The 144,179-nt window shown below is 39.5% G+C and overlaps 1 protein-coding gene across 1 annotated transcript; it reads right to left on the reverse strand.

The window, feature by feature from the left end:
* Window positions 1–33,619: 33,619 nt before the first annotated feature.
* On the reverse strand, window positions 33,620–105,691 carry LOC149286481 (LHFPL tetraspan subfamily member 6 protein-like). The gene is made up of 3 exons (XM_089494022.1): window positions 105,310–105,691; window positions 40,786–40,884; window positions 33,620–33,738 (listed from the first exon to the last, which is right to left on the reverse strand). The coding sequence occupies exons 1-3, from the start codon at window positions 105,689–105,691 to the stop codon at window positions 33,620–33,622; spliced, it is 600 nt and encodes a 199-aa protein (XP_089350148.1).
* Window positions 105,692–144,179: the final 38,488 nt, after the last annotated feature.

The raw sequence follows: 144,179 nt of genomic DNA on the forward strand, positions 1-144,179 counted from the left end.
GCGACACGTTAGTATCAAAATCCCGGTCCTGAAGGGGTTAAGGAAACCACAATTATGCTTTTAAGTGGATATCCTGAAGTTTACAGTGGATGTGGGTTTTATTTTGTTTGCACTTGGTCTTATTATAGATCTTGTGATTAAGTGGTGTGGATCCTATAAATACCTTGTACTTGCCTTTGTGGCAGCTTATTTAGCAGAATCTTTGTAATATCAAATGGTAAAGCATGCTACTCAGCACAACACACATCTTGGGCTCCTTGGGTTAGGGTTGCATGTTCTTAGTATAATGCATTTTTTATCATCATCTGAATTTCATTTACAAGAAAGATTTGATTTTTTTTTTGGATGATTTGTACTTTTAATGTTCATTTAACCCCTTAAGGACAATGGGCAGTCCCTGAACCCATTGAAAACAATGCATTTTGTCATTAAGGGGTTAACATAGGGCATAAAGGATGAAAAGAGACACTATGTTTGAACTCACAGTTTACAGGGCAGAAGGCATATTGCATCCCCATTTCAACTTTTAAGACTATTTACCTAGCAGCCACCAACCTTTTTAAAAGCTCAAGGTTAATGTTACTTATTGATAATGAAAAGTATCTCCCCTTCTTTTGTCTTGGTTGAGTGGCACTGTTTGAGTTAGGACTCCGTACTGTACTAAAGCCTCATGTTTATTGAAAGTGTGTATTTGTAGATTTGGATTTGTGAAAAGGGAAATATGACATTCATAAAAATACTACTTTATTCATGAATAAATTCATTTTTTGACAATCTTAGTACCAAACGTTAAACAGTAGGTGGCATCTCGTGACACCTTCTAATGTGCCGAAGACATTTTTTTTTAAATGTCAGATCATGTCTTCTCGGTTTATTTTAACTCACCGGTTTGATGTTCATAAATGTATTCTCAAAGTGGACACTAACTGGAAGAAAAATAATTCTATTTAGATCCTTATCTGTGCTAAAACCCATGGTGCTATATTATATTATATTATACATATACGTATGTGTGTGTGTGTATGTGTTTGTGTTTTTCCAAATGTGATTTTTACACCAAAATATTAGCAAAATGATCTTAAGCATGTATTTTGGATGCATGTTTAAAACATGTGCATTTTGTACATTATCAATCCCATTACAGCTGCAACTGAATTTATAAATCCTACCTGAGCAGTTAGAAATTATTGTCACGGAAAATTACTAGATTTATTTAGCAAACGCTTTTGCCATGTAAAAGTAAGTCCTTAATTATAGCTGTGACAACCATATCATGCTTTGAATTGGAATATTTTACTGCCATCTTAACTTGTACCTTTTGAAATTTAAGAGTTCAAAAAAGTTGGTGTTTCTTGTGTTCATTGGGGGGGAAAGGGGAAGGATAGGATAGGTACATGGTATTTAAAATCTATTTTGTAATTGACCAGACATTTGGAAAAAGGGAGGCATAATGCAAATACATTTTTTTATATTTTATTAGTTAATTTTCACATTGTAAGTGTAAGAGGAATATTTAATATTGTACATTTCACAAAGTTGTTGAAACAGAAAGTACACAGCAAGTTTTTTTTAATGGTGTTAGCTATTTTACTTCCTTTGTAACCTGATTTGCTGTATCCATGACCGCAAAGAGTACGCTGAGGCTAGTACACCATAGCCAGGGTCTCCTGTAATTTGTTTGCAGACTGTATGGTGCTGCTTGTACTGGCAGCAGAAAAAGTGGATAAAAAAATATAACCAATACATGGCTGCACGCTAGTACAGTAACTGTTTGTCCCATTTTGCCCAGGACAGTTCCTAAATCAAAGGAGGTGTCCAGCATGTCAGATTCCACAGCTGTAAATGATATGTCAGACTAGATGGGTGCTGTTTTGGAATCCTGCAGTGGGTTGGTTGACTCTTGCACCTCTAATTACAGATGACTGTTTGCTGCAGCTTTAGCCTTCTGATTGGGAGCCATCTGCCTACAAGGTTTGAACGGTGGCTGACAAAGGCTAGGTCTACAGACCTCTGGACAAGAGTTACTAGTCTAACTCTGAAATAAAAAGCGTTTGTCTATGGAATGAACAGATGGATGTTTGTAGCAGAATTTGACAGGCCATAAACTGGCAAAAGGTGCAGATTGTGGCTGGAATATGACATAGACAGAAATTTTGCTGAAGACTAGTATTGGGCAGCAGGAGCGCACATCACACTGTTGCCTATGGCAGGTACTTGCAGACAGGAGCAAATAAACCAGGGTAACAGGTACAGGTATAATCAATGTTAGGCTGGTCAAGGTCATACACAGAAGAACACAGTTCAGAAGGGCAAGACAAATTGGTAGTCGAAGTCATATTCCAAGCTTGGTCAATGGCTTACCTGTCATGGAAACGGTACCAAATGGATAAGGGAGAATATAAACACCAAAGTTGAAAGCCAAGAGTCTGGAACTAGACAGTAGTCACGAGGCACATAGGAATTTGTCAGGCCAAGGATCAGCACTCCAGCAAGGAAAGCTGGGAGCAACCACTGTATATAAAGGTCACTGATTACTATATTGGCAGCAAGTGTTTCAGGAACTATGCAAGTATGACAGGTCCAGGTGGAGGCAAATATTCCCCTGACCACAGAGCTTCCTGGTAGTGATATGGGCAAGTGAAGAAACCTTCCATGCTCGGTGTGTGACATGGGGGCTTAATGAATATACTTAGTGCTTCTTAGTAAAGTGCAAAAAAATCTGTGAAAGTGCTCTATTTTTTTAAAGTTAGAAAAATGTATAGGGTTAGCTATCAGTCACGTTTCTGTAAGAATTATATCAGTTTCAGGAACACCAGATATGACTCTCTAATGAAAAGTTCTATGGCATCTATCAAGTATTTTTTTTTCTTTCTAGTGGTTATTCTGCTGGTACATTAGATTGCAATTTTCTTGCAGAATCACTGGGAGGTTGAATCTTGTATTGCCACCAGTGGCGTCGCTACAGGGGGGCAAGGGGGGGCAATTGCCCCCCCTAGGTTATTCCTTGCCCCCCCTGTTGCCCCCCCGCCGAATTTGAAACCACCCAGGACAGTCCTTGACTGCTAACGACGGCATGGTGCCGTCGCGAGCAGTCCCAGTCAGGTGCTAACAACGGCACCATGCCGTCACTAGCACTATCTTACCTTGATGGAGGTCTGTGGACCTCCATCACCACCTACCCCAGCGATCTGCCCCTCACACTGAAGGGCATCACCGGGGACACCCGATCTGCCCGGTGACGTCTCGCGCAATTACGCGATGACGTCACCGCGCAACTTTATTAACAACTGACAATTGTCAGTTAAAGAGGTATGGGGGCATGCTGCTTAGATGCCTGTTCCTCAGGCATCTAAGCAGTTACATACCCCCAACCAATATACCATTGGAAAGGTAATCGCCTCACCTTTCCAATGGTATATAGATTGTAAAAAAAGAATAAAAAATATTAAGTTAAAAAAAATAAAAATGTAAAAAAAATTAAATTATTTAAACATAAAGTAGTTTAACTTTAAAAAAAAAAAGTTTAAGTATTCTAGCTAAATGATCACTGTGGTAGCCAATGTTACCACAGCGATCATATAGCTATAAAAAGTCACATTCCCTTTTTAAAAATGGCCAATACTAATTTTTAATCCTATGATCCCTTTGATCATGGGGTTAAATTTAGCCAACGGTAGAGGGAGGCAATTTTTTAAATCCTGATGAACTGTAAATATTATTAAAATCAGCCATTTAGCCTGTGTGGTACGTGAGTAACCATCTCATCGCTGGAGCGTCTTGCATTTTTACGGCAAAACTTATTTTTGCTGTAAAAGTGATTTATTTTTTTTCTCCCTTTACCATCATTTCTTTGGGATTGTAAGGGGAAAGAATGGTGTGTGCTACTGTGAGTAAATGTATGGAAAGAATGGCGTGTGCTTCTGTGAGTGAATGGAGATATGAAAGGCGTGTGAATGATCAGTAATTAGGGTTGAAGCCTTGACGTGGCATTACTGCTCACGTAGGAAGTTAAATTATGGCACAAAAAGTACACATTTGCAAAAACAACATCCCTTGGCGCATCAAATGAGGGGCTGCATGTGTTTCTAGTACAAACCTGGAGTGCGCAAGACATGAACATGTTGTTATGGTTAGAAAAAACATATTTTCAAGCCAAAGCGACATATTCCATCATTATTTGTGCACTCAACTTTTGTCCTAGAAATACATGTAGCCCCTTATTTGAAGCTCCAAGGGGTGTAGTTTCTTAAAATGGATGAATTGCCTGAATGAGGGAGAGCATAAGTTAATATGTGGATGATTTGTCTGAATGAGGGAGAGCATGAGTTAATATGTGGATGATTTGTCTGAATGAGGGAGAGCATGAGTTAATATGTGGATGATTTGTCTGAATGAGGGAGAGCATGAGTTAATGTGTTTGTGTGTATCATAGATGTATAATTGTGGAAGGGCAAAGATGGCACTAGCAGGATGTTTGAGCCTTGGGGAACAGGATAGCACAGGCAGGGTGTATATGGGAAAAATATGGCAAATCTTATGTGTGTTATGTGGGTGCTGGCCAGGTTCTATGTGGGCAGCATGGTTGGGGTGTGCAACCTGTGATCTATCCCTGTAATTTAGGGGTTTAAAATATACCTTTAATGCCGTGTTTTTATGTGAATTCCAATTGATCTGTACCTGCAAAGCTTGGTTTGTGTGTTCTTCTGTAGATCCATATCTGCTATGCTATGTTTCCATACATTATTTATGTATACCTGCAAATACAGGGTTTGTATGTCTTGTTCAGTTGATTAATACCTGCAATGCTGTTTCCATGTATTGATTTGATCTATACCTGCAATGCTACATTTCATATATTATTATTGTATACCTGCAAATACAGGGTTTCTATGTCTTGTTCAGTTGATTAATACCTGCAATGCTGTTTCCATGTATTTATTTGATCTGTACCTGCGATGCTACGTTTCATATATTATTATTGTATACCTGCAAATACAGGATTTGTATGTCTGATTCTGTTTATTTGATATATACCTTCAGTGCTGAGATCACAAGTGAATTTCAATTGCAAAGATGGGTTTGTGTGTTAATGTGTTGATCTATGCCTGCTATCGGCAGCAGGGGCTAATATATATATATATATATATATATATATCGGCAGCAGGGACTAATATTAGGCCCTGAAATCATTTAGTGGAAAAGTTAAGGTATTGTGTTGTTTAAAGGATTTCAAGGATTAGTCGTACTAAATTGTGGCTTCAGGCTTCCCATGTTGAATGATCAAGTATTGTATTGTCCAATAACAAAAGTATTATTCTATAGCACATTACTTTTGGCAATATATATATATGTGTGTGTGTGTTTTTTCAGTGGTATGATTTAATGGTGGAAATTATTAATGCCCCCCCAGTTTGACTGTGGTATCTTGTGTGCCCCCCCTATATATTGTTTTTAGAGTCGCCACTGATTGCCACACACACATATTCTTTTAGGGTCAGGAACTTGGAGCTTATTAGCTGCACTTTTCCTTCTCTCTGAAAAGTATCCAAGAATCTGTCTTGATCTCCAGCCAGCAATTCTAAAATACAACAAAAGACTCATAAAGTTATCAGAGACAGACATTATTAAAAAAGATGATCTTTGTGAAGGCAAGTTCATTTCAATGACTTGCTGTCTGAGTTCTTTCCAGTAAAACTGTACCTTTTTGGCCAAGGTCAGCAGAAACAGAAAGGTCTAGGAAGTCAATTGCTAAGGGAACAAAAATAGAAAATGTATCTAAATGTTGTAATGACATCGGCTACACAAAAAATACATGATGAAAATGAGCTGCTTGTGATGGTAATTACAGAACTGTCATTGATTAGACTTTACTCTCCCTCATAGACAAATCATTTAGATGGTGTCAATGTGCTATCAGGTTCAAGTAAGTAATTGCCCAGCAATACAGTGTTCACAATCTGATTTGCAGGTTAATGTTTTTTCAACATCAATGTTTCACGTCCATGAGATATAATCTAAACTGAAATGGAATCAGAAAATATAAAATGTTTGTGCGTAGGGACAAGTAAGCATGTGTCTGTGAGGGTAAGTGTATGCAAGGATGTTTGTGTGTCAGGGTAAGCATGTATAAGGGCAACTGTATTTGTTTGTATCATGACTGTCTATCCATTACTATTTCTGTATCCGAGCACATTCTTACCTGGGGGGCTATTAGTATTATTTTAAATGTCCTTAACTGGGTCTAGTAATGTCTTCAATAAACCCGTCGGTGCCTGTCCTTGATGTTTAAATTTGTACCACCAAAATGAAATTTATGATGGTCTGCTAGCAATGTTCCATCTAATTTTTCTTAGTTGGCGTGCGCAGAAAATTTCTCTTGTGCAAAAATTTTCACAGAGCAAATTTTTGGACATGAGCGCTCTCTTAAAATGCTATGTGCGCTCTCTTAAAATGCTATGTGCCCTCTCTTAAAAAGCTATGTGCGCGCGCACAAGCGCACAGCTTAGAGGGAACACTGTCTGCTAGTAGTTTTGGGATCATTTAGCAGTTCCCTAGATCAGAATTATTGTACAATCTCTTTAATGCTCAAAAGACATTTAACAGAGTAAAAAACAATAGCTTAAACTACACAGGCATAAGATAAATAGTAAATAATGTAATATTTATTATTTTAGGGTACAACATATTTTAACAAAATGATGTCAACATGGATGTTCTCCTGCCAAATTTGTGCAGAACATTGATCCTTTACAGTAATGCATCAATTTATTGGACTCCAGGGAAATATCAGTATGCATAATGGATGATAAAGCAATCTCTACAATGCTAGTATTGTCTTTGGTTATGTTCTAAGGCCAGAATAATGTTCTTGACAAAGATATTTTATATTCAGTTGCTTTCACAGTTTAATGAGAATAATGATTAGTCTTAAATAATTTGACATATTGCACATTCTTCAGACTTTGGATCATATTGGAAAATGTACATTTTCATTAATCTGTGTTTCTGAACTTTATTAACTATGTGGATGCATTAGACAGCTCTCGAGAATTATCACAACACATGGCCTTAGTTTGGATAAAAGGTGTCATGGGTGGAGTAACACTCCAGGAGCTCTTAGCCACACATGCACACTACAAGTGAGTCCATCAGAGCCTAAACAAAAGCTTTTCTATAACAGATGTGCAAGGGAGAGGCAGGATATGGTTAAATGCCTAGATTAGGGTCAAAAGTAAAGCCTGCCAAACAGATGCAGAAAAAAAGTGTGCCACCCTAAATAAATGTAATGGTATGTGGAGGGATACACTGAATTGGGGTCACCTGCACACAGGGCCGGACTGGGACTGGAAAGCAGCCCTGGAAACATTTGGAGACCAGCCCCATAACGTTTATCTTGCGGTCGAGCTCTCATACCCACACGCACCCCTTATACATACCCGAGTCACACTATTAGCCATACAAATAGCTTTAAAACATTATTTTTATCACATTATTTCTATTAAAATGCCAGAAAGCAAAAGTGTTAAAAGGCCCTAATAAATTAAATACATTAGACATAATGGAATCAAAACATTTGCTACTGATGAAAAAGTTCAATTTTATTCAGTGAAACAAAACACGATATTTGTTTTGTTCCACTGAATAATATATTTTCATGATATTCTTGTAAGAAACTTTTGGCTATTAATACCACCACAACTGTTCTAGCACTGCATCATCCAATGAATACCTCATCCCATTCATTTTTCATTCATTTTTTTTTTTTTAAATGCACACAGTTCATGGTGCAAAGTGGTCTGATAGTATATTTAAGTAAAAGGTCCTCTCTTAAGAGGGAAGGACTGTGAAACCAAAGGGAATAACAAACTAAATTGGGTTTCACTCTGAAGATCCTTTGTGATAAACTATGCAGATTAAAATAAGAGTAAATAACACAATGCCTTTACTTTTCCTCTCACTGATTTCTGGGCCTAGAAAGTTTTGTCCTCTGAAGTCACTACAAACTCAGGAGTGCGTTTTATCTCTGGATAAGTAAACATTAAATAAATCAATTTATTAGTACAGTAAGTACAGTGGAAACCGACACTCAGACACACACCAGGACAGCCTCTGCCATATTGAAGCATAAAACACTATGTTCTACACTGCTTTGTCATTAACTCCCCCTGTCATTAATCCCCTTGTGTATTGATGCCCCAGCCAGGTCCCCCTTTAGTATTGATTACTGTCTTCCCCTAAAAACACAACCTTGGGTATTGCCCCCTTTGTGCATTTATTCTCCCACACCCTTGGGTATTGCCCCCCAGCATTGATTTATGTGATACCCCAGCTAACCCACTCCCTTGATGCCCCTAACACTTTTGTGAAGAACAGTTGTCTATTATTGATGCCCCCCCACTGCCATGTGTATTACCCCCAGCCACCCCCTCCTTTTGTATTATTTAATTTAAAAATTTAATGAAGGCAAACCCCTCTCCCTTGAATATGGGTCTGCTTTCCCCTTTAACCCCATTACTATATTTTGGTAATACAAATACCAGTACTTACATTTTTGTGTTTTTGTTTTTTTTGTCCTGTTCTCCTCGACGACGTGACAATCCTTTCCCTGTCACAAGGAACACTTCTGTGAGGCTGAGCCCGCCTCCTTGAGGGTCACCGCGCCGCCCAATGGCCGTGCCGCAGCTCTTCGTTCCACCCCACAACATGTTCCACACAGCCGCCGTGTGGCTGCAGCGTAAGACAGCCACTGAGCGGCTGCGAGCAAAATTCAAAGCGGCCACTGCGCGGCCGTCACGCAATGCGCCGCCCAATGGCCTTCGTCCCAACCCATTTTGTGGGGGTGGGATGAAGAGCAGTGGCAAGGCCATTGGGCGTCGCGTTGTGTGCACACCAGCCGCTTTAATTTCATTAGTGGCCGGTGGAGGCACACTGCCGGCCGCCCAATGGCCGCTTTGAACTTTCCTCGAAGCCGCATAGCGGCTGTGTTGAATGTGTTGCGAGGTGGGACGAAGAGCTGCTGCACCATCAGCCCGCCTCCACCGGCCACTGATGAAATTAAAGCGGTTGCTGTGCACGCAACGCACCGCCCAATGGCCTTCGTCCCACCCCTTTTGTGGCCGCTTTGAAGCTTGCTCGCAGCCGCTCAGCGGCTGTCTTACGTTGCAGCCGCATGTGTTGTGTATTTACAACACTTACGGCCGCTTTGAATGTTGGCCGACCGGGTGGAGCGGCCCACGGGAAATTTCCCGGTATCCCGGTGGGCCAGTCCGGCCCTGCCTGCACAAACTGAGTTTTAGGTCTTGACACAATCTCTTCATTTTTATCATTGATAGTTGCGATTGTAGATATATCAATTAAAAAAGGTGAATTAATTATAAATGTATAAAATTACAATCTGATAATCCAATATATAAAAATGTAAATTCTGATAAACCAATTAATCTGATAAATCAATTAGTAAGACATTCATTTGATGTTAATTTGATTTTAATTAACTGTTGATTTTTCTGAAATATTTTTTTCCTAAAAAATGGCACACAGTACAGATTACAGTAAATTGTATAAATAGATGCTGACACAAAGTATTTCTAGTATTGCTTTTAAATCTTCTCAAAAACCTTTTTCTTCTCTGCCACGTTCATTCTTTAATTCAGGAGAACACAAAGTAACCACAGCAAGCATCAAGCTTGAAATAAATGCTTTGTGTCATAGAGAATTATACAGATAATTATCACAAAGTATAGTCAAACTACCAATAAACAGATGCTTATTAGCAAAAGGCAGCTGTATGCAACCAAACCCAACTTCTCGAGGAGCTAGATATATATATAGTATTAAAAAAAATCCCAGATGTGTTACATTATGTCAGTAAGATTTTATTAAGAGCTTAGTTTAAAACTAAATGGAAGAAAAAAGATATTGTTATCGTTTCAGTAAAGCTCTCCCTTGCTAGATGGATTTTATAGAACACTAATTTCCTTCCAGGCAAACATTATGAATAAGTACGCTTAAAAAACACAAGAAATCTTATACCTTTTGCTAATATCGAAACAAATTAAGATCTTGTATGTCATTTCCAAAGAGTAATGTTGACAATGATTTATAATTACTTGGGTAAAACGAATCCATCAGTGTTATCCCACGAGAAACCCAGTTCATTGTCCATAGAAATAGCTGTTTCCTTAATAACTAAATCTGAGCTCCACAACACGCAAGAAGGCGATGCATCGGTATTGTCCCATAGAGAAGACTCAAACGTACCCGCTTTGTGGCATGTTTGCCCGGAATATATACAATTTACAATATATAATATCGTTGGATGCACTTATTGACTTTAGCTTCTATGTTTTTGTTTTTCAACCAGTGAAATTAGTTTAAATGTTTAACCTATTCATGGACAAGGGCATTGGACCTCTAAACACCAGACCATTTTTGCCATGTTTGTTTAACCATAATTTCCCTTTTCTGTGGTTAATGCACCTACACAAAGTACATATTGTTTTTATGGTTAAGTAGGGATTTTCTTTCAAATCATATTTATACTCATAACACTATTTTTTATTTATTTTTTTGCTTAGGATTTGTGCCACTGCTTCAAACTGTTGAATTTGCAGACAGATAGCAAAACTGTACTATTCGGTCACTGTCCTAAAGTTGTGAAGGTGTGTGTGTGTGTGTGTGTGTATAACTATTTTTTCCTGTTGCCATAGTCTTTTGAAGTTTTTGCTTACTTATACCTACTAGCTATCCAGCGTATTCATAGAACAAATGTACAGTTTTCAAAGACCTCAGAAATCCATTCTTCTGTTGTAATGGTATGGATTATAATGTAATTACCACTAAATATCAATTGTTTCCTTTGTTGATTCACCCACCCATGGATGCAGGGGTGTCACTATTGGGGTGCCAGGCCCAGGTCTACTTGACTTTTGCGGGTCCCCCATTGGCAGTATCAGGTAACAGCAGTTTTTTTTCTACAGTTCCTATTCCTTTATGTAATAGTACGTAGTATTGATAAATATGGTATTATTTCACCCTATAAACCTTTACTCTTCTTGCGGCTTCCCTCCTTGTATGAAAGTGTTGTATTATGGGCAGCCAGCAGGAGTACCCAGGTGTTCGTGTGTCTACATTGTAGTGGGAAACTGGAGGGGGGGTGCAGACAAAACACCCACACTCTCTCCCGCAAGCAAAATAACTTCGGACAAACTTTTATTTTCGTTGTTGCCGTTCGTTTTGGACGAAATTCAATGGTCTTTTTTTTTTTTTTCTTTTCGGAAAAAGGGAGGTCCCTGACACCTTCTGGACTCACCTTTCAGTATAGAAATAAAAAAAAAAGGTTACCCCAGAGGTAGGATGGTCAAAGAGCTGCATTAGTAGTAGTAGTAGAGCACTGGACTTGGGCAGGAAGACACTGGTACGTCATGGGCAGAACTGGATTTCCGCCATATTATAATTTTTTTTTTTAAAAAGGTTCCCCCAGAGTAAGGACGGTCAAAGAAGTGCAACAGCAGCAGCAACAGTCGTAGTAGGGCATTGGGCCTGGGCAGGCAGACGCTGGCAGGTGATGGGAACTACAGTAGGCACTACAGATTCTCCAATCCACCCCACAACACGTGTGTTATGTTGCCACACTGGGCACCCTGGTTACTGAGTAGCATCGGAGCAAGACTGGTGGGAGTTTAATTTTTCTCTATAGACATGATGGTACTGTGTGCAGTATTATGGTCCATTAACAGTAGAATAGGTTACAAGTGAAAAGTTGTTGATGTGCAAAGTGGGAAATGTTGGGCAATTTTTACACTCGCTATACATTACCCCATACTTGTCAAATATCGAAATATAGCAACATTCTGCCAATAATTATTAAACTGCTTGAACGAGTGATTGTTCATTATCTGACTTGGCACTATGCTGCATTTTGTCTGACACAGAAAAGACTGCCAAATAAATCTTCCCAGTATTGCAGTAAATCATGATAATTAACACACCCGCATTACAAATCACACTAGTTTTTCTTTGAGTGAGTCAGCCGTAAGCATGACAAGATGTATCAAATATATGTGCTTGGTTGTCATTTCTAAATAATACTTTGCTAAATCTATACTAATTAAAAGTTGCAAACAAATAAATATTATTTCAAAAATATTCTTCCAATGAAATAGCCTTTAGGATTTAAGATTGGAAAAAAAGCAGGCTCTTCATGAGAAAATATGGTTCTTTCTCTTGGACCGCTGATGACTTTTGGCTCAGTTGTAAGTCACCTGAATCGTATCTGTACTTGAACAATTGTCAGGCATAGGATGTTGAAGTTGATACCTTTGTTGGGCCAACGCGGAAATATAAGCTTTGGAGACCTCGGATAGATATACATCTAAAAAAAAAAGAGGTCTCAAATGTTTATTTAACTTTCCATCTTTTTCTGTATTGGCCCAATAAAAATAAGTAGCTTCAACTAAAGACACTTTCACTACCCCTTGATAGACGCTCCTTATAGTGGAAATGCTTTCTAAAGAGTTGACTTAATTTCATTAGATTGTTAGCTGCATGTGGAGTTACAAATAAAAGATTTGTCTCTCAGTGGCCCAAGCTAAAGACACATTCCATTGACAGTTCTCCATTCACTGCTATGATCCTCAGGTAAACTGACCATGGAATAGAAAAAAGGAATGGTTGATTATTATGAAATTAAACATCCATACCTGGAAAAATTATTATGGGCAATATCTATATTTTTATTCTATTTTTAGATCTTATTTCTAACAAACCTTTTTAACCTGGACATTTTCACAAATGAAATTAATTATTATCAAGAAATCTGATACATCACCTGTCTTAAATGTGTGCAGTTCCCAGTACATTCTTTTACTCCTGCTTCATAGAAATAGAATTTGATAGCAGATATGAGCCATTTGGCCCAACTTCCCTTTTTTCCCTGCTGTATCTCTTACATTCAGGATAGCTTTATGCCTATAGTATGCAGGTTTAAATTCTAGCTGTTTTAATCTCAACCACTTCTTCTAGGAAGGTGTTCCCCTTATCTACCACTCTCTAAGTAAAGTAAAACGTCCTTACATTATACCTAAGCCTGTCGCCTTCTAGTTTTACATTATAATGTTTGGTTCTAACATTTCTCCAGCTTTGAAACAAACTTCTTTCTTGTACTTCGTTAAATCCGTTTATGTATTTAAATGTTTATATCACATTCATGCTCTCTCTTCTCTCCTACAACATGTTTTAAATTATTGTAAATTAACAGATTAAAAAGCCATTTTATAATAGACATTTTTTAATGCAGATCTTTAAATGTAATTAGTGTTCAAATGTTGTAGACAAGTTAACTTTTGTTTAAATTGGTTACTGATACATCACTTGGGACGTACAAGTAATGGTGTTGAGAATCCTGGTATGTTTTGTTTTTAGTATTTTGACTGATTTCCTGTGTGATGTAATGGAAACTTCTGGAGCAGAGAACATCTGGAATAGATTGAATTTCGGCGTTAGTCAAGAACTGGGATATTTGTTTTTGTTTCTAAAAATTCTGTTAAGTCTCTCTGTGTGTACTTCTCAGCACTTCTATGTGTTCCATTACGCAACTCCTTATCTGTCTCTCTATTAGTTCTTAAAATACTACATGCTATGCATTTATTCATAATCAATCTTATACAGTTTTTATTTGTTTTTCTGAACTATTCTATACATATGCTCCTTCAATCACTCTGTCTACCACAATATTCTCTTCTTGGTCATCATCTTAGTAAGCTAAAGAAAGCCTTTAAGATTTTTCCAAGGTAACGTCTCATAATGATATTTATCGATTCTCTCAGTTACTACCAACCATATGTTTACACATTAAAATGTCAGTTTATTAAAGTTCTAGTTAAGGCTAACCAAGCGCAGATCTTAAGCAATAATACATCTCACCTGGAAATTCTGTATCTCTACCCACGACGATGGTAAACTTCTTTGTCACAATTAAAGGTACTTATTTCTTATTATAGATTATAGAGATTGGGTATTAAATCTATTCTGGTGCCACAAATGATGTAGTCTGCAGGGACATACTATTGGTTGCTATGTAAATTGCACTACTTTGACCACTTTGCACTAAAAATGCTGTTTATACTGGTGTATACTGGATTTGTTCTGCATATCAGATTTGCATCTTAGATGTCACTAGGCAAAGAAGTGTTTTGTGCTCAAAATCAATGTAATTTTAGTGCACCACTAACATAAACTCTTTTACTTACTGTAGTTAAATGTTTATCTACTTAACGATAGTCTTAAATGCATCTTACAAAGTAGCCCTCTGGTGTTAAATGCAAGTTGCCCCCTATTCTGAGATCCTTAAATACAAATAGATCTGGCCACAAACAGTTAATACTTGGAATGTTAACGATATACTGTATAACAATACATTTTGTAGTCTTAAAAGACTGACTTTTTATAGCTATTTTTAGATTAATAAAAAATTTCAACTGTCCCATGTCAGATACACCCAGTGTTTCTCTATTGTCATCCTTGATGTTGTCCATGTTGAGAAATCCCCAGATACACATTGGTCACTTTGTTCTCTGCTTTTGTATTGCTGGCTCTCTGAAGATAACTGATGCACTGTGAAGGAAATCCGGCACCCAGTGATGTTACAGAGCTTTGGGCTTAGCTCTGATTTCTAAGTTAAGATCAAATGAGAAGAAAAATACTTCTGACTCTTTCATTAAAATCAGACAGCATGAAGATGAAGAAGAGACCTTGCTCATCTTGTAATCCAAAGGCTTCTTACAAAAAGCTGCTTCAAACTTAAAACAAGAGGATATGGCAACTGCAATTTCTTCTTCATGCAACCTTCTGTTTAATTGCTTTAGTGAAAGGGATATCCCAAAAATATAAATTAATAACAAACCATTATATTAGAAGTTGCAAAACTTACAAGTATTATTTTTTAAACTGACAGATTTGCAGTATTCCTTGATTACTAACTAAATCATAAATGCTATTTTTTATTTTTTTTTAGACATTTTACATATACAATGCAGGTATATTATTTACTTGTTTGACATAACTTCATGACTCAGGATTACTAGATGAAAAACTGACCTGTAAGTATTGGGGAGGTTTGCCTTTTTAGCTAATTTTCTTATTTGTACAAAAAACACTTCACTGAGATCTCAAGTTGAATTTTATGTATTACACTTTTTATCATTAATGTTAAGCACAACAATAAACATTTACACAAACAATTAAGAGTGTGATAAAGAGATTGGTAGAACAATGGTCTGCATCAGTAGCTACTATGATCTGAAAGCCCTGTTCATCCACACATTAACCAGGGAGTTTTTCTTTATTATTTTGCCAGTGGCATATAATAGACAGGTTGCAGTGTTTCTGCAGCATATATAAAAAAAAAGACATAACAATAAAAGCTGTGTGCCATCACTGTGCCTTATGTATTAACTTGCTGATGGGCTCATCATTAAAATGATGAAAGGTAATTAACATTTCTGGAGGCCTGGTCTGTATGGAGCATGTGGACTGCGCAGGCGGTGTGGGTGCCTGGAGTGACATAACCGAGGCAGCACACAATGAGATTGAGGTCTGTAATCAATCGCTGCACCGACCACCCCTCTTTATCTGTGAGGCTGTGATGTCAGCATTCTAGACGCAAAGCAGCTATATGACTTTTGGATGGATGGATGGATAGCTAGCTCGATAGAGTTTGTCTAATTTCTAGTCATTCCTGTCCGTGCATATGGGTTAAAATGACAACATTATCCTTTCTGTCTTGGGGCAGCCAGTGCCCTATATGGATGTCCATAACACAACAAAGATAAATAAAAAAGAAAACCATTGAGACAACTAAACAACCAGTACCGAACTAAATTGTTTAGTTCAGTGAGTTTTTAGAGATATATATGGTTATATGGTATTGGTCACCTTATCAGAGCTTTATACTGGTCGTAGAAATAAACACCCTCTGGGCTGGCCAAATTGCCAAAAACTGAACATATTTAGTTTTATGGTTAGCTTCTGCTCTTCTACATTTCAAAAGAAACTTCCATAAGTCTGTAGACCTAACAGGACATTGGAAGTCAAAGAATGGAATAATTGATTTTGTATGATTAATATCTGGGCAGGTGTGGAGAAAATTCTTGACCCAGAATAGTCTGACTCACAGCAATTACAGTTTCCCAAAAGGGCTTTACTAAAGGGTAGTACCAAACTATATGCATGAAAGTCCTGCTTGAGTCTCATGCGTTGACAGCAGCTATTGGGAATGGCTGAATAAACACGGTGTGAATCAAACAGGGCCTGTGTGATACAAACCTGAATGGTGTTTTATACAACTGTGCTTTGAAAACAGGGATGTTAAGGTTCCTCTTCCAATATTTAGTGGAGGATGTAGAGGAGTTAAAATATTAATCTAAAAATAACTATAAAAAGTCAGTCTTTTAAGAACAAAATGTTATCTAGAGTTGATATTAAGTGAATATGCCTATTCTCTCCCACCAAATTGCTGTCCAGGTCTGTGGAGGTCCCTGAGAAAGACACTTACATTTTAAGAATTCCGGCTTTCTTGCCCTGCAAAACTCAAGAATTAGAAAAAAAAACGTCCTCAAACATATGCAGTAGTTTAAGTGGTCCTTGTTGAAACAGTTTGACTGTTTTGAATGTACCCATAGGGCTGGCCATAATTGGACTGAGACAAGCCCATTTAAACCAAAGTAGGTGATATAGTTTAGATGTTTGTGGGTCCATTTGATCCATTTCCTGCAAGAATCCAAATCATGGATGACAGGGAAAATTTGGACAAACAATTGTTAAGTCCTTATTTGGTTAGGGAAAAATGAACCTTATTCTTTAATTCAAGATACCATAATATGCCTGATATTATTTTTACAGATTTTGGAAACCTACACCCCCTTTCACACTGGGTAGGTAGGAATCTGCTAACTTCATCTAGGTATACTAGATATTTCCCCAAATGCATTTACTAAAAACATGGTTGTAACTTTATAAAGAGCCAGGTTTATTTTGTATCTCTAGAATGTCGAATGTTTTTTTTAAACAAATCAGGCTCAATCTACGTGTTAACTAACATGAATATCAATTGTTACAACTGACTGGAATGTTTGCTAAATGTGCCAATTGATCTAACACTTGCTTCTAGGCACTGATCAGAATCAGCTCTTCTCCTGTACTCTTCTCCCCTGAGATTCATTCAAAGTGAGTGAACTTTTGCAAAATCTGTTTTTCTCCTTTGATGTTTGGCGAATTGCTGGAATTATTCTTTACAAACTGGTTGAGATCTAAAACCGTTGTATGACACAAGCCATATGGTTGCATATGTTTAGCCACAGGCTGAGCATATTTAAAGAGTTTATTTGCATCTAAATGAAATAAACATTTTAACAAGGACAGAAATGAAGATACAATTTTAAAGATGTCTTTATCTATATTGTTAGTTTGTTTACAAGATGCTTAACTATCTTTCAAGTATTTCAATGTCTTACAACAAAAATACAGTTTTGTATTATTCAATTCAATAGTGGAATTAATTTTGGTTCCAAATAAATTTTTTTTCATAATTTTTAAAAAGGAATAAGTAACCCTTTTAAGAAAAGATCAGGCTTTACACATAAAGGAGCATCATTGATTAACTCTCCAATAAAAACAATTGGAAATAATATTAGTAAAATTATTTGGTATTCTAATTTTTTTTACAAGCTCCATTAACTTCAATGTTAAGCCAGTAGAGTATTAAAGTGTTTCCAATCCACTTACAGTTAATGTTTTGTTTTCTCAGTAGTAGACAGATTTGGAAAAAGTAGATTACGGACCATTAGTAGCTACTGCAGATTTTAAAGTTCCATAATTGAAAATATTTAGACAGATGATTCCCTAACAATGACAATTGAATTAATTATAGACAAACCAAGGAAATAATACATAAAGTGACTTAATGTATTTTATTTTTTAAACACATTATATAGTTTTCACTTCTGAAATTCCTCCCTTACATCCCCAGATCTGGACTCCTAATCTCAGATATGGATCATACCAGTATATGTTTTTGTTTTGTGTAAAATAGGAGAGTCAAAAATCCTAAATTTTACAGTTTCATAGACTACAAAAACCCGTGTAACTTTGCTCACAGATAAAACTAAGCAATATATATGTAATAAGCCCTTTGTGTATCCCATGGGTACAGCTATCTCAGATGTCTTTTATCATAATTATCCCCCATGTCCACAAAGACAGAACCTTGGCTGCTCAGCTCTATATACATCCACCTAGGCTACCTGCATTTGGGTCCTTTCCCCTTAGACCCCTACTTACTTTAATAAAATCTTTGGCCGTAAACTCATATTTCATTTTTTTATTTTTTTTTTTAGAGGGTCAATGGCAGTAGAATTGGTTTTCCTTATAAAATGGATGTAGGTCAGGTAGCGTTCATCTATGAGGCATTCATATTATCATAATATAATGGCACATGGAGAACATGTCTTATTTCTGATATATGTAATCAATCACGGTCAGTGTAGGTCTTAAATAATAAACCCTTTTTTCCCATACCCTTGATTGCTTGTACACGTCTACACATCCAAGTAAAATGATTAACAATTGAGCAGATGTCTTGAAAAGCAAATAACAAATGTGTATTTTAAGTTCTAAAATATTTATTAAAAGAGCTATATTTTGCATTAAAGTGCCATGCTAAGTATGGCGGTAGACATTAAAGTGGCACAAGCTGTGCAGAGATATGTTGTTTCAGGTGCTTAGGAAAGGACTAGCACTCTACAAAGCACCGTGTGAAACAAACATATTTTAGGGTCACTGTCAAGGTTATTGAAACAGTGTTCTTGGGCTACAAGTTAAAAAGATCTGGTAAAAACAAGCAACAATATGGAAAGTTATTTCTTCTTCATCAGTGTGAAAAGGAAAATTGACATCCAAAATTTGGTTTTCATTAGAAGAGAATTATTTTATATTAATGAACTGACTCAGATAAAGTAGATCCCAATAGTAAAAGGTTGGAACGACCAGAGAAACTGGGGCCAGAAGGTCACACTTATTAATGTGCAAAAATATATTTCTGTGGTGATTGCTCCAAATTATGACTATTGCTCCCTATTTGCCTTGTTAAATATGTACATGAAATAATACTACGGCACAAATCAGCATGAAAGTTTAATGAAATAGCATGTGGACTATATGGTAAAAGCATTATGTGAAAAAAGAATAAAAGGGTACATGAAAGGGCAGATGTCCAAATTTACTTATTTTTTTTTTTTTTTAGGTTGCTACCATTCTAACTTCATGTATCCATTAATTTGCTGGACGCAAGCGGCCTTTCCATCTTGTAGATTGTAAGATCTTTGAGTAGGGTCTTTTCTTCCGGTTTGTTTCTGTAAATCCAATTTGTTAGGTGATGCAGCACTTGCTATGCTGCCGTGTTTCAATTAGCAATACATTGAAGCCTAAGTTCCTAATGTTGTTGGAATCAAAATCCACTGCAACTACAAGGTTTGTTAGTTTTAAGATTCCTTCTAAGTTCATCTGCTGTCATAAGTGACCTTTCATGAACAATGGGTGGCTTCATTTAGCACATCTTGAGGTATCTCCAGGCAGTACATTTACACTTGAGTTTTCCAAGTTCAGCTACCCAGAACTTTAGCAACTTAAGTGACTTGTTCAGAGTTTGGGTTTAGAGCTTGAAAAGTCAATGTTTCAGGTATCTGTAGCCAACTGACTACTTTATTGAGCCAAAAATTGTGTCTTGTTCCACTTAGCCAGGCACTGTGACCTCATCAGTCGTTCTTGCTTGTCTTGGAATTCTAAAATAGTCCATGATATGTTTCTAGGATAATTATCATGTTGATAAACTTGAACATAATTATGTTTATACTGTTATGCCTTTTAATCGTGTGGATTAAAAGCAGAAAATATAATTATTGGAAGTAACCATTTAAGAAGACAACACACAAAGTGAGTACTGTTATAATTATAAGCCAGACACAATAAAGTCACCTTTCTTATGACCACAATAATTGTAATAAAATACAAGCAACATTAATGACATGAATTTATTAAAAAGAAATCTCAGGATTGTGACTATATGTTTGAAAAGAATTTTGGCAGGAAATATGGCCATTATTAAAACGGGCATAGATGATTTAATATAGCAGTGCATTGTGCCTTTATGAATACAAAAAAAAAACTAGTGAAAAAAACTATGCAATGTCTGCTTTAAGAAGAAGAGAAATTCATCAAAAGTGATGAATAGACCTAAGACGACATTAGTCTGGTAAAAGACCTGGGAATATATGACTAGAGAAAGCCATGTACTCATAAAAGAATGCATCATAAGCAATGATGTGCACTCAATCAACCTTCAATAATCTATCTTCTTATTCAAGGATATGTCTATATGCAAAAAAAAGCTGTGAAAACAAACTCTAATAGGCACATATGTAGGTATATGTAAATTGTTCTTGTTTATCAATTGCTAAGCCAGTGCAATCAGAGAACAAAAAATATTAAAAAGAGCTAAAAACAGGACTAGGGTAAAAATATAGATGAGCGGATCATACATAGCCCGAGCAGTGTTTTTCAACTCCCTGAATGTTTTAATGCTTTTCTCTACCATTTAATTTGAAAACATTATATATGTATATATTTACACACACACAATCATGTACATATTATTAAAATGAAATGTCCAATTAAACCTGAGACTGTTGTCTCAGCTGTGGAAGTGCCTCCTCTCAAAGCACATCAGTAGCAGTGACTGGAGACCCAGTGGGGCCAATAAGACCCAGTAGATCATTAAATGACATGATTCATGTGACATTTCTTATCATAGTATCTGTAAAGCCATTGCTGCTTTAGATATGTGTCAGATCTTTCAAAAGCAAATGTGATGTTATTTGCTAATTGTTAGAATAATGTAGTATGTAGAATAATACTAGCTCACTTTATGTTGCACTTTGTAAATGAGATGTTTGGTATCCTGTCTCTGGGCATCTTGTACCTTCCCTTGAAGGCATTTATTTCCAGGATACAATTAGACAATTAGTATTAATGATTAATGTAACTGGTAGCTCATTACCATTTTTCTAATGCAGCACATCGTTCCTTGGGACCCAGCCAGAGACATAAAGGTTTGTTCATGAATTTGTTTCAACATGCATGATCTGCCTTCTCTACTGGAGCTATTAGGCAGTAATCATAAAAATTATGACATAGTGGGTATAACAGAGACATGGTTGGATGATAGCTATGACTGGGCGGTTAACATACAGGGTTATAGTCTATTCAGGAAGGATCGGAAAAAACGAAAAGGGGGAGGAGTTTGCCTTTATGTAAAGTCCAGCCTAAAGGCCACACTGCGGGAGAATATATGTGAGGGAAATGATAATGTGGAGTCATTATGGGTAGAAATATATGGAAAGAAAAATAATAAAATACTGATCGGGGTTTGCTATAAGCCACCAAATATAATGGAAGCAGCAGAAGATCAATTATTAAAGCAAATAAACAAGGCAGCAAATCACAATGAGGTGGTTATTATGGGGGACTTTAACTATCCCGACATAAACTGGGAAACCGAGACCTGTGAATCTCATAAAGGAAATCGGTTTCTGACTATAAGTAAGGATAATTATCTGTCCCAAATGGTACAGGACCCGACCAGAGGGGGCGCCCTACTGGACTTAATATTAACCAACAGACCTGACAGAGTAACTAATGTGCAGGTCAGGGGGCATCTAGGAAATAGTGATCACAATATGATGCATTATAACTTGTCCTTCAATAAGGGAACTCTTAGAGGAGCCACAAGAACTATGCACTTAAGGAGGGCAAAGTTTGATCAACTAAGAGAAGCCCTTAACACTGTAAATTGGGAAAATGTCCTCAAAAACAAGAGTACAGACGCTCAATGGGAGATTTTTAAGAATATCTTAAATTCTCACTGTGAAAGGTACATACCGTATGGGAATAAAAGAGTCAGGAACAAGAGAAAACCAATGTGGATAAATAAAAATGTAAAGGGGGCAATAAATGGCAAAAAAAAGGCATTTAAGCTACTAAAACAGGAAGGCAGTGAGGAAGCACTAAAAAGCTATCGGGAAAAAAATAAAATATGTAAAAATCAGATAAAAGCAGCAAAATTGGAGACAGAAAGACTCATTGCCAAAGAGAGTAAAACAAACCCCAAAATGTTCTTTAACTATATAAATAGTAAAAAGGTTAACAATGAAAGCGTTGGCCCCTTAAAAAGTAATGAGGGAGAAGTTATAGACGGGGATCAGGAAAAAGCTAATCTATTAAATATATTCTTCTCTGCTGTATTCACAGAGGAAAATGAAATGCCAGGTAATATACAGCAGGATGAGATAACTGCCCCAGTACATGTCGCCTGTCTAACGCAGGAAGAAGTGCAGTGCCGCCTAAAAAAAATCAAAATAGACAAATCACCAGGTCCAGATGGCATTCACCCACGCGTTCTAAGGGAGTTAAGTAATGTAATAGACAGACCCCTATTTCTAATATTCAAGGACTCTATAGTGACAGGGTCTGTTCCCCAGGACTGGCGCATAGCAAATGTTGTGCCAATATTCAAAAAGGGGACAAAAAGTGACCCGGGGAATTATAGGCCTGTTAGTTTAACTTCTGTTGTGTGTAAACTGTTTGAGGGTTTCCTAAGAGATGCTATTTTGGAGTATCTCAATGAAAATAAGTGTATGACTCCATATCAGCATGGGTTTACAAGGGATCGGTCCTGTCAAACTAACCTGATCAGCTTTTATGAGGAGGTGAGCTCAAGACTGGATCGGGGTGAATCGCTGGATGTCGTATATCTTGATTTTTCCAAAGCATCTGATACGGTGCCACATAAAAGGCTCGTACATAAAATGAGAATGCTTGGGCTGGGGGAGAATGTGTGTATGTGGGTAAGTAACTGGCTCAGTGATAGGAAACAGAGGGTGGTTATTAATGGTACATACTCTGAGTGGGTGACTGTTGCTAGTGGGGTACCACAGGGGTCAGTTTTGGGTCCTATTCTTTTTAATATATTTATTAATGACCTTGTAGAGGGATTGTATAGTAAAGTATCAATCTTTGCAGACGATACTAAGCTCTGTAACGTGGTTAACACAATAGAGGACAGCGCACGATTACAAATGGATCTGCATAGGTTGGAGGCTTGGGCTGGGATGTGGCAGATGAGGTTCAACACAGATAAATGTAAGGTTATGCACATGGGGAAGAAAAATCCAGGCTGGGAATATGTATTAAATGGGAAAACACTGGGGACGACTGACATGGAAAAGGACTTAGGAGTTTTAGTTAACAGTAAATTTACCTGTAGCGACCAGTGTCAGGCAGCTGCTGCTAAGGCAAATAAAATCATGGGGTGCATCAAAAGGGGCATAGATGCCCACGACAAGGAAATAATTCTACCCCTGTACAAGTCACTAGTCAGACCACACATGGAATACTGTGTACAGTACTGGGCACCAGTGTACAAGAAAGATATAGTGGAGCTGGAGAGGGTTCAAAGACGGGCAACCAGAGTAATAAGGGGAATGGGAGGACTACAGTACCCAGAAAGATTATCAGAATTGGGGTTATTTAGTTTGGAAAAAAGACGGCTTAGGGGGGACTTAATAACTATGTATAAATATATAAGGGGACAGTACAGAGATCACTCCCAGGACCTATTTATACCCAGGACTGTATCTATAACAAGGGGACATCCTCTACGGCTGGAGGAAAGAAGGTTTCTACATCAGCACAGACGGGGGTTCTTTACAGTAAGAGCGGTGAGATTATGGAACTCTCTGCCAGAGGAAGTGGTGATGGTAAACTCAATAAAAGAGTTCAAAAGGCGCCTGGACGTGTTTCTTGAAAGCAATAATATTACAAGTTATCGATATTAGACAGAATAGGGACAGAACGTTGATCCAGGGATTTATTCTGATTGCCATATTTGGAGTCGGGAAGGAATTTTCCCCCTGGTATGGGGCAATTGGCATCTGCTTCATAAGGGTTTTTTGCCTTCCTCTGGATCAACACAGTAGGGACACAATATGTATATAGGTTGAACTTGATGGACTTTGGTCTTTTTTCAACCTTATGAACTATGTTACTTTGGATGACTTGCAGCATGACAGTCTGAGTTTCCAGGTACACTTTTAAAGACATTGGTAAAAAAAAAAAAAGTCCTACTGCCTAAAAACAGGAAAGGTTTGGATGAGAGGATCAGCTGGCTGGGTGCACCAGGGAGACTGGCCTAGTCTAAAAGAGCCCGGTGTATGATTGAGTATAAGTGCATCCGGTGTCATTAAGGGCTGCACCGTTATGTTTTGTTTGATAGGTGGCAAAAATGCTATGCTATGGGCTCATACAATGGGGTGTCAACACGCAACATCTGATTCAGAATTTGGGAAAGTTTAATCATTCAAAAAGATCAATGAGAAATTCGGCAAATGAATGGATGTTGGGAAGATAGACAAAGATCTTAACCCCTTAATGACAAAGCCCGTACATGTACGGGCTCAAAATGCATTGTTTTCAATGGGTTAAGGGACCGCCCATTGTCCTTAAGGGGATAAATGACGTTCAATAACACACAGTGAGCCCTACAGATATATGGCATACGCAGGGTGTGTTCAATAACAAATGCCTAATAGTAAAACTAGAATCTTACAATCTTCAATCGATTTGTTTATATCCCTACCTCCTTTCCAGTTTTTGTATTTACTTATAAATTATTTGGTAAAACATGCACCTATAGGTTAGTACAAATTTTTAAGAAACGAGAAATAGAGACCATTTGGTGCTTGTGTCTATAATGGACCCTCTCCATAAATGTCCAAACGATGGCAAAAGATTCTATTATAAATATTTTTTTAAAATTGCTTCATATAGAATAGCATCTTGCTTATAAAAATCAGCAAGATGAAACATGTACTTTATCCGTTCTTAAAACCTATATGATGAAATGTGTATTGTAATAAGGTGCTTATAGCCACAGTAATTCAGTTTCTTTAACATTGTGTAAATTTGTAATGAGGAGAATTATTCAATAATTAAGCATGTGGAACATTTCATCTTGGCTTTGATAAACACACTGGGTAAAGACTTTACAGTTTATTTTCATAGACATTTACAGTCTGAGTTGTTTTGCGATTGTTCACTGACGCTACGCTACGCAGTTCACAGAACTCGCCTCTTAACTACCGAGTTGTGAAGCGATCTGGAAGCGATCAGGATCATTTTTCATCAGGCTAGCTCTATAACTGTGGAACTGGAAGAATAAGTTCGCCGCCAATTAAGCAACCGATAATCGTAATGGTCAGAAAACAATGTTAGAACTTCACATTTGAGAATATAACTTTTGGGGTATAAACTGTTTTACATGAGGGCACCAAGTAACCCTGAGCGAGAGTATGAAGAATATTCACAACATTATATATTATATAAACAACATTGTCGCCGGCCACAGGCATCATTTACATTATTTGCAACAATGCATGTTATGCATGGGTTTTTTTTGTTAGACTAACAGGCTAATCGTGGTATAACTCCAGTAAAATAGTTTCAAGCAATATGCCAGTAAAATCACCTCTAGGGTGCGACACTGGTTATCCGTCAACTATATTCAACTGTTTATTTTACTTTGAAGGTAAGTGGGCATTTTGCCTCTAATTTAGCTTTAAAAGCCATTAAAGACATTACTGAGCTCTTCCTTTTCAAAACAATACGATGACATACTGCTTTACTCACTGTTACCTAAGCCTGTATTATTATAGAGATTGCCAGTAAAATAAAATGGAATTCTAATAGTAATAAGATATGCAGAAAAAAAAGGGGCAGCTACCCTGGGACCAGGCTAACCTTCTTGGGCCCATGGCAGACGACTCTTAGGCCGCTTCCACTGCCAACCCACTGGCACTCTTATAACATTTCCTTCCTTTGAGTATTTTGCACCATCTGCTGTTGGAGAGCACCAGGGTCTCATATATAGGTGGCCATCGGCAAGCAGCATGCGGACTACGGAGGAAGGATTAGGGGAGAGGTCCGAACCAGTAGCTGCACACACCTCCATCTCCACTCAGGTACAATTAAGCTGGGGACCCACAGGGAGGGAGGTCTTGCCCTAAGCCCATTTATATCAAAAGACGGCCCTGGAGACATGCATATAAGGACACAAGGGTTGATTCCTTACCCATGGTAACATTTACATATGCCAGCTGTTTTAGACACAGCTTTAGAGCATAGCAAAGAACTTGAAATACATGGGTCCGAACAGTCTACTAACATACAGCTGTTTGTATCATTTAACATCTCGTCAGGTTATTATATTTGAATTATTATTGTTATTATTGTTGTTTTGATAATATAAATTGTGTATATATATATATATAAGGATAGATTTTTTAACGATCATTGGAGAGGTTTCACTTAAAAAGCACAAAGAAAAACTCCTATGTGAAAACTGAGGTTCAGTAGAAGTAGACATGTAAATTGCGGTCAAGGGGAATTTTTATGGTTAGAATACCTGCTCTGAAGCTGAGATAATTAAGATACAGGACATGGCATACTGACTTGTAATGAGCTTAATAAATACTTGAGACTGATGCTGCCAGAATACTTATGATAAAGGGAAACAATCAGAAATGATTCACACTTCATTCAGTACAAAGACTTAAGCTGCAGATTGAAACATTAGATATGGTTGGTAAGCAGATGATTAATGGTTGTGTTTTTACCTAACAGCTTGCTAGGTGGCATCTTGCACTACTAGAGCTTCTCTCCCCAGCTGCTAATATAGATGTTGGCTGCTGGATCACAAGGCACTGTCATGCTTGAAGAGTCTATTTTCAACTTTTCATAGCCTACAGGTCTTCTAACATGCAGCATTATGGAATTCTGACATTTCACAAACCATCTCTAGAATATGCCTCTGGGTGGGTGAATTAATCACTGCCCCTCTCTGTGTGTCTCTGTTGCCCCCTTATATATCACCCGTCTACCTAATACTTAACCATAAATTGCAGAGCTGGCATTGGCTCAAGTGCAACTCATGCCTCAGCCTGGCTGTTTAGGAGGATTTCCTTGTGAGCCAAACCTAATTTAACTAATTAGTTAAAATGCCTCTATAACTGTTCCTTATTTGGGTCCTCCTACATGCTTTTGGACACATGGAAGACCTTACAATATCTAGTTTGCAAATTCAGCTTGGCTTATGCTCCACCACTAGCTCTCCATCCTCCGGTGAATTATGGAAAACCAAGCCTGTCAGATAGATGTGATTGCTCGATTCTGGTCTAGCAGTTGTGCAAACTTCTCGTTATGAACAGCTTGTGCACGCTCTTGCTGTAACAACTGCAGAAAATCCTCCATATTATTATTTTTTTAAATGTGGCCCTCTGCAATGCCACTGCTAACACCATTTGGAATGGACATCTCAGCAGAGTAATAGACTGGAAGCCAGGTTGATAAACAAAAAAAGATATAGGCTTTTATTTAGCCAAAAACAAATACAGCTATTTCAGCAAATTTAAATGTCAATATCCTTGCCCAGTCCAAACAACTTAAGGTAGAACAGGGCACACATCCTAATCCTTACCCAGCCATGAGCTCCCAAGTCTCCTACCATTTATAGCTGGTTAATGAGCTGCAGCATTTTTACACCCAAGTTTTAACACTGTAACAACTAGTAACCTTGTTACAGTGATCCAGATGGCTTTGCTTATGGTCGCCGAAGCATTTCAAGCCCACAAAAGGAAACTATAACTGATCTGTTATATATATATATATATATATATATATATATATATATATATAAATCAGCAACATGGGGGATTTCTATGGAAATGAGGATTTTTTTTACTTTTATGGCATACATCAATTATTACAATTAAAACAGATTATATGCAATTTTATTCACTGGAAGTTTGTTTAATTATTATTTTAATCACGCAGGAGTAAGTGCACTATTAGTTTCTATAATAGATATAATGATATCCTGCAGATTGTTCAAATTAATTCCATCAAACATCTGCAGCAAAGCATTTCCAATCTTAATATTACATTCATTTTCTTAAAAAATGGGCTTTGTGTAGGAATAAAATGTGACATTAATTTTTTACACATATATTGCTGTTTGTGTTATTTAGAAGGAAATATTTGTGGTGAACACCTACACGTTATGAAATACACTAGAAAATACTTAAACTCTAATTCAGTTATATTAAAATGTTAAGCAGCTTTTTTTCTTTTCATTAAAAATGTTTACTGCAATGTAAGATTTACTGTCGCTTTAAGGTTATACCCAATTCTTTGCCTGGTTTGAAGCTTCTTCCATGATAGGAGGCATCACAGAAGCTATTAAGAGTCTGTGTAACATAGATAGTAGGGTGAATAAAGTATAATGATTGACCAAACTATGAACAAACCAAATTATATTTATCAAGGTTTCTTACATTTTAATGTCTACTAAATAATTAAATAATGTGCCCCTTTCCCCTAATTATGTGACAGTTTACAGTTCATCTTCCCAAGAAAAATAATTAAAAAATAATCTTTGGATTACCAAAATTTGGAAGTACATATATTAAGATACTTTCATATCTGCTGTTGTCACATGAACTGTCATCAGAGACCATAAATAAGGTGTTTTTAGACTTATCATTGTCTGAAATATAATTTGAACATAACAGATGACATGTCCCAGGACAGGTAATTAGAGAGAAATCAACGAACAAAGAAAATAGCTGTTTTGTTTCCATCAATATTTCCCTTTTGAGATTAAAACTTCAGATAAAGACAATACATTGCAGTTGTAATTTAAAAGCCTACATCTTTTCAGACATGGTTTTTATATATTAAGACTCTACACTCTCAACTTCTTCATAGTTATGAACCCATTCCACAAATAGGGGGCACAGAGGTGAGGCTTACCACTCATCCAGTTTTTGATTTATTTTAGTTTTCAATATTGTTAATCTTTTTTTTATTTTCTTTAAGATACTTTTATACTCAGGTAACCATGGTTTGTCCACAAAACATTTAGGCCGCAAGTTTATTCAATGAGCACGGAAACCATTTTTAGATATTTATCCATCGCATTTGGTTCATCAGCCAGAAAACCATATTTGTTGAGTTGCTTAGAATAACAATAAATACTTGATTTGCCTAATACAGAAAGGGTTGGTTTTCACTGAATAACAGGTATTTCAAACATTTTCTTTTTTGTTTTGAATACCTGGCCTGTCAAAAAAATAAAAAGAATTATACTATAAAATATGGATTTGACTTTTTTTTGCCAACAGCCCCCTCCTCCCCCAAGCACACCTGGAAGTGGGCAGGAATTAAATCACTTTTTAGTTCATTAAGGTGCAGCTATCAGCATAGGTGGTCACATTTCAATAAAGGAAACATTTTTACTGAAAATATTCTCTTCTTTGTACTCACCTTGCTGATTTTCCATGAATTTTTCATCTTGCATCCCTGTGGTCTGGGGAAACCTGCCATATTGCTAAGGATGTCACAGATGCAGGGGCGTACCTAGAGTATTTGGCACCTGGGGCGGATCCTGTATGTGGCCCCCCCCACATACACTTTAAAACTGCATAGCTTCTACTGTTTTATACCGGCGCAGACTCTGAAGGTGGTACAGCATTACTGTTATCATTATATACTGAGGCAGACATTGACGGTGGTACAGCATAACACCTATCACTATATACTGAGGCAGACATTGACGGTGGTACAGCATAACACCTATCACTATATACTGAGGCACACATTGACGGTGGTACAGCGTAATCCCTATCACTATACATTGAGCCAGACATTGACAATAGTGCAGCATAACTCCTATCACTATATACTAAGCCAAACATTGATGTGGTGTAGGCCTGCCACTTCATTAGTAGTAGGGATGCACCGAAACGAATTCTGGACTGAAACCGAAAATGCAGCACTTACCTGGCCGAAACCGAATATAACCCCCCCACACCATAAAAAAAATATTTTATTTAAAGTTAGTAACACACCAAAATAGGACAAAACTATTAAATAACAATATTAACATATATATATATATATATGTATATATATATGATTGTTAACAGCAATCACATTCCTATCATGCCCAGGCATACCCAGATTCCAAGATATACTCGCAGACTTGGCATGATAGGAGTATGATTGCCCTATCTACCCCTTCTCACTCCCTTCTGTCCTATCTACCCCTTCTCACTCCCTTCTCCCTATCTACCCCCTATCCCCCGTCTCACCCCCTTCTCCCTATCTACCCCGTCCTAACTATCTACCCTCTCCCTCTTTGAAGTTCCCTTACCTTTCAGGAGTCCTGCTGTGGGGGTGCAAGGCCTCTGTCTCCCAGCTCTGCCACTGTATGGAACAGTATAGAGTGATGGGAGTTATGATGTACTTTAGAGCATAATTATAAAATGAAAAATTCATTGGAAATGGTACAGCATAACACCCATCACTCTCACACACTTACCAATCCACACATACACTAATCCACACATACACTAATCCACACACACACACCAATCCACACATATACTAATCCACACATATATACCAATCCACACATATATACCAATCCACACATACACCAATCCACTCTCACTCTATGATTTCCTACCTTTCCTCTTTTCTCCTTACAGCTCCTTTTCCTCCTCTTCTTCAGTTCTTCTGTCTTCTTCCGGTTCAGAGCGCACGGACAGCAGTGGGCGCGGCTTCAGTGTTGTGCGCCGGGATCTTGCGAGCCTGCTCCTCCAGCGGCGGACATTACTGTCAGTCTCTGGAGGGTTGCCGGGTGTCGGCAAATTGGCACCCCCCTGATGAGCGGCACCCGGTGCGGACCGCCCCCCCCCGCCCCCCACTAGGTACGCTACTGCACAGATGGTTTGGACCCCATGCTTGATCTTTTCCAGAATACATACAGTTAGGACCAGAAATATTTTATTTTTGTTATTTCGGCTGTTTATGAAAATAAATTCAAGTTACAGTTAAATAATGGGTTTAAAGTAAAGTCTCTCAGCTTTAATTTGAGGGTATTTATGTACAAATTGAGGGGAGAATTGGATTTTTCAAGGCACCAAAAGTAATTGGACAATTGACTCAAAAAGCAGTTTTATGGACAAGTGTGGGCTATTCCTTTGTTATTTCTTCATCAATCAGGCAGGTAAAAGGTCTGGAGTTGATTCGAGGTATGGGATTCACATTTGGAAACTGTTGCTGTGAACCTACAACATGTGGTCAAAGGAGCTCTCAATGCAAGTTAAACAGGTCATCCTTAGGCTGCAAAAAATCCATCACAGAGATAGCATGAACATTGAGAATTGCCAAATCAACAGTTTGGCACATTCTGAGGGAAAAAAACATCCATGGAAGACAAAAATGATGGATGATCGTAGGAGCCTTTCCATGGTAAAGAAAAACCCCTTCATAACATCCAACCAAGTGAATAACACTCTCCAGGAGATAGACAATCCACTGATCTTAACCCAATGGAGTATGCATTTTATTTGATGAAGAGAAAAGACCCTAAAAAAACCAGCAACTGAAGACAGGTGCAAGAAAGGCCCGGCAAAGCATCACAAAGTACAAAACCCAGTGTTTGGTGATGTCTATGCGTTCCAGACTTCATGAAGTCGTTGCACTCTAATTTCATCTTGGTTGTTTCATTTCAAATCCATTGTGGTGGCGTACAGAGCCAAAATTATTACCCATCCACCATTTTTTATTAAATATATCACAGTCAAGTCACAGACAGGACAGGACATAAAAATTCCTTTGCCTCCCCCAAAACCATTTATCATCCTCCACTAAGTCTGTTCCCCTACACCACTGTCTCTATTGATGTTGTGTGTATTTAATACTATCCTATACTTATTCTGCCATTCCATCTGAAGAAGAGACCCTGAAGGTCCCAAAAGCTTATGCAACTTATCTTCTTCGTCTATGTTGGCCTAACACAAATTGTCAGCTTCCACTAAAAACTCCATGTACGGTGCTGCGGAATATGATGGGGCTATATAAACCAACAATAATAATAATGTTCTCTCAAGCTAATACAAATATTACCATATTTCTTCCAGTTTGCTCCAGTCAACTAAAGCTTAGCCTTGTCTACAGGTGAGAAGGGCTGCAGAGCACCCAACATGCTGAGTATTCCACAAAACTGAACATATTCATTGGGTGCTTGTCACAAAATTATAGACAAGTAGTGACTATATATACCAGGGCAAACTGTCATACTAGTAGCTGAGGCTCCCCGACTTGGCAGGAGTTGATCTTCATTCTTTTAAATTAGGCATAATGCCCAAGCCGGATTGTACAGTAATGCCACTAGCCATCGTACACGCAACAGTAGTTGCATCAGAGTCAATGTGCTGTATATCGAGTGGGTCTGTCATTTCAAACCCCCAGAGTAAGAAAGCCTCTAATGATATTCTAACAGAAGTAAGTGAATCTGCTGTTAGATTAGACAACATATTGCTTACTAATGGTGGATTTAGGAATAGTGGACAAAACTGACTGTTTTGTTTCATTATAGAGAAATGACTGTAAATATATATATATATATATATATATATATATATATACATACACACTTTTATATTTTCAGATAGAAATATGGTATATCTCCTTTGATCAAACGTCCCATACATTCTTTTCTGTGTATTTATCTTTTAGAAAAAAGGGTAGGATATCACATTTATTTACAAGTTTTATTTTTTAAATATAAAGGTAAAATAGTACATGTATCATTTTACAAAATGATAATGGTCACAGTATAGCATAAACATATGACAACTAAAGAACAAATTATGATTTTTTATGCCTCAATGGATTATATGCGTGTTTTATGAGAGTAACTGAATTCTTTATACTCAAATATTAAGGTTACACTGATGAGATTACAGGTTATTGCATTTTGTGAGCATATAAAACATTACCTATTTTACATATTGCATGATCTTATTTAAAGATAATCAAATATATATCTCTACGATTGCGTGTGGGTGTACACATAAAAATGGGGACGAGAATAAGTGGTGAATATTGGTCCAACTAAAGATTTACATGTTTCTATGAAACAGCTGGGAAAATAATACTGTCTGTTGTCCCCTGTGTTACTAAAAGGGTCAGTGCTGTAATAGCAAGTGGCTTTAAAAGGACTATACACAAATGCTGTACAAGGAACTTGCATTGGTGCTTCTTTGTGTGTGTGCTTTAACTGAACAGAATTTCAGGGTCAAGGACCCTTTTTTGACTGTTGGTGAACTACAACTTCCACCACCTTCCAGCGAGCAGCTGGCGGAAGGTGGTATGCGTTGCAGTATTGCAACAGCAAGAAGGCTTGGGAATAGTCCACATCCTGCATTAGTCCCTTCATTGATTATTTCTGGTTTCCCAAGAGCAAGTTAAACCTTCTGGAGAATCCACATTTTTGAGGACACGTGTTCCTTTACATAATATATTAAGTCCATCATCCTACATGGTGTCAACTGTCCATATCTGTACTCTTTCTCTGCAAACTGAGCTCATACGGCCTATGTAACTGTTAGTATGGGTATTGCTTTTGCTTCTTTCCGGAGAAACATGATAACCAGGTACAGATAAGCATTGCAGCTGCGGCTCCACCTCCGGTGCAGTAGTATGCCCATCCGATTCTGCACTGACCTGAAACAGACAGCAAGCGAACATTTATGTTAATGGAAACAATTTGTGGCTTCTTTCAAAAATCTTTTAAGTGCCAGAGATGTCATTTATTTTACTATTATAAAAAGTGCCAAGACCCTCAGTTCTATATTTTTGGAACCATAGAAGCAAAAGCCAGTCTACGGAAGACAGCTAATAAGCTCTAGCCTACTTGGTAAACCTCTTGACAAAAAGAGTAGATACATCTAGGACAGGTACTTAATTGATAGGCATGTTTTGCTACAGAAACTAGCATTCCCTTGAAAAGGTATGGTGAGAACCCAGTGCCCAGGGAAATATACCAGCTGCTATAGGGACTAGAGTGCAAATCCCCACAACACACACTTCCAAAATACAAAGATACAACTATCCACATGCACTTGATACAAAAAAGTATTCAGTCAATAATACATTTATAGTAACCTGATATCGGTTATTACAAAGTTATTATTGATTCAACACTATTTCTACACCAGATTTAAAAAAACATTCTGAGGCCCCCTAGTGTGGTCCTGTTATACATATCTGGCAGGTATGTGCCTGAAAGCTGGCCTGTCTGACTACACCCTGCCCTGCAATTTTGCACCTTGGTGACCTGATCTGTATACTGTACATGGGTATTCTGACTACCTGCTCCGTGTACTGATCTTGGCTTTGTTTGACTACCCCTTTAGTGTACTGAACTCATCATTGGCTGACTACCCATTCTGCACTTATGTCGCATGTCCAGTGGTTAACTGTTCTGGGCATTTACTTGTGACATACTTACCTATACAGTTATCAGAAAGTCCTTTACTATCAGTATCTATATATATATATATATAGACTGGTCTATACCTGAGCCTCCCCACTACTGGGATCATCAAAGTCCATGTTTGCTTATGTTGGGGCTTAAACCCTCGGTAGGTGCAGCTGGGTGAAGAACTTCTGAAGTGTGTGCTCCTGGGTTACGTATGGCAGTCGTGACAAGACGCTCACCAAGATACTTAAGGAAGCAGGGCCTTATCTAGAGACTCTGGGCCAAACACAGAGTTCCCATGCATGCTTGTTACCCAAGCTGTGTTAGTTGGCATACTGTAACTTTTTATGGAATGTCCTGCACATTACATCTACAAAACGTGCATCTGCAAAGTCACCAAGACTGCAATGTTTCAGCTTAATGCTTCTGGAGTGAATGGCTCTAAACAGCCCATCAATCTATATGTCTTAGTATTTGGCGAACAAACACTATGCACATTTTAAAGGACGCTCCAAAGACAAAAAGTTGGCATGGGGTTAGACAGACCATTCCTTTGCACTAGATTGCACTATACTTTGTGAAAGTCTAGAAATGTATACATTTTTTTTTTTAAATCACATCAGATGAACCAGATCCAAAATATTATATCCAACACCTATATTCTGATTTATTTAATACTGCATGTGTATTCACTGAAGCAGGGCTTGTCAGGCGAGTTTGGAGCGGTTGGGTAGGTGACACTTCTGATTTAACGATGGCTATTTAAGCTCTGTTTGCAGGAGAAGCTCACTGTGGTCAACTCTTTATTTAGAATAGTAAAGTTTGGGAGAAGAAACAGAAAACTATTGAAAACTCACCAGCCATCACCCACTGGTGAATAAACCCAATAAACTATGATCAAAAACCCCGCTGTGCTTTTTTCTTTCACAGTGAGTTATCAGCATAAAATCATCCAGGTTTCTCTAAAACTACCAGCAGATCAAAGAGGAAAGCTAGGTTTAGCAAGGTTTTAGAAGTAGCAAGTCTGTCATGTTTAACTTTATTAAAAGATGAAATTAAGAATCAACATATGTGAACAAACCTTAATAAACATATCTTTGCGTTAGTCATGACCAATAGGCCAAGCCAAAAGGGGTGGAATTAAGTCATATGGCAAGGAACTGAAAACCAAAAATGGTTCATTTGTTTAATAAAGCAATGCCAAAATGTAAACAGGTTTAAATTGGAGGACATTACACAGCGCAATGCCCCGGAGAATTACCTTTTCATATAAAAGGCTCAATTAGAATTATTTCATCTTGATCTGAATAGGCAGTTGAAAAGTAAATAATAGTCTTGTAGGGCAGTCGTTTGACAAATGTAAAGTAAACAGAGCCTATGTTTATACATGTGGTTATGGGAAAAGTGTAATGCAAATGGTATTGTCGTTACATTTGTGATTTGGCTCATTTATCTGACCACAATGAACTTGATGTATGTAAATAATAGGCTGGATTAGCTGTTCTTTATACAGCTTTATAGTGTGCTTCATGCTACAGTGGGTTTCTTTGCTCAGCAGGGTCACTATGTTCAATGATATTGAAGGTTCAATGAATGTATGCTTCTTAATCTCGTTTTTATAGCTATATCAAGGTGAGCAGAACATCTGAAGTGTTGGGGCTTTTCTTAAAGGTAATTTTTTATTGTTATATTAATCCAAGAACAAATACTGTATTTAGTGGTTCGTGAATTCTTTTTAGTTGACCAACCTATTCATTGAGCAGGAAGGGATCCAACCACTCGTGCTGTGCATACAGCGGATCATTATTAAAGGGGCAGTAATGGTGGTGTTCGGTTCAGGGATCAGTGACACAAATGTTGTTTCTCTTACTGCTTGTTCATTGCAAAGATTCTGCCTCCTGGTGGAAGGCAGTAAGTCCAGGTCTGAAGCACCTACTCAGACAATGCTACACAGGCATTTTAGGAGAGGCATGTTTTCATGCTCCTAATTCTTTCTCCCCCAGCAGTAGGGATCAGAACTAAGCCCAGCCAGCATTTGTCAGCACAAGAAACATTGCAAGGGTCACTAACAATTGTAGCGGGTGTTGCGGACAGATTCAACACTCCCTCCATGTTAATTAATAAATTAAAAAAGTCTAAGGTTTTGAGATGCTGGACTTCGAGTCACGTCCAGTGAATCTCTGCCAACTTCACCTCAGCCACTTTCCCAAGACAAATTTGATGGCAGATAACCATTCAGCCCATATAGTCTGCCCAAGAGGAGGCAATGACTGCAGGACTGCCAAAACCACTAGCCCTGACACAGGCAGCACTAGATTTGTGGGACTCAATAGTAGGAACTCAATGTCACAGAACAAGCAAAGGTTGACTGAATAAGTCAGCATTGTCCAAAAATAACAAAAGTCCGGACTTACGCCAAACAGTCAGGTGTGAGAAACAAGCTAGGTCACCGACAGGAAATTAACCCAATGTCAGGAGTGCGTTTGGAGCAGCAAGTGCAAAATCATACAAGAGTTAGTGGCCAAAATAAAGCTATATAAAGGGAACTAAACCCAAGACAAACCTATCCACATACCATTTGTGACCTATAGGAAGATAAATATGTGAAGCAGGATGCCAGTCGCATCTTCAATATATTAGCGTAAATAATGTGTGTTGCACGCATGTCCATCACAGAACAGCAGGGACTTCTTGCTAATCTAGCAAAACACCAATGCTCTTAAAGTGCTTGCTCAATAGTTACAGGAGAACCATTTTCTGAAAATACATTCTGGTGTCTCCTAGAGGCATGAAATCATCATCAACCCAGGAAAATGACATTGATGAAATACAAATATTGAGTAATGACACAAAAGGTACAATAAGATCTACCTCATTACAACATGATGGGATTGGCAACGAGTCTACAAAATGTGTTACTGACAGGTAATATTTTACTTCATGTTAAAAATTCTGTGAAGGTGAACCCCCCCCCTTCTATCCTTTATTTTGCATGTCTCCAACTCCTCTTATTACCATTAATACTAATTTAATATCTTTACACAATGGTCCTTATAGAACCTTTTAATTTTTTGTATGTGTAGAATTTGGGGAAATTAGCAATTTCACAGACTTGAGAGCACATGGTGATGCAAAATTACAATTTAACATTCACATAAATCATTTGGAAAGATTACCAACCAGTAAATTGGTTATGCTTTTGTTATAATAAAATGTCATGCATTGCAATAAATCCTTTGCTGAGATCTAGATAAAGGTCAGCCAAAGCAAGAAGACCCATATTCACGATCAGGGTGGTACAACTATTAGAACTGTAATGACAGAAGTAGAGACAAACTCTGGACCACTAATTAGAGGGGGCTGGAGGAGGAGCCCTCACTAGGATGGAGGAGGTCTTAGCCAATCAGAAGGGACCTGTCCACGCTTGAGTCCACATGGAACTCAATGTAAGCTGCAGCCAGCACCAGGTACGAAACCTGTGTGTGATATGTATGTGACTGTGATTAATGTCTGATAATAAAGGCAGTTACGTCTTGGTTAAATGTCTGATAATGGAGGGGGTTAATTGCCCAAAACTGCTCATGTCTGGTAATAGAGGGGTTAATAGCCTTGAGACTGCTGCACATATCTGGTAATAGAGGGGGTAAATTTCCTGAGACTGCTTATGTCTGATTATGGAGGGGTTTAATTGTCCGCCTATGCGTGTGTAATCTCATTCACTCCATACTATGTCCTTGAATGGCGGAAATACAATGTAGTCATCTTAGGCCTTTACATGTAGAGGAGTCACTAGTCTACCATGACGCGTCGATGATGTCTTTGTCCCCAAAAGGCTTGTCTAAACACACTTTGTGCCCAAACAGCTTATTAGTGCCCCCAAACGTCTTGTGTGCACCATCTTTGCACACAAACGGCTTGTCTGTGCCCCCAAACAGTTTGCCGGTGACATCAAACGCCTTGTCTGTCCCATCTTTGCCACTAAAAAAACTTGAGAATACTGGTGTTGTGGAGGCAGGGTCATCCGGGCAGGATTTGTTCTGTAAGGGAGCGCAAAACGTCAGATGGCGGCTCTAGATTGAGTAAATATATCCACCACTGAAAAGGACAGCCGAGAGTTGCTGCCATTGCGGCATTATTGACAGTGTTTCATTTTGAGAGTAGCTTTATTTAGAACTCAGATTATAACTACGTCTTCAAGTCAATTTCTTCTTTCTCTGGGCGGTTGAGCAGCATGCAGCCACATCCACTCCTGCCCATATTTTTTCCACTTTGCTCTGTTGCCTGCCGAGTTCCCTCCCACCAAATGTTCTCAGGTGGCCATTTACACTATACTTAAAGATTTTCTTAAAGATATTGTTCACCGGGATATGATGTCGTATCTTGTCTTTCGGTTTCTTAATTGTGCACATCGCCTATAATTGTTCTAAAGACAATAACTAGGAACTCTCTAGGTTTTTACCCAAGACTTTGGGTGAAACACTGCTTCTCCAGGTAACTAAGGGTCAACTCCGGGTCGTGACGCACTCCCGGTCCAATTAGCCATTAATAATTGCACATCCTACACGCAACCTGCAAAAGGGACTCCGGGTAGCCGGAGCCAAACATTTCCCAGGTATGACTGAAGAAGCCAACCAAGCAGGTGGAGGCGACTAGGGATGTCCTAGGTTGGGCCTAGGGTGACCCCAAAGGTAGATATACCACTGCCCCAATCCCAAATATTCCTTAATAATTCAATATACAGTACATATACTGTATAAATTAAAAAATCCAGAAATTATAATTCTATAGCTCTATTCCTGCAGGATCCTTCCTGGGACAAACTTTGGAGGAAAAACTCAGTAACACCACACTGAAGTTCAGTGCCTTAAAATTTTCTGTCAGCTAACATGAAAAATTAAGGCTCAGTTAGTTCATTCCAACTACAGGAGATTTTTTTTATTGGAAAACCTTGTCCATAGTGATGTTTCAGAAACAGCCTATAGACTCTTCAACATCAAAACTGCTTTTGTACTTGGTTTAAAGTCTAGTATACATTTTGCGTATGCGGCCTGCTGTGTGATGTAGGTATTTTTATTAACAACATATCTTTAAACAAAGAAACACACACAATAAAAATAGAAACAATTTAAAATAATATCAAGTGTCTGGGTCTACGATACTGTTTAAGAGGTGGTATGTCTGTTATATGTTGTTAAAAGATTAAATCGTCCCAGAGAAGGATAAAAATTAATTTATAAAATATTCAAATACAGGTAGCAAGTATTCAAATACATTTCTGAGGGGTTTTTTTTAGATGAATTCACTAATTTACATCTCAGGCTCCATGGAGTTAATTGAAATGTAACACAAAATCCAAGCAAAGTGATTAGCAAGTGTGAAGTTCAATTAAAATTAGTAGGTATACGAGATGGTGTGAGCAACACCCCAAGATTGCTATTATTTTTAAAAGTGTGAAAAATAGAGACTTTTTCTAATATAGAACTGGAGAAATAATGATTACACTCGTGATTAGGGATATACAGTATATGTCTCTAAAATCATACATGATGCCTTACTTTTAAGTGACCTTAAAAAAGCTGTGCAAAAACAAATGGCTGCAAACTTTAATGAACTGAAGCTACGTCGTAAAGAAGAAGAAGAGTGGGACAAAATCACTCCACAATGATGTGTGAGACTGATAGTCATACAGAAAACAATTACTTCAAGTTATTGCTGTTAAAGGGTGTTCTACAAGCTACCGAATCATAAGGCGTTCTTAGTTTTTTCACACATGATCTCTCCATTTTGTTGAATAAACCATGACACGGTGCAATATGTTTTGTGGTGTTGTTCACCTGAGATTGTATAAACCTAATTAGACCCTCTAAGGAACAGATGATTGTTATGTCCTGATATGTAAAACCATAGAATTTCTAAAGAACATTTTTCACACCACTGTACATATGGAAAGAACTCCAACATTGCTGTAGGCAACCCTGACAAATCTTCCAACTATCGGGACTGTAGAGAGTCTATGCTCTCTGCATGTGGGGTAAGGGAGGGATGTGAGGTTGTGTGGGCTCCTGACATTACAACTTTTGCCACATATGACACAAGGTAAATGCCCAGTAGCTGATGGCAAAGCTGTGCCTGACATCACATGTACTGGCATCTCCCAGTTTTACATTAAAATCAAACATATCTATCCCTAATGCACTGCCTACCTCTTGCAAGTTTTATTTTAAAACAAAAGTAATTTTGTACTTTTGAGTTTAAATTTACAACAGTACTGTGGAGTTTGTTGAACTTACCCAACTCAAATTGATCTGAGAGGTTTCCACACGCCTGTCGAATTTCTTCACTGCCCCAACCCAAAGGGTACAACGCACAGCCGGATCCAATCAGCAGCCCTGTAGAGAAAACACAGTGAAATCATGAGGTTCTGCCTCTTTGGGCTTGCTTGCATTTGTCTGCCAATACAGCCAGCAATATCAAAGTCTATATTTGACAAATAGAGGCAGTGACAATTAATGCCTATTAATGAAGAGGTCCTCAAAAGCTACCTTTAGTTATAAATTATTACAAAACTAAATAAAAACACGTATCAGCCATATGATCATTATATTGCATTATCAAGGAGATCGTGTGGTAAATTAGTGTATGGAATCTACATAACGCAAACTTCAGCTAATTCTTTTTGCTCTTACCAAGCAAGTTAAATAAACTTTTGACACTTGCAGGGTAGCTTTAAAAGTCGATGCCAGGATTTAATCAGGTGAAGCAAGTTGGTCTAATTAGAAATGACCAATCTGGTCCAATTTAGCCTCCCCCTTATTTCAGCCAAGAGAGGTGGGTGACTACAAAACTGATGGATTGTTTTGCTGTTGGGCTACAGCTTTTGTGTTAGTAACACCTCATCTCATCCTTAGAGTAAAGTGGAATTTTATTTAGTACCCAGAAGAGCAAGAATTTTGTTAGATTTTTGTTTATTTTTTGTGATTTGTCCTCGATTTTTTTTTAGAGGTGATACTCTTTCATTACACTGACGCTGAACACTCTCAGCCACACTGCTGCACACACACACTGACTGCACTCTGCTCCACCGGCACACACTCCCACTAACCGCTGTTTGCCTCACTAATGAAAACTATGATACATGGTGGAATCATCAGGTGAAGAAAGGAGAAAGGTCTAGGTACCAGCTCAAACAGAGCCAATCTAGTAGGGTTACACATTAGAGCACCCTATTCTTTCCCAGTAATTTTATGGGATGTGGCTGCAGTCAGCATACCAACACATGCGGTAACCTTTGCTTCCTTACTGCCCATTTGGCCAGAGATCCTAGACAACAACAGGTCAGTCCACCTATGAGAAAAGTCTAACATCCATAACAAACACTAAAAGATGCTGGACACATAGCCACATTAATAAAGTAAGGATAATGATCACACCAGGTACACTGGGGACATTTTAATGCAATTGTATAAATAAAAAACATAGTAGCCAACATTATGTTCTAGGCCTTTAGGGCAGAATGGGGATTTATGGTTGTGTTATATGGGCGCTCATTAATTAACCAAATTAGGACACATGCCCTACTGAGTTAAATATGTATTTTTTCTCACATTCCATATTATATGATTTAAAGGTGGTACAAAAATATTGTCTGAGAGTTTTTACAAATAATTTAACCCATTTCAGATACTTTTGTGGGATTTAAAGCCAAAAAAACAAATTATAGAGATAATTAAGAAGGTTTCATAGGATGCTTCTAGGGCCAAATAGTGAATTGGGGCCTCAGTCAGCTAAGTGTCTCCAGAGAATGTGGACACTTGGTGACCTTAAAGAATGAATAACTAAAATGCACTGTATTATTTTTGATAAGCTATGCAAAAAGTGTGAAAGGCAGTCACCTTCATTTAAATAATATCAGGCATGCATGTTTAAGACACCATAATTACCAGTACCATCTAAAGTAACACTGTATATGCAGACAGGTGATAATTAGGCTTTCATGAATAGTAAGTGAAGCCAGAAACAGAAGCCAAGCAGAAGAATGGATCAATCACTAATTTCACAGTTCTAAAGCAGAATACTTAAGATGCCCAAACCAGTGCTGAAAAATGTGGCACTCAAACAAAGCCATCTGTTGGATGTCAACACCACCACACAAGTGTCTGCTCTCACCTCCCAAGGAGAGCATACATAGTGATCATAAGATATCAAGAGAGAGGATTTACTGGCAGCGACATTACAAAGATATAACCAAATGGACTTCCCTCACTCCAAGGAACATGAAGATAATTGAAAATAATTATGTCAGTCACACAGGAAAGCTAGGTACACAGAGAGATACGGAAGTAATTAAAATCATGTCTTGGGTTTCTGTACGTAGAGGCTGTTATATAAAGGCTGTAAGTTACAATCGGCTTCAAAAATGCTTCACTTTTTTAAAGAAATAAAACTATTCTACATAGCGACAAAAGAGGGAAAGAAATGTACAAACATTTCGGGCAATGATGGCAGGTTTATATCAGACGCTTCACTTAAATAAGAGAGGAAGCTAGAAAGATACGTTTTTCTCGAATGCATATTACTATAGAAACATAGATAGAATGTTTCAGCAGATAAGAACCATTCGGCCCATCTAGTCTGCCCAAACGCTGAATACTTTCCGTAGTCCCTGGTTTTACCTTATGTTAAATGTTTCTATCATATCCTCCTGTCACGTCTTTCTTTCAGGCTATATTTGTTAAGATCCTTCAACCTTTCCAAGTAAGTTTTATCCTGTAATCCATAAACCATTTTAGTAGCCCTTCTCTGCACTTTCTCCAACGTATCTATATCCTTCTGGAGATCCGGTCTCCAGTACTGTACACAATACTCCAAGTGAGGTCTCACCAGTGATCTGTACAACAGCATGAGCTCTTCCCTCTTTTTTTACTGCTAATATCTCTCCATATACAACCAAGCATTCTGCTAGCATTACCTGCTGCTCTACTGCATTGTCTACTTACCTTTAAATCCTCTGAAATAATTTCCGTAAATCCCTTTCCTCACACATTGAGGTTAGGAGTATATCAGATATTCTTTGCCCTTGAGTCTTTATGCCCCACCTTCCACTTAACCACATTAAAGTCAAGTCGCCACAGCTCTGACCATTTGTATAGTTTACCTAAATCATTTGCCATTCGATTTGTCTGAGAGCTTGCAGGAGAACACTTTAGCTCCAGTATCCCTTTGAATTATAAAAGGTCAACACCTATGAGCCTTTTCTGCAAGAACATATGGGCTTGCCCTGCTTGCTGCAAAGTTAAATCCGTGAGGTTACTCTTTAATAACTTTCCTCAAACTAATTATGCAGCTCACAGGGTCAGTTCATCATGTGAAGCTCACTGGGGCTTGCCCTTTGTAATGCCTAAAGAGGTGAACTCTGCAAATTCCAAACTTACCAATGCACTCCTCAGCTCTGGAATTTCAAAGAATGCATTATGGCTGGAGACAGAAATTTCAACAGAGTTCTAGATCAGACTGCTGACCTTGAGAGAAGGGCACGAGCCAGGTCTTGGAGAGCATCATTTCCCCAGTGGAAGCACTATGTACAAACCGATTTCTCCTGACTTTTACAGACATTAGTGTCCCCAGTATATAATTGGTATGAGTGCACAGCACCCCACCACATAAATCTTCAGCCATGAATGATTACAGTAGCACGAACACAGAGCACTCAGATTTCGATACAATTTCTTCACATTACAAGGGGACTACGTGTAATAAGAAAAGGAAGTAGAAGCCATGACCTGTGGGATGGCCGGCTGACAGTAAGTGCAGATGATAGATCCATGTGATTAACTCCAAGCAAGGGCTTCAGGTGGCTAATAAAGGAAGGGCATTATAAAGGAGTTATGGTTACTGTGAATAGAAAACATCTGTTTTCTGCTGTCAGGTATAATGTTTCCCCACATTTGGCACTATACATTTCAGACACATTTCTACACCCCATATAAAAGCAATCAAGGATCGTTCAATATGACAAATATATATACAATGCTTGTGATAAATTAGACCAAAACTAGAAATCACACTTTTTTCCTGTTTGAGAAATTATTGCTTTGATTGCAGCAAGGTGACAAGATCTGTAAATCCTTAGATCTGTATAGATTATACAATAGAACTATATCCCATACTGCCTTTAACATAGGCACATTAAAGAAGCAGTTCTGCTTAGACAAAACATTGAGGCACATAGTTTATTAAGTAAATAGATCTTATTAGATCTGACATTGTATTTTTTCCTCTCAACATTTAATTGCATAAAAAGCCGGAGAGCTTCCAGATATGCCTATGAGTGCCTGCTTTTGTGGTACATGATCATAATTTTTCAGGGAAAGTTTAATAGATAAGACAAAAGTTTACATGGTTAAAGAATTATTTGCAAGAAGGGTTGGGGTATTCAACAATACCAGGAATGATGTTTAAAATGCCATCTTTAGCTAAAATTAATAAATGCTACATAATTCACAGAATTTCTAAATGCTGCTTCCCGTGTTTCTAAATCTCCAGTTTTACACTATAATATTGTTCAAAACAAGATAAAATAAATTTATTTATTTAAGTTCAGAAGAAAAAAATATTTGGATATTTTATGCTGGTATTTGTTGCTTTTCACATTTCATCTCCTACAGGCTAGGTTTCCACTTGGGTTTTTTTTGCAAAAACACCCATAAAAACGCCAATTCAGCCACACGGCGTTTTATTAGTGAAAAAACCGCTGCGGCCAGATATTAGCTGTTCTTCAATAGGAAATCGCACGATGCCATATCCACTTGGCGTTTTTCTGTCTGGCGTTTTTTCAGTCCTCTTTGGCGTTTTACTGCTTTTTTGGGCTCTGTGGCAGTTTTTCAAAATCGCAGCATGTTGACACTCTGGCGTTTTTTGCAAGGAAATCTTGGCGTTTTTCTCCAATAGAAGTCTATGGGAGAGAAAAAACGCCATGAAAAAGCCATGTGGGTTTTTTGCCTTGGTGTTTTTTATGGTGTTTTTTTCCACAGTTACAATGCAGAGGATGGACCCAGTATCTGTGTGTCCTACGAGAAATAGGCTGGAAACAAACTGTTTCATACAAAACAAAGTTCATATTGAATTTTACACCATTTGGAACAAACATGCCATTACAAACAAACATACGCGACGCATCAACTGGATCCTGCGTGCCAAAAGCAACAGCAAACAATTTGCACCATCATTTGGAGCCAATCTTCCTAGAGGAGCAGACATTCGGAATAAAGCATGCCTTACAAACCACAAAAAAGAGACAAAAGGGTCCGCCGGGGCGTTTAAGTAGAACTCTACCAAGGAAATGACATCAGGAGGGGGCAGATACTTGCCATTTATCCTAATCCCTTTTAGCTGGGTGAAAATTCTAATTTGTAAAGGCTGGAAAAACTGCCTAAGGTCAAAAAAGCAATTTCCACAGAAAGGCTAAAACTCCAGAAAAAATGCCAAAAAGCAGGAGAATGCAGTGGCAGTTTTCTTGGCGTTTTTCCTGACATTTTTCATCAAGAAAATAACGCAGGAAAAAAACCCAAGTAGAAACCTAGCCACAAGCAGACAATACCAATCTAGACAATCTAAGGTCTCAAAGGATTTTAATGAATGATCCACATTCTTTAGAGGCTTTTACAAAGTAACTGTAGATCTTGGTAACTCGCTCTAAGCTAGAGGCACTTTAACACCTATCTCGACACCAGTGTAAGCCTTTTTAGGCTATGAATTGGAAAGTGCACATTCAAATGACATCCAACATTAACCCTTCATAACATAGATACATAGTACTTACTCCATGATTTGTTTTCACAAGTTTTACCTAACTTGCAAAAACCAGCTAATGTTTTTATATTTTAAGAACTTTCACATGTGCGGTAAAATGATTATTTAACTTTTTCAGTGTAAGAGTATAGCATTACATCTCTGAGCTATATTACTTATATATTACATTATCTTTGTAATTTTTCCGCTAGTTTTCAGCACCACAATGCAGTCCTGCTATTAGTTCATGCTGTAACACACTTCTTTTTCTCTATTTAAATACCCCCAACATTACAAATGCCAAAGAGGGGCACTTTTGCTGTAGGGATGTGTGGCTAAAGGCATGCATAAGGGAGTTTTACCAAGTCTTTTTAAGCGATCTATTGATGTAAGTGGGTAAGGTATTTAACTATTTATTTGATTAATAATGCATTTTAGTTATACAATTTTATTTTGTAAAGATTAGTAGATTTTTCTACATTACTGGGGCATTTATGGGTGTAGAACACAGTGATACCACACATACCTAGCAATCAGCAGGAGCTCTTAGAAAAGGGTAAATCGCTGAGTGGGGGCAGAGAGCTTTTGGTTCCAAAGAGGGACTATCCCTCCTAAAATGGGACACATGGAAGGTGTTATCTTCATGGTATTATCCGACAACACTTGTACCTCTAGCAACTAGAAGCTGCTGACAACCATGCAATTTACATCACTATCTGAGTGTGGAGAATATCTGGAAGCTCTCACATTAACACAGTGGACACTTTGTGGTGGTTCAGAAAATGACTAAAAAACATGTAGTCAAAGAAATGAAATTCCTGAATCCATAAGCAAAGTTTTAAGAAGATTATCTCATTCATTCTTGACCTGTTTCGGACAGGCGTCACTCCTAGAGATATAGCAAACGGCTATTCTAAGATCTTCACCTGACGATTCCTCTATATTTCACACACTCTGCTACTTTTGTTACTGGACATGTGCTATCGTGTAATCTATCTGCTCTGATCACTAATGCTTGTGGTGATTGTGTATAAATAACCGTGAGATGTGCTAATAAATAGTTTTGTGAATTTTTCAGCCACAGGTCACCACTAGCCAAGACTCATGAGCCAAACTCATTCACATTCGGACCCCATAGGTGTGATTTGTGGCCCCAGATGGCACTCCGCCAAAGCTCAAGCTTATACTGGTTTGTCCAGCTTTACTGTTAATGTTTTAACGTTTTCATTTACCGACTATACTTTAAAATACACATTCAATCTAAAAAATTATTTAACCGAACTGGACGTACCCTTGACACCAGGTAGAGAGATTTAGTGTATTAATTTCTCCTATAAAATAAGCATTCATTTTCAGTCTCTTCCTTTGCATCATAAACTTTCCTAATATTTAAGTTGAGAAAAAATACAATGTAATACATATTTCTTACATCATTAAATGTAATTTACGTTAACGACATACATTTTCATAACAGCTTAAAAAATGAAATGTTTAATGGGAAAAAAAGAACAATGAGAGAACCATATAAAAGTTTAAAAAATTAAATGTTAAATTGTCTTCACAAAGAAATCAGCTTAATATAAATTAATGGTATGGGAGGAAACATTTATTTTATGAATCTAAATATACCATGCAAATCGATAACACTGTTCTAACACAATGTCGCACCAATTAGAACCAATGTTTTAATTTTCAGTTTGACTCCTTTACCTTCAACAGTAAAATGAATCATAGGCTTTTACATACACAATGTCCTGTTCAGGACAGAAACTGTATCCAATAAAAGAGAATTTATAAAGACAAAAATGTGGTAATTGCAAGTAAAAATCTTCACTTCAGGTGGCAAGCCCAGCTAGACAGTTCTGGCACATAAAGACCAAAAAGGCAACACACAAAGGATCTAAATTCCATTTTATTCTAGCTGCCTGATAGCTATATGCAAAATCACCATACCTGGGAGCTTCCCAGGGTAGACTACCTGGAGCTCTTCCTCTTCTGGGAGAGTAGCTTAATCAGGGGTGGGGCTAGCTGCATGTGGGGGCAGGGCTTGACTCAGAGAGCCAAGTGGGCTAGGAAGAAAGAGAGGAAGTGTGTGTGTGGGGGGGGGGTGTTACAGGGTCACCGTACCCAAGGCTGGGTACCCCTGTTTGAGGGCTGAGGAATCACCAGTCAGTCCCTCATACGGATCGCACTCAGCTATCCACGGATCATCCAGACCACCATTCGTAGTAAACCAAGAAGAACTCTCTTTATTACAAACACACAGAACTTATATACAATCTCAATGCAATGTGTACCGAACCCAACCCCCAATCCCATCAGCCACATCCCATCACAAATCCCATCAGTATACAGGGGATGTATCAGGTGAGGGGATTACAGAATACAATGGGTTCCCCCACCTGTGTTATCCCCCCTGTAGTGCGGGTGCCGTCTGGGCAGACAGGGCTGTGTTGGCTGATTAAGAGCCCCAGCCAGATTATAGGATTGTCTCTGAAGGCTGGGGCTGAATCCACATCAGTCTCTGGGCCGGTTACACAATAAACACAATATAATATATTACCGGGTCACAGTATACAGAACCGGACACAAAAGTGCTCCGTGACCCAGCTAAACTTCATATGACACATGAGCCAGCTAGCCTGGCCCTGTCACAGATCTCCCCCTTGACCAACGGTCCGGCAGACCAGGCAGATCCACACGGGTCTGCTGCAGGCTGTCCGAGTGGACAAAGTTCAAAGGTGCAGGCCTTAGTTCATGGCCCCCTTTGTCAGAATCATCCATTGAAGGTGGGCCAGGGCCCTGGTTGCCCAAAAGGATAGTCAGTAGTCCTCTGTGAATTGGAGGACGGTCCCAGCTCAGCCGGGGGCACATGGCTATCCCCCTCACCGGGGTAACAGGGGCACGTGGGGACTCTTGCTCCCTAGTCTTGGGAACTGAGTCTGGGGCAGCTGCCAGGCCAGGGTGGTTGCATGGAAGGAAAACCCTGCTGATCGGGCCGGGGGCACTCGGGGAACCAGGGAAACACGTAGAGGTAGTAAGCGAGGCCTCTACCGGGACACAGGAGTGACCTAGGGGACACTCTGGGACAGGAACAGGTGCCCTTACAGGGTTATTGGGCGAGCTAAGCAGCTCTGCGGGGTACTCAGGGGACCCAGGGGAATACTCCGGGGCAGGGACAGGTGCCAATACTGGACCACCGGGAGGGTTAAGCAGACCCTCGATCTTCCTCTCTGGGACAAGTGCCTCTGCCTGGGCACGGGGAGAGTCAGAGGAACACTCTGGGACAGTGACATGGGCTTCTAGGAGGACACTTCGGGAACCAGGGATCACTTCGGAGAACACAGGGATAGGAACCAGGGCCTGCGCCAGGCTACTGAGAGGACCCAGGGAACTCGGCAGCCCCTCTGGCGTCCTCGCTAGGTTAGGGAACGGTGCCTCTACCGGGTCACCGGGGACTTCAGTGGGAACCTCTGGGGCAGTGACCCGGACTTCTCCCAGGACACTCGGGAAATCAGGGGGACAATCTGGGGCCCTGGCTTCTACGAGCATAGATAAGGGTTTGGTGAGGGGGATTGTGCCACTTACTCGGGCGGTGGGGACAGTCATCTCTTCTGCCGGGGTAGAGCAGCCAGGGTTGTTGGTGGGGACATGGGTCGGAGCTTTTGGCTTCCTCCTCCGCTTCTTTTTGCTGGCGAGGACCTCGGTTCTTCTCACCAGGGCAGGGGCCGAGGAGTAGGTGAAGAGGACCTCGGTCCCACTCCCGCAAGTTGTAGTACCATGCTCCCAGTCTCCTTGTAACTCCTGGAGCTCCACTCTCCGCAGCAATTCTTTATAGTCCCTCTCGAGCTGCCATTCCTCTTGGACCAGGCAATCCATAACAGCCTCCAGCTCGGGGGGAATAGCATAAACCAGGACTTCTGCACGGTTGTCCCAGATTGTATCCCTGCGGTACTGGCAGGGGCTTCCGAAGGACGAGTCAAATTGGAAGGCATCATATATCAGTCCTGGGTCGATGGGGCTATACAGCATCAGAGGGTCGCTGTGGTCTTCACCTGCTAACTGCTGGGAGAATCCCTGGTAGCGGCTGTGGAGGTCGAGCTCTGCATATATGAGACCCCTCAATTCGTCTTCCCACTCCGGCAACGGGTTGTCCCCCAGGAGTGGAACTCGTATATCCCACATTGTCCAGTACTGTGCCCAGTACGTTTCAAAGTGGGGATGGGAGAAATCATCCCTCCAGTCTGCAGGCGCAGACTCTAACTGCCATTGCTGGTGTTCCAGCTCACACACCTCGGCTGTAACCCGGTCTGTCTCATCCTCTGGTTCTCGGAAGGGTTGGATATCCTGGTATGATATTGTGGGGGTCTGTTCCCCTAGTCTGGGAGATACAGACCCACTCTGGCTCAGTTCCCGGTGACACATTTCAATCACCGTCATCACTTGCTCCGATGTAGCCCCTCCTGGGTACAGGGATAAGTGCCATAGAATGTTCTTTTGTAGAGCACTCAGTCCGAGGCTCTCCTCTGGGGCATCCTGGTGCCGGTCCATCTCTCTGCAGTCCGCAATCAGAGTAGCCTTTCCTTTGCTACAAACCTCCAGGAGCTCTCTCGGTGTCTCTCGTCTGCAATCCCAGTTGGTGGTTTGGATTTCACCCAAGTCGTGGGATTCTTCCCACCGCTGCCACCAATGTTACAGGGTCACCGTACCCAAGGCTGGGTACCCCTGTTTGAGGGCTGAGGAATCACCAGTCAGTCCCTCATACGGATCGCACTCAGCTATCCACGGATCATCCAGACCACCATTCGTAGTAAACCAAGAAGAACTCTCTTTATTACAAACACACAGAACTTATATACAATCTCAATGCAATGTGTACCGAACCCAACCCCCAATCCCATCAGCCACATCCCATCACAAATCCCATCAGTATACAGGGGATGTATCAGGTGAGGGGATTACAGAATACAATGGGTTCCCCCACCTGTGTTATCCCCCCTGTAGTGCGGGTGCCGTCTGGGCAGACAGGGCTGTGTTGGCTGATTAAGAGCCCCAGCCAGATTATAGGATTGTCTCTGAAGGCTGGGGCTGAATCCACATCAGTCTCTGGGCCGGTTACACAATAAACACAATATAATATATTACCGGGTCACAGTATACAGAACCGGACACAAAAGTGCTCCGTGACCCAGCTAAACTTCATATGACACATGAGCCAGCTAGCCTGGCCCTGTCACAGGGGGGGAATGGCCAGAGGCCACTCTCCAGCTTGGAGAAAGAGGAAAGTGACCCAAAGACCCTGGAAAGCAGCGCTTCACCCAAAGAATGTGGGTAATTAAACTCAGAAGTTCAATACCTTAAAATAAGAGCGGCCCAGAGGACAAAATTCCCTAACTACACTTGCCAGCAACCCTGCATAATATTGGTGGACTTTTGCATGACATCCCTTCTCCTGGATTGTGTAGTTCGGCCAGGAGCAAAGAAATGAAGTACGACTTCAAATGTAAATTGGTCCTTAAAATACACTTAAGAAGCACTTAAATGTTTGCAAACCTTCAAAGAGATTTGATGAAGTTGATTCCTTTCATTCTAAATTAAAAAGTACCGTATATTCCTTTTTGCGAAAAGTCAAGTCATTTATATGAAAATGGGGACTTTTTGTAAGCCTGATGACATCTTAGTGAACTCAGAGCTAAAAAAGATAATAATGTCAAGATAAATGTATTGTTAATTAGTATGTTTTCTGAACTTACATATGAATCTTGCAAATAATAAACTTATTTTCAAATTTTATTTTAATCTGGAGAAAGGAAAGGAAATTAAAGCAATAAAAATTGTGAAAATACATGATATGTCTCCTAAATGTAGTTAGTTCCTTTCTTTAACTAGTTGATTCAATGCACAGTACATATACACAGTGAAAACCATAGAAAAAAGTAATTTAAAAATAAATAAATATTACTCACATGGACAAACGTTGATTAAAATAGGTCACATCAGCAGTATTTGTGCTTCTTTGTGTTTACTTTAGATCTGTGCAGCTTCAGTAATTTAATCCTTAAAGTTTGACTAATCCAACATAGAAGCAGATTTCCTATTGACATTGAATGTCTGCAACTAAGCACTCGCTATCTCTTAGGACAGGGTGGTCCCAACTCAAGGTTCTTTTCAAAGCACTGAGAAAGTCTGCCCAATTCAAACATGCCTCAAAGCGGCAGAGGATCTGGGCAAACATTTCACTTTAGAAGGGGGATTTGTAAAACCTAAAGAATATGAGATGAAAGAAGCACATTTTAGCCCGTTCACATCATCATGTCACTTGGCAAAATTCCATTCTCCAAATGCATAGCTATTAAAACGTTGTGACTGTGGAAACTCATTAATTCAATGAAAAGAACCGGGGAAAGCAGGGAAAATCTCATACAGATGAAATTCGAGTGTCATTGCCAAGATGGTGATTAATTGACTTGCTCTGGCAATCAAAGGGTAAATAAATGGAGTTAATTTTTTTTTTTCCAGGGTCGAACGAAGAATGGATTTCCCAGATGTTGTAATCAGCCTAATAGTTTGAGTGCCAAAGAGTCACGCAAAATATCGCGCTCCCACTGGCACACAGGCGTTGCCGAGAAAAGTATATTTTTTTAACTCCGGGGTTCTAACATGCAAAAAGTCAATTGTGACAAGAATCTTTGTTCATTTCTCAGAGAGACGGTATCAAGCTGCTGTCACGCGTGCCGCCGCGGCACGTACCTCGGGTGCTCGCGGTGGCTCACTCCTCCCTGCCACTGACGCTGTGCGGTCACGTCGGGGTCGCGGTTCCTCCACACCCTCGCTCGGGCTTGTGCCTGCACGCCGAGGACGTGCAGGCACATCACCTCCTCGGACCGCGGGTCGGATGTCTGCCGCGGCCGCGATGACGTCACGCGGCGCACGCCACGCACGCCGCGGCCTAACTGTGAGTACCTTCTCCTATTTAAGCGCCATTTGTTTTCCTTTTCTTTACCCGTTCAAAGTGTATTGCTATTTGGGTGTGCTGTTCCTTGATATATCTCTATTGCCTTGTGTACCAACCTTTGCCTGTTTTTTGACTACGACTCTGCGCTGCCTGCCTACGACCTCGGACCTGTTTATACCGTTTATGCTTCTGATCTGCCTGCCTCGACCTCGGATACGTTTTTGACCTCACTGTTTGCCGTTGCCCTTTGATCGGACTGTTTACTGGACTGCGCTACGTCCATATATCTGCATAGTCGGATCCTCCTTCGCTACCTGACCCCGTGACAGCTGCCTGCTTTTATCACTTAACATCCTTTCAAGATGCCACACAGGGAATTTGGCTCATAATGTACTGCCAGTCCTTTGCTTTCAGGCATGTTTGATTTGCTTTGATATGAGCAAAATTGCAGGAATGTCAGACCTAGAGAGGAGTGACGTCTCTGAAGTGACACCAATGAAATATTGATACAATTTGCCTCTTAAACAAAACCTGAATATGTATTCCTGGAAATATTTTCCATTCTACAAAATCCTATCTCACAGTTTTTTCTTAAGTGAGCTTTAGATTGCACTTAAAGGGGTAGTCTATCCTAATTTAAACAGAACTCAGAAATAAACTATGATTTTATTCGTATCATCCTCCTCCTTCAAATCCAGAATAAAAATCAAATATAAGGAAAAATGAATTAAGATGCCGAGTTCCAGCTATGTATTAACCAAAGTGCATGTGACCTGTATTTATTAATAGCGCCTTTCACCTTTGTCTTCACTGTTAAGTTCCATTATACTGGAGGTCCAGCCAATTTTTTTTATTACTAACATCAGAATAGAAATTCATTTTTATACTCTTTTCTTTTCTAGTTCTAGTTTCTGGTTCTAGTTTTTGCACGATATCATTTTTTCAGGCAGCTGCATATCATCCATTTATTTTGTTAAATCCTCTGACGTCCAACCATTTTTTATACTTTATGTGGTCTTATGTACTTTTAACACAATTATGTGTTTATACAAATTTATTTTTAAATCTATTTTGTTGTTTTCCTTGTTTCATCTAAAGATTACTGTAGGTTTTAGGGTTGAGGAACACTGTGGTACTCTCATATAAAATAGGGAGGTCTGCATGTCTGGGAACTTCACAGGTCAGTTAGCGGGAGCTCTCCTACTTCTAGGTGAGTAACTATGTGAGGACGGGGCTAGTCTCAGAGTGCCTTTGTTCGGATGAAATGTGGGCAGGGACCAGGCGGAATGTGGGCAGTGAGCAGGCATGGCCACACACCGTTCTCCTGTGCGGAAAACTGACCCGGAGACTAGTTCAAACCCAAAGAGTGATCAAGTATGTGTAAATAAAGACATATACATATATATATATATAATGTCCAAAATTAACAATTGCACACCAATCACCACCTTTTTAGCCCGGTGCCAAGTAGCTGCAACAGCAAATCATAAAATATCCAAAAATAGTTACCGGCACTCCAGGGACTTCTTTAAATAATCACTCCAGAAACTGCAGTTTTCCAATCAACGTTTCAGTCTATTTATTAGACTTTCATCAGGAATCCATATTAAGATAGCTGATTAAAAATATATGCTAATCTGGGCGCCTTCCAGGTTTAGTGAGATGTAACGTGGCCTCACTTTAATGCTCATTTGCTTATCAAAGAGACACTTAAGCATCATATGGACTTTAATGCACACCAAAGGTTACCTTTAAATTCATGTTCATGCAAATGCATGGAGAGGTTTATCAGAATCCCCTCTTTGCGTTTGCCCCTATCTTCTTGGCATGCTTACCCGTGTGTATGGGCGGTATACTCAATGCCAGCTAGTTCTAGCGGTGGCTCTAATAGGACCCCCTGTGAATATGGAGAAAAATCGCTCCCACTGATTTCAATGGGAACACTTTAATCTTAGTGACTGCAGTTGGTGGGGCTGTTTGAGACATTGTATACGCTACAAGATAAAATACATATGACTCCTTATTGGAGTTAAACTGTGAATTATGTATAATAATAAATACTATAGCGAATTCTCTTTTCAGGTTAACTGTTTTTTCATCTAACAAGTGAAGACATTCTCATTGAAGATATCCTGAACCAGGACATCATCCTATATAATATATTAATGTATTATAATAAAGTCTACATTTATTATTAAATAAGGTTTGTGTGTATTTTAACTATAATAAATGTAATTTCCTGTCCCTGGGATTAGTGATTTGCTGTTCTCCTGGATGTACAGTATATTCTACAGTATTTCCTTGGAGGGCAGAAAACAATATGAAAAATGAAAGGCTAAGTTAGCCTCATATTTTGTGGTAAAAAATAAGCATCTTTGTGTTTGCAGAAAAAATGTGTTTCTGAAGGACCTTTCACATTAATATGTAATGGATTCAGATTTGCGAAAAAGTAGCATATTTCTGAAAACACCCTAGTGTTATGTTTATTTCCCCAGAAAATCTGCACTACCATAAAATGTTGCTGGCCTAATCACAACATGGCAGAGCTAAGCTACACACAATACTTTCAAGCGCCAAAGTGTCATACGTCATCTAAACAGGAATTTGCTTTGGTTGATTAATTAATCTTCACAGGCTACAAACCATGCTTTTTAGTTTTCAATATATAAATAAAAGACAATAATAATGATTAATTGAAATATGGTTTAAAAGTGCATACTTGCTTGTTTTCTAAGGCTGATTGGTGTTTTCGGTAGACTTGGGCACCAGGGGGCTCTTCGTGTTCGTCTTCGTGGAAAAAAAAATCTTCGTATTCCGCGAATATTTGCCTGTTCCTGTCTTCTCTTCGGGCGAATATTCGTGGACATTTTTCTGTGATCGTTTTTTCTTCGTTTTTTTCCGGTTAAGGGGTTAATACGGGGTTAACGCGTTCCGCAGCAGCTCTGGTGCCAGGAGTTTAAATGTACGTATGAGCAACTCTATCGGTGATGGTTGATGGCAGACGAGCCCCCTGCTGGTGACCAATAGGGTCGCTCGTACAGACTGTTAAACTCCTGGTGCCGTAACTTGTCCGGCAGATACCATTGGTCTCCCTGTTCTATCATTTATTAACTGATAGAACAGGGAGACCAGTGGGATCTGCCGGACAGGTTGCTGCATTAGGGTTTTAAAAATCTGTACGAGCGACTCTGTTGGTCGGTCGTACAGACTTTTAGGCTCCTGGTGCCGTAACTTGTCCGGCAGATGCCATTGGTCTCCCTGTTCTATCAGTTAAATGTCCCTACGAACGATCAATAAAGTCGCTTGTACGGACATTTAACTGATAGAACAGGGAGACCAGTGGGAAAATTCGTGTTCGTTTTCATGTTCGCCCGAAGACGAATGCACAAGTCTAGTTTTCAGCAAGAATTCTGAACGCCTAAAACATTTTGGGGCATCTAACAGCACTAGGGCAAGGACAAGCAGGGTTAACTGTATCACGACAGCCTTCTAGTGCTTCAGGCCGTTACTATACCCAAGTTTGACTTGGTGGCAATTAACAGATAGTTGCTAAGTAAACAGGCGCATTGGGTATCATTCTAGTTTCATGGATTGTCTACTATGCCTCCACATAAATTCAACATGGCGGATGCCAACAGATATTTGTAATATATACAAAAATCCAAGTAATTCCAGAAGATTCACATACTTTTTCCTGCAACTGCGTACTCCTACACAATTTCTACGCAATGCCTAGTTTATTTGGCACTCTGGTGTCTTCTACTCACTATATTAGTATAATGATTACAGAACTGAAAGAGTTTTTACACCAACTCACTGGAAATATATGGCATTGATCCACTCATATGTAAGCATTAAGAGAACCTTAATTACCTCTAAAAATAGCTATTTTCCCTTGACAATTAGAGCATAATGATTGATTTCCCATGACAATCTGAACATACCATATCATTGTTAATGCAGCAGTGTTTACAAAAGAGTAATGGAAACATTAATGACACAGTAGGGAGCCCATTATAGAAGATCTTTGCAATAAGTCCCTAAACAATGGTTCTTTAATATGGTCAAGCCAAAGAAACGAATATCTTTAATGCATGTCTGTCTCTTTTCCCAAATTCTATATTTTACAGTTTAGTACACTACATAAGCTCATGTAAAAGTGTTCAAAGGGCTAGTCTAGTCCCCTAAACACATATTGGAATCAATTCTGAATGGATTTTATTGCATGCAAATATGTGTATACATTGCTATTGGAGTAAGAAAGACTTCCTGAAAAGCAGGAAGTGTTCTTAAGTACAGTTCCTGCTCACATTCCATAGGGTTCATATGGAAGTCAATGGGAAAGCCCACTGCTAATCACATATACACTACAGCTAATCACATATACATTACAGGTAATCACATATACGCTAGCAGAATCTGGACAATTGAGTGAGTGGGTTACAATCGGCAATCTGGGTAGATCTCCATTTTAACAAGTTTACACTATTGGAGCCTGAACTGCTGCCATTGCATCTCTTCCCTCACACTGTGAGTTTGAGATATGACATCATGTCCCTGTGCTCAGCATAGAGGAGGTGAGACACGATAAACAATCCAAGAGGCACTGACTTGTGCAACATAAATACACCACTGGGAATGACAAATACTGGATACACTATCCATTTGTTGCACTCAATAATTCATCAAGACAATCATATTTACGACATATCTTATTTAATAGCGCAACACAGTCAACTAAGTAATACAATTTTTCGACAGGAAGATATCAGACCACATGGCAACTAACGTTATACTAAGTGCAAGTGACAGAACCCACCAACTGGAAACCCTTGGAGCATTCTCCAAAACTTCAAAGCTTTTGAAAAACATGTACATTTTCCGCAAGAGATCAGGAAGCATAAAGCAGTAGAAATAATTCAATGTGACTAATTCTGTGAAAAGAAATACTTGCTAATTAGTATGTGATGATGGAAACGAAGTTCCACATACAAATGAAGATCAAAGACAAGATTCTACTAATATTATTTAATCATAATGTAATTTACTAGACATATTAAATCATTAAAAAGTGCAGCTGTCAGTTCAAAATATAACAGTAAGGAAAAAATGCAGTCTTGATGTCAATAAGCAAGACATAAAAAAAATCATATAAATCAGATCAGGGACATTTTTATTTCACCCTTTCTCTTCTAATTGCTATAACCTGTTAACCTGCACAGGGCCTATTCACTAACCCCGGGCTTAGATCATGGAGGCAACACTGGGGCTATGTGCATATCACTATTTATCAAGGTCTTGTGTAGTGGATACGATTGGATGGGTTTCAAATAGATAAATAATTACATTCTTAAACATAATGACCTCAGTGGCCAAGGATTATTCCTTACCCCCTCACTGATGAAACAGCATTTTACCCATAGACTCTGGATGAAACCTGGTAGCTTCTTATCTCTGGCTAGTGATGTATATAGTCTTATCAGCTTGCTGGACTGGTCATATGAAGAGTTATTGAAAATAAATATCTGTAATACAGGATACCATTCTGCATTTAGTTGTGAAAATGCCAAATATCAGTGACCTCATATAAAGGGATAACGTGCCGTTGACCAACCCTGTGTATTTTTGTAACAAGTTCTACTGGAAAAGGAAGAAACATTTAGAAAATGTTTTTCACGACATAAGGAAAACCACATCCACAACATTTTTGTGCACATAACAGTAAAAACTGCCCAAATACTGAACATATTTGAAGTAAAATAAGTGTCTTGGAAAGTTTGTGTTTTATGAAATTATTTATTTTTTAAAATTGTTCAGGCCAGGATAAAATGGTTGAACTGCTTAATTGTAATTGTTAATTGTGTAACAGGCCAACGAGAGTGGTTCCCATATACCTTTATAATCATGGTTTCCCTAGATCTACATTCTGGAAATTCACCATATTGTCTAAAGTCCCATCAATAATTACTGTAGTTTGTATCTTCTCCGTCTATAGCTGCTATATATAATGTCCCAATGGCACTGGGTCAAGCCAACTACACTTGTTTTATCCATACAGAGGTTATCCTAGAAAGACTCTGGAAACATCTATATATATATATATATAGGGGAACTATCACTACTACATTGTTTAGCATAACTACATTTGATAACACTACCTGCATCTTGTGATTTTTGTTTTTCCAATAGGTATAATTATTTTGCAGATATTACTTTGCAAATTTAGCTATCTAGAAGCTGAGATCAGTGTCTGAATGCGGTGGGATAATTAGCAGTACTAGATCAATACCTTACCTTGAATTTCTCTCTTTTCACCGTCCCCTCCCACCATTCACAGGCTGTCTGAGCCAATTAACAACAATCAGAAACTTAACAAGGGGGTGATAACTTAATGGAGATAATATTGATCCTGAGAATAGGGAATTACAATGTCTGCTTTCGATGCAGAACTGCTTTAAAGCTAAATCAATGGATATAAATATATACTCCCATTTATGAGAGAAGTACAGTGAATGGGTGAACATGTCCTGCCAACACATCCAATCATCGCAGAAATTCTTCTTCGAGGTCTAAGTGATTCGTAGTGTTCTGTTGGCACCACAACATGCAGAACACTTAATGGAAATGGTTTGTTATTTTTGGCAAGAATACAACTTCATACTAGTTATTCCACTATTCTCCATTCAGTTATAATCATTTGTTCTAACTATTAAATAAACCATGTCATGCAATGATAGTTTAAAGTTTCCCCAACATGGTTCTTTTTTTAAACATGTAGTTGTCTTTAGATCCAGAACTATTCTGTTTACAGAAACTAGGCCTGGAGTAAGAAGAAAGTTAGTCAGACGAAGCTTAAATACGACGGACCTACAACAGTTGGGGAAAAAAGTTGGGTTTTTGCTCGCCAACAACAAATTCTAGAATCGCAGTAGCAGTGATGATTTTCGTAACTTAAGGCTGACAATCCAGTTCCTTTCAGGGACAGCTTGGTAAGAGCTGTAATTAAAGGACATTAGTATCTTCCCTTGCCACCCAACTAGAGGTTTATGCTTCAGTCAGCATATACTAGACCTTAGCATGAATTAGACTTTTGGAAGTACATTTGGACATATGTAAAATCAAGGGGTGCTGAAGTGGCGTTGCCTTTACGATTGTCTTCCAGCTGCCAACATAACTACTCTAAGGTCAAATAAGGAGACACACAGAACATCGTCCAGACACACGTCATGGTTCCCTCGGTCGCAGGAGGCATGCTAGGCCTGCACGTCGCTCTCTTCATCTTCCTCGGATTTGTCTTGAAGAAGCTTCTGGCGAAGAGTGAGAAGGAGAAAGGCCCCAAGATTGAAGTTTAAATGGTGGCCTCGCTGTGATTGGCATAAATTCAATAAATTAATTCACTGTTTGAATGCAAATTAAAACAGACTCTTTTCTTTATTATTACTAATCCCTGGATACAGCAATCAAAACGGTGATGATAGGCGAGGATAATATATTGGGGAGGAATAATCAGATTCCGAGAACAGGAAGCAATGATGGCTGCTCCTATTGTCCAAAGAGGGGCAATGCTAGAAAAGCCAAAGTTATGGGATTCTATCAACAACAATGATAATATTACATTGATCATAACTAATACTACTAATAACTAATAATAATATTAAGAATAAATAATATACAATCTGAATTATCTTTCTAAAAAAGCTATTGCATTTCCACATAAGGCTGGTGGTTGCGGTAATTAACGTTTGCCCTTTTCAAAAAATGGCCGCAGAGGCTTCCTTACACTAGGCTAGCACAGTTGCTAACTACTGGGCTGATATTTGGGGCGCTATATCTTTAACTTTCCACAGTAAAATCTTGTCATATTGTAAAATATTATAAAGGGGGTATATGCGACGGTACCGTACCTTTAATATATCTGTCCAATTTGGGATTTTTGTAATATATGCGGAAATGTTAGAAAACGTCATTGCTGGCAAAGGTCTGATATTTACCTTTAATCTGTTTAATAAGATTATATAATTTTGTAGGGAGATATATATGTGCGTGAGAACTCTGCCTAATCCAGTCTTAATTTATAGTCTTTATTATCACATTTGCCATTCTTATACACCTAATGCTAATCTAAAACAAAACAAAAAGTGTCTGATAGCTTGACTTCATTACACAAATTAATAAATTGAAAAACAGAAAAAGACAGTTTCTGTTGTTTCTTTGCCTATTATGTTATACACTTTTAGGGCTGTAGAACACTGGGATACACTCCCACCCATCAAAGATTTTGAGATAATAGAAAGGAGAGAAATCAGAGGATGAAAGATGGATAGAGTGATTTGAGGCCAAAAGCGGGACTCTCCCTCTTACAGAGACACACTTGGAAAGTTCCCAAAAAGTTTATTTAAAAAATCTTCTCAATGAATGACAGAGAAAAATAGAAAAACATAAAATTTATGATTAAGAAATAGTTATTTGGATAAAAAAATCCACATGTCCAATCTGTTCTGTTTTAGAATATAAACTAGATGTGGAAAATTGTGCTAAATGACTTTATATTACAGACTGTAACTTGGGCAGATGACTCTTCTTTCCAGGGAACTGAACGGTATGTAACTAAAGAACAAAATGTTACGCTTTGTAACGAGCAGTTTCCTTAAGGGATACATTCCTTCTTCTTTAGAAGAAAAATAATTAAGAACAAACAGGAGTTTCAGTCTCTACCATCCACAAAGCATTTAGGACAATTTTAGCAAGCATTATACACAATTGAGATAGAAGATATTGCCGGGCAAGCCTCATAAAGCCTGTTGTCACAGGATAACAATCAAGCCACTTAAACATTTTGTCTTATTAAATGGGCATTGGTGTTCCACAGGAGAACCTTTTACTGTAATATTGGCCATTCTCCAAATGTCAGATTATAGACAGTGAACACATTTGCAAAGCTTGCAATCGATACATTTTCTGGATCCCTCTGGAGTTGCAGCATTGAGTTGGAACAGAAACTGTGACCAACATATTCTTCTTGAGTCTCAAATTGAAAAAGTCAGTGGGGTTTAGTCACTTGGAGTAAACTGTGGTGAGCCGAAAAAATCATCACGCTGCATTGACTATGCTTTATCCATAATGAATAGTTAATGCAGTGAGGGATTTTTTTTTTTCCATTGTATTGCAATTTATGCAAAACTCAATTCATCCTAATGTAAAAGTGGACCTAGTCCCCTACAACGTTAACCCTTTGTTCACCAGGGTGTGAAAAAACAGTGCATTTTTTGCCATTTTTACCATCAAGATTCCTTTGTCTAAATGTTTTTTCAAGGCATTCTCTTGATATCATTTTATACATACAGATTATATATAGATTATATATATATTATAAATAAGAAGGTCTTTCAGTCCCTGGTAAGTAATACAACTGAAGAGATTTAGCTAAACTTAAGCAATAATATTTAGTTTTATATTGGAGTAATTTGGCATTGCGGTGGGCTTAGCATAATATTGCTATATAATGACTAAATCTCCAATTGTGTTATCTTGGAAAGGTGTGTTTAGGTAGTCTTAATAAAAATTATACTTTTCAGTGTGTGCTAAGCTATTTGGACTGTAATATATATATATATTATATATATATTGTGACAGAAAGGCCGGTACAGTAGTGGATGGGCGGTATATACGCCCTACTTTGGCTAATTTTGTGTGTCCTTATATGTAAAATTAAAGCCCCAGGGAAAGAGAAGCACAATAAAAAAACACTACAATATAGGAAGTGACTTGTAAATTGTGTAATGGGTCCCTGGGGTGGAGTATCCAGAAGAACAGGGTGGGATGGTGCTCCAACAGCTTTTAAAATCCAGACCAGGATTTACAGGTGACCAAGTATAGCTCACCTGGTCTAATCAGGAGGGTTTAAAAAGCCCAGCTTGGTTCAATTCACTCTCTCTTCTTATTGCCAGCCAGGAGAGCTGCTGGATTTATTTTGTTTGTTTGGCGTGCTTTGATTTGAAGGAAAATAAATATTTAAATTCTATCTGGATCTGGAATTGGCTTTTTACCCTAGAAGACAAGTGATTCTGAAAGATCTCTGACTAACTCCTTGTGCTTCAAAGGACGTTCAGTTACAATATATATATATACACACACACACACACACACACACACTATATGGACAAAAAGATTGGGACACCTGACCATTACACCAACAGGGAACATTATTATATCACATTTTAAATACATAGACATTATTATGTAGTTGGTCCCCACTTTGCAGCTATAACAGCCTCCACTCTTCTGGGAAGGCTTTCCACAAGATTTTGGAGTGTTTCTGTGGGAATTCTGTGGGAATCAGGCACTGATGTCGGCTCGCAATCTCTGTTTCAATTCATCTTAAAGGTGTTTGGGCTGCACTGAGACCTGACCTCAATCCCATCAGTCAAGTTCTTCCACACCAAGCGTCATATGGCATGTATTATGTGACCCCGCTGGGTGCCTCACGGCACCTGCTCATTGGGTTCATGATGGCAGCCCTGCAAAACCTTGGGTGCCAGGCACCTGGCACCCGAGGTATGTTGAGACCTGCTTTACCTTTCTTTTATAAAAGGTAATTTTAAAATTTGAAAAAAGACTAATTTTTTTTTAACCACAAACCACCATGATAACAGAGCTAGAATAAATACAAATGGCTAATTTACAGCTGTGTACATGTACAAACTTAACAAAACAGCATAATATTTTTGAAAACTCATTTTTAATGTGATACTAGTAATAAAAATGGTGGGAGTCCTTCTTTAAGACCCACCGTATGTTTATAAGATGGGAGCAGCCATCTTAACTTCCTTTTAGTAGTCTCTATTATATCATATCTCCCCTGTTGTAAAAATATTGATTGCCTTTAAGACCTTCCCTAAAATAAAATAGACACTAAACATGTTTAAAACTATTACACTGTACATGTTATAGGTAGTTTTAATAAGCAATTTTGCTATGGTTAAAATTACCCTTTCAAATATAATTTCTGATATTCATTCATATCATTTATATAAATATCCACAAGAAACCAGCGCAATTATTTGTTGCTTCTCAATATAAATTCATAGTCATGCATAGTTACTCATTGGCTTCTAACAATATATTTTCAAAAACCTAAAAATACATATTTCTGAGTGTCCTGGCCGCACACATGCTCAGGCATAGAATTGGGCCGGGAAGATTGCCGTCTGGGAAGATCCTGTCGGGGCATATGTCGCCCCGGCTGCTCTTTCTTTTTACAATGTGTTTACCTTTGGCAGAAAAATAATTGATAGAAATATTTTCACCAGACCAGCTCCTTTCAATCCAGTAATATGCTCTCTTAAATGCAAACACATATCAATGTAATAATTTGCCCTAAGGTATTTCAACTTTTGAACTAAATTAGAATCCTGTTGAACAGGTATAAATAGCTGGGAAACCCATGCAAGATTTAACGGTAGTACTTAAACGGCCAAAATATAAACTGATTTTAAGTTTAACTCAGTGAATAGACTGCTTCAAGTGCCAAGGGCATATGTGATTTCATAGATTAGTGTAAATTAAACAAAGATAATTATGTAGCGGTTAACGCCTGAGAACATGAAAACTATTAAACCATGAGAAAATGCTTAATACAGAGAGAACATATTGTGTACAAAACAAAATTATAATATATATACATATACACACACACACATATTTAAAAGGTTTTTGGACTGTAGGGGTCCCAAAAGCTTATGGAAATTCACATCATTTACTGTGTTTTACTGTAAAAAGACCTATTTTCTCTTCTTTTATTTGACTATATCCATTAATCCCTGAAAACTGGGAAGAGATACATCATCCAATGTATTTGATACCTAATGTAGTGTGATACACACCAGTCTCATTTTAGTAGGTGCACTGAACACAGTGAAACAAAATCAGCAGTGTTACGAAGGGTTATTTTGAATGACATTCCGCAAAATCCTTAAAAGGCTTGTGGATGACAAAAGTCCTACATGTGAATTGTTTTTATTAGAATGAGGCTCATTAAAAAAAACATAAAATAAGAATAAAAGGGAGAGAAATGTGCCAAGGACAGTATGGCAGCTCATTTGAGACTCCCCTTTCATTGAAATTCATTTGAGTGTCACTTAATTACAGGTTGTTCTGACAGGTGCCAGTGTGTTATCTTCTCTCATCTCAGGTCTGTTGATATATTGATATAGCAACAGATCTAAGAAGAATTTTCAACAAGAAAACAACTTATTTTGAATCAGAATAATCTATATTATAGTATTAATGTCTAAAATGAAAAGGTGATATATTAAAAACTCATTTAACGGGAACAATGGCAGATGATGGAACAATATATAAGGACTACACTTAACAGTGGCATGTGCTCAATGTCCACAGGGAAGCACAAAAGCACCGAGGAAAAAAGACAGAGGTCGCTTCACTAAGACCAAGAGTTTAAATTCAATAATTGGCCAATTCCTCAGTAAACCCTTAGGGCTCTGCTCTTTACACACTTAACTGTATTGTTCCACAAAACTGCTGCCAATTCCAGACACTTTAAGAAACTGCATCACATGACACCTTGAAAGAACATTTTGGAAATAAACCCTCTAAGTCAATTTTAAAACCACACAAGACAATCCCTGGGGCAATGTCATTCTTAAAGAGTACTACTTTTCACATACTTTATTGTAATGTAATTAGTGAATACTAAATACTAAAAGAAAAAACTCTATGATAAAGAATTTTACAAAATAAGAAAATCATTACTAAAGAATAGATTCTACAACGAAGTACATGAGATTTTATAATGATCATTTGTTCCTCTCATTAACCTGTATATATTTTTTTAATTCAAAATCAACACTCTTGTATTCAAAGTCTGTGCTTTGTTTTGCATAGATCCAGGATTACATTGAAAGTATGCCAAACATTAGACAATCACGCTTTGTTTTTTGTTCATAATATTGTGTGATTTTGTTTCATCACATCTAAAATTGGACTTTATTGTTCTACAGATGCCAGGCAGAGCTATACATTCAACACACACAAGTACCTTGTGATACCTTGAAGTATACTTCATTGTTACCTGTTTGAACAAAATAAAATTGTATATTGTTTCTTTTTTGTTTTTTTACAAAAAAAAGAGCTGCTTGTGGCTTACTCATACTTACCAACTTTATTTAAGATTTATAGTTTCCAATTGGAGAAAGATACTATAAAGCATTCTTTTGTCAAGTAGATAAAATATATTAGAAATATTTGAACAGCATAAAACTCAGTAATACATTTAATAAGACTCTGAGCTAATGTTTAGAATATCTAAGGGATTTGCTTAACTTAAGTCAATTATTAACAGACTACTAAAATCTAATCTTTAGAGAAAACGGAAATATCATGTGCCATTCAATCTTTATCAGCATACAAAACAGTTTGCACAGCAAATTTTTCATTAAACCGAACAAAATAAATATTTTCCCCCTATTTCCTTTACTAAAGTAATAATTCCAGTTATTGGCCTTATTACACTTTCAAGAATAAAATCAAAGGCCTATCTACATGTAGTTACAAAGCAAATATTGAATGAGACAGATATTGTCGTTAATAAAATAGATAAAAGTGAAGGAAAAAAACCCCACAATTTTCCCAACTCTCTCTTTAATTAACACATCAAAGGAATGTGTGTTGGGACCATGTCTGATTGCAGATATTATCAATTATAAAGCAAACTAATTAAGGTCTAGGACCTTGAATTCCTTTAACTGGAAATATGAATGTTCAATGTTGCTTTACATTTCAAGGTAATAAAAAATACAACTGTATTTTAAGCATTGATTTCACCCCTCACGCTGCTCCCATCACTATGCGGCCATCAGATTGTTGGAAATCGAATCTAAACGGCCGCTGGGTGCTGATGCTGCCGGCCGGAGCTACTTTAATACTTTATTTATTTATTTTTAATATGGCAAGCCGATCCGGTATATTAAATAAATAAAAAAAAGGATTAAAGTAGCTCCGGCCGGTGGCATCAGCACCCAGCGGCCGTTTAGATAAGTTTTCCAGCAGTCTGATGGCCACATAGTGATGGGAGCAGCGTGAGGGGTGAAAGGTGAGTGTGAGGGGGCGGAGCCACTTCACTTCACTTGCCCCCCAGGCCTTAGGATGCCAGCCCTCCCCTGCACTTACCTTCTGTTTATGAACAGAACAGGAGATTTGTGCATTATTGATTCTTTTCTAGATGTAAAGGGACATGAGATGACTATTGTTTACTGCCACTTATGAAATCATGAATTCTTACGTACTGATCACCTTAATTATGACTCTCCCCTATCTTCTAATTCAGAAGTAAAATGTTTGTCCAAGACTAAGGAACCTATATTGAAAAGTATTTCCTCTTTGAGATAACAATAGAACCGCAAATGTACCGGAACTTAGAAATGGCCTAAGTGTGTTTAAATAGGAATGTTTATAGACTATGGACCATTGAGATTTCCTTGTGGAATGCACAGTAAATCACCGGAGTAGAACTGTAAGGAAATTAAGGTCACCTGCGTATAATATAAAGTGTTGATTAACATTAACCATCACAATACGTTATCCTAAACATTCAACATAATCCCAGTAGCGTACCTAGCAGGGGGGGGGGGGGGCGGTCCGCACCGGGTGCCGCTCATCAGGGGGGGTGCCAACTTGCCGCCACCCTTCACCCCTCCAGAGACGGACAGTAATGTCCGCCGCTGGAGGAGCAGGCTCGCAAGGGAGCGATATCGGAGGTCTTTAACACCCGTCTTAAAATCACTCAATGGAGCCGGAGGTCTGTTAAAGACCTCTGATACCGCTCCCTTGCGATCCGCGCAGCAACAGCTGCTGTGCTCCGGGGTTTGTTGTCAGATCCCGGCGCACAACACTGAAGCCGCGCCCACCGCCGTGCGTGCTCTCTGAACCGAAAGAAGACAGAAGAACTGAAGAAGAGGAGCGAAGAGGAGGAAAAGGAGCTGTAAGGAGAAAAGAGGAAAGGTAGGAAAGCATTCAGTGAGAGTGACAGTGACAGTGAGAGTGGATTGGTATGTGTGGATTAGTATATTTGTGGATTGGTATATGTGTGGATTAGTGTATGTGTGGATTGGTAAGTGTGTGAGAGTGATGGGTGTTATGCTGTACCATTTCCAATGTATTTTTCATTATATAATTATGCTTACTCACATCACTCTATACTGTTCCATACAGTGGCAGAGCTGGGAGACAGAGGCCTTGCACCCCCACCGCAGGACTCCTGAAAGCTAAGTGAACTTCAAAGAGGGTAGATAGTTAAGAGGGGTAGATAGGGAGAAGGGAGTGAGATGGGGGATAGGGGGTAGATAGGAAGAAGGGAGTGAGAAGGGGTAGATAGGAAGAAGGGAGTGAGAAGGGGTAGATAGGGCAGAAGGGAGTAAGAAGTGGTAGGCCTACACCACATCAATGTTTGGCTTAGTATATAGTGATAGGAGTTATGCTGCACTATTGTCAATGTCTGGCTCAATGAATAGTGATAGGGATTACGCTGTACCACCATCAATGTGTGCCTCAGTATATAGTGCCTCAGTATATAGTGATGTGTTATGCTGTACCACCGTCAATGTCTGCCTTAGTATATAATGATAACAGTAATGGTGTACCACCTTCAGTGTCTGCGCCGGTATATAACAGTAGAAGCTATGCCGTTTTAAAGTGTGTTTGTGTGTGGGGGAGTGCCAAATACTCTAGGTACGCCCCTGCATAATCCACATAATTGTATAAATAGAATCAATGGATGTCATTGATATGGACCAAAGGAGAAAAAGGAATCTTTCATAACCTTATCATTATCTGCTTCTGAAAAATAGGTTTTCAAACGTTCAAACACTTTGTGTATATATATATATATATATATATATATATATATATATATATATATATATATATATATATATATATTTATTCTACGGTGTTTAGGGTATACTTCAAAGGTAAGTGTTGAAGAACTAATTTATTTTCATTCTAACTAATCAGTAGACAGTGTCGAGACAAAAGTGTAACATTTAAAAAATTCTATCTCACTAACAACTTTTATAGAAGGAGTTACAAAGCCACGGGCATGAAAGAAAATGTGTCAGGAAAATGTGAGGGCTCTCAGAAATGAACCAAAGCTTCGTCTGACACCTAATTATAACATGCATATTTGTCAAGCTGGCAACGTGCACACACGGAAACTGAGAATGTTAAATAAAGTAGTCATTTAAAAATGCACAGTGGTGTCATGGTATACCTGTCATCAGTAAATTAATCTATGGAAAGATATATAAAACGCTAATTGGGTGCATAAAAATAAATTTTGTAGTAAAACAAAAGGCAAAATATTAAGCAGTTGGGAATATAGAATCACATTTTGTCACCTATGGAATGAGATTATTCACTGTATACCTTTAAGACGTAATAAGGAGTAAGATTAAACCTGGTCAGTACCCATTATAGAATTACTTATGACAGAACAGGTAAGCAAATGATTTAAATTGCCTTTATATGTAAAATGGAGCAGCTGATGGTCCAGCCTTGGGGGAGTACTTTGATTTCTCTAGGTGGCATATGTAGTCATATATCCTGGTCTATGAGATGACTAGGGATATCCGGGCACACTTTAGTGAAGATGGTGGCCACGTAGTGAGAAACTGGGGCCCTGCTCCAAAGGTTGATACACCAGTGGGCATATGATCATGCCACCTTCCCTCACTGTCAACCGGGTAGATCCCTATTCGCTGCCAGTGCCTAACTGGCTACGTCTCCACCAGCACCGTCCTAGGGCTCACAGATACAGAGACCATGTGGATTTACATTTGTTAACCTTAAATATACTTTATTGTGTGATATTTGATAATTATCTTGCAATCACTGCATGAAAATATATGACCTTAGATGGACAGTTTAGTAGTTTAGTGTCCTCCACACCTTTTTATAAGAGAATCCATATCAAGGTACCTGACACAGAAGCGCTGTAGCTGATATACATGCGGTTGTCAATATATTGGTGTACATGGGCTGCCATTTAACTGGTCTGATTGAAGTTCAGTATTAGGTGGAGGGCTACATCATGTAGTATGCGATATGATAACCTACTTTCACTGCATATAAATCATCCTGTTGTATTTTTCCTACAGGCATTCCATCTATCAGTAGGTTCGCTAAACATTAGCTCTTGGTGAAACAATCTAGACCTTTTAACCGTCTCAATACACACCCCAGTGGATGCATATGATCTGTCCATTTTGTTAATTAGTATATTCTTCATCATGTTGTAGAAATTCACAAGGTGTAATTTTAGTCAAGCAGTATCGTCGTTTCTCAGGAACTTTATTGTCTCCTTAAATTTATACTGGATTTAAAAAAAATGTGTATCTGAATCATCTCTGAATCGTCGCTGTTGCACATGTGCTGATATCTGCAAGACACTGATATTTGTGAAAAATCTCAGAAAAATTATTAGAGGGATTTAAAAACCATAAAGCATAATCTATTGATGATTTTAATAAATGAGCTCAACTACACTAATATATGTAAAGATGATAGTTTCCTTTCATGAAAGAGTTTTTGCACAATGTTTTGAATGACAAGATCTTCAGTGTTTCTGGTAAATTTCACAGATGTCTACCAGGTAACATGTCTGTGCTTGTCCTTGTTTAGGTTTAATTACCCCAAATGCAGTTTCTGCTGTCTCTGTGTTTTCCAGTATTGTTTTGTACATTTTGCGACCCTGTTAGTTCCTGTCACTTATCCCGGAGCTATGCCAGGCTATTGACCTCGGGGTACTTTACCCTACTCCTTTCATCTCAGCCAGACACCTTGTCTGTAGCATCTAATACACCATCTTACTTGTTATTATCCCCAACCTCGCTTTATGGTTTTGACTCCTTGTCTATAGACTTTTTGATTCCACTTTGTCGTGTTTCCCTCCCTGTGGGGTCTAAGTGTTCTGATTTCATGAACCTGAGTACTCATTCTTGAAAAGATTGGGTGTGTGAGTATAACTGGGACGGTAGGTTACCCTCTGCTGGTGGGGTGGTCATGCTTAGAGGCAAGGTTGGCCCCAGGCATTAACCCCTTAAGGACCGGGCTCATTTTTCGTTTTGTACCCTGTGGGACCGAGGCTGTTTTGACACTTTTGTGGTGCTTGTGTTCAGCTGTAATTTTCTCCTCACCCATTTAGTGTACCCACATAAGTTATATATTGTTTTTTTCAGGACAAGATGGGCTTTCTTCAGATACCATTATTTTGATCATATCATCTTATTTACTATAAAAAAAAAAAAAAAAACATGGTGAAAAATAGAAAAAAAAACACATTTTATGACTTTTATTTGAAAAATCTTTTACTCACCTAAAAAAGCAAGTAAAAAAAACTAGCTAAATAGATTCTACTACTTGTCCTGAGTTTAGAAATACCCAATGTTTTTATGTTTTTTTGCTGTTTTTTGTAAGTTATAGGGCAATAAGTACAAGCAGTGTTTTATGATTTCCAAATCTTTTTTAACAAATCTGGTCAGTCTGCCTCCATCTCCTCTTTGGAATATCTTTGAAGCCAGTTAACTCAATTTAACCCCCTCAAAACATATATTTTTGTAAACTAGACACCCCAGGGTATTCCAAATGCTGTTATTTTAACCCTTTCCATGCACCAATTATAGAACTACACTTTGTCAAACTTTGTAATAGTAATTTTTTTTATTTTTTTTTTCCACACAAATTGTAATTTAGTTATAGATATACAGGTTCTGGTATATGTCACTGTCAAACAACCCCCCAATATGTGTTCAGGAACATCTCCTGAGTACAGCGATACCCCACATGCATGGGTTTGTCAGATTGTTTGGCTGGTAAAAGGCTACTTTTGGGGCATGCGTAATCCAGGTGGTCATTTGGTCATTCTGCCTCCATCTCCTCTTTGGAATATCTTTGAAGCGGGTTAACTCAATTTAACCCATTCAAACCATATATTTTTGAAAACTAGACATCCCAGGGTATTCCAAATGCTGTTATTTTAACCCTTTCCATGCACCAATTATAGAACTACACTTTGTCAAACTTTGTAATAGTAATTTTTGTACTTTAGTTATAGATATACAGGTTCTGGTATATGTCACTGTCAAACAACACCCCAATATGTGTTCAGGAACATCTCCTGAGTGCAGTGATACCCGACATGCATGGGTTTGTCGGGTTGTTTGAGATTTAAAATGCCACATTTGGGAAGTGCGCTTTTTTTCTCCATTTTGGTCAGTCTGTACCTATGCCCTATCTTTGAGCTCGGCCACTCCAATTTACCCCATCAGCCATTTTTTTTTTATATATATTAGACACCCCTTGGGTATTTGAAGTGCTTTTATTTTAACTCTTTGTTGAGATTTTTGAGAAAATTTAGCACAAAATAATAAACTTTATTTTTTTATTTTATTTTATTTTTGTAATACTTTTTTTATATTTTTTTTACACATTTTGCTTGTACTGGATGGTTCATCTAGTGACATCACTGCATAATTATTTTTAAATGTTAGCACATTTTTTTTTATTTTTTTTCCCATTTTTTATTTTTTTTTTATTTTTTTTTTGAATATTTTACTAATCACATAGTGATTAGAAAGCTGGGTTCCATTGACTTGCTTGGTTGAATGCAGTACCTGTATTCAACCTGCAAGTGGAGCCAGAGTTCTCTAGAGGGTCTGGAGACCGTCTAGCGAACTCTTTCATCTTTATTGTTTTTTTTCCCGGGCCGCCGCCATCTTGCTGATGGCGAAGAACACCGGCAGCTGCGGCTGTGACCGCTCTCCGGAGCGGTCACAGCCCATCCAAAGGTAAGTGTTTGGTGTCGCTGGATGCCTCCTGATCGAGGCATTCCAGCGACACCATTTAAGTTTAGGAGACGATCGTTGATCGCCTCCTAAACGCTTTCAAAACGGGCGTCCGCCGCCATACAATGTATGGCGGCTGTTGACGCCCCGGAGAGGGGCCAGACATGGCCCCCGATGCCGATCTCGGCGTTACTGAATGCCTCGACATCGAGGCATTACAGTAACGCCGTTTAAGCGAAGAAAGTGATCGTTGATCACTTTCTAAGCTTATTTAATTTTATGACGGTTCAGGACCGTCAAAGGTCATTTAGTGACCTTCTTGTCATGACGGTCCTGAACCGGCAAAGGTCGCGAAGGGGTTAAGTAAAACAAGAGTAATGTGGGCCAGGAATAGACAGAGGGTGAGCAAGGATTGATCACGGCCAAACACCACTCCAAAGCTCGAAAAAAGAACAAAATGATAAATCCCTGTGGCAGCAGACTTCATCCAGAGTACTCCAGGTCAAACCCAGAGAGTACCTAGGTGTCTATATGAGATTTTTGGCATATGATGTATTTTTCTCCACATACATGCACTGTTTTACAAGAAACACAGCTTATATATTTATATTTTACTCATTCAGGTTATACTATTTAGTTATTTCTGCCTTTAAGCACGGAAACAAGAGTGCTTGTTCCTGTAAGTATACTAGGGCTGCAACTAACGATTATTTTAATAATCGATTAGTTGGCCGATTATTTTTTCGATTAATCGATTAATCGGATAAAAAAAACAATATGCAAATTTTTTGTTTATTTAAAATTTAATGAACTGGATGTTAAAAAACAACTTAAAATTTACATTAACATTCTTATTTTGTTATGATGTAATAAAAAAACAATATTTTCAAAGTACAAAAACCCAAACACAATATTTATGAAACAAAATAACCCCAAACATTCTGAAAAGAGGTGGACTATTACTGTTCAAGAAACTTTGCACCCAGCACTTTGCACCCGGCACTTTGCACCCAGCCCTGGCACTTTGCACCCAGCACTTTGCCCCACCCCTGGCACTTTGCACCCGGCACTTTGCACCCGGCACTTTGCCCCAGCCCTGGCACTTTGCACCCAGAACTTTGCACCCAGAACTTTGCACCCAGCCCTGGCACTTTGCACCCAGCCCTGGCACTTTGCACCCAGCACTTTACACCCGGCACTTTGCACCCAGCCCTGGCACTTTGCACCCAGCACTTTGCACCCAGCCCTGGCACTTTGCACCCAGAACTTTGCACCCAGCCCTGGCACTTTGCACCCAGCCCTGGCACTTTGCACCCAGCCCTGGCACTTTGCACCCAGCACTTTGCACCCGGCACTTTGCACCCGGCCCTGGCACTTTGCACCCAGCACTTTGCACCCAGCCCTGGCACTTTGCACCCAGAACTTTGCACCCAGCCCTGGCACTTTGCACCCAGCCCTGGCACTTTGCACCCAGCCCTGGCACTTTGCACCCAGCACTTTGCACCCGGCACTTTGCACCCGGCCCTGGCACTTTGCACCCAGCACTTTGCACCCAGCCCTGGCACTTTGCACCCAGAACTTTGCACCCAGCCCTGGCACTTTGCACCCAGCCCTGGCACTTTGCACCCAGCCCTGGCACTTTGCACTGTGCCCCTGCACCCAGTCTCCAACTCTGCCCTGCACCCAGCCCTGCCCCCACATTCTGCCCTGCCCCCACTCTGCTCTGCACCCACACTCACACTCTGCCCTGCACCCAGTCTCCAACTCTGCCCTGCACCCCCACCCCCACTCTGCCCTGCACCCAGTCTCCTGCCCTGCCCCCACACTCACACCCTGCCCTGCATTCCTACCCTGGCCTGCCCCCCCCACCCCCACTCTGCCCTGCATCCCCTGAAACCCCACCCCCGCGAATCGCTCTGTGCGAATGGAGCCACTCGCACAGAGCGAACCGCAACTAAAAGAAGGCGCGTGTAGCGGAAGCGGGGAACGCTCGCGGAGGTAAGTAAAAGGAGCCGAGTGCTCCAACAACGAATCGATCACTCGATTAATCGATAACGGAAATCGTCGACAACGATTTCTGTTATCGATTATTATCGATTTTATCGATTCGTTGTTTCAGCCCTAAAGTATACCCTCATACTGAAGCTATCAAAATTACATCAAAAGAGTGAAAGCACCGCATGAGAAAGTTTATTATAGCTCTGCAAATTAAAACATCAAAATTCTATCAATCCAATAGAATTGACCTGATGCATAATAAACCAATTAGCATATCATTAGCTGTGCTTATATACATTTAAATGTGGAACTTTGTTTACTTTAAATAAACTGACACTGACGTTCATGCAATTAAAATGCAAAAACGTGCAACAGCTATGTTCCTTTAATATTTTATCTAAACCATAGCAAATAAGGGGTTATTTAAACATGTCTAAATTGGCTGGTGAAGATATCTTCTAATGATCATCCATGCTTCGTATGTACTAGAAGTCATGTTAATTGTAACCACTAACTGTATAGGTAGGCAAACTGGTTCGCAATAAGCAAAGCCTTTGTGACTGTGCAGATACTTGCGAGGACCAAAATCCATAATTAGTTGGGGAGCTTGGCTGGTCTCCAACTCATACTCTTTACTTCTTGACCAGCCAGTCCGAGCCCCTACTTGCTCACCCAGCTATAACTGTTAATAAATCTTGCATGGCATTTCACAATGCACTATGAAGTATCTACCCTGGGGAGTTTCTCTCATTAGAAGGACTAGGATGGCATCTGATAATAGTTCGTTTTTTGTCTTTGCGTGCTTGTATCACAGAACCATACCTTTCCTGCGGGAGAGGCGGCCATGCCCAGACTGACAATCTGACACCCAGTAAGTGCATAGCGATATAACAATTTGCTTTGATAACAGTAAGAGACTTTCTTAGGACCAAGAGCCCATGACACGGTAGCATTCAATAAGATCCAAATGATCAATGACTGCATTATTTTCATTATAATTAAACCCTGTATTTGGCAGCCAAACAAAACATGTCCTATTGTTGGTGTATTATTACTATTATTGTTAATAATTATTAAGTTAGCGTCAAATCTTTTTGGTTCAGCCTCTTAACCCAAAAAATGCTCTAGTAAATACTAATCTATACCAAAATTGTTTCATATTGTTTTACGCAATCCAACCAGACCTGCCAAATTCACGGTTTCCAAACTAGAAATACGTATACTTCCTGAAATAAATAAGATATATTATTAATATATTATAGCAGAGAATCATTAATCATTGGACACATAGCCTATAGAGAATAACTGTAAATTCTCTGTACCTCCTCTCTATCATCAATAAAGTAGATGCTGCACGCTTATGGAGATCACACGATGAGATAGGTGGGGGGGGGAGAACATCAAATACTACATGGTAGATCCGCTGCGATGTGCTGATATTGCAGGAGGCAACAGAGCAGCAAACGGATTACCTTTGCGGCACGCTAGTAAGCTTGGATAGAAGGCCACCCTTTGTAGTGAAAAGGGCAACATCCGTAATGAACGCATGATATATAATACATCATTTTTTACACAAACAAAATAAAATACAAAAAGCACAGAAAGTGTTTTTATACTCATGCACTGTTTATTTTAATTCTCGCAACCATCTTGTTTTTCATAGGAAAGTCTAGATTTTTGGACAATGCCCCACTTTTGATTGGGGAAATCCTCTAATCTCCCTTGACTGGACCACCAACACAGGCTTCTATTATAGCTCCCACCCGGCCACCCCAGGGAGCATTGAAGTGGAGATAGGCAACGGGGCCGCATGGTTAAGGTGGCCTGGGTGCCCCGATTTGGACACCTGAAACATTGGGTGGTACGTTAATGTGTGGAGGTCATGGGCTTTGTCTTTACTGTAGTCCATAAATAATAAATTAGAAACCAGAAATGAGTAAAACGGTCAGTTGGTAAAATTGTTTGTTCAGGTTAACTGTCCTTTTTTGAGTTGTTAGAGGGGGTATTACAGAAATGATGTAATAAATAGCATACTGTATCTTTTACCATTTGCTCGTTATGTCCATGTCTCCATTTTCAAAAGGATTACATTTTTTCCAGGATCTTATTTTTTTATGATACTGTCGCTTTTTCTCCCCATGAAACAGTCTTGTTATTCTCATCAATTATTTCTGGAGTAATTCCTTCCGTAACAAATGCCTACTGCTTCATGCTATGTGGCAGACATTAAGTTAATTAAAACCCATTTCAAAGATGCATTCACAAGCCTGTTTTTATTAGAATGGATTTTATACCTGACTGGTCTTGTCAGCATTTTTTTTAATATTTGCTACATCGTCTTCTCAGGGGAATATGAAAAACTAATAAAACTAAAATTTGATACTGTCAAACAGTAGCCAGTTTATAATTGGGAACACATAAACGCACCATACACGGGGATTAAAAAAAAAATCGACCTGATTTTCATTGTTAATTTCCCAAACATTATGCATGTTCGGGTGCAAAGATGTATCAGAAGATTACAGGCCCTTCCGTTTGTGTTTTCTGGTCGAGCAACGAGCTTGGAGCACAAATATTTCTTACAGTATTCTTGTGACGTTTACAAATGTTGTGTTATTGAAAGTATTTTTCAATGATTTTTTCCCCCCAGTCATTTCTTTGTCATTTCTAAAATGACCCTTTGTTTTGCCCATAGTATTTAAAATTGGTTGTTTTGGTAGAAAAGATCACAAAACAGCCAGCATAGTGCCTAACATTTAAATGTGTTGTCCCACCTACTTGGATACATGTAACACTTCTTAAATGAAAGCAATATTAGAAACTTAATCCCAGTACAGCTGAATTATTTAACCATGAAAAAATATTTTCATAGATTTTTTTGCTGGGAACACTTGTAAAGTGCATACCTGGGGATCTCCCAAGGTAGGCTACCCACAGCTCTCCTTCTACTGGAGGAGCAGCTTCATCAGGAGTTGGGGCTAGTCATCATCAGAAGCGGGGCTAGCTGCACAGAGAGTAGGAGGGGTATTGGAGGGGAATGGGTTGGCCAAACCCTCTTTCTTTGGGTGGGGAGCGGGAAGTGACCCAGAGACCAAAGAGGTAGGACTTCAGCCAGAGACTCTGGGTCAATCCTCGAGAGTTCCCAGGTAATAGTCATGTAACACAAAAGCAGGCACCGATAGGTTGTTGCAAAAGAAACGGAAACACTTCTTAAACCTTTTTTCGAGTGTTATTTTATGTTATTAAACATTCAAAGGAATGAACAAAATGACAGATCTAGCATGTATTTGAGTATCATACGACTGCTAGTTTGTCAGGTTCTTCCTGTCAACTGATTTTATGACACAGAAGTTCCCTTACTGAGATTTATTTACTCACGGGTTGGTTTCAATTGGAATTTCACTTTCAATAAAACATTTGGGCAGTGGCAAAAATACATGGTTTATGAGTCGTTGGAGAGTAAGAATGGGGGAAATAATTATTGTTTGGCTGCTATTTGCTTTTCCATTGAAGTATCGGGGGACAGAATAATAGTTATGAAAGGCTAAGTCGAACACTCAGAACACACATACTGTGCGTCATTTCTAAACAGCAATTCTAACACGAAGTGCTATATCAGTGGATATACCATGGTAATTGCCTCACATTTATGTCCTCACCCTAGAAGTGCTCTTTATGAAAACGGCCAAGTGTATGCTTTCCATGCAAATATTTCCTAAGAGTGAGCCCTTTTACTGGACAATAATAATTCGAAAAACCCATATTAGGACACATTGCTTTAAGCAGCCAATCAGTGGCGAGAATCTTCCAGCATTATAGGGTTAAACCTTTAAACTGAATGTCTTAGACACGCTCATCCTGCCACAATGTCACGTTTCACCATGCGCTAGCTGGACTTGTTCAAACTTTGTTGTTCATTTTCATTTACCGACCACTAGTGGCCGCCCTTGCCACTCAGACCACTCTGACTAATTATCAGGTCCAGCTGCAGAGGCTTACCTGATCAAGTCAGCCTTGATAAACCTGCCCAGCCCTGCAGTCTGGGCCTTGACATTAATGTTTGAGGACTACCTGTTTGGTTCCTGCCTTGTTCCAGAACCTGCCTTGTTCCAGAACCTTCCTTGTGCCCCGCAAGTGGGCTTATCTGCCGTGTGCCCCGCAAGTGGGCTTATCTGCCGTGTGCCCCGCAAGTGGGCTTATCTGCCGTGTGCCCCGCAAGTGGGCTTATCTGCCGTGTGCCCCGCAAGTGGGCTTATCTGCCGTGTGCCCCGCAAGAGGGCTTATCTGCCGTGTGCCCCGCAAGAGGGCTTATCTGCCGTGTGCCCCGCAAGAGGGCTTATCTGCCGTGTGCCCCGCAAGAGGGCTTATCTGCCGTGTGCCCCGCAAGTGGGCTTCCTGCCAAGTCGAGTGACTTTTTGTATATATTGATGTACCATCGCATTCAATACAACTCTTAATCCAGATCTGTTGTCTGTGGTTTATTCCTGCGCCTGTCTGTAACAACCCCAGACCATAATGCATCGTGAGGTACAGACAGAGCCCCTCGTATCCCCTGCACCTGGGCTCCTTATCAACCTGTGTTCCCAGCTCGTGACACACAAGTTTATTTAATTTTGAAAGCAAGCAACATTAAGCTCACTACAGATGGCTTTCATAAAACGAAACATATTTTGCTGATAAAGGTGCTCATACAGCCATGTCGTCTGAGTGTTTTCTTGGAAATGGCTGTTTCTAAGGTTTTTTTTTTTTTTTTTTTAGCCTAGTCCCTCCTAGAGCGATCCAGAACACAGAGCAATGTGATATATACAAAGCAGCCTGTAACCACGCATCACATATTTAGCATTCCATCTGGAGCACTCTGTGGGTAGGAATACAAGAGCAATATGTGCTAATATTAATTATTCCGCTTCTTCCCTTCAATACTGTATATTTAGTTTAAAGATTCTTCAAGACATGTTGCTTAATTGTAGTCTAAAAAGAAACACTTTAGTGATGAAAAACAACCTTTAAGACACCAGAGCTATTATGTCATGTGACTTCATATCCTCTAAACAAGCAATTTAGCGCAGTGTATGTTAGAAACAGAGGTCATAATCTAACACTTAAGTAGGTTACTTTACTGAGAGGGTGGAAAATAAATAAACAGCCTCCCGGCAGATGTGATATATGCTAATACAACGAGGGCAAAAAGCTATCCTGAATCGAAGACAAAACCAAGGGCTGATTAATCAGATAAAAAACAATCCAGAGGCCTTTTTACTTTCTATGGCAACAGCCTATCACTGCATGCCTTTGAGTCACATGACATTTTAAGCATTCTCCAAGAAATTATGCATTAAGGCAAAATGTGACATGACTGAGACATTATTTCAGGGAGGGTATTGGGCATTCAGTTGCTGTTACATTTGCATTTATAGAATAAAAAAACTGAAAATGTGTGAATTTCATTTTAATCCCTGCATCTCGAACAAAGATTGCAGTTCAATGTTCTCAGAGAGTTGTTTATATTGCTTGCAATCTGCAGAGAGCAATGACGAGGTCAGATTTCTTGGAAAAACAAGAAGAAAAAAAAAAAAAAGACATCTGGAAAAAATATTACAACCTCTCATTTAAAAAACATTGTTGAGGGATTCAAGATCTAATCTCATCTGAGAACAGTTTGCTTAGTCAGAATTTCTTCATTTTCAAAACAAAAAAATATATGAACATATTTGATAAAAACCGTGATTATCAAATTCATATAGCCTGTTGTAAAAATACGTGAAAACTACCACTAGGCCCATTTAAAGCTAGATTGGACTGGTTTGTTTTTGTTGGATATAATTCATCCTTCCATGTATTCCTGTAATCAAATGCCATGTATTTCTTGGGAAGATCCTGCCTATAGGAATGAAGAAGAAATGACTGGGTCACAGCTACCATTCTGAATTTAGACTGATCACCATACCTGGGAACTCTACGGGTTTCACCAGGAGACTCCCGGAGGATTCGAGTGCTTCTCCCGGTCGAGGGAGCGGGGGTCCTGACACACCCACTCCCTGCCCATTTCTCCTTTAAATGGGGGGGTTTCAGCAGGCAGTCCTGGCTGCGTCCCACAAGGGTAGGCTGCAGGTAGCCGGAGCTCACAAGTTCCCAGGAATGCTAATCACTTAATCAAGACCTATGGACGTTCTTGGGACATAACACAGGCCCCTCCAAGTACATACTTCAGAATTTTGGAGTAAACAGATTTGACTTTTTTCTATGGCACCTGCGCTTGTCAAAACATCTCGTGCATAATCATGGGCTAATTGCTGCTCCAATGTATGACATCATAGTGCCAGAGACAAGCTGAAGAAAACATGAGGCGCTGAAGAGCTACCATAAACTTGAATTTCATAGTGGGATGGTTTTTTTTACATTTAGATAAACCACGCAAGATTAAAGACTGCAGCCAATGTACACCTAATTCGTACTTCTCATTGAAGATTTCAGGACAACATAATTAAAGGTGGGAAAAGGTGCTCATTAGGAACACATGCTACTTAAAAGGGCTTTTGAAGGCAATCGTTATCCTCTAGAGTTCCTCATGTTTTCAGAGATCCAGGGTAGTAATTATTATTAACAACAACAACAATAATAATAATAATAAAATGTAATTAAATTCAACTTGGGATATTTGCTCAGTAAAACTGAATATTGAAACTGGGCTGGTACCCCTTACCAGCTCAGCATCAAACTTAGACATCATGGTTTATCACGGTCACATCTGTTACTCTGAGGTCATCCAATGAATGAGCAATATTATTAATATTTCTTAGAGAAACACTAAAGACAAGATTTAATTTCTTAGGAATGTAGCTACTGTACAAAAATATTCTTTAAATGGAATGAAAAGCAAGGTAGCTTAAAATATCATTTCTCTTCCCTGCGATAGTAATAGCAAAAAGCCATAGATGGAATAAGCTGGTAGCCATGGTGTCTAACTTAAAAGCACATTATTCACATGAAGTGTTATACTTTCACTACATTAGAAGAAAATTCTTGTAATTCATGTACCTCATGGATAATTCTCAGACAATTTTCATTCATTTTTGAAGGGCTGCACGTAAACCAGAAAAACAAGCAATGCAACAAAGCTGTGAGAACAGCAAGCAAAGTGTCGCCTCTGTAATTATGTTTATTTGATCTCAAAGTAAGCAGTGATAAGCATGTATAGAATGTGTTGCTACTGATATATATATATATATATATATATATATATATAAGACATGCGCCCCCCAGTAGATATTTTTACAAACAAGCACACAAATCGTGCAACTTCTATTGAAAACTTCACCTGTTCCACTGATCTCCTTGTTGTTTAGACAAATGATACATTTCAAAGCTCTAAACCTCGATGTCAATAAGATTACTTTATCTAAATGCTAAAGAATGTTATATCCAGCAGATTAACAGCAGAAGCAGATCCATTCCAAACTCGGCTCTATCAGGGGAAGTCAGCATGCCTGCGCACTGGCCATAGTTGATAAGCAAAATTCTGGAACCAAAGGGAAATAATTTGATGCTCTAAGCCGCATGGTCTTCTGCCAAAAATGCTTCAACAAGGAGAAATAGGTTAGGATTTGTAAAGATGTCCCTACAAATCAAATATTCATTTGACAGTGATGTTTATCAGTGGGAAATAGTTTGAAAGCAGTCACGGAAAGACAGCAATGCACAGTGGGTTGCAAAAGAATGCGGTCAAGTTTTTGATTAACTCTTGCCACCAACTAAACATAGTAAAATATTTATATATATATTGTGGTCAGATTTAAGGACACATGTAAAGTAGTTAGTAGTAGTATTTATAAACACGTAAATAACACAATGAAGTGTGAACTATGACTTGTCTATGTTACACATGTCTGGGGTTTAGAATAAAAGTGTAACATATCATAGCAAGCATGAAATGATGATAATTCAAGTTAAGGGTCAAGTTGCTGAAAACCATATGGAGTGATCCTCACCATCTACAATGCAGAGCCAAAAAGACAGTATCCCAGGGCCCAGGCAGCCCTTTGAATCAATATCACTGAACAACCGGATTTACTTTTACATACATGATCAGGGGTAGAAACCAACATTGCTCAAGGTGGACATTTACTGGGGTCTGTGGTGGACAACTGAATGATGTTCTACGGACCTACACAAACCTTGCCACGGACACTGGTGTCCACATGCCTGTCCCTGTACATGATTATGTATGAAATGTTTCTTAATAAAGATCAGAATGTCTGTGATTCTGAGCGGTTTACTATTCATACTTCCCCAGATACCAGTCTATGCTTTCTGAAAATTATTAAAACACATTGCCAAGCAACCCCATGAGATTAATAAGTCCTGCATATGCAAAGAAGAATATGAATGTGTAATGAAATCAGTCGAGACGCCCATCTGTAACACCTCACAATTGTCATGAATTCAGAGCAGAGGGACTTGGTAGCTTCTTTATTACTTTCGAAAATGATTTTGTGTTTCAACAATCCAATTCGTTACGAGTGTTCCAAATGAAGAAATGAATTATAAATCGGGTGGCTGCCATCCCACCAGCCACAATGTTTACAAAGTATTATCATAGAAACAGTTAAGTAAGGCCTTCGAATCAAAATTACTTTGTAGAATTTGCCTTTCCCTTACCAGGGTCAAACAAAGGTCTATGAATAATGGAAGCCGGTCAAAAATAATCCTGCCTACAATCATTTTTAAGTTATATAAACTTTACATGGCGCATCAAGATGTGTAGTTACTGAATCCATAATGCTGAGTCTTCTTTTGAAATTACAAAAAGAGATATTTCAAAAGAGATATTTCTATATTTTCTTTTTTTGTCTCCTGTTTTTATTGTGGTCCCCCCAAAAATGAGACTTTGGAAAGTATCTGGACCATGGATGGATCCTTTCCGTGGTCCTTTCATGTACTTTCCACACAAATATAGGTTAGACAGGTCCATATGGTGTGCACTGGACATGAAGGTTGCGTATCCCGCACCAAGTGTTCAGTATATAGAAATAAGTCATATCACACAGAAAAGATCATAAATCGTTAAAATATGAGTTATAAAAAAAAATTACCAACTTTTGGACCCCCAAATATATTTCCAATAAAATATTTCAAGTACTAGCTATTCTGGTTATTCACACAGTCTATATTCCATCAATAATCTGACAAATTTCATGTTTAAATTACAAAAGTTCTTCCCAAATGGTTATTTTATTACGCCTCCATCAAACTAAATTATTTGGGAATAGCTGGTTAGAAAACTAACTGTAAGTGAGCAGCGAGCAGCAAAATTATTATAGCATAATATTTTCTCACAACGCACAATTGTTTGAGATTATGATGGAGTTAAATGTAGATAAAAAGGTACCTACACAGGCAATTGAAACTAACTGCTGTGAAATTTAATGAAACCTGCTGAGTGCCAAGGGCACAGAGAGCCAAATTGAATTTAAAAATGTGTCTTGCTGGGGAGCAGGTATTCAGCGTAGCCACTGATGTGAATGAACTAAACTTCCTTAATCCACAGCAAGATTTTATGGCATGAGAAACGGTTTACCCTTTGCTTGTACTTAAATCTTCATTACAAAAAAACAGAAATCAAAGAGGGGTTACAAAATATTTTTTGTATATGTCTGTACCCAAAGGCTTTACATTTTTAAACTTAATGTATTCAGCAGTTTAATAAAGTAAGTACACATGGATATAAAATATAAATGGCACATAACCAAATGAACAAATTCTGAAAGTAGAGATATTATAAAGTGATGGTGCTACTAAATACTTTAAACACGTTCCACAATGTGTGTACGCAAACAAGTAATACAACATACTACACTATTGTTTTTGTAAAAGTGTATTATTTTTTATTATATATATATATATATATATATAGAGAGAGAGATATATATATATATATATATAGATAGATATAGACAGATATATATATATATATTATATATATATATATATATATTATACTTCGGAGACCCTCAAGCAGTTTTAAAAGAAGACTCATCTACATATTTTAAAGGGAAGGCAACCCTGTAATTTACATATTGTGCTCAACACTGTGCATTTTACACACAATAGATATGTTTATATGCCTAGATGGAAACTGGCATATTCAGGATAAGAGAAGACAATTTCTATTACTCTGTTTATTTCCTATTGAGTCTGATATCTGTTTCATGTTCACAAGAAGAGCTAGATCATGCACAGGACACCTGTCTAGGGTCAAACTCAAGATAATCTGCTCCTATGTTAAGTGATTTGTACCCTGCCTAGGGTTCCACGAAGCATTAATCTGGCAGCATTCTACAGAGGAACACTGGTACAGTCAGCAATGGGGGCAAGTCCAGCTATATGCCCCAGTAGTAAAGTATCTTAACGCATATTTGGCAGACAAATCAGTCAATGCGTATTATCCAGTTGTGTCCAAAACACCCTGGTGGCTATATGTGGAATTATAATTCAAGCAGGTTGTATCCAAAAATCTATAAATCAGAACATCCCAAGCAAGCCCTCTCCTGCTAACCTAGGATCTGCAGATTTAAACATTTCAGTGCCCCGATATCTAATATACACTATCAAGGTCCAAGTCCTATGAGCTCTCCCATGTTTCTTACTTAGTTTCTTCGCAAGGTCTGATACTGCGTAATGCATAGTTAGTGACATAATATTTCTTGAGACTCGTCTGATGTAAATGTGTGTTATACGGGACCAAATCAGTCCTCAGACCCCTGGGTTGATGACTACAGTGCGCTGGCAAAACGCCATGACCAGCACTCGTGATTTTATATGGGGATTTCCAAGCACTTAAACCTGCATCTAGTTAAATCAATGGTAATATAGGATGACAGGTGATTCATTACAGGTACGTTAGACATCAGGGGATCTTTAGTTGTAAATCAAGCTTCCAGTTCATAAATTGATTACAAGAAGCCTGGATTTACAGGTAAGTTCATTGTAAAAGGTCTAGTGCATGAAGGCAGTGATTACTCCTATATACTTAGGCTCCTAGTTGAGAATACAAATTACTTTGACATTGGTTTTGTTTTAATATATTTATTTCATCTAAACAAGTCATTTTGTTTACTATATAAATGTGCAACAGTTCAAACAATGATTGGCAACTGCATGGTTAGTTGTGGGGGTCGACAGCCGTTTTTGGTTGATCAATATATCATCTCTTCAACGTGTTCCGGATTTCATTCTCATGTTTACCATATTAGGTTTTTCCCATCTTCTCCATGATGTAATATTGTAATTTTCATGATATATTACGTTTACGTTATATTTTATGGACCTTTCACATTAAAGCCTAAACATTTAATTTGCCACACAAGCTGTGTTGAGGGTCTCTTATGTATCTGCTTTATATGTATACAGCTGTGTCTAAGAACTTGTAACTGTACATGTGTGAAAACAAAAACATAACTAATACAAGTATAATTGTGGAGCGTTTCCTTAAATGATGGAAGTGCTTTCATGTTTATACTGTGTATCATCATGCTGGCACGCTCTGTATCTAAACAGGGAACTGGATAAAAATTTAACTGCTCCACAAACCATCTTAATTACCAGACAAAGAGCACTGTTGCCAAAAATACCCAATGCCCTTGCAGGAAACTGAACATGCAACTTGGGAAACAAATTAAAAAAGTCTTATTTTAAATATAACTTACATTAAGGTTATATTAAGTCTGAGATGCCTTAATTACCCCAGAGTTAATTTTGCACATAATTGATGTTCATAGTTTGCCTATTGTTCTATAAGTAATTTGCACACCCATATGTCATAACTCTGAATGAAATATTCCAAGATTGAGGCTCGCCTACTGTGACTACATGCAGATGGTTTTAGCATTGCCGGCACATATGGTACATACTCTAAGTTGGCCCTCCACTGTGTCCTAAGCACACCAGTAATGAAGGGGCAAAAAATAAATACATCAGATGTGTCTGGTGCTGTAACTTTTGCGTATGCACAAATAACTGAGTATATGCGCTGTACACATCTGCACTGCCAACATTATCTGTTGAATTAAAACAAAGAAAATCTATGCAACTTGGTCGCCATCCCCTACCCACTGGGGTAAAGGGGGACACTTTGGGAAAAACATGGACCTCTACCAATGCTTTTGGCCCCCCTTTCCTTACCTCCTGTGTGGGATGGAGGAGAAAGTTAGTAAAAAACAAACACAGATACACACACTCTCCCACTTCTAAATCCCCTAGGTAAGGGGTGAGGTCCATCCAAGCAGCTGTACAATCCATGGGAACAAAGCTTACACTTCACTTTTTAGGGTCCATCCAGCAGTGTCAATAATGGTCTCAAGTCACCTTGGGCCCAGGGAAACAGGGTATGCACTGCATTCTCCATTTACTTGAATGCACCCTATAGATTTGAAAGGACCTATCCCCTCACCCTTTTGTGGGGACTTTCAGGCTGTTTGAATGAACCTCATGCCCCCTAAATAAGGATAGGTAGTGTTTATATTATTTATTTTTTAACCCACTGACTTTTCCATTGCTGTCCTGTGCCCTGAGCACTTCTACTTTTGCTGGGTGTTTCCAACCAGTGACCACACAATAAGAGAAGGAATCAGACAGACATCGGTAATAAAGGTATGTGGGAGGACCAATGAGTATGGGTCTACCAGGCATTTGCCAGGTTTGTCTGATGACCAGACGTGGTGTGGAGTATTAAATCAGCCTGCACGGTAAGTGCTCATTATCTGCTTTTTTCCCCAAATATACTAATTATTGTTAATTTCTAGGTACTTAAAATGTACTATTTCTCTAAACATTTAATGCAATATTCTTTTTAACCGTGTGCACGTAGGAGTAAATTATGTGTGAATTCATCTTGAAGAAACAGCTAGTGATGTAATGCAGATAAAAGCATTTGGCTGGTGTTTCATATAAGATGTCTAACATGAGTGGGAGAAATTATTCTCTTTCTAACAGGAAACAGCCTAGTAATGTGTAATCGCTCGTTTTTCAGAACAGTAAAAGTATATGAAAAATATGTACACAGCGACGTCAACACGGTGTATTGTTCCAGTTACAGCAGAATGAAATGGAATGTACTAAAACTTTGTTATCATAAACTACCTTCTATATTTTTCTAGAATCATCTGACATAATTTGCTTCCACTTTATTTTATCATTTTACCCTATCAATATTGCATTTTAAAAAATGTATTACAAAACGAAATTTTTGTGCTTTGTATATTTTGCAACTATTCTATAGAACCTAGAAAGGGGTGCTGCCCAGGGGAGGGCTGGCAGCCTAAGGCCTAGGGGGAAAGTCAAGTAAAGTGGCCCATTGTGCCACCGAATCAGCCCATCTTTTCCTGATTTTCTAACGCATATTGATTATAAAAATACAAATATGATTCAAATGTGGTTTAACAGAAGTAAATTTAATAGCAACAAAGGATAGTAAAAAAACTGCAAAACCTAATGTCCCCCTGATGCTAAGCCAGGTAAATGTCCCCCATGATACTGGCTGAGAATTATGGGACGTATAGTACACAGCAGCAGGGAAAGTGTTTTTAAGGCTAATATGAGTACCCTACCAGGATCAAGTAGGCCCATACACTCGCAAATATTAATTCCCTGGAAGAGCTGATTGTGGACAGAGCTGACACTGGAGAGCTGAATGGGGACAGTAATGACATGGGGGGCTGAATGGGGACAGAGGTGACACTGGGAGGGGCTGACTGGGGACAGAGGTGACACTGTTGAGCTGAATGGGGGCAGTAATGACATGGGGGGCTGAATGGGGACAGAGGTGACACTGGAGCGCTGAATGGGGACAGTAATGACACGGGGGCTGATTGGGGACAGAGGTGACACTGGTGAGCTGAATGGGGACAGCAATGACATGGGGGTTGAATGGGTACAGAGGTGACACTGGAGAGCTGAATGGGGACAGTAATGACACGGGGGGCTGAATGGGGACAGAGGTGACACTGGAGAGCTGAATGGGGATAGTAATGACACTGGGATGGGCTGATTGTGGACAGAGGTGACACCGGGAGGGTATGATTGGGGACACAGGTAACACTGGGGAGCTGAATGTGGACAGCAATGACATGGGGGTGCTGAATGCAGACAAAGGTGACACTGGGAGGGGCTGATTGGGGACAGAGGTGATACTAGAGAGCTGAATAGGGACAGCAATGACATGGGGGGGCTGATTGGAGACAGAGGTGACACTGGGAGGGGCTGATTGGGGACAGAGGTGACACTGGAGAGCTGAATGGGGACAGTAATGACATGGGGGGCTGAAAGGGGACAGAGGTGACACTGGTTGGGGCTGATTGGGGACAGAGGTGACACTGGAGAGCTGAATGGGGACAGTAATGACGGGGGGCTGAAAGGGGACAGAGGTGACACTGGGAGGGGTTAATTGGGGACAGAGGTGGCACTACCTTTTTTTTTTTTTTTTTTACCGAATACAAAAGAATAATATATAATTTGTACAAAGATTGGTTTAATAAGCTTCTTCCACTTCTTCGTCTAGGCCTCCGTCTCCTCGTAGCTGCAGACTGCCGTTTCTACTTTGTGTCACTAACATCCTGTGCTCCAGCAGTCTGAGCACGAGGGGGCGGAGCTTTCACTCCTGACGCTGCTCCCATCATCACCAGGCGGCCTATCTAATCTAAACGGCCGATGCGTGCTGCTGATGCCGCCGGCCGGAGCTTCTTTAATACTTTTTATTTTTTTTTAAATTGGCTTGCCATATTAAATAAAATAAAAAAAAATAAATAAAAATAAATAAAAAAAAATAAAAAAAAAAAATAAAATAAATCGGCCGTTTAGATTAGATTGGCCGCATAGTGATGGGAGCAGCGTGAAGGGTGAAAGCTCTGTGCGAGGGGGCGGAGCTTTCAACCCTCACGCTGGCACTGCTCCCATCACTAGGCGGCCATCGCACACAGCCGCTGGGTGCTGATGCTGCCGGCCGGCTCTGGTTTAATACCTTTTTTTAAAGGATCGGCTTGCCGCTTGCCATAGTAAGTAAGTAAAAAAAAAAAAAAGTATTATAGTAGCACTGGCCAGCGGCATCAGCACCCAGCGGCCGTTTAGATTAGATTTCGGGCGGCCTGGGGGGCAATTGCCCCCCTGCCCCGCCCGCCCCTGGTGCTGCCTTTCTTGTACTTAAGAAGGTGAAGCTATGTTTTAATTCCAACGACTCATCTAGATTGTAAGCTTGTGTGAGCAGGGCCCTCTTTATGTTATATACTACTTATGTCCTGTCTACCCATTTCACAGCACTACGGAATATGATGGCGCTATATAAAACAATAAATAATAAGCAGCAGAATAAAAAAAACAGATCTCCACTATAACCAGTGGAGTGTCCTTCAAGAAGCCAGCAGTACACGATACCACTTGTAGATGATATCTACAGCAGGGATGATCTTAGATGTTGTGAAGGGTAACTGACATTGTCACTTAATGCATCCCCCTATGTTAATGTGAAGGTCAATCCAATTGAGGGTCAGGAATAGACCACAGTGCTCTATTTATTCTCTATTATAGGCTCTGTTGCTTCTGATGAGGTTGTCGTCTTGGAGACTGTTCATCTTTTTCTTCTCAGGAGGCTGACAGTGGGAATTTTTTCATCAAAATGTTAACATGTCTTGATCCACAATCCTTTTTTTTTTTTTAAACAATGGTCCACGTTGAATATTTTAATTCAGTTCAGTGCTATTGAAATAAAAGTTCCTGTTATATTGTATAAGCACATTGTAAAATTTATATCCCAATTTTGCTGTTTGCCATGTCTTCTTAGATACTTTTATCTATTTAGAATACAGGACACTTTCTACAAAGATTACAAATATCAGGCAGCTCTGCAGTTGGCTGATTATTATTAATGGACTTATATAGAACCATCATATCCCGCAGCGCTGTGATATGGGTAATGAGGGCCCTCTAGAAGTTCATGGTCTCTGCATACAAATATTTGAAGTTTACACGGCCCCACCGAGTAACACCATGGATTATGTTGGAATTTGATAAATGAACTAATAAAAATGATAATAGGTTGCAAACACAATAACTGCATCTGACAAAACTATGCACATTTTTGCCTCCCGCCAAATCTGATTATAGATCAATGCATCAAAAGCACAAGGTACAGAAAATGCTGAAATGCTTTAACATTACATATTCCGGTCGCCCAGAGGCTTGGACTTGTACCTTAGGGGTGTGCGACAAGGCTTCATGGCAACAGGGGCTTAAATTAAAACATCTTTTTTTTGGTTTTGTTCTTTTTAAACTTTATTTAAATCCTCCTTGTTAACTAAAGTTTTTTTTTACTTTATTTAACATGGAGGATGTTAAATAAAGTTAAAACAAAACAAAAAATACGATGCTTTAATTTAAGTCCTGGGCAGGGGCGCAGAGCGGTTGCTCACAAAGTTTTCAGCAACCGCTCGGCACCCCTCACTCTCCGTGACTCCGTCACAGTGCCTGCGTTTCATGCTGAGCACCTAAATATGATGTCATATTCCGGCGCTCAGCTGTAAATGCCGGCACGGAGAGTGAGGGGCGCCGAGCGGTTGCTGAAAACTTCGCGAGCAACCGCTCGGTGCCCCTGCCCGGGACTTAAATTAAAGCATCGGTTTTTTTTGGTTGTTTTAACTTTATTTAACATGCAGAGCGAGAAGATGGACGCCTCCCGCTCCCACCGCAGGACTCAACAAGGTAAGTAAGGATAATGAGAAGTAGGGAGAGGGGGTGAGGGGAAGGCAGTTAGAATGGCAAGGAGGGAGGGAGTGAGATGTGGCAGAGGGGGGTCAGTGAGATGGGGCAGAGGGGGGAAGGCAGTGAGAAGGGGCAGAGGTGGTAGATAGTTAGAAAGGGGAGTTTTGTGACAAGATTTTGTTCCTTTCCTTTTTTGGGATGGGGGGGCGCGCCACAGGAGTAGTCCGCACAGGGCGCGGGAACACTTAAGGCCATCTCTGACCGTCTGTAATACATTCAAGAGATAAAAAAAATTCAGATTGACCTAAAGGGATTCATAAATGAAGTAGTGGAAAAGCTATGAGCTTGTACATTGAATATACTTAAAGGACACTCCAGCCATCATATACACTTTAAGGCATATGATCAGTCCATGGCCCCTTTACATTTTCAGGTGATACATTCTGAAAATGCATGGTCGGGTTCTGCAGAAAGCATTTGTTGCTCTCCCCATCCCCCAGCTAAATGCCCTGGAACTGAATGCATCTCTCTGCATGTGATGTTCCCCTTCAGTCGGATCCAGCTCGAGCTCTGCTGAATTCTGAGCGCAGGGATCTGTTTAATGTGAATGCGATCCTATTGATTTGGATGGGAGCCGTTTCCTGCCTCTGATAGGCTGCTTAAGCTGTTAATCAGTGTCAGGAACATACTTCCATTGATTTCATTGGGAGCACTTTACCGTCACTGATTGACAGCTTAAGCCGACAATTAGAAGCAATTAATTAAGATGTTACACAACGATCCAAATTCCTCCATCCTATTTCCACCTGTTCTCCCTCCTTCCTAGGGCATCAGACTGTCTGCCGGATATCTGTGTATTACAGCGTTATTCAATCTTAAAAGGAACACTAATGCGTATATAAACTGTATAAAATGTGTTTACAAATTAATAATATAATTCTCCTCAATTAAATGGTTTACTCCTTTTTCACACCTAAAAAACAAGAGTCCCTATTTGGAATGTTTGGAGGTATGGCATAAGTGGTACAGTTGCCATAGTAACTAATTCTTTCTCTCCACTTTAACCACCTGGCCCCACAACTGCTCTTCATAAATAACCCCCAGTGTGTTAACACTACAGCACACACATGGCCAGAAACTTATTACAATTAATTCGGCTCGTGTTATGCTAGTTAGTTTACAGGCTGCCAAAAAAAAATGTAATTTGATTATATACATGTTTGTGCTCATAAGACGGACCTTCTGAAGATCAAGCTAGAATGTCCACTGCGCTTTTTCAAGCTATTCAATAATAAAGTAAGGATAATCCAGATAAATTTTAACAAAAGTACCCTATATATTGTAGCAATATTGTTTTTGTCATTGTGTTCTGTGCTTTGTTTTCAACCATTTTTGGTACAACCCCCCCCCAAAAAAAACCCCCCACAACATACGTAAGGTTTGGCTTATTTAAAATATTAAAGCAGCTGCGCAGTAAGGCAGTTAAAGCTTATTATTTTATATGCATTAAACGTATGGGCTTGTATAGTCCCTATAATTGAAAAAATCCACATTTACTTTTTTTAAATAATTATTCTACAATTATTTATACAACGTTTTTTAATAAATTACTTCTACCCATATTATTTCTTCTCTTAAAATGACCCATCACAGCAGCTGTTTTCTGCATTAACTGTCTTTGTAACCTTACACAATGTTACAACATGTCCTGCAACAGGTGTGAGATCGGTAGTTTGTCTCTAATAGGGCAAATCTTAAAAATCCCCAAAACATGTCACATAGGAATCCTAAATGGGAATATTGAAAATCCAAAGAAAGCATATTGGTCATGCCAAAAAAACAGACTGTTTAAAAGAACACAAAAGCCTTAGCGTTGAGTTAGTTCAAACAGTATAATAAATATGGAAAAATTCTGACTACTGGTCATGTTCTTTACATAAGTGAAGTACTGCAAACTGAAGAGGGGTCCTTTCAGAACAATGGATGGTTACTTTTGACATTAGTTATGTAACATTGTATAGTTTTGACTTCTTGTGCTATTCAGATACAGGATTGCAGCATGTATTCAGACCAAGTAAATGATATGCAGAAAGGACAGAGCATTCAATGATGGATCTTCTCATTCAAGGTGCTCCTATCATGATCCACAGAGCTGTATACAAAATAATATCACATCTAGTTTCATAGAATAAGAAGCTACATAATTGTGTTGTCTACAGGGACAAAAATCTCAAGCACTAAAGAGCTGTAGTTCAATGGAAAAAGATGTTTGGTACAGTAGGAGTATAAGTGAAACAAAAAGTAAATTATTAATAAATTATGTTGCGGAACAGTCATCTCTCATGGGGAGAACTTTGTGAAATTACTTGGAAATGTGGTTTACGCTTCCAGAAGAGAACAAACTTTAAAACCTAAGGGAAGTCATTACCTTTTCTTCTGATGTCTTAAAAATTGCATTAAAACCATGGCTTAGACAGAAATTCTATTAATTTTATCAAAGAAATATATTAATTTTATGGCACTATCGTTTTGGAACAGAAATCTAAGAACACCAAAAAGAAAGAGTTGGTTTTATGGAACTTTGTTAATGTCCTTCAGGTTTTTTTAAGGTGCAAGTAACCATGTCTAAGGTGAAGTGTTTTCAGTAGGCTGGTGAAATGTGACAGACACACGACCAACGAGAACCTCAGGCAGTTGCGTTGAGAAGCAGGTACAACACAGGCAACTGGTCCTGTACCCCCAATAAGATCGGCAAGCATGTTCTCTATTAAAAATATATAGAAAACCAAACCTTTTTGGTATTTTTCAGTGGAGTTACACTTTACATTTTCAGTGTGTAAGAAATTTTAGCATCCTAACATTTGTTGCTGAAGGTCTTTGAAGTATCTGATTTTCTCTTGATTTACAGCATATTAGTATCAACATAAGGTTGCTACAAAAGGACGTAGCAGCCAATAGAATTTTAAGCTTGTTTCCAACAAGCATACAGTTTAAATCAAGCCCAGAGCTGCTTAATGAAAATATACTTAAACTAAGCATAACACCAATAAAAAGCCATCTTTTTAGAAAGATAACAGTCTCACATCAGAAGTAGTAGAGGCTAACACAGTAAAGGAGTTTAAACGTGTATGGGGTATACGTAAGGCTGAATATAAACAATAAGACCAAGGACTTATTATGATCCGAGTTTTACATCAGGAAATATGGGGAGACCAGATGGGCCGAATAGGTCTTAAAAATTATGCCAAAAAATTATGTTTCTATGTCTGTAATTTCCAGACGTAGTAGAGGTACATGTGGCATTACTGGAAGGTGTGACAGAGGCTGGACTGCATGGCAGAGGTCAAGTCAGTAGCATTATAATTAGTTTGGGGAACTGCTCAGCTGTTACCATGTGTCCACCTGCCCAAACTTAAGGCAACTTATTTTACTATAAATTACTATTGCTGGGAACAATAACAACCAAGAAACAACTGGTGCAAATCTACACACAATTTCCAGTAAAGTATAAAAAAAAGTTGAAGACACTTTCAATTTATGTTCAACTTTTGTAATAGCAGTAAAAATGCACAAGCTCTGAATAAGTAGTATACTTATTTCATACTATTTTATTAAAGCTGCAGCTCAGGAATTGCACATTTTGTGGTGCATCTGTGTTTTTGCTGCCTAAACTCCATAAGGGTATATCGACGACAGTGTAAATTAATGGCAACCACATCTAACGAAATTATAACTTTTTTTCTTGTTCTACTGTTCCTTGTGCCCAGGGCTCTTTTTAAACTTCTAAGCTTAAAAGTAGGAGAAGACGGAGAAAGCTAATTGTAATGCTTACATTTTTGAAGCATAGCCAATGTCAGCAACCGCATGCCTTTATCAGAGCTATCCAGATATATTCTAAATATATATGGAATACATTCAATACATTCCTGCCTTAAAATGTTAATAGATGCACAAAAATGTACCAGTTGAGACATTGAGGCCCCCCGAAGGGCAGCAATGTAAGGATCAGTTAGATGTCAGTTCAGCTTTATAAAAGATGTATTGTGATCTTGATACAAAGTAATTATCCATGCAACAGACGAGAAATACCACTAAGCGGAAACATCATTTTCCACTAACATTTTGTACCGTATAAGGAAATTCTTCTGCTCTTTCTATTCGTGAGACAACTTGCACAGATATAGAACTCTAAAATCATAAATTACCGAAAAACTGCTTGCTGTCACTCCTTTTAATGTCCTAGCATGGTATGCTCCTTGGAGAGAAGGATCGCCTTGGGTATTCTAGATGTACGAACAAAAATGAACCATTTATCTATTGCCATTTTAAAGAGACACTATTAATTACAATATATATATTATTTATATAGTGCCAACGAACAAAGAGTATGACAAAACTAGAATTGGACAGACCAAGACACATTAATTTGTTCCTATTAATGTGTAAGTATTTTTAAACCTTTCCAGCAACTAAGGAACATCATCAATTTTGAATACTTTAAGACAAGTAGTGTCATTGTAACATTTATCGGTTCCAGAATAGCAGTTTTCAAGTAATACAGTTGGCATAATATTTTCACGGTGATTATTGATGTGGTCGAAGTGCATGAGTTTTTTGCTTATACCACATGATGCCAACACAATGCTTTGGTCTTGAACAACTACAGAAATAATTACAGTCAGTAGAACCGACGATCTAAGTTAAAAGGCACTTTCATGACAACCTTCAATGGGAAACTTCAGAGCAGCAGATACAGTCATTGTAAAGAAACAAAACTACAATTTCCTGCGCCGTTAGCTCAGAAGTCTGTAAACTAGCTTCTCTTAAACCTCCAACGGGGAGACGATTAGCGCTTTTGTTACAAAGGAGGCTGTAGGGATTCATAAAAAGATGCCATGTTATGTTGTCATTAACTCCATGACAAAAACTGCTGTGCAATTTCAACTATATTAAATTCAAAATGGTTCTAATTTAACTATTTAGATGAGAAAGCAGTAATAGAAAGAGATGAACTTCCGACTACACTATACAAATAAAATGTTATTCATTTTCATATTCAATTTGGCTTTATAGTGCGTAATAACATTTTATGTTAGTCTATTCACTAAAATACTTGTTACTGCTTCCTGCTATTTTTGGACACTTAGGGTCATTAACTATCCTGTGGACATGTCCACGACGTCATTTTGTGTCTCTGGGTGGACGGAATAATGGGCTCAATTTCACAGAGCTGCAGACCCTGTAAGTCACGGCTAGGGGTAAAAAGCTTTTCTTTCAAATATATCTACTTTTACTTTCAAACAAATTCACTTTATGAGCACTTCCCTCCTACTGTAACTTCTTGTGAAGTATTGCTTGGAATGTCCTGTTTACCCATTGTACAGAGCCATATTATGATGCTATATAAATGAATAAATAATAATTTAAGTAAAACCAGACTGCGTATTCAAGGTAGTATTCCAAAGCAAAAGAGAATGTTCTTAATCAAAATGTTTTTCAGACTTAATTCTATGCCACATTTTAGCCCCCACAAAACAGATGGAATTGATATATTAGTTATTATTTCCTTGCAACTGTCTGGATGATTCATTTGTCTGAGCTGTCTTTTTGCGTTAGTTTCTTCTTGACTAATTGTTGTATTCCACGGTTACTTTCCTTTTTTACACAACTCAAGGCTTGGGTTGTCCTTTGGGTCATCCTTACCTAGACAAGCATCTAATTTACCCAATTAAACCTCTGCAGCACTTAATATCACTCATAACAGGGACATGCAGAACAACTAACCGATTGAGCTTTCAAGAGTGTTTTGGAAGTACTGACATGTCAGCCTGAACTATCGAACTTCAGGAATTCCCATGGACGGCTGAGGGCAAATCATTCAGCTGAAAAATATCCAGCAGACAACGTGCAATCATTCCCTATTAAGAGCATTATAGAGCAATATTGGCATCACATGCTTAGACTTCAAAGGAACTAGTATTCCTTTGTATCTGTGTGTTTAGACTGGCGTGGCCCTTATAGTATATTAAGTCCAGCGCCCCTAAACATAATTATTCTCAATCCTACCAACTGTTTACATAGTTAAGTAGGTTGAAAAAAAGACTTAAATTCCATCAAGTTCAACCCTCCCAACATCTAGAAAAAATCCTTTAGACTCCAAAGGCAATCAGAAGTTTTTCATGGATCAACCCTTTTTGAAAATGTGATGTTTATTTATTAGAACGATGTTTCATGATGCTAGGAAAGGATCGCAGTTTAGAATCTTGCTGTCTTGGTATTCTGGTATATAATTTCAAATTAACATATATTATATGATTAGGTATATTTAGGTCTCTACGTGTACAGTTTTTACCTCAATCGCTGTGTTCACACTCCACTGAATTATGAACACCTAAGAATTTGACTTTTTTTCCCATGTGCTCTGAAATAGTGCCCCTAGCCTCTAATCTGAAATATGGGCACATGCAGATTTTCAAAGCATTAACCAGATTTAGAGATTATTTTATGCAAAGAAACCTGCACAATATCACATAAAAATGATAGACTTTGACTGAGGGCATCAATATCTATTTAAAAATAGCAGATAAAGTGGAAAATTAATAATGCAGGTTGCTTTTACCTCAATTGCTAGACACAATGGGGTGATGTAGAATTGTAACACAACTGCATAATTACAGCAATGCCTAAAATGAAAGCCATTGTTAATCATAAGTATAAAAGTAATACTAATCACCGTCCTATAATATATATATATATATATATATATATATATATATATATATATATAAACACACACACACACACACACACACATATACACATTGTGTGCATAATTATATATATATAATATATATATAATTATGCACACAATGTGTATATGTGTGTATATATGTGTGTGTGTATATATATATATATATATATATATATATATATATACACATACATATACATACATACATACACACAAGATAAATTCTGGTGCAAAGTCAAAAAAGTGGGATAATCAGTCCTTTTAGATTTTAGTGCTATTCTAAAATTCCCCTAAATATTTTTTTTCCGTACTTTCCATTTCTTTTTATTAGGGCTGCAACAACTAATCTATAAACGAATTCGTTGGCAACGAATTTCATTATCGATTAGTTGAATCGATTTTTATCGATTATAAAATGAGGGTGTTATAATCCGTTAGTGTGACTCACAGGAGTCACAGCAGCAGTTGCTACTTACAGTTCCTCCCTGCAGTCACTGCCGATTGGCCCGCCCACTTCCTTTTTCCAGTCCCTCCCTGCAATCGCTGCTGGAGAAAGAAAGGGGCGGGGCCAATCGGCAGTGACTGCAGGGACGGACAGGGAGGAAGAAAGGGGCGGAGCCAAACTGCCGATTGGCTCCGCCCATTTCTTTAGCATCGCCATGGCTGTGACACTCATCTAACTGTGAGTATAAAATTAATATTTGGGCTGCTGAAAGTTAGGGGAGGTGGGGGTTAATTTAGGGGCAGTTATAGTTAATGGGGTGTTTAGGGTTAACTTAGGGGCAGTTATAGTTAATGGGGTGTTTAGGGTTAATTTAGGGGCAGTTATAGTTAATGGGGTGTTTAGGGTTAACTTAGGGGCAGGTATAGTTAATGGGGTGTTTAGGGTTAACTTAGGGGCAGTTATAGTTAATGGGGTGTTTAGGGATAACTTAGGGGCAGTTATAGTTAATGGGGGTGTTTAGGGATAACTTAGGGGCAGTTATAGTTAATGGGGGTGTTTAGGGTTAACTTAGGGGCAGTTATAGTTAATGGCGTGTTTAGGGTTAACTTAGGGGCAGTTATTGTTAATGGGGTGTTTAGGGTTAACATAGGGGCAGTTATAGTTAATGGGGTGTTTAGGGTTAATTTAGGGGCAGTTATAGTTAATGGGGTGTTTAGGGTTAACTTAGGGGCAGTTATAGTTAATGGGGTGTTTAAGGTTAATTTAGGGGCAGTTATAGTTAATTGGGTGTTTAGGGTTAATTTAGGGGCAGTTATAGTTAATGGGGTGTTTAGGGTTAATTTAGGGGCAGTTAAAGTTAATGGGTTAATTTAGGGGGAGTTGTGGTTGATGGGGTCTTCATGGTTAATTTAGGGGCAGTTTTGGTTAATGGGGTCTTCTCTTCAGGATTAATTTAATGCTGAGGACTGAGGGTTAATTTAATTAATTTAATAAAGTTAACTTAAGGTGCAGTTAGAGGTAAAGGGGGGCAAACTGAGGGGAATCTAAATCCTGGGGGCAGTGAAGATTAATCCTGTATTTATTTATAAAAGTATTGTCTCTGTGAACGAGTCTGCAAATTCTATGAGGGCACTATGGCATATCAGGGGGGTATACGGCATACCTGAGGAGGACGGAGTGACATATCTGGGGGTATAAGGCATATAGGGTATATAAGGCATATGTGAGGAGGGCAGTGTGGCATGTCGGGGAGGGCAGTGTGGCATGTCGGGGAGGGCAGTGTGGCAAGCCTGGGCTCAAATATGCATAACTGGGGGGCAGGTTGGGGAAATAAAAACAAGAAAAAATTTTTATTCTGCCGTTTGTTTTTAACATCCTATGTTAATTTATTAAATAATTTAAAATAAATGAAAAATGTAATTTTTTTATCCGATTAATCGAAAAAATAATCGGCCAACTAATCGATTATGAAAATAATAGTTAGTTGCAGCCCTACTTTTTATGATGCTTTAAAACTTCTGCCTCTACCTTTTAAATGTTTTTATTTTATTTTTTTTAAATCAATGTTAAATAAATTGGTAGAATAACAAAAGTATCACAACAGATTTATTCCGAATGTTAAGAAAATGCTTAGCAAATAAATGAACACACAAGTATTCTATAATGGCAAATTTGTCATTAGATTCCTGAAACAATGGTCTTGCACACAACACTCATGAATAATTAATGTTTCCAAGGCAATTTTTGGGTGCGTTCAATACAAACTACACTCGTTTATCACTGTCTTGTTAGCAGCCTGTAGTATGTTAGCAGAAATAACAAGTATCAACAATCTGTAATTTGAAAATCATCCATTATCTTGATCTGCCAATTATAAAGAGTGAAACACTACCAGCGCCCTGTCCATGTGTTCTCAATTACACAGCGTAGCTCGTATGCCCTGCCGCGTACCTCCCTGTCTATTCCAGAATGCCATTCCTTCACTAAATCAGAAAAATGCAGGGATTAGTAAATATTTGGACTGATTGCAGTTAAAATGAAATAAAATTGGCTGTATCAGCAGCGCACTTATGTAAGAAAAGAATTTGAGGTCAGACATAGTACAAGTATGTAAATGAAAAAGAGATTAATGTCATAATAAAGAAAAAAAAGAACAAATGTTCAAGAGGAAATCATAAAATCGCACAAAACAAAGCACCACCGCTGTGTCCTCATCGCAGAGTTTTATGTGATGTTGTTATTACTCCAACTGCTTTGCGTTTCCTTTATTTGCACATTACTTTTGTCTGCGTTTATTGCACTGGACTTGAAAGTCTTTTGGTCTTTCCTTTCATTCTTAAAGACATGTGATCGTCAACAAATATATAGTTTTATTCCACAGAGGGCTGTGAACCTTCCATATCCAGACAGCAAATCTGGCTCGGTGTTTACCGTTATAGTAAATAATATGCTTTAGTGAATATTTGCAAGCACAATGTATACAAGTTCTCTTAAGGACTGGATGGACAACCAGGTTGTTTCTAATTCTTAGCATACAGAATTCCAATTTTAAGATTTGCTATATGATTTCATTAGAACAATTTGTATATTATTTTATGCCCCGTCTGAAACACTTGCCACCCACGAATTTGAGGGTCCAATTTGACATCTGCGTCTGAGATTTGAGTGTTTGAAACAAGAGGCAAGCAGTGGGTTTAAAAGTTCTGAAGATTGATATAAAGAAATAACTTTCAAAATCTATTAACCTTAGAAAACAGGATTAAGGAGTTATTTCTGTTATTACCATAAGAATGAAATCATTTCTATTTCATTTGGGACTTTGTAAAAATGGAAAGGTGATAGTCCAATTGTCTTGTTCCAATCATTGTTGGACTTGGTTAAATGTTTCTGTTGGACTGTAAGTAAACAGTGATTTTTGATCCCTGTCATGATGTCTACAACCTAATGAAAGCAGTCCTCTCAGGCGCATGAGCCATGCTTACAGGAGGTGTCAAAATCCCAGCCTTGGGGGTAGAAACTGGCCAGATTTTCTAGATAACCTAGCAAGAGCTCTAGCAATTCAATTAAAAACTAAAAATGGTTTTTAACCGACTAAATCAATTGTGTTCAAGGAAGGGATTTGCCTAAATTCTGGTCTGCGTGTGGCCAGAAGTCCCATTGAAAAAACAATTAACACTTTTGATGGCATTAAATTTAATAATCTTTAATCTCTTTCAAAAACACTTCATGACGTGGAAGTATAATAGTTTTAAAACAGAAACACAGCATTTATGTAGGAGATACTGGAAATGAAAATATGTTGTGAAAGTTTCATTTTCAAAAGAAAAAAGGTAAATTCGCTTAATTAGGACTTTGCCATCAAATTCAAGATTCCTGATTAAGAATTTACATAAACATCTCTGGCTTTGTGAAGATCAATGTGATGAGTTTCCTTGAAACTCCCTTCGGAAAATTGATAGAAACTAATCTAATAACAGCTAGTCATACACATTAGACTCATAATGGCAAAAAGACAAAATAAAAAAGTGTCTATTGCCTAAACCCTACATGTTTTCCAAATTTTCGAATCTCTCTATATAAAAATCTAATTTTCAGTATTTTCAAAATATAATCCCAAAATCCCAGAGGGTCTGCGAAAAGTAAGGACCCCTTATCAACCATTTCAACGGATTTAAAAAAAAAAAATGAATCCTTTTTTTTCTGATTATATTCCTAGGTTGCCTTTTAACAAGGTTATCACTTTTGCACGAAAGCACAAGTACATCACATTCCTGCTTAACACATGAATTAAACAATCAGCAATTCTATTCTACACTAATCGCAGGACCAAAGGTCACTTCCTTGCATTAAGTTCATAACTTAAACACATCTGAAGATAGCAGCAATAATAACGCTACTGTACAAATACTCGGACGCTAACCAAATATTACAACACAGGAACATTGACATGATTTAAAGGGGCTGTGTCACCGTAAAAACTCTACACTGTGTCAACAATATTGCAATCAAGAGAAAACGAATGTTAAGCTGGTATTGTAAATATATTGCACTAGAGATATATATATATATTATATACTGGATGTATGATGCAGGGCTGGCCAAATTGCTGTCTGTAATCTCAAGCGTCATTAACAGCCCAGAGCCGGCCTGAGAATGGATAATACAGTATTTAAAATCGTTGCTTATTACGGAGTTGCCACCTGAATCTATGGCACGGCTGTACAACTCTGGTCCTCAAGGGCCACAAACAGGTGCTTACAAACGCTGTAAGTACTTTAATCGGAGTTCATTAACCTGTAGGTGAACAAAATAAATTAATTACCATTAGGAGAAGCTACAGCTTCAGAGCCTCAGAGGTCCTGTTTTCACACCACTTTTGGCTCCTTAAAGCAGCCACTCAGTGGCATCAAATCACTCTCACTGTGTTTTAATTAATAGGTGCACTTGCTGGAGGTCTGAGAAGACCCCCTGGAACTGTTGCACACGTCAGCGCTGGAGTTGGCTGGTGCGAGTACACTTTGTGTGTGGCGGCAAGAAGGAGATGTGCTTGGTCAACCAGATCTTCACCAAGCATAGGTGCTGGGAGGTGATGACAGAAGCTTCTTGCATCTTCATGTTTTTCTGTCTTCGTCCATTGCTCCTCCTGGCCTCGCGGTGACCTTCCGCAAAAAGGCAGAGCCGCTGGGCACACGCTGTCTCCCAATTGGCGAAGCGGGCGACAGACCCTTTTGCGGAAGTGCGCAGAAATGCAAAAATAATGCAGATACATTGACAGAGAAAGAGTGGTGCAGAAACACTTCTTGAATCTGCCTTAATTACTCACCCCCCCTGCCCAAAAATGGGTGCACCAGAAATTTGTCCGGATGGCTTTTTTGTCCATTGGCACAAGTCAAATACACATACATCTAAACTTGTTCTCTCTCTCTCTTGCTAATATATATATATATATATATATATATATATATATATATATATATATATATATATATATATATATATATACACACCGTATTGGCTCGGATATAGGCCGCCCCCGTGTATAGGCCGCACCCTAAAAACATTTTTTTAATAGACATGCTGCCACTCTGTCTCCCCTCCCCCCGAGATATGCTGCCACTCTCCCCCACCCGAGATATGCTGCCCCTCTGTCCCCCCCCCCGACTTACCAGAGCAGACTCCCGGGTGTCTTGCGGGGCCGGCGGGGGACATCTACGCAATACGCGTATACAACTTCCAGTGCCGGGACTCAGCGGATGTGCCGGCCCCAGAGGTTGTATACACGTATTGCGTAGGTGTCCCCCCGCCGGCCCCGCAAGACACCCGGGTGTCTGCTCTGGTAAGTCTTGGGGGCAGAGGTAAAACGCATCGTGCGGATGTTCACCGCTGCCGGTGAACGTCTCCACGATGCGCTTAGACAATCTCGGCGTATCAGAGAGTAGGATACGGGTCCCCTGCACCGCTGCGGGGATCTGTATCCTAACCCTGCTGCCTGCCCGGCGCCCGGAACTGCATGTCTCGGGCGCTAGACCCCGAATATAGGCCGCACCCCCACTTTAAAGACTTAAAGTGGGGGAAAAAAGTGCGGCCTATATTCGAGCCAATACGGTATATATATAATAAATATATATATATACACATATACATACATACACACACACATAATGACATTTTATAGACATACATTATACACTTGTAATGGAACAATGTCCACCAAATGGTCATACCCTAACACATGTGGCTTTCACATTGAATAAAGCATTATTTACAGACAGCACTCTAGAGGTGTTTTTCATACTGAGGGAGGATAAAGTCTTCTGAAAACTCCAAAATCCAGTTTCTTGATGTGCTAACTTTACCTGTGCTTTACAGTTCTTGTTAAAGCAACTCAGTAAAAAGATAACATAAAATGAATCATCTTTTCATAACATGAAAGGAACAAATGTTTCATTCTACAGCATTGCTCTTAAGCATGTAAGCTCGATTAAACCATTGCTTTCAACCCGTGTTTTTTTTTTTGTTAGAATTTGCTAGAATGTATTCCATACCCAGATACTAAGAATGGATCAGAGATTTCACATATGTTCTCAAGGTGCAAGACACTAGCAACTACTTAAAGGCATTATTTTTTAATACAAAAACGAACTACTCTTCAGTGTTCACGATAATGTGGCCTCAGTTAGCATGGCAAAAGTGTCACTATTATAATTTAATAATTAAGAATTTTTGACATACATATATACATACATTAGACATGCATATCATCGCCAATATGCTTACCTCCAAGAAACTGGATTCCGCCAGCGACTCTTCCAACAGTCCGAGAAATGAGCTCAGACACACAACATCCCATGATAGCGGTTAGGGCCACCAAGAGCAGAAGACCACATCCAAGACCAGTAACCACTGTGCATATGCGCCACTCAAGACTTGGAATGGCTTGGAAGGAGGCATAGCGACCACACTGTTCTACCATTACAGTCTGAAGATTTTCATCTCTCACCGGGTAGGAACACCGACGGAAGGTGCCAAATGATACAGGTTTATCCAACTGGGATCCCAGCAACCAGTAAGGCATAAAGAACCCAACACAGGATACCACCGCGCACAGAAAAGACAGAAGAGCCCAGACCACCCCTGTACATGTCAGACTAGATGCCATGATGACACTTTCCACAGGGAAATCATCAAAGGTTAAACTGTGTTCGGAAAGATTAATGTATTCAACAGAAAATCCTCCGAGTGATCCAGAAATGCAATTTAATCCTGATGAAGCTCTGGGTAATATTTACAAAGTGTGCAGTCAATACTTGTCCTTCTTCATCGGAGAATCCCTATGAACGAGACAAAACAATAATGTTACAGGTAGAAAAGCTAATAAAATGACAGGTTGTGACTATTTAAATGCCACGGCTAATCAGATAAGTTTTGCAAAGTATCTAATATCAGTATGCTCCACCTCACAGAAGAACTTCTCTCCATACTGTCTCTTTCTGTCAATCTCAGATCTTTTTAAATTCACTCCGACAGCTCTTCATTTAAAAAGAAAATTCGGAACTGCCAGTTCAATCAGTGAATTTCATTTATCAACACAAATGAACAGTGATCTTGGGATATTCAGCGCTGACACAATGCCCGCAAAACCAGCCTGGAAAGAATTCTTTAGAAGACAAGGACTCTGGAACAGCTTGCTTTGTTAGGAGAGATTCTTCATTATTCCAAATAGCCAAAGACACCGGGTGAAAAAGCGTAACCAGATAAACTAAGGAAGGTCATTTCTACTTTAACTGGGACTAGAATGAGGCCATGGTAACTTTGGAATGCCAACATAGAACTTAGATTGCAAGCATGATGTTTTTTAATACATGGTTATGGTAATCGCCACCAATACATTTCTGGGATAGGTCATCTCTATCGCTTTGGAAGGTGAGGACTACAACTCTCATCACACTCCACTAGTCAAAGGCTGGCTCAAAGTTACTTTAATTGGTACTGCGAGGGAATATACAGGTACATTTTCTGCAGGGACTTGGTACTGGCTCCTCAGCAAACGTGATCTACAACTCACACCATCCTCAGTCACTATTTAACAAGCTGAAGGTGGTGGGATTTATAGTGCACAGAGATCGGGTTGTCTATCTTTAATTGTAAGCTTTGTTTGCTTGAGGCAATTATAAATGTTCTACATTCTTGGCTAGACCTTGATATTTCTTCAAGGCATTCCAATGCTTTCATCATATTTTCTCCTATGATTCTCTTTCCATTCCTCTGTTCCTCTTGCCCTTTCAGCCTTTTCTAAATGCCAGTTGCTTCTTGTGATCCTCTCATTGCGTGTAATCAGAGTGTTTGGAAGTCTATAGCTCAGCCACTTGGGACAAAGCTCAGCAACTGGAGGATTCCCTAGACTTCAAATAAGACATGTATTAACCTCTAAAGTGCTGGAGGGTCTAACATATCATTTCTTCATCATCTTCTTTCACATTTTTACAAATATTCTAAACTCACATTCCATATTCATACATATGAATCTGAAATTAACCATTTCAACACCAAGCAGTGAGGAAAAAGAACCACACGGTTTTTAAAGGGCTAAATCCCCTGCTCATCACAAATCTACTAAACTATGTATGATATCTACATATCTATCATATGAGGGTTACTGACCAGCATCAAAAAGTGATCGACCACAACTCACTGCTGATTCTTGGACCTCATCAATGTTTGATGAACTTGAACACGAAAAAAAAAACATTGAACCCACACATAAAAACTGGATAAAATAAGAGCAGGGTACTAGCTCTTCCAGACACACGGAGATCAGATCACTTACATCTGTTTCACTGGGAATGAATAGGAAAGCTGGGCATCTAGTAGATCCTGCTGGGGTTCCCACAGTCCTATACCAGATGTATAAATTAGGCACAGATCCTGTTCACAGGCTGGAGATCGGCTTCTTCTCTGGGGTCAGATCTTCCACCCCAAACACTGTAATTCCAAACCCTGGATTCCAGAGCTGTAATGCTGCTCACTGCCGGCTGCTCGCTTCTCCAGCACTTTGGGTCTAGAGGTCTGATCAGCTCCCACCCACCCGAGACCCAGCACTTTCCCCCTTCAGCAGTGGAAATGTTACCGATACATTCCTAAAGACTGAGAGAAAGAGAGAAGCTGAGGGGAGGAGGGATGATCACTCGTGTCAAACTCACAGGGGAACCATCAATCGCCGAGAAGCCCTCCCACGGCCCTGCCCACAGCACTAGCGGAGGCCAGTGGGGTATAGGCAGGGATGCAGCTCGGCTGGGAGCTGGGAGGCTCTGGTCTCTTTAAAACTTGATTTTTTTTTGGATCTCCATTTTTAATACAAATTATGCAGAAAGTGCACACATCTGGGAAAAGCATATTCAAGATCAGCCAGCACTGCATTTCAGACAACGCGGCGGAATATGATGGCGCTATATAAATCAATAAATAATAATTATGAAAAGTTGCCCAGCAAATCGCATGAGAAACATATAAAAGAAAATGACAAAACAAACACAGGCATAAACCGGCACAAGCAGTTAAAGGGACAGTTTAGTATCCTTGACACAACCAACAAGGAAATGAAAACAAAAGCCATAGCTAGAAGCTGCCGCCCTTCTGCTGCAGCTGCCCCCTTCTCTGTGGTTTGACAAACCGTGCCACTGATTGGCTTGAGGAGGCTAATTGTTGACAGGAAAGCGCTACCAATGAAATCACATGCCACACATGCGTATGGAGGTCTGAACCGACCCCAGACAGTAGTGTTCCCCAAGCCAGTGCTGGAGCTTGCTGGTAGTAAGCATATGAGGTGTAGGGAGACAAGAAAAAAATGGATCATTCCATGCAGCCTGGGAAATTTCATAATCTGTTAGATGACTTCTGTGGAGCAGAATGAGTAACATGGTCTATGGGAAGATGATGTATGGGAAAGATCTACTCCTGTGTATCCACATTTTCTTGTATAACCCCATCGCATGCCCTGCCCTATGAGACATTTCTTCTACTTTTCTGTGCTCCTCTAAAATGGAGAAAATCCTGAACCAAAAAGGGGACCAATGAAGACTTCCATGTACACTCTTGATGGGATTATGCCAGGAAGATGATGAAGTAAAGCTATAGCAGGTTATTTTATATGTTCATCTGATGCTCAAATATCACTGACTCCCAGAATGCTCAGTTTGCATTTTGTCCAAGATCATTGTCACTGGAGTGTCCATGGATGTCTCTCTCCTGATTAGTTGAGTATCATAGGACTCAGTCCGCTGCGGCACCAATAATTTCCTATCCCTCCTAGCTGAGTGATTATGATGGGAGTGATAGCCTGTGGTTTCCCGTAACTGTTACAATCTCTAACAAACACCAATATAAAACAGTAATAAGGTTTGTAAACATTCATTATACTGTTACTAAAATGCGTAGTCCTAACTTTATGACTCACAGTGTAATAGGATGCCTACAGTGCCGCTTCTAAATGTCGCTACTAAAGCTATAGAAATTATTTTATTACTCTGCTAAACCCAATGTCTTTACACATAAACATATTCATAATAGCCATATGCTTGTCCCCATGCATGTTTAACCCATTGACTGCCAGGGGTCAGGACTGTTTTTTTCCCACCATGGTTTTGCATACATATTTTATATGCGTGTGTATAATGAAAGAGCACAAGGTTTAGTCCCAAATGGAATGTATCTCGCACCCAAATCTGTACATAGCTACACTGCAAAGTGGGGAAACACAGCCCTAGGTAGAGGTGATTAAGGTGTTTCATACTTTATTGTAGACTTTTGGGTCCCTGGGGTTGAGTATCCGGAAGAGCAGGGTGAGCTGGTTCTCCAACCCACGTTCAGGGAGAGCACAATAAAGTCCTGTCCAGGTTTTCTTCTATGCTGAGCCCTGAGGTGTTACAGGTAATTACACTCACCTGTTTCCTGTTTGCATAGTTGAAGGGGACACCAGGCTCTGGGCCTACCATGGACCTTATCAGTTATGGTGGGGAGATCGACGAACTGCTCCAGATTTTGAAATGCTTTCGGACGGTGTGAATAAGCAGACACCTAGTTTAACCCCTTCCTCACCGGTGACGTACCTGGTACTTCCTGGTTGGGTGTCACCCACAGACCGGGACGTACCAGGTATGTCATCGATGACGCGCGATCCAGCGTCGATATGGACGCTGGGATTGCGAGGGGCGGCTGCTACTGACCGCTGGGTGTCCCCAGCGATCCGTAGCAGCAACTCCCCCCTCAATTCTGTGCATGTGATCGCTTTGAAGCGAATCACGAGCATGGAATTAAAATATTTAAATAAAGCTGCGGTCTTCAAGGGAAGACGCAGTGCAAGAACGCCGGTACGGAAAGGGTTAAGGCAAACCATCATATGATATGACTGCAGTTAAATAAAAATATAAGAATAACAATTTTCTTAAAAGCCCACTACCTTCCTTAGTAAGCGTATCCAATGGTTGTGGCTGTAAATACACTATATGACCAAACGTATGTGTACACCTGACCATCATGCCTATATGAGCTTGTTGGACATCCTATTCCAAAACCATGGACTTTAATGATGTTGTGTCCCTCCTCCTTGAGGTTATAACAGTCTCCGCTCTTCTGGGAAGAGTTTGCGGCAATTTTTTTGCCCATTCAGTCAAAAGAGCATTTGTGAGATCAAACACTGGTGTTGGATGAGAAAGCCTGGCTCACAATCTGTGTTCCAATTTATCCTAACAGTGTTCAAAGGGGGTTAAGATAAGGGCTCTGCGCAGCCACTTGGGTTCCTCCGCATCCAAATGACTGATTTTATGGAGCTTGCTTTGTGCACAGGGGGACAGTCATGCTGAAACAGGAAAGGGCCTTCCCTAAACTGGTGTCACAAAGTTGGAAGTTTTTTGCTCTACAGCTACCATCATCAGTCCACAGAAGCTCATCAGATGTTTGTGGCGATGTCATTGTATTAGCAGGGATCATACCTTTTTCCTGCATGCTGGCAAGCAGACTTCACAATGGATCAGATGGCTGCATGCTGTCACTTTTATTTCTGACCAATCAGCAGAATTTTGTTTGCCAAGCATGTTTTCCTGTAACTGTGATATTTTCCTTTCCATTGGGAAGGAGAATGATGGCTGCCAATCAACTGTTTCGCTGATCAGTGAAGTAAAACTCCATTTATAACCTCTTGTACTATCAATTCTCCTTCTTCAAAATATGATTCCCTCTTGTACTATGTTGAACATTTAAATGTAAATATCTTTACACTGTGGAGATGGGGTCTCCAGAACTGTGCAGACCAGAGATCTGTAACATGGCGGAATCGTCTCCCTCTTTTACCCTTAATGTATCTATGTAGCTATACAGCCCAGCACCATGCTTGTATTTTCTGCTATTTTGTTACATTGTTTTCTTACCTTTAGTTCCTCAGAAATAATTACTCTGAAATCCCTCTGTTGTCACAGGCAGCACAGTATCCCTAATACTATGTTTCGCCTTTGGATTTTTAAGCCCCTAGTGCATTATTTTACATAATGCTGCCGACTATCATTTTTCTAATTTGTGTAAATCTTTAGCCATTTCATTTATTCTACCAGGAATGTCTAACTTGTTGCAGACCTATGTATCGTCAGCAAAAAGTTATACCTTGCTGTCGAACCTCAGTCAGCTAGACCTTTTGGCCTAATTTACATACCTAAATTTCATTAACATCTCTCCAGTGGCGTCGCTACAGGGGGGCAATTGCCCCGCCTAAGTTAATCCCCCCTGTTGCCCCCCTGCCGAATTTGGAAAAAAAGTCGCAATGCGACTTTAAATCCCGTCTTTTTTTTACATTTTTTTAATGCGGAGGAGAGAGCGGTGCCGGCATTTCATCCTGAGCGCCGAAATATGACGTCATATTTCGGAGCTCAGCAGTGAAGCAGCGGCCACCGCAGCAGAGAACGAAGACAGAATCCTCGTGCTCCCGTCGCTGGACCCAAAGGTGAGAGAACTACAAAGGGGGAGGGTAGATAGTGAGTAGGGAGCGGGGTTAGAAAGTGATAAGGGAGGGAGAGGGGGTTAGAAAGTGATAATGGAGGGAGAGGGGGTTAGAAAGTGATAAGGGAGGGAGAGGGGGTTAGAAAGTGATAAGGGAGGGAGAGGGGGTTAGAAAGTGATAAGGCAGGGGCGTCCAACATGCAGACCTCGAGGTGCGGCCCGCGTAAGATCGCCAGCCAGTGCAACCGATCTTACGCGGGCCGCACCTCGAGCATGTACTGGCTGACTTGGCATGATAGGAGTGTGATTGCTAACAGCAATCAAAGTCCCATCATGCCTAGGTTCCAGCACTTACACATCCGACCAGTAAATGCTGGAACCTAGGCATGATGGGACTGTGATTGCTGTTAGCAATCACACTCCTATCATGCCAAGTCAGCCAGTACATGCTGAAACCTAGCTAGCTGCCCCCCTGTGTATTGATGCTGCCAGCAGTATGGGGTCTACACATCACTTACAGCCACCCTGTACCAGCATGTACTGGCTTACTTGGCGTGATAGGAGTGTGATTGCTAACAGCAACCACAGCAAGCACAGCCCCATCATGCCTAGGTACCAGCATTTACTTGTTGCCTGGGTATGATAGGAGTGTGATTGCAGTGTGGACGCCAGGGCTGGCTTTGGGGTATGCAACCTGTGATCTATGCGTGTAATTTAGGGGGTTTTAAATATACCTTTTAATGACGTGTTTTTTTGTGAATTCCAATTGATCTATACCTGAAAAGCTGGGGTTGTGTGTTATTCTGTAGATCCATATCTGCTATGCTATGTTTCCATACATTATTTATGTATACCTGCAAATACAGGGTTAATATCTCTTATTCAGTTGATTAATACCTGCAATGCTGTTTCCATGTATTTATTTGATCTATACCTGCAATGCTACGTTTCATATACTATTGTATACCTGCAAATACAGGATTTGTATGTCTGATTCTGTTTATTTGAGATCACAAGTGAATTTCAGTTGATTTATACATGCAAAGCTTGGTTTGTGTGTTAATGTGTTGATCTATACCTGCTATCGGCAACTGGGGCTAATGTTAATATATATGGGCAGCAGGGGCATCAATACACAAGGGGCAAAAACACTAAGAGGGGTATAAACGACAATGCAGTGTGAAAAATCCATCCTGATGTAGACATCTGTGACGTAGATTGTGTCCTGCTGTTTGTGTGTTTTTGGTTATCAGTGTACCTGAGCCTGTCCTCAGTGTGTGTGTATAGGTGTTGGTGTGGCAGAGCCTGTCCTGGTGTGTGTTCGGTTGTCAGTGTGTCAGAGCCTGTCCTGGTGTGTGTGTTTGGATGTGGGTGTGGCAGAGCCTGTCCTGATGTGTGTGGGTGTCTGTGTGGCAGAGCCTGTCCTGGTGTGTGTGTGTTTGGTTGTTGGTGTGGCAGAGCCTGTCCTGGTGTGTGTGTCTGGGTGTCGGTGTGACAGAGCCTGTCCTGGTGTGTGTGTCTGGGTGTCGGTGTGACAGAGCCTGTCCTGGTGTGTGTGTCTGGGTGTCGGTGTGACAGAGCCTGTCCTGGTGTGTGTGTCTGGGTGTCGGTGTGACAGAGCCTGTCCTGGTGTGTGTGTGTCGGTGTGACAGAGCCTGTCCTGGTGTGTGTGTGTCTGGGTGTCGGTGTCATAGAGCCTGTCCTGGTGTGTGTGTCTGGGTGTCGGTGTGACAGAGCCTGTCCTGTTGTGTGTGTGTCTGTGTGGCAGAGCCTGTCCTAGTGTGTGTGTGTGTTTGGTTGTCGGTGTGGCAGAGCCTGTCCTGGTGTGTGTGTCTGTGTCACAGAGCCTGTCCTGGTGTGTGTGTCTGGGTGTCTGTGTGGCAGAGCCTGTCCTGGTGTGTGTGTTCAGTTGTCAGTGTGGCAGAGCCTGTCCTGGTGTGTGTGTTTGGTTGTCGGTGTGGCAGAGCCTGTCCTGGTGTGTGTGTGTCTAGGTGTCGGTGTGACAGAGCCTGTGTTGGTGTGTGTGTTTGGTCATCTGTTTCCTGGCACTTAACTTACAGTAGGAATTATTTAATTTATATTTATCCACAGATAAAATGCCCTCCTGAAGTTGTAGTGACTTCAGGGGACAAAACGTTCAAGGCCCTGAAATCATTTAGTGGAAAAGTTATTTATTGCGTTATAATATTTATTTCAAGGATTAGTCGCACTCAATTGTGGCTTCAGGCTTCCGATGTTGAATGATCAAGTATTATTTTAGCCCAATAACAAAAGTATAATTCCATAGCACATTACTTTTGGAAATTATTAATGCCCCCCCAGTTTGACTGTGGTATCTTGTGTGCCCCCCCTATATATTGTTTCTAGAGTCGCCACTGCATCTCTCACATGATCCAACTCTAAATGAATTGGAGCTCCTAACTGTAATAGCACAGCAGAGACCCACACTCATAAATCATGAGTAATTTTCAACTATAGTATGCTGTAGTGCCTAGGAACCAAATATTTATTTTAACATACAGCAGTCGATTTTAATACACTGTTTCCTTCAAGTACGTTCATTGATTGTTTTATTATTGAAGGCTCATGATGATTTCCAGAAAGTAATGCACCATGTTAACAAGGACAGATTCATGGAGGAGCGTCACTGAATGGTACAATCTTCACGCACCTCTATTGAGATGCCACGGGCCTCCTGGTTTTGACAAGCAACATGCCCCACAGTGCCACATTTGCCCCAAATAGCTTGTCTGTGCCGTTTTTGATCCCAAACAGCTTGTCTGTGTCATCTATGCTACACAGAAAATGTCTGTGTCCCAAGAAGCCTGCCTGTGCCATCTTTTTCACCAAATACCTTGTCAATGCCCCCAAACAGGCTGCCTGATCCGTCTTTGCCCCTAAATCGATCGGATGAGCGGGTATTACTCGTATCGACCCCTGCGACCATGATTGTTATGCCAATGAATATACATATGAAATGGTTTAAAGAATTATAGATAATGAAAGATTAGTTTTACCTTCGTCACCTGTTGTTTCTGTAAGTCAAATTGTTATGTTATATACTACTTGTTATGTCCTGTCTACCCATTGTACAGCACTATGGAATATGATGGTGCTATATAAAACAATAAATAATAATGTATATTGATATCTATATATATATACAGTATATATTTATATACAGTACATGAGTGTCTACTTGTGTATCTGTCAAAGTGGGAATTAATGATTTGAGTATATGTCAGCATCAGTAAGTGATGATGGGCTGGCAAGCCTATATTTATTGCAAATTTTAAAATGTACTTGAGTAATGGCCAATAGCTGGAGGTTTTTGTTATTATGAGGTTTTCGCTTTAAATTTCCCAGTATTCTCAATAATCCTATTCAAATGCAGGTGGAGAGCCAGTAGTCAGTCAGAGCTTTCCTTTCTCTTTCTATAATGCAAATAAAGAAGTAGCAAGTACTAATATTACATAAAAAAAAGAAAATAGTCATGGTTAAGACATAAGTCTCTATGTCCATCCCTTGGTCCATCACTTACCCACCTATTCAATCTTTCTCTATCATCTGGATCTGTACCATCTGCCTTCAAGCATGCGCTAATCACACCAATTCTAAAGAATCCTTCCTCAGACCCCGTCTGTTTGACTAACTACCGCCCTATCTCTCTGCTTCCTTTTACCTCTAAGCTGCTTGAACGGATTGTGTACAATCGCCTCACTAACTTCCTCTCCTCTAATTCCCTCCTTGACCCTCTACAGTCTGGTTTCAAACCTCTTCACTCTACTGAAACAGCTCTAACAAAAGTCTCCAATGACTTGCTCTCTGCCAAAGCTAAAGGTCACTACTCTATTCTAATTCTACTGGATCTCTCTGCTGCTTTTGATACTGTTGATCACCACCTTCTTCTTGACTCACTTGCTTCTATGGGCATTCGAGATACAGCTCTCTCCTGGATCTCCTCATATCTGTCTAACCGTTCCTTCTCTGTCAACTTCTCAGGCAACACATCTTCGCCCCTTCCACTTTCGGTTGGTGTCCCCCAAGGTTCAGTCCTTGGCCCTCTGCTGTTCTCTCTTTATACTTCCTCTCTTGGCAAACTAATCAACTCATTTGGCCTCCAGTATCATCTATATGCAGATGATACCCAAATCTACCTGTCTTCTCCTGATCTCTCATGTCCCGGATCACCAGCTGCTTGTCTACTATTTCTTCATGGATGTCACAACACTACCTGAAACTTAATCTTTCTAAAACGGAACTCATTATCTTCCCTCCCTCCATCTCCACTCCACTACCTGAATTCTCTATCACCATTAACAACACAACAATCTCTCCTACTAACCAGGCCCGATGCCTTGGGGTCATCCTTGACTCAAACCTCTCCTTCATCCCTCACATTCAGTCCCTCGCCAGATCCTGCCGCCTGCACCTAAAAAACATCTCTCGTATCCGCCCATTCCTCACCCAAGAATCCACAAAAACTCTGGTTCATTCACTTATCATTTCCCGTCTTGACTACTGCAACACTCTTCTGGTTGGCATTCCACTGTCTCGACTCTCTCCACTACAGTCTATCCTTAATGCCGCTGCTAGGCTCATCTTCCTTGCATGTCGCTCCTCTTCTGCTTCCCCCCTCTGTGAAACCCTCCACTGGCTCCCAATTACCTTTAGAATTAAATTTAAGATCCTGGTACTGACATATAAGGCCATCCATAATACTGCTCCTCCGTACATTTCTGACCTCATTAGCAAATACTCTCCTACTCGATCCCTACGTTCCTCCCATGGGCTAAGGCTCTCCTCCTCACTCATCACCTCTTCCTTTTCCCGTCTACAAGATTTCACTCGAGCTGCCCCATATCTCTGGAATCTTCTCCCAAGGAACCTTCAGAATTCACCCTCCCTCCCGACATTCAAGAAACATCTAAAAACCCACTTCTTCAGAGAAGCCGCACCATCTTAGCTGCTAGAACATCCTTGTCATTGATACAACCCCCACAATACCTCTCACCCTTTCTCTATGCCTTATGTTTATCACCCCATTTTCCCTCTAGATTGTAAGCTTGCGAGCAGGGCTCTCTCCACCAAATGTATCGGTTTGTCTTAGTCTGTCAATTCTTGTCTTGTCATATCCCTTGAATTTATGTATTGTATTAAGCGCTGCGTAAACTGTTGGCGCTATATAAATAAAAGATAATAATAATAATAATAATAATAATTAAGCATTTAATTTATATTTAGGGGAAATTCCATTAAAAAAACCTTTTTTTTATATTTAAAGATAAACTCCTCCTAGTGTATTTTGTTTTAATTATTACCAATTCACTTTAGAATATAATTTATATGACAAAGTATGTGGACATCTGACCATCAAACCTACTTGAGGTTGTTGGACATGACATGCTATAACCAAGGACATTAATATACAGGTGCCCCCCTTGTGACTATAACAGTCTCTATTCTTCTGGGTAGGATTCTCATAAGATTTTTTAGTGTGTCTGTGGGAATTTGTGCCCTTTCAGCCGTAAGAGCATTTGTAATTCCTCCTAAAGGTGCTCAGTGGGGTTAAAGTCAGGGCTCTCTGGAGGCCACTTGAGTTCCTCCACACCAAACTCATGGCTTTATAGACCTGGCTTTGGGATGGAACAGGAAAAGGCCTTCCCCAAACTGGTGCCACAAAAGTGGAAGCCTACAATTGTGTAAAATGTATTTGTATGCTGTAGCATTAACATTACCATTCACTGGAACTAAGGGGCCTAGCCCAAACCCTGTAGGTAGCGTTTTTCTGGCATCCTCCAAACACAGATTTGTCCATCAGATTTGTCCACATGCTTTTGGACATTTGGTGTATTTCCAATGTATGTATGTATGTAGGGTGGTATTAAAGTGCCTGTCTCTTCAAACCTATGGAATTAATGATGGGGGAGGAGGGGAAGAATGTCAATACTTTTGAGAAGGTCTTACTTCATTGACCCCATTCATTTCAGCCTTGAGGCAAAGATGGAGTTAATAGGATCAAACAGACAAAAAAGCAAGTCAGGGGAAAACATGAACATTTTTCATCTCATCTCCTAGAAATTCAGCTTGATAAAGCCTTTCAAGAATGTGATTATTCCCCGTTTAAAGCTTCACGTGACACAAGGCAAAGCAGGCTGTTGTGGTTGCTGGTTCTGAAACACAATATAAAGCTACATTCCTTAACAGGTCTTGCAATTTCCCTACAAACACTCATGTAATATAGGTCAGGTTGTCAGAGGAACCAGGAATTGCAGCAAATGATTGAAACAATGACTTTTATCTCATCTCAATGGATTAACACCGTTTATCATACATTCTGTGTTTGTATATTTAAAATGAAATGTTGATTTATGTTGCAGACTTCAAGTAAATGTTTGCTTTTTGTACATTTTATGTCAAATGTAAAGATAAATAACATAATGATGATATGGACAGCACTATTATGCTTTGGCATTTTTTGGAAACAAATATCACGGTTTTAGAAAACATATAAACCAGAATCAATAATTCTATTCTTTTGACAACACAAGATAAAATGTTTGGATGTTGGACCTAATGGATTGTAGGAGTAGGGCTTGGACACATAATTTGAAAATGGTGGACCAGCTATAACGGATGTTGGTTTAACTATCATAACACCCCATTGTATGTGTTCGATTGATACTGGTCCCTGCCTCTACTGCAAAACCCACCAATGTATAGTGAAACAGATGTGTACAGAAATAAAATTTCCTATTATTAACCATTCCTTCTTACAGGCTGGATACTATGCAAATGCATCTTGACTTGGAGATTTGGGGCTACAACTGTCGATTATTTGTGTGTTGGATTTAAAGTACATTCTTATAAAAAGGGAAGAACCATTTTCAGTAGAATAGTTTCATGACAAGGATGGATGTTTTCAGGATTAGTTACAATTTATTTTTACAATGTAGGAAGTGAATTGTCTTTGAAACAATGTATTTTATGTTTAAATAACACTAACATATAATTTTTATTTTAAAAATAGTTCTGCCACTTTGGACTAAAACAAGCAAATTTCGTAAACATTTTACAGAAGGTGTACATATAATAACTTTAAAAAAAAAAAAAAAAAAAAATAACCCATATGCTTACTGGTAGTTTCAACTCTGTATAACCAAGACCAAAGAGGTTTATTATTAATACTTGCCAGGATTTGGCACACAGGCTACTGGACACCTACTGTGAAGCTCGCCAGGAACTTGAGCAATAATCGACTCATGTCTATGCGCTGGCTGCATTACTTTGCCACACTACCTCAGCTACCTCAGAACCCTCCTGTGGAGGATGAGAAGATCATCGTGGCTAGTAAGACAGCTTATAAATTGCCCATTAGTGCCCCACAACTAGGCAAAACTTTAGCTTTAATATATGGCACGCCAGGATGTGTTTCATGCATTGAACAGCACTAAAAGAACAAAGTATAAAAAGAACACTTTATTGCTCTTGGCATATAGCTTCTTTACCTATATTTAGGTAATTGGCAAGCCAATTAGGGAATAGGTAAGCCAACGCCAATCTGCCCCCTGGACCTGCCGCCTTAGATCTAGACCTAACCCAGAATACGTTGCTGGTAATATGCAAATGATACGTGCAATTACTCTGGACCATATATCCAAACGTCACTATCAAGTGAAGATGTATGTCTACATATAGCTCCACTGAAATGTCTATTTTGCCAGTTCAAACTGTATATAGTGTTAATGTTTAAACTGTGTGTTGCTCCTTACTAAGCCTAAATGATTACTTTGTGACATTTTGCACTAATGGATTAAATATGGATTTTACGCACAGCCAGCTCTGTCACTCATATGATGCCTGTGTCTAGCAATTCGCTCTGCTAATGTTAACCAAATAACGTGATGTTTGCAGAGCCTTCTAGTATAATTTGGGGAAAAAATGCATTCAGTGCTCAAAACACGTTTGATTAATATTACAACAAAAGTACCTCACAAATATCCCTCTTTACTTTGCCCCCAATGCTTTCATCCATAGCAATAGGGTTTCTAAAAGGGGGAACCACGTAAGGCTGATGTGTCTATGATTCTAAATACATAGACATGAATTTGTAGTTGGCCTGCTCTTTGCAACTATAGCAGATTCCGCTCCTCTGGGTAGGCTTTCCACAAGAGCATTTGTGAGGTCAGGTATTGATGTTGGATGAGAAGGCCTGGCTCACAATCTCTGTTCCAGTTCATCCCAAAAGGTGTTCGATGGGGTTGAGGTCAGGGCTCTGTGCGGGCCGGTCAATTTCTTCCACACCAAACTCATCTAACCGTGTTGTTATGGAGCTTGCTTTGTGCGCTGGGGCACAGTCATAATGGAATAGAAAAGGGCCTTCCCCAAACTGTTCCCACAAAGTTGGAAGTGGAGCATTGTTTAAAATGTCTTGGTATGCTGAAGGGGACATGTATTTTTTAGGGACTTTGGTGTAAATTAAAATATACAAATGTTTTTAAAAAATACATCCTAGCTCAGATAAATTAACATATTACATATACTGGCACTTCAATGCTTAGTGTCAGTGAACTATTTTACAGCAGTTGTTAACTAAGTTGGTATATTGAAAACGGTTTATGAATTTTCACATTGTTATAGAATAAAGGACCAATATTAGAAAAGTGAATAAATCAAAATATCTATTTTATCTACAGGACTTGATACAACAAACCTTTCAAGTCTTTCTGAGACAATTTATGTAGGCATCAAATTAATTAATTTTATAGCTCATTGTTATCCACCTATGTTAATTTTCAATCTGCTATTTAATATAATTGTACTGGATAGCCAAATCATCTAATAATTACTTGATTCAAGCTACCATGACAACTAAATGGATTTAATACCCAATTCACATTGGCTTTTCATAATGTGGAATTCTCCAGCTTTGACATTGACATTAATAACTATCACAATGTAATATTTTGCAGATTCCTTTCAGTGCCTTTTGTAACTTAAAACTGACAAGGTTGCAAAGAGTGAGCGCCATTGGAAAATGGTGTCTCCTTTTATTTGAAATTATCAGAACATGATTGCAAAGTTCAGAGTTTACAGAACTTGTGTCAGGAAATAAGAAAAAAGAATTGGAGAGAATATTGCATAAAGGATTATAAGGCTACAGTAACATTCAAAATTTCAGAACTACATCTGTTAAAATGCATAGGTATTTATTAAAAAATATTTTTTTCTAGCAACGTGCTTGGTGTTTCTTTGTTCCTGAAGTAGTGAGTGATCTCAGTGATCATTTCATCTCTAATGAACCAACTTCCTTTTTACTCCACTACTACTTTAGCGATCTGTGAATATAAGTAAAACCTTTGTTGCATCCATTTATCCCCAGGCACTGGAAACGAGACAGACACCTCTATAAGGGAATGACATCAAGAAGTTTAAAATGGAGAAATAGATAACTACGACAGAAGGCAAGATACAAAAATTCCTAAACATATTGTCCCATTGGTATGACTTTGTAACATTGGTTATATGTAAGAATTTGCTGGGTCAAAAGACCCCCTTCTTAGATTAAGTGCTAATTTATTTTTTTTTGCCTGGACAGGGGCTACTGAAACTTCACTTCTACTTTCTTCAACAAACAGATGTTCCTCTAGGCCTTGAATTGGATCCCTTACGGCATGACTTCTGATAGTACAAGGCGAGATGATGACTTCCAAAGGGGGAATTGATTTTTTACGGTTCAATAATATTTATTTTTTTCATGTTGTAAAAGTTTAAAACTATCTATATGACAAATTGGTTGACATTGGTTGACATTTACCTGTCTTTCTTGTTTTGCCTGATGCTGTCAACATAACATGCAGTTCAGATTCGGTGTAAGTTTGTACTTGGCAATGCATTGTGTGTATACACACAAACTGCTACTCATGCCCTGACTGTGATACATACTTAACCTGGTATGGTATGGAATGTCTTACTTGGTCACATTATCCATATGGCTTCCAGAGTATCAGCGCAACTTTTTAAACGCAAAATAAAGCAAATGAGTATAAAAACTGAGTCTGGGTCAGATGATTTTTAATGTACCCCTGGGGTTTAGTCGCTAAAAGGAGAGTTGAGGCTTCAGCTCCTTGATTTCAATATGCATTATGAAAATCCAATCTCAGTTAGCATCTCCTGCACGAAGAGCTTTGCTGCCCTGTATATTCTTGTATAGTTAAAGCAATAAGACTTCTTCTAAGTCTCCTCACCCATTAAATTATTCATTACACAGGGACAGCTCAGTTCTTCCTACTAGAGAAATCTGCTAGTGTTGCCCCTTAATGATAAAGTGTAGGAATTAAAAAACACAACTCTCCAGCAAACTCTCTTGCCGGTGGGCCCATAATGAATTAACAAGAAATGGATTTGCATGGCTGGAGAGTACTTCTACCGTCGTGCACCATTTCATAAAGCTCCCCACATCACAAACGATAATAATCCAGGAATTATCAACCATAGATCATCTTGCTCATGTCGTACACGTCCGATAATATAAGGCTCCTCTTTAAGGGAATATTCCTCGGTGTGTAAATCATTATTCTTTGTCACTGTACAATTGTTCCTATTCTGCCAATAGGACAGGGGAGGCAAGAGAACACTTGTTAAAAACACAGCTGTACCATTATCTTCAGTAAAGAAATAATTTGACGTTTAAATGACTGTAGTAAGATCAAGTACCGGCACTTATGGAATGCTATGGAATAATTATTATGTTTTTACTTCTCACAGGAAGGAAGTCGAGTCCTAAATGCAATTATATTTCAATTTGGAAAATAGTTTCAAAGCATTTATAGCAACCTGCATTAAGGATCAATAATGCATGTCAGTCCGTATCCTTTTCCAGTAAACAGTTTAGGAAACACCATACCTTCTTAACAGTGGCGACTCTAGAAACAATATATAGGGGGGGCACACAAGATACCACAGTCAAACTGGGGGGGCATTAATAATTTCCAAAAGTAATGTGCTATGGAATTATACTTTTGTTATTGGGCTAAAATAATACTTGATCATTCAACATGGGAAGCCTGAAGCCACAATTGAGTGCGACTAATCCTTGAAATAAATATTATAACACAATAAATAACTTTTCCACTAAATGATTTCAGAGCCTTGTAACGTTTTGTCCCCTGAAGTCACTACAACTTCAGGAGGGCATTTTATCTCTGGATAAATATAAATTAAATAATTCCTACTGTAAGTTAAGTGCCAGGAAACAGATGACCAAACACACACACCAACACAGGCTCTGTCACACCGACACCCAGACACACACACCAGGACAGGCTCTGCCACACCGACAACCAAACACACACACACCAGGACAGGCTCTGTCACACCGACACCCAGACACACACACACCAGGACAGGCTCTACCACACTGACAACGGAACACACACACCAGGACAGGCTCTGTCACACCGACACCCAGACACACACACCAGGACAGGCTCTGCCACACTGACAACTGAACACACACACCAGGACAGGCTCTGTCACACCAACACCCAGACACACACACACACCAGGACAGGCTCTGTCACCCCGACACCCAGACACACACACCAGGACAGGCTCTGTCACACCGACACCCAGACACACGCACTAGGACAGGCTCTGTCACACCGACACCCAGACACACACACCAGGACAGGCTCTGCCACACCAACAACCAAACACACACACACACACCAGGACAGGCTCTGCCACACAGACACCCACACACATCAGGACAGGCTCTGCCACACCCACATCCAAACACACACACACACCAGGACAGGCTCTGACACACTGACAACCGAACACACACACCAGGACAGGCTCTGCCACACCAACACTCAAACACACACCAGGACAGGCTCTGCCACACCAACATCTATACACACACACAGAGGACAGGCTCTGCTACACTGATAACCAAAAACACACAGCAGGACACAATCTACGTCACAGACGTCTACATCAGGATGGATTTTTCACACTGCATTGTCGTTTATACCCCCTTAGTGTTTTTGCCCCTTGTGTATTGATGCCCCTGCTGCCCATATATATTAACATTAGCCCCAGTTGCCGATAGCAGGTATAGATCAACACATTAACACACAAACCAAGCTTTGCATGTATAGATCCACTGAAATTCACTTGTGATCTCAAATAAACAGAATCAGACATACAAATCCTGTATTTGCAGGTATACAATAGTATATGAAACGTAGCATTGCAGGTATAGATCAAATAAATACATGGAAACAGCATTGCAGGTATTAATCAACTGAATAAGACATATTAACCCTGTATTTGCAGGTATACATAAATAATGTATGGAAACATAGCATAGCAGATATGGATCTACAGAATAACACACAACCCCAGCTTTGCAGGTATAGATCAATTGGAATTCACAAAAAAACACGTAATTAAAAGGTATATTTAAAGCCCCCTAAATTACACGCATAGATCACAGGTTGCATACCCCAAAGCCAGCCCTGGCGTCCACACTGCAATCACACTCCTATCATACCCAGGCAACCAGTAAATGCTGGTACCTAGGCATGATGGGACTGTGCTTGCTGTTAACAATCACACTCCTATCATGCCAAGTCAGCCAGTACATGCTGGTACAGGGTGGCTGTAAGTGATGTGTAGACCCCATACTGCTGGCAGCATCAATACACAAGGGGCGCAGCTAGCTAGGTTTAAGCATGTACTGGCTGACTTGGCATGATAGGAGTGTGATTGCTAACAGCAATCAAAGTCCCATCATGCCTAGGTTCCAGCACTTACACATCCAACCAGTAAATGCTGGAACCTAGGCACGATGGGACTTTGATTGCTGTTAGCAATCACACTCCTATCATGCCAAGTCAGCCAGTACATGCTCGAGGTGCGGCCCGCATAAGATCGGTTGCACTGGCTGGCGATCTTACGCGGGCCGCACCTCGAGGTCTCGCGGGCCGCATTTGGCCCGTGGGCCGCATGTTGAACGCCCCTGCCTAATTACTTTCTAACCCCCTCTCCCTCCCCCTCCCTTATCACTTTCTAACCCCCTCTCCCTCTCCCTCCCTTATCACTTTCCCACCCCCTCTCCCTCCCCCTCCCTTATCACTTTCTAACCCCCTCTCCCACCCCCTCCCTTATCACTTTCTAACCCCTCTCCCTACTCACTATCTACCCTCCCCCTTTGTAGTTTGCTCACCTTTAGGTCCAGCGACGGGAGCACGAGGCTTCTGTATTCGTTCTCTGCTGCGGTGGCCGCTGCTTCACTGCTGAGCGCCGAAATATGACGTCATATTTTGGCGCTCAGGATGAAATGCCGGCACCGCGACGGAGGTAGAGGCCTCGTGGAGGAGAATGGGGGGCGCCTAGCCTCCGCATTAAAAAATTTAAAAAAAAAAAGACGGGATTTAAAGTAGCATTGCGACTTTTTTCCGAATTCGGCAGGGGGGCAACAGGGGGGGCAAGGATTAACCTAGGGGGGGCAATTGCCCCCCCTTGCCCCCCTGTAGCGACGCCACTGCTTCTTAACCCCTTAGCTGTCAAAGAAGTGCCCACACCTTACAAATTCCCAAGGAACATTCCTTTCTTTCTAAAAAAAATTAAAAATAAAAAAATTAAAAATAGTACATTCTAGATATATGCCTAGCCCACTACTTGATATACATATTTCAATCAAAATATTTTAACATCTTGGGAAGGGGCGTTGTTAAATTGCAACAATCATTCTACTTCAGGAAATGGTGAAGTCAGGTACATCATGAAAATGTTAAAAAAAAATTACATTTAAAAAAAAAAAATGTTAATATGAACACTTGTTGCCATATAAAGGACTATGTATCTATTGACTTCTATTTCCTTACACTTCTACTACCATACCTAGGAACTCTCTGGATTTGAATCTATGGACAAGGAAGAGGCTTCTGTCCTTGCCTGGACCCCTCCTGCCTCTTCTATTTCTTTTCAGTTCTGCCCATAAATGTACCTTAACCCAGACGCATCCAATTCCTGCCTCCTGTATGGAACATGAGTGGTAGAGAGCAAACTATATTAGATACATATGTAAAGGAAGTGTGGTGCAAAGTTTGAAGAACAGTCAAGAATATCAATTTAGCGAGTTATTTAATGTATTATTTAGGACTTTCATTGCTTGCTTTAGTTATCAGACCACTTCCCGTAATTTGCAACATAACCAGTTTTTTACACAACCCAAAGCATTTTTTTCTGGCTGTTGGTTATCACTAAAATGATATTAAAATGTATCATGTCAATGAACTAAAATGTCATAAAGTAAGATAAAAACACCTCCTACTTGTAACTTTATATAAGAATGAAGAAATGTGTCCTATCTATTTAGGATTTCAATTGTTCCTGTTTTAGATGTTCTGCTGTGTCGGAAAACCACTTCTTATCCTAAGGTTTACAATTTTATTTTGCATCATTTGGGAATGTTATTAGCTTAGTATTATGTAGTTATGCAGATACGATGATTTAGCTAATTCAGACTATTTGGTGTGGTTGAAGTTCATTACAGTCATAAGAATGCAGAGCAAATCCAATTCCATCTATGATGACCAGTACCACTCCACAAAACTTGCACTAGAAATATCCTTTATAAGTATTTCCCATGTTCTCTGCCAGATTGTCATACTGTGTATAATATTCCCACAGAGATATGAAACTTTTGTACCCATATTATGGTATCATAATTTTGTTTTAGTTTACACTCAATAAATGGATATGCTTCAAATACATAAAAGAAAAGTAAGTACACACTGAAATGATTTTTTGTAAGAGATATTTTAATTATTACCACTACTGAAATCAACATTATACGCAAAGTTGCTATTGAGGTGAGAGATATATTTTAATTAGGCCATCAAGAAGAAAACTGGAGTAATGAAAATCCTTCATGGACACAAAACTAATACGTACGGTCCCTTGGGGCTAATATACCCAGTGTGTGAGCTACGCTATACCGCTTGACGCAGACGAGTTCTAGGTCCTCATTAAATCCCCCAGGGACTAGTGTTCCACGTCTGAAAATCTACTATGTCTCTCTGAGACACGATTGATGAACCCATTACACCCTCTCATCTTCTTAGCTATTATCTCAGTCCCAGTGAGAAATGCACTGGAAAATATACTCTCCTCATAATGGTTTTCAACAAAATGTTTTACTATGGTGTATCCGCACATTTTTGTTTTCAAAAAGTTTTTATGTCCTTTCTAGAACTCTTAGAAGTGTCCTGATTTGCTCTCCTAGACAATGAAGTAAATATACACAGGGTGATCACCATAATCACCATAATCGTGAACTCATCAATATTACTTCTATGGGTACAATTACACATATTGCCACACCAAGGCAAGTCAAAGCTCATCATGTGCTATGCCAACGATAAGCTCTTGCATCTCTTCAGTGCTACTGACTCATTGAGCCTTTTCTAACCTAATAATATAGGTTACAGATTGGTTAAAATGTATACTTTCCATGCTCCTAATATTCACATAGTAGTCAAATCCAATTATTACACAGAAATGAAAGGATATATATGAGCCAGAGTTATGAAGCAACCAAAGAGTACTGATATTGGGAAATGGCCACCAAAATCACAGCATTTACAATAACATATTTCCCTTGTCTCTGAAAAGGTTTTCTACTATGTGGTTTTAGAATTTCATATCATGGCTGCCCCTATGCTCCCATATTACAGGCACTCATTAACCAGTCCCTTCTGTGGGGCATTAGTGGCTGAGCATCAGTCAAAATAATTGGGTTGAATGGAGCTCTAAGGTTAGTGTGCCAAATGGTTTATTATATAGGGTAACAGCAATACACAAAGAGAGACAATTGTGGTCATATTATCTGAATTATACATTCCTTAAACTAAAAGTATAGTGTTCTGTATCTAGATTTAAAAATCTAGAAATCCAAAGAAAAAATAAAGTATACAAATGAAGCTTGTATTTATTGAGCACTGTGCCTGTGTAAAATCTTAGATTTAGTACTGCATTTTAAGGAAAATTTTGCTTATGCTAATTTGTACTTTGCATTAATTCATATTCTTTCTCTAAGTGTCCTACAAAGGTAAAACATTGTAGTACACATTAGGATTTACAGTAATTATAGTTATTTTTCACAATAAATTACCAGACCAACTAGGTTTAGAAGGTGGTTTGAATTCCTGAATAGGTCAGTCCAATTACAAAAAACCCCCATACAATTTGCTACTGCTTTTTCATTGTTTTTATTATCTTTGCAATTACTAAAACTTTTCTAGACCTGAACTTGTCTCATTATGGTTCATATTTACTATACACAGTTCCATGCCCTAGTGACATTACAAACAAAAAAGAAGGACCTGTGAATCACTGGTTACAATTATTCAACCTATTATCTGGAGGTCCTGTTACTTAATGATATCATTGTGTCAATTAGAAGTTTGTCAATTCGAAATACATAATTCTCCCTTAATATATTGCATATACATCTGTACATTTTCTGTTTTATGCAATCTTGGCAAGTCCACTACCTATAGAATGTTTGTTTAATAAACAGAACAGTAGATGCACAATATGCTGGTGTGAATCCAAAGCCTGGAAGAGCGTAATTAATACACAATAGTGTCACTTCACACACACAGGGGACCTGATTTTTACCCCAGCTGTATTAGGCTAGGGTCTGGTTCTTGTGCTTCACTTTGGCTGACCTGTCCAGCCCCTTTCAATCCTAATCGGGGACACTTACAGGAAATGGTAAGGGGTGGTTAGGGGACAGGTTATCGCCAAAAAAAGTGTTACTACATGACATGTTGATAGTTTTTGTGTGTTGGAGTAAGCAACTCAAAACTTGTTACAGGGATAGGAAGTATGAGGACAATTATGTCTTTGACAAGGCATGTTGACATTCATGACGGATATAGTATTCATAGTAATCTTAGTAACATAGTAACATAGTTCATAAGGTTGAAAAAAGACCAAAGTCCATCAAGTTCAACCTATATACATATTGTGTCCCTACTGTGTTGATCCAGAGGAAGGCAAAAAACCCTTATGAAGCAGATGCCAATTGCCCCATACCAGGGAGAAAATTCCTTCCCGACTCCAAATATGGCAATCAGAATAAATCCCTGGATCAACGTTCTGTCCCTATTAATCTAATATCCATAACTTGTAATATTATTGCTTTCAAGAAACACGTCCAGGCTCCTTTTGAACTCTTTTATTGAGTTTACCATCACCACTTCCTCTGGCAGAGAGTTCCATAATCTCACCGCTCTTACTGTAAAGAACCCCCGTCTGTGCTGGTGTAGAAACCTTCTTTCCTCCAGCCGTAGAGGATGTCCCCTTGTTATAGATACAGTCCTGGGTATAAATAGGTCCTGGGAGTGATCTCTGTACTGTCCCCTTATATATTTATACATAGTTATTAAGTCCCCCCTAAGCCGTCTTTTTTCCAAACTAAATAACCCCAATTCTGATAATCTTTCTGGGTACTGTAGTCCTCCCATTCCCCTTATTACTCTGGTTGCCCGTCTTTGAACCCTCTCCAGCTCCACTATATCTTTCTTGTACACTGGTGCCCAGTACTGTACACAGTATTCCATGTGTGGTCTGACTAGTGACTTGTACAGGGGTAGAATTATTTCCTTGTCGTGGGCATCTATGCCCCTTTTGATGCACCCCATGATTTTATTTGCCTTAGCAGCAGCTGCCTGACACTGGTCGCTACAGGTAAATTTACTGTTAACTAAAACTCCTAAGTCCTTTTCCATGTCAGTCGTCCCCAGTGTTTTCCCATTTAATACATATTCCCAGCCTGGATTTTTCTTCCCCATGTGCATAACCTTACATTTATCTGTGTTGAACCTCATCTGCCACATCCCAGCCCAAGCCTCCAACCTATGCAGATCCATTTGTAATCGTGCGCTGTCCTCTATTGTGTTAACCACGTTACAGAGCTTAGTATCGTCTGCAAAGATTGATACTTTACTATGCAATCCCTCTACAAGGTCATTAATAAATATATTAAAAAGAATAGGACCCAAAACTGACCCCTGTGGTACCCCACTAGCAACAGTCACCCACTCAGAGTATGTACCATTAATAACCACCCTCTGTTTCCTATCACTGAGCCAGTTACTTACCCACATACACACATTCTCCCCCAGCCCAAGCATTCTCATTTTATGTACGAGCCTTTTATGTGGCACCGTATCAAATGCTTTGGAAAAATCAAGATATACGACATCCAGCGATTCACCCCGATCCAGTCTTGAGCTCACCTCCTCATAAAAGCTGATCAGGTTAGTTTGACAGGACCGATCCCTTGTAAACCCATGCTGATATGGAGTCATACACTTATTTTCATTGAGATACTCCAAAATAGCATCTCTTAGGAAACCCTCAAACAGTTTACACACAACAGAAGTTAAACTAACAGGCCTATAATTCCCCGGGTCACTTTTTGTCCCCTTTTTGAATATTGGCACAACATTTGCTATGCGCCAGTCCTGGGGAACAGACCCTGTCACTATAGAGTCCTTGAATATTAGAAATAGGGGTCTGTCTATTACATTACTTAACTCCCTTAGAACGCGGGGGTGAATGCCATCTGGACCTGGTGATTTGTCTATTTTGATTTTTTTTAGGCGGCACTGCACTTCTTCCTGCGTTAGACAGGCGACATGTACTGGGGCATTTATCTCATCCTGCTGTATATTACCTGGCATTTCATTTTCCTCTGTGAATACAGCAGAGAAGAATATATTTAATAGATTAGCTTTTTCCTGATCCCCGTCTATAACTTCTCCCTCATTACTTTTTAAGGGGCCAACGCTTTCATTGTTAACCTTTTTACTATTTATATAGTTAAAGAACATTTTGGGGTTTGTTTTACTCTCTTTGGCAATGAGTCTTTCTGTCTCCAATTTTGCTGCTTTTATCTGATTTTTACATATTTTATTTTTTTCCCGATAGCTTTTTAGTGCTTCCTCACTGCCTTCCTGTTTTAGTAGCTTAAATGCCTTTTTTTTGCCATTTATTGCCCCCTTTACATTTTTATTTATCCACATTGGTTTTCTCTTGTTCCTGACTCTTTTATTCCCATACGGTATGTACCTTTCACAGTGAGAATTTAAGATATTCTTAAAAATCTCCCATTGAGCGTCTGTACTCTTGTTTTTGAGGACATTTTCCCAATTTACAGTGTTAAGGGCTTCTCTTAGTTGATCAAACTTTGCCCTCCTAAAGTGCATAGTTCTTGTGGCTCCTCTAAGAGTTCCCTTATTGAAGGACAAGTTATAATGCATCATATTGTGATCACTATTTCCTAGATGTCCCCTGACCTGCACATTAGTTACTCTGTCAGGTCTGTTGGTTAATATTAAGTCCAGTAGGGCGCCCCCTCTGGTCGGGTCCTGTACCATTTGGGACAGATAATTATCCTTACTTATAGTCAGAAACCGGTTTCCTTTATGAGATTCACAGGTCTCGGTTTCCCAGTTTATGTCGGGATAGTTAAAGTCCCCCATAATAACCACCTCATTGTGATTAGCTGCCTTGTTTATTTGCTTTAATAATTGATCTTCTGCTGCTTCCATTATATTTGGTGGCTTATAGCAAACCCCGATCAGTATTTTATTATTTTTCTCTCCATATATTTCTACCCATAATGACTCCACATTATCATTTCCCTCACATATATTCTCCCGCAGTGTGGCCTTTAGGCTGGACTTTACATAAAGGCAAACTCCTCCCCCTTTTCGTTTTTTCCGATCCTTCCTGAATAGACTATACCCCTGTATGTTAACCGCCCAGTCATAGCTATCATCCAACCATGTCTCTGTTATACCCACTATGTCATAATTTTCTTCAGACATTATTAACTCCAGTTCGTCAGTTTTATTGGTCAGACTTCTGGCATTAGTAAGCATACAATTTAGAGGTGTATGTTTTTTTTCCCTATGAAGCCTATCCCTATTGACTATTCTAACCCCTCCCTCTGCTCCACCCCCAGGTACATTTATAAGCCCCAGCTCTCTATCTACACTATCTTCCCCTTCTATATTGTAGTTTCCCTCCCCCCCTTTCCCTAGTTTAAACACTCCTCCACCCTTCTGACCATCTTCTCCCCAAGCACAGCTGCACCCTCCCCATTGAGGTGCAGCCCGTCCCTACCGTAGAGCCTGTATCCGACAGAGAAGTCGGCCCAGTTCTCCATGAACCCAAACCCCTCCTTCCTACACCAGCTTCTGAGCCACTTGTTTAGCTCCCTAATCTCCCGCTGCCTCTCTGGTGTGGCACGTGGTACAGGTAATATTTCAGAAAATACTACCTTGGAGGTCCTTGCCTTAAGCTTGCTACCTAAGTCCCTGAAATCATTTTTAAAGGACACTCCGCCTCCCTCTCACTTTGTCATTGGTGCCAATGTGCACCATGACTGCTGGGTCTTCTCCAGCCCCTCCCAGTAATCTGTCAACCCGATCCGCGATGTGCCGAACTCGAGCGCCAGGCAGACAACACACTGTTCGGCGATCCCGGTCTTTGTGACAGATCGCCCTGTCTGTCCCCCTAATAATTGAGTCCCCCACTACCAGCACCTGTCTGGCCTGCCCTGCGCTCCTCCTTCCCTCCTTACTGGAGCAGACACCCCTCTGGTGGTCAGAGGCAGTGACTTGCTGCAGTACTGCTAACTCTGAACTAACATCCCCCTCATCTGCCAACCGGGCAAACTTGTTGGGGTGTGCTAGATCAGGACTAGCCTCCCTGGCGCTTTTCCCCCTACCCCGCCTTCTAACTGTAACCCAGCTAGCTGCCTGACTGTCCTGTACCTCCATCCCACTATCCTCCCCCACCTCTACCTGCGAGAGAGCTTGCTCAGTGAGCAGCAGACTCCTCTCCAAGTTGTCAATAGATCTCAGTGTTGCCAGTTGCTCCTCTAGACTCAGGATTTGTGCTTCCAAATGAGCAACCCGCACACATCTCGCACAGCAATATGCACCCTCAAAGCGCTGCTCAAGGATTGCATACATTGAGCAAGATGTACACCTGACCGCATTGTCAAACATGGAGGACATCTTGGCAATGGGGATAGCTCCAATAACTGGCAAAAACAGACAGTAAGGCGCAAAATATATATAAATATATTATATGCAATCACAAGGATTTATACTTTATCCTCCTTCTTGCTTTTTAACTCCTTCTTTGCTTGTAACTCCTCACTTAGAGATGTCACTTAGGAGATTCGCCCCAGCTCAGGATTCGCTTGTGTGTCCAAGCTAAATGCAACTGCAAAAGCCAAGCAGAACTCACAGAGAAGGTTACTTAATTAGCAACACACCTGAAATAGCCCTTACCCTTTTTTTTTTGCTTTTCTCAACAAAACTTTACACTGAACACAACACAAACAAACACAGTGCTCCCCCTTGCAATAGTAATGAATATACTCTCCTTCTTTGCTTGTAACTCCTCACTTAGAGATGTCACTTAGGAGATTCGCCCCAGCTCAGGATTCGCTTGTGTGTCCAAGCTAAATGCAACTGCAAAAGCCAAGCAGAACTCACAGAGAGTTGTCGCCTATGGGATTATAAAAATTCAGGGGTTCTGTGGCTCATGCTACTTCTTCAGAGAGGCTGTTCCATATATATATATATATATATACATATATATATATATATATATATATATATCCCTTTCAGTAAAGCAAATCTTCCTTACATTCTAACATTAAACAAAAGTAGGGGTTATGTGGTCCTTAACCTACTAGAATAAATGGGGAAATGCTACTGCTGTAGGGGCAGCAAAAGATTCCCCAAAAATAACAAACAGTGGCTTGAATAAAAAATACACAGGCGTGGGATAGGTGTATGGCTCCTGAATCTAAGACAAGATCAAGAACTGGTTAAAGTTTGAGCCTTTACAACAGATAAGACTCATTCAGCCCATCTAGGCTGCCTGTTTTGTCATTCTTTTTTTTTCTACAAAAAAAGGAAAAATTCCACGGACACTTTGTTTTTTTATAATACTGTTTTAACTGCTAGCGCTTCTGCAGAGATCCCATTCCATTTATCTACCACCCTCTCAGTAAAGTAAATATATACTGTGTTATACCCCCATGCATATTGAGTTAAGCATTTTACACAATTAGAGACACACGGCATGGCTATGCAATCAGTTGAAACCTTGTTGTTGAAAGGAAAACTCATGAATCCCTGGCACTATTGCCAGCTTTCCAAAATTGATTAAATCCTGAGTTACAGAAATGCATACATGTCTGAATATATTACTAAATATACATGCATGAGTAGAACTTTGTGGCTATAAGGTATATAGAACAAATGTCTGCTGGGCTTCTAGAAATTACAAAATCAAACCTTTATCCCTTTTAAGGCATTTTCCACTACTGGTACTCCTCCACTGGAAACTCTTTGCAATATGTGTAGGAATGATTATCCTTCACTTAGAATTGGCATGATAAGAAATTTTACATCTCAAGAAACTTTAGCTTTTTAAGTTTCATAGTAAATGACAACCAATTCATATGGTGCATTGTGATCTGTAAAGAAACAAATTCAGGTTTTAGGGCATGGTATATATACATATATATAGATAGATAGATAGATAGATAGATAGATAGATAGATAGATAGATAGATAGATAGATAGATAGATAATAAGCAGTGATTGTATCGTAGTTTGGAAAGAATCTGGAGACTGCCCTTGACTTGGAGTCCAAAACATCCAAGCAACAATGAAAGGAAAAGGTGAATAAATGATAAAGTGAATGAATTGAGCCTCAGTTAAGGGTATCAGGGGAGACAGCGAACTGGCAAGATCTGGAAGTAAATTGGAAACTGGGAACCCAAACTAAAACGAAATGCAAAGTCAATGTATAGTAATAACTATGAGTTTAAATAGAGAAGGCTTGGGTTCCACAAGAAGTGTTTTTTTGACAATATCCATGCCTCTGAATGTATGCTTTGTCATGCAAACCATGTGTCAATGTGGTGTCATGCCTATGGCAGAACATACGATAATGCTGTGTCTTGTTTCTAAGGTAACTGACACTTTATGATAACTTCCCCTCAAGCCTTTAACCAGCACAAAAAGGAAGAAGCTGTGAAAGAAAGGGGCCTTTTGGAAGGAATCTGGGGACCACCTGCCCAGAATATACAAGCAACAATCAAACAAATTACCAGAAGTGGGACTGGAACATCGCTCAACTAGCTGTCCATGAAGCTGCTACTCAACCAACAATTAATGATAGTCATCAGTAACTACGCTACATTCACTCACACAGGAATACTTTTTTCTTCACATGAGGGGATTTTTCAATTTTGTGGACAGTTCCTGGAGCAATTTAGGGTATCTTATGTATTACATAAAATTCCTATAAATATTACTTTTCATTAAATGTCCAGCTCTTCATGGAGATTTTTTTCTGCAGTCTGAAGGCTTATGTGATTCCTGCCTCCTTCGAAACAACAATTATAACTGTCTGCCTAGGTGTTGATTTCTTTCTTGGCAATGTTTGTAAGTTACTTTGCTAGAAACATGATGCCATCTTGAAGTCCGGATCTATACACAATGTGTCAGTCAGGGACACGTTTAAGAGCAAGAATAGTTTTAAGATATCTAGAGTGATGCACAGGGGCGTAACTAGACGCCTCAGGGCCCGGGTGCGAGAATCTGTTAAGGGCCCCCCCCAAAAAAACATGATTTTTACCCAACAATTATTTTTCAACTAATTCAACAAATTCAATTTACATATTGAATCATATCTGTAAAAAAATCAAAGAAAAAGGGGCGCATGTACAAAGGGCATAATCCAGGGGTGTCCAAGTTTTTTCTGCAGTGGGCCACTTCATCAGAATTGTATACGTGCGCGGGCCGCACTCATTTTTCACTGTGACAAAAAATATGGCCTTTAATAAAATATGCAGATTAAAATAAAGTAAAATGACACAAAACCTTTACTCTTCCTCTCACTGATTTCTGGGCCTTGAAAGTCTTGCGACTACAAATTCAGGATTCCCTAGATTTATTCTAGGGATGAACTAAAATGAAAATTCTGGACCAAAACATTCAGGGTTCACTTAGCCAAAACTGAAAATGACCCCCACCTTTAAAAATAATAATAAAAACTCACATGTTTAATAAAAGTAGGTAACACACAATTGGACAAAATTAGCAATATGACTTGGCATGATAGGAGTGTGATTGCTAACAGCAATCAGACTCCTATCATACCCAGGCAACCAGTAAATGCTGGTACCTAGGCATGATGGGACTGTGCTCGCTGTGATTGCTGTTAGCAATCACACTCCTATCATGCCAAGTCAGCCAGTACATGCTGGTACAGGGTGGCTGTAAGTGATGTGCAGACCCCATACTGCTGGCAGCATCACTACACAAGGGGGGCAGCTAGCTAGGTTTCAGCATGTACTGGCTGACTTGGCATGATAGGAGTGTGATTGCTAACAGTAGTCACAGTCCCATCATGCCTAGGTTCCAGCACTTACACATCCATCCAGTAAATGCTGGAACCTAGGCATGATGGGACTGTGATTGCTGTTAGCAATCACACTCCTATCATGCCAAGTCAGCCAGTACATGCTGGTACAGGGTGGCTGTAAGTGCAGACCCCATACTGCTGGCAGCATCACTACACAAGGGGGGCAGCTGGCCAGGTTTCAGCATGTACTGGCTGGCTTGGCATGATAGGAGTGTGATTGCTAACAGCAATCACAGTCCCATCATGCCTAGGTTCCAGCACTTACACATCCATGCTATCACACACACACACACACTCATTTATTCATATAATCATTAATTCACAGATTCATTCCCTCAATCACACACACTCATTCAAACACCCTCCCCACCCCCTTACCTGCACTGCATCTCCCTTCGATGCCGCTCACAGACTTCAGCAGGGGGCGCGGCCTCCCTCTGCCTTCTCTGCTAAAGCACAGAGGAAGTAGGATGTCACGTGAACTCCGCTTCCTCTGTGCAGTCCAGAAGACCCTCCCACAAGTAAGTAGCAGGGCTTGAGGTGCGGCTCGTGTAAGATCGGTTGCCCTGGCTGCCGATCTTACGCGGGCCGCACCTCGAGGTCTCGCGGGCCGCATTTGGCCCGCGGGCCGCATGTTGGACGCCCCTGCCTTATTTTAAAAAAAAAAAACTTAACAAAAGATTTCGGGCGGCCCCTTGGCTTGGGCCCCCCTGCCGCCGGGGCCCGGTCGAAGTCGCGACCCCGGTAGATCCGCCACTGGTGATGCATGAGGAGCTTTGCAAGTGCATGATAGACACAATGGCTAAAATCATATCTATAAACAGAATCAGCATTCCTTAACCCTTTCAATCCCAGGGGTTTTTGGTACCTCAAAGCCCGGAGCAATTTTGCCATTTTTGCGCTATGTCAGTTCAACGATTATTCACTTTTCCCATGAATAGTGTACCCATGTAAACTATATATTGTTTTTTCAAGGAAAGATAGAGAAAGGTAAAGTGACAGAAAATTCCATCCAAATTTATCAATTCAGGTGTCCTGATTTCAGAAATACCTAATTTATATAGAATTTTCATACTTTTCCAACACATAAAGCCAACATACTATAAGGTGTACATTACTTTATACAAAGCCGTAAAATTTTTACATTAGGTATGATGGGACTGTAACTCTAATTTTAAACAAATAAAACAAAAACACCCACAAAGGTATATATTTCTGTAAAGCAGACAACCCAGGCTATCCTATCAGGGGTATTTGGGCATTCTACATGCAGGTATTTGGCCACCAATCACTGTCAAAGGTGGCCACAGAATTTAGTTCCTGCGCTTTTTTCAACAACGTGTCTTAGTATTTTATAGTATTCTTAGGACTTTTTGTACAGGGTATGTGTTACGGCAGAGAAATCTATCCTAAATTGTTCAGCCGCCTCTCCTGATTACGGAAATACCCCACATGCCTAGTTTTTTTGTGGTTTTCTGGACATTACAGGGCACAAACGGGACCATGCGCGTTATAGATTCCAAACGTGAAATTTTCACATTTTGCTTTAGTAGACCTATGTTTCATTTGGGGCTGTTTAGCACCCCCCTAATTATAAATATCCCCATAAAAGTATATATTTCCGTAAAGCAGACAACCCAGAGTATCTCCTCAAGAGCATTTGGACAATTTTCTAATTTCATGGGAGTCAGTGGGGTACCAGGTCTGGCTTCTGTCTCCTTGGTCAGCTGCCTGACACTGGGCTGCATAGATGTTTGTTTGAGCTGCTAGCAGCTCAAAAAACTCGGGGGCAAACATTAAATTGAAAAATGACTTTGGCTCACTAGCATCAATGTCACATCTGATGCCAGGAGTCCCAGTAAAAACAGGGATTACTGGGTCTATCATATTTGGGGGCACCCAATTATATTTAGAGTCAGGCTCTCCACGCCTGGCTTTAGCAGATGGACCCTGGCCATCATCTTCTTCCTCTGACTCGTCATTATCTGACGCACAGCTAGATTCATCAGATATTGGATCAATATCTGATGCAGTCAGAGTGGCATCGGCGTCTGACACAGTCAGAGTGGCTTCGTCATCAGACTGAGTGAGGAAGTCATAACCCTCCTCAGCGCTGAAGACACGTTGCGCCATTGTACACGAAACCTACCTACCCAATTTCTAAAACACTACACTATCCCCAATTCCCTCTAACCACCCACCAAACTAAACCCAATTTTTTTGTGACTTTTTTTTTTTGAGGATTGTGGGGAGGAAAGGGTGGGTTGATTTGGGGTAAGACAGGTATTTTGGGGTTTATATATGATGTGGTTTTGCACTAAACACTGCAGCTCTGCAAGATGATCTCTCTCTCTCTCTACGATCACAATAATAGAGGAGCGAGGAAGAGCATCTGCAGTAACGGTCACACTATCCCTGTGATTGGTCATCACAGCGATCATGTGACATTACTGCTGGATGTGTGGCACTGGGGGACTGCCCCGGATGTGGGGCAGTCCCCCAAGGCTAATGACACACTGGAGGGAATGTATCTGTAATAGTTTAGCGGCATTCGTGCCGGTACCTGTTACAGCTCCCTCATCGGAGTGATCGAGTAGCCCAGCAGGGTCTAGACAGACCCTGCAGGGATACCCGATCCTCCCGTGAAATTCCAGGTGACGTCAGTAGTGACGTCACCTGGAAGGGAAAGCCCGATCGCGCGATCGGGCATTTCTATCTGTAACAGTTTTCCGGCTACGCGCCGGAAGCTGTTACAGGAGATCGGGCAGCAGAAAGCCAGCGACGCTGGCTTCTGATGCCAGGGGGGAGTCCAGGCTGTCAAATGACAGCCTGGTCTCCCGTGCAGCGGCAGGTATGTGTCCCTGACGCTGCACGAAGGGCTAGACGTCCATAGGGGTTTCTTAGTGGGCGTCCCCGTACGTCTATAGGGGATTGAAGGGGTTAAAGATACTTCTGTAGATGTAAAATATACCTCTTTATATGACTTGTTTGCACACTCAAATTTTGTTGAAAAACTGTTCATACAAAGCTTTACAGAGTTTCATGCATTTGTTTGCTTGCAGCATGTTTCTGCCCCCCTATCTTATAATAGCTTTAATAGGGTATAATTATTTATGGCCACTCAAAAGAAAAAAGAGAATATTTCATATATAAAAAACAACTTTGAGTAGAAAAAATGTTGCAAGTGGTTGAAAAGTGAAGTGTGAAATATTACAGAATTTTCTCATGTAATTTCATGAAAGCAGCTGCCAAGATTTGGGATATGATGCACATAAAGATGCGTTTTAATAAAACTGATGCCATTTTTTGAAATATTAGACACATTAGAAGTTGATTGAACTTGTTTTTAGATGCTAAATCTCAGATGTGAGTTAAATTTCATTTTATACCAACAACATAAATTGCTGAATGAATGTAGTAGCAGATACGTCATTAGGATGGTCAGATTACTACTGTTAGATTCAAAGCCATGTACTATAAGAATAAGGAACCAGTTACAGTAGATGCTTAGATATGGATACTAATGGTTCAAGAAAAGTATCAGAAGTAACACAAAAATACATTGACAAGTCTCATAAATATGTGTGTTCTGTTAACTGCTGTTTCTCCATTACTCCATATACTTTAGAATTGGTTCTCAATATAATTGTGATAGAACCTTATCTTTCTCTTTTAAAGAATCCAACCTAGATAAGACCTAGATAATCTTGAAAGCTTGCAATCTATTATATGTTGGTTAGCCAATAAAGTTACCATCTTTACCAAATAAATAGATGCTCATTTATTTGTGACATTTTACAAAATAAATGTCATCGTACATTTTGACCCTTTCAAAAACTCGTCAAAAAGTAAATTAAAAAGCTGTGTGTGTAAACAGCAGCATCAAGGTAGCAAAAAGCCATTTCAGCAGACTTCTCTCTTACCAGATGCAATGCCAGGCATTCCTCTTTAACAGAAGCTTTGTACTATTAAACACACAAGACTTCTGCCTGGGAAGGTAGGACAACTAAAGAAATGTTTGTGCAGCGACTGCTTTCAAACAACAAACAATATATAAATAATAATTTTAAAAAAAAATCCTTCATATATAAAATAAAGAATAGTAACCAATTCTAACTCCTAAAGCCCACAGCAGCAACGTAACTAACTTGTTACCAATATCACTCACTGTAACCCACTGTATCAAACTAAGAGAAAACGAGAAAAAAAAGATGCCTCAAAGTGCTGCTTCTTTTGAGATATGTAGCTGCCAGGGAAGGTAGTGCGGTGTCCTAATGGAATGTTTGTGCAGCGACTGCTTTCCAACAGTAAAATATATAGCTAATAAAGAATAGTAGGCAATCCTAGCTCTAAACCCCCCCCCCCCAGCAGCAATGTAACGAAATTGTTACCAATAACACTAAGAGAAAACGGGGGGGGGGGGAGTGGTGATGCCTCAAAGTGCTGCTTCTTTTGAGATACGTATAGGGGTTAAACTAAACATCTCACTGATTGGCAAACAAAAAATCACAAGCTTTATGTAGTTTTAATAAAATCTGTAACAGAGATAGTTCACTTTGACATGAGCGGTTACAGTAAATGCAGAGTTAACAACCATGCTGCACCTTACGGCGATGCTACGTCTATTCTCCTACTCTATATTCTAAATATTCACAAACATGGCGAGATGTCGGTGCCAATGCCAGTTTTTCATATGGAGGTAGTTTGCCTAAGGCCTGCCCGGTGAATAAAAAGCAAGAAAGAAAGCTAAGCTACATAGGGGGAAAAAAGCAAAAGGTAATTTTTAACCTTCAGTAAATACAGGTGTGACAGACAGGTCCAGAGGGATTTATTCTATCAGCTTATTTTTAGGAACATTAACAATGCCTATTTTAACTTTTTTTATTATTATATTTTGTTTATAGAGCTAAAGCAGATTTCACGGCAATATAACCCTAATATAGTATACAAAGTTAACAGTAACATTAACCCCATCCTAACCGGACTGCTTTCCAAATTTCGTACACTTTGTGACAATGGATGTTTCTGTGGTATTTGTTTTCTCATTTACTGTACCAACACAAATTATATACAATTTGGAAGGGGTTTCTTTAGATACCATTATTTTGATCATGTCATCTAATATATTATAAGAAAATAAGATTTTTTTCTGACCTGTTTGAAAAATCTTCTACTTATCTACAAAAGCGAATTAAAATGCCTGCTAAATATATATGAAATATTTGTCCTGAGTTCAGAGTCATTACGTCCTGCCAGCAGAAGCCTCTGATATCTTGGGAAAGGCATGCTGCCCTCCAATAGGGTGCTTGTGAGGCAATTTTGTTTGCACATCTGTTGGGTAAGTATGGTCACACTTTTTCTAGCTCTCTGTCCTCCCTTAAGGGTGAGATGGGCTTATTGCATAGATCTCATGTCACCTCATGCTGTATAACTTGAAACCACACCAGTGCCCCCAACTTCACAAGCAACATGTCCCAACAAATAGCCTGACTTTGCTCCAACCTGTATGTGCTATGTTTGCCCCCAAAAACATGCCTTTGCTAAATTTGCCCCTGTCATATTTACCCCCAAGCAGCCTGCATGCGCCATCTTTTGCCCACAAACAGCTTGTCAGTGGCCCAAGCAGCTTGCCTGTGCAATCTAATCCCCCCTAAACAGCTTGTCAGTGCTTCCAAACAGCTTTCCCCCAGAAAGCCTGTGTGTGCCATTGTTTCCCCCCAAACACTTACACATCCCTGGTAACACAAACACTTACACACATAAATGCTTATTCTAACATACAGTCATAGTCCCAACCTCTTGCACCCCCTTATCTCACCTGCGGCTTCCCTCTCAGGTGCTTGCCCATTGTGCGAGCCGCCTCGCTTTTACATGACCCCGCTGCCTCCCTGTGTCTGTTCACAAAGAGCCGTAAGCCAGGGCTAGGTTGGACCAACCCTTTGTGAATAACTAGGACAACACCAGGGAAGCAGGAACAGGCTGCACAAACAGGAAGGGAGCACCAGAGAGGTGAGCTGCAGGCCCTTGATGTTCAGGGAGAGGGCGGTCAAATGGTCTTGACCCCGGGAGTTATGTCACTCCTACAACCTCGGTAGTTACGCCACTGCTCATAGTGTCTTCTGCCTCTTAAAGGAGAACTCCCATGGAAAAATAGTAGTTTTATTTGTCCATTAAATACAGTGCTGTATATGGTAATGTAGATTAGCATAAAATTTCCATTATAGGCGGTTGTGTGATATTTTGAATGTTTTTCCCTGCTCATACAACACAATGAGCTAACTCTTTTCTAAAAGAAAACCTCTCTTCTACATACACTTTCTTAATTCAGAGTGTCTGGGTCTAAGGAATTAAGACTGAGCCATTCTGTTGTTTATGGCAAGGCAGTATGATATCGAGTCAGGGTGTTTGTCAAGTAGATTGGCTAAAATAACACATATAAACCACTTTATAATGCAGAAACTAAAGCTATTCAAAAAAGGAAACAAACATTTTTTGAAAATTAAGTTTACCATGATATAAGTAATAAAAATGGAGTTAGTTCCTTTTTAAGAACCAAAATATAATCATAACCCCACTGACATGGGAGGTATTAGAGAACAGAATCAGAAAAAAATACAGAGAGAAGAAAAATACATTTAAATATGCAGATGAGAAATGTGTTAATTAGAGTTGAGCTTTTAAAATCAAACTGATTACATTGATGAGGGTTTTGAAACTCCCTTTCTGGCACCTATAATTACATTTCTACTTTTATATTCATGGCGAAATTCTTGAATGTATTCCTGCGGATATGCTTAAAAAGGACATTCGACAGATTAACATTCTGGTTTTTTTTCCACTTGCCCGGGATGCTATAGTTTGATAGTCATGCATATTAAGACAATGCAGTTTACTGCTAGGTAAAATGCACCCCCCCCAAAAAAAAAAATGATTGTAAATTTCACTATATTCCTAAATTTGATCTAAGGCTTTAAAATTCTTTATCATGACATGTTATTTGATTTTCCATTTTTGTAGTTACATAATACAGTAAAGATTGTGTGTAACTAAGCTGGCAGTTGAGTTGTTTGCAATGGGAAAACTCACACTATTTAGAAAAGTTGATTTGTTACGAGTTGAGTTGTCAGTAACAACTTTCAGTTGCAGAGTTAAGAATAATTAAGCCTATTGCTGGGTATAGTGGCATCAAAGGCACCCTTTGGGTGACAGAAGGGTAGACACTCATATGCATCGTCTATTCATTTTTTACCCAAACCCGCCAAAAAATTAGTCCTCCAGCAATGCATATTCATCTTTAGCCCATGGAAAAATCTATACCATAAATATAAATGTGTACCGTCCCAGACGTACAGTATATATATATATATATATATATATATATATATACACTGTGAGGAATTTGCAATCTTGGCAAGGAAATTATTTTTTTCCCCCTGGATTTTTGTTCATTAGCCACCTTTTGGTATGGGCTTTTTCCAATGGATGAAGATCTAGGGGTCTATATAAAACATGATGGCATGGAAGCAAAATTTCATTCCCTTGAACATGTGGTGGAGGTATTGATTGTGATTAGGCGGTGTGTGAGGGCATTATTATTTATTGTTTTATATAACGTCATCATATTCCCTAGCGCTGTACTTAATCCTTCATCTGCATTGAAGGATGATGAGGCAAAATAAAACATGTGAGTTTAGGTACTGTTCTAACTCCCCAACACAGACAGTTACAGTGGATTTTAGACAAACGTACAGGGAACAATTTACCCATTTTAGGTGTTCATACACATTTCATTAAATCATTTAACCCCTTCGCGACCTTTGCCGGTTCAGGACCGTCATAACAAGAAGGTCACTAAATGACCTTTGACGGTCCTGAACCGTCAAAAAATTAAATAAGCTTAGAAAGTGATCAAGGATCACTTTCTTCGCTTAAACGGCCTTGCTGCAATGCCTCGATGTCGAGGCATTCAGCAAGGCCGTGATCGGCATCGGGGGCCATGTCTGGCCCCTCCCCGGGGCGTCAACAGCCGCCATACATTGTATGGCGGCGGACGCCCGTTTTAAAAGCGTTTAGGAGGCGATCAACGATCGCCTCCTAAACTTAAATGGTGTCGC

The sequence above is a fragment of the Sceloporus occidentalis genome, unplaced genomic scaffold (assembly GCF_023333645.1).
Source record: "Sceloporus occidentalis isolate IW3139 unplaced genomic scaffold, rSceOcc1.0.p SCAF_68, whole genome shotgun sequence".
In the NCBI taxonomy this organism is placed as follows: domain Eukaryota; kingdom Metazoa; phylum Chordata; class Lepidosauria; order Squamata; family Phrynosomatidae; genus Sceloporus; species Sceloporus occidentalis.

What these genes read in the sequence shown, in the direction of transcription:
- LOC149286481 (XM_089494022.1), bottom strand. Translation starts at nt 105,691, where the DNA reads ATGGCATCTAGTCTGACATGTACAGGGGTGGTCTGGGCTCTTCTGTCT. An exon ending in CGGAATCCAGTTTCTTGGAG is followed by an intron (nt 40,885 to 105,309) that starts GTAAGCATATTG and finishes TTTTCTCTACAG; the next exon opens with GGCTGCTGATTGGATCCGGC. An exon ending in CTCAGATCAATTTGAGTTGG is followed by an intron (nt 33,739 to 40,785) that starts GTAAGTTCAACA and finishes TGTCTGTTTCAG; the next exon opens with GTCAGTGCAGAATCGGATGG.